We start from the raw sequence: 137,191 nt of genomic DNA on the forward strand, positions 1-137,191 counted from the left end.
CTAATCTAGGGGCATTTATTCCAAGACTCAAGACCATAAATAATAAGTCTAAAACTGCTGCAAAATATAGTGTATGTAGAGAAGGGCAGTTTCCTGAAAAACAGTCTCTGAAAGACCATGGGTTTTATATTTCTCAAGGTTTAATTAAAAACCATTGATAATTCAAGGCTTTGTTGCCCAACTATAGTTCACTGGGAGATTTTCCCATTTCAAAGAATTTCTTTCTTCTACAAATGTGGCAGATCTATAGTTCACTTATCAGGGTTTTGTTTGTTTGTTTGTTTTGTTTTTTTCCCAGTTTGCTAGGGTAGTAAAGACAAGTTTGAGTAGTTATAATCCTACCACTACAGGAATTTTCTCAGCTTAGTCAGAGGAGACTCCCTTTTACTAAATATAAAATAAGTAAGACAAATTAATTTTAAACATATACGGAAGTCTTTAATTTACTAGCAAAGGAACAATGAAGGTGTTAAAACAATGAGCCAGTTTAGAGAGGGTATGAGTATGGAAGGAAACAATGCTTACATTAGTAGCTAATTAGGTAAAGATCCTAATCAGTTACCACCCAGGAAACCAGAGAGGCAGAAAGCTCTGAGATGCCAGGGCTGCCCACAGTCCATCTCAGAAACAGAAAACAATGCATTATGAAGTAAATGCTAAGGACTCAATGCTATGGCTGTTGGAATAGCAATATTTATTTCCCAACAGTAAGTGTCTGGTAAGTCCAATTACTCATAGAAGTATGAAGGGGGGTCAAACCAACATCAGATAAGCAGAGAGTAAGGTAACAAGCTCTGCTTATTTTTGAATAAGCATCACCAGTGAATTAATCAAGCTGTTAGCAAAAACACAGAACATAGTTTACATGTTCCTTAGTTTGGAGGGGTTTTTCTTATTCTTTACAGATTTTATTTATTTATTTGACAGAGACACAGCGAGAGAGGGAACACTAGTAGGGGAAGTGGATGAGGCAGGCTTCCCACTGAGGAGGGAGCCTGAGGCGGGGCTCAATCCCAGGACCCCGAGATCATGACCCAAGCAGAAGGCAGATGCTTAATGACTGAGCCGCCCAGACGCCCCAGTTTGGAGGTTTTTAAAAATAACTTTATGGGGCGTCTGGGTGCTTCAGTCGGCTCAGGTCATCCGGCTCCCTGCTCCCTGCTCGGTGGAGAGTCGGCTTCTCCCTCTGCCCTGTACCCCAATCGAGCTCACTCTCTCTAATAAATGAATACAATCTTTTTTAAAAGATAACTTTCTGAGAGCACCAAGAAAAGAGGGCACTTTTGTCCCCCCCCCCCCCATCCTGTTTCTTCCTGCTTGGAGGTTCTTGGTTACGTCTACGTGTATTCATTCCTGTCGCAGGTGCCGGTACTCGCAATCAGCATGAGGTAATCCTTCATCAGCACGGACCTAACCTTCCAATTTGAGATATTATCTCCCACCAACACGCACAAACCTTACATTATATTTGGCTCCATAGGACTTACAGGTTTTATTTATTATGTATCTTCTCCCCCTTCCCACCCCGCCTTCATTAAGGGGTTTTTGTCTGATTAGTTCTTTGCCATATCCCCAGCAACTAAAACTGTGCTTAGCACACAGCATTTGTTGAATGAATGAATAAGCGAGGGATCCACAGACTAGCCATCAGAGGGCGACAGAGAGACTTAGTGGCCCCGAGCTTCACGTGAGGTTACGTAAAGTTTGAACTCGCTCGGCCACCATAGTGCTTAAGCCGGAAATGGCAGGCCATTTCCGGTCTTCGCGGTTCGGGAAGACGTTTTCGGGCTGTCGGAAACCGAGCCCCAAGGTTCTAAGACAGGTCCTTCACGGAACTCAGACTCCATCCCAGGGCTCCAGGCTCCAGGCCTCCGACGGTCCCAGCCGCCAGCGTGACTACTGGAGACAGTTCAGGGCCAGGAACGGGGCAGCGTGGGTCACCATGGCGACGCCGGGTGGGCTGGAACGCTGGGTGCAGGACGAGCTGCACTCGGTGCTGGGGCTGAGCGAGCGGCATGTAGCGCAGTTCCTAATTGGTACCGCGCAGCGCTGCGCCTCGGCTGAGGAGTTTGTGCAGCGTCTGCGAGACACCGATACCCTGGACCTCAGCGGACCAGCCCGGGACTTCGCCCTGAGGCTCTGGAACAAGGTGTTGAGAGGGGCGGCGTGGGGCGGTGCCAAGAGTGGGAGCGGCGGGGGAGGAGGTGGAGCAGGGCAGGGGCCCCAGGTTATTTGTGCAGGTGAGGTTGGGCTAACTGTCCTTCCGAGAATTAAGTAATCTCAGTACCCAAGCACCTAACTTTTGTCCACTGTCGCCTGGGTACTGTGCTAGGTGCTGGACGTCCAGTTCTGGGGAGAAGTTCAAGGAGGGTTAAGTGTTATAGAGCAGTGTTTCTTGAACTTTAATATGCATGCTACTCATCCAGGACCCTTATTAAAATGTAGATTCCGATTAGGTGGTTTTGGGATGGGATCTTAGTTTTTGCATTTCTAACTAGTTTCCAGGTGAATCCGATGGTCTACAGGCTACGCTTTGAATAATGAGGCAGTAGAAAAGATGTGTGAGAAGTGCTGTGGAAGGGCAGAGAAGGTAGGGGTAGTGCTCAGGGGAAGGAAGCCCAAAGATTCCCCAAAATCTGTCTGGTAGAGAAGGGGTTGGGAATAAAGCTGTAAAGATTAACTACTGGAGGACAGGACTCTGTATTTCTTGTCTTTGTATTTCTCCCACCTGACAGCTCCTTACAGAACAAGTGCTTATTTAAGCATATGGAAGAGTGAAAGTGTCCAGCATGTTCACAGAATGGCATATAGCCTGCTTTAATTGTCACATATGTCACAAATGGTGCCTGGTGGGAGATGAGTTTAGAACCTAAGTGGTATGAGGATAAGACGTTATGTAAATCTGTTTAGCATGTATCCTGGAATCTGGTACAGTGCCAGGCTTCTGCAAACCAATCCTTATAGCATATCAGTTCTTGCATAGGGATAGCTTAGTTATGAGGAAGCACAGAGGCTGAACAATTGAGAGTTGGTTTTGAGAATGTAAAATAAACTCCATGAAGGCAGGGATTGTTGTCTTTTGTTTATTCCTGGGTCCTTGGTCCCTAGGAGACAGGTACCTGATGCATCAGACAGATTTTTTTACGTGACCAAAAAAAAAAAAAAAAATTGCAGATGTGATTAAGTTAAGGATCTTGAGATAGGGAGATTATCCTGAGTTATTTGGTGGGTTCTCATGAGTGAAAGTGGGCAGGAGAGTCAGTGTCAGAGCAATGCAGCAGGAGAAGGACTTGGTCGGGCATTACTGGCTTTGAAGGTGTCATTCAGTAAATGTTTGGTAAGTAAATGATTGCAAGGAGGTTCAAAGCAAGTAAATGATTGCAAGGAGAGGCCCAATTCAGGCTGATGAACATGGGGTGAAGCCATAGGGAAAAGAGACAGTGAAGGCTGGTTTAAGATCAGGTCATTCCTTTTTTTTTTTTTTAAAGATTACTTTTTAAATTTATTAACTGACAGCAAGAGATCGCAAGTAGGCAGTGAGGCAAGCAGAGAGAAAGGAGGGGAAGCAGGCTCCCTGCTGAGCAGAAAGCCCAATGTGGGGCTTGATCCCAGGACCCTAGAACCATGACCCGAGCCGAAGGCAGAGGCTTAACCTACTGAGCCACCCAAGCGCCCCAAGATCAGGTCATTCCTTAAATTTGGAATGGGGCAGAGTGGGTTGGCAGAGATCAGGAGTTGCTCATATCCCATTGTCTTCCCTTCTGATAGGTACCACAGAAGGCAGTGGTAGAGAAGCCAGCTCGGGTAGCTGAGCGAGAGGCCCGAGCCCTGCTGGAGAAGAACCAATCCTATAAATTGCTGGAAGACAGTGAGGAGAGCAGTGAGGAGACTGTAGGTAGAGCCGGGAGCAGTCTCCAGAAGAAGCGTAAAAAACGGAAACACCTCAGGAAGAAATGTCATGAGGAGGAAGAAGAGGAGGAGAAGATTTCTGAGAAAGGGAAGCGAAAGGCAGGGTAAGTCAGAAGCAGCGTGAGAAGGGATGCACCAGAGGATGAAAGGACTTGATAAGCTTCCTAGGAGGCCTCATGTAATCCTTTGGGCTGGACTGCAGGGGGAGTAAACAGCAGACTGAGAAGCCAGAGTCGGAGGATGAGTGGGAGCGGACTGAGCGAGAGCGCCTTCAGGACTTGGAGGAACGTGATGCCTTCGCCGAGCGGGTTCGGCAGCGGGACAAGGATCGAACTCGCAATGTCCTGGAGCGGTCAGACAAGAAGGTGCATAGGAGCAGCATGTTGTATGAAACCCTGGGAAGACTCCCTTGGTCAAATCTGAGGTTTGGTGTGATTGGAGAGATAGTGATCTCTGGGAAGACCAGGATGGCCTCTGGTGGTGTCCATCTCTATAGTATGAGGACCCTTCTGGGTCCTCTGGCTATGGCAGCCTTTTGCCGAACCTGTAGCCCTAGAGATTCCTCACTGAAAAGGGCCATTTCTTTATACAGTGGTATATCCGAATGAGCCTTGTGATTCTAGAGGAGCAATGGCTGTGGGAGATTTTGACCTCACAGCCCTCCAACCCTTGTTTTCTTCTCCTAGGCATATGAAGAGGCTCAGAAGCGCCTCAAGATGGCTGAGGAAGACCGGAAAGCCATGGTGAGTCCTAGTGCCCAGGAAACCAACTATCAGAAGGCCTGGGGTGGGGGAAAAAGGACACAAAGGAAATATAGTCAGGATGCTGATGGCTTGTCAGATCTGTGTTGCCACGAACCTGCCAAGGACAAACTTAAGTTGTAGAGGAAAAGAAGCTGCCCACAAACCTTCTTACTCCTTAGGATCTGAATCACACTATGTTCATGAGGGAGATGTGGGCTTTCCCTAAGACTTAAGGAGATGTAATCAGAAGTCAGCTGGAACATCTAAGAGGATGGCTGGAGGACAGGGGCAGGGCAGCTGTCCCACTGCCAAGGTGTGTGCTGTCCAGTCAGCTTGGGCACACCCAATTCCAAAAACCTTCCTACCACCTAATCCCTCTATCCCAAACATGGTCTTATAATCTTCCCCTGGTTTCCTGAGTTTCTTCTCTCTGAATGGGGATATAGCCCTTGTAATTCCTAAACTGAACTTGTCATGGTGTGAGTTCTGGTAGGGTAGACAGTTTTTCCAACGGCCCGGTCATCCCACATAAGGTTATACTTCGGATTCTCAAAAGAATTTTGAGACTCCTGGTGTCCTAAAAATGGCCTAGTGGAAGTCAGGTCTCTCCTGACTGAGCCATCTCATGACCCACCCCACAAAATGGCTGTGGTCAGAGACTTCTGAGCTATCTGTCAGTATGGGTGTAATGTTTTTATTTGCCAGAATTTATTCTTTCCTTTTCAGTCATGAAAACTTCCAAACAAACAGGGAAATTAAGAGAGGAGTATAATAAACACCCATATAAACTATTCAGATTTAGAAATGGCTAATATTATGTATAGTATTTGTAAGTGTGGGCTTTTTCTTTCTAAACTTTTTTTTTCTTTCTAAACTTTTTTTTTTTCTTTCTAAACTTTTTGAAAGAGTTTAGACATCATGGCATTTTTATCCCATCAGCATGTATCTCCTAAGAATGAAGACATTGTCCTCCAAGACCACAGTGTCATTGTCATGCCCCCAAAGATGGACAGTCATTCTCATGTACCAGTGAGGAACCTGTCCACAATAAAATTTCCCCAAAATGTCTTTAGTAACTGCTCTTTCCAAACTGGAAGGCAAGTTTCATGCATTGTATCTGGTGGTTCAGTTTCTTACGTTTATTTGTTTCCTATTCTCTCTCTCTATCGTCTTGTACCGTGCCCCACATTCTGGATTTTTCTGACTCTTATCTTGTGTTGAGTTCTTCTATGCCCTGTGCTTCCTTTAAAGTTGGGTCTAAATCTTGCGTCAGCTCAGATTAAAAAGTTGTGACAGGAGCACTTCTTGGGTGGCAATGTGCCCTTCACATTACACCACATCGGGGGAACACACTGACTGTGTACCTGTTGGTGCAGGTAGTGTTCCTGTCAACAGCCTTTCATCTAATGGTTTTAGTATAACCACTACTAATCCTTTCTAAAGTCGGCTGTTTCACTTTTTGGGATTGCAGAAAGATGATTTTTGGAGTATGACATTCCTTCTACATTTATTGGCTGATCTTTTTATGTAAAGAAGAGCTTTTCCCTAACTAGGAATGAGCAGGACACCTTGGGTGATACAGGCATTTAAGCATCAGACTCTGATTTTGGCTCAGGTCATGGTCTCAGGGTGGTGAGATTCAGCTCCACATGGGGCTCTGCCCTCAGGGAGAAGTCCGCTTCTCTTCTTCTCCCTTGTCTTCTTCCCTCCCCCTGCTTGTGTTGCTCTCTCTCTCTCAAATAAATAAATCTTTTTTTTTTTTTCAAGATGTTATTTATTCAATTGAGAGAGTGAGAGAACACAACCAGAAGGAGAGGCAGGGAGAGGGAAAAGAAGCAGACTTCCCACAGAGCAGGGAGCCAGATGTGTGCCTCGATCCCAGGACCTGAGATGATGACCTGAGCAGAAGGCAGATGCTTAACCATCTGAGCCCCCAGGCACCCCAATAAACAAGACTTAAAAAAAAAAAAAAAACTAGGAATAAGCTATAATTCCATCTTAAAAGGCAGCACAAATAGGGCACCTGGGTGGCTTAGTCAGTTAAGCATCTGACTTGATTTCAGCTCATGTCATGATCTCAGCGTTGGGAGATTGAATCCTGTGTTAGGCTCTAAGCTCAGCGCAGAGTCTGCTTGGTATTCTCTTTCTCCCTCTGTCCCTGCCCACTCATGCTGTCTTTCTCTCTAAAAATAATAAATAATAATTTTTAAAAATCTTTTAAAAATGAAGGCGGGGCAAATGTTATTTACTAATTTTGAGAGAAAGGAGTTTGATGTAACAGTCACCTCACTGGTAACAAAACCTTTTTTTCCCATTTTTTTTGTGTGTGTTTGTCACATTGAACTCATGCATTTTTATTTCTCAGTATTTTATAGTTGCATATCATTTTTCTTTTTGTACTCGAATTGCCTGAGTTGGGTTTGTTGTTGTTGTTGTTGTTGTTTTATTAGTAATCTCTATACCCAGTGTGGTGCTCAAACTCAAGACCCCGAGATCAGGAGTTATATGCTGTTTTGAGTCAGCCAGGTGCCCCTCAAATTGCCCGTTTTTGGTTTTGGTGGGGTTTTTTTGCCTGTATTTTAAAAGAACATCCATCTGCTTCCTCCATCAAGTTGAAAAAGTATTTGATTATGGTACTTAGATTATATCATGAACTTAAACTCCTTTTAAGTCTTCGTAGAATAGGGGCGCCTGGATGGCTCAGTCGTTAAGTGTCTGCCTTTGGCTCAGGTCATGATCCTGGAGTCCTGGGGTCTTGGGATCGGGCCCCACATCAGCCTCCCCACTCAGCGGGAGGCCTGCTTCTCCCTCTCCCACTCCCCCTGCTTGTGTTCTCTCTTTTGCTGTGTTTCTCTCTGTCAAATAAATAAAACCCTTTAAAAAAAAGTCTTCAGGGGCGCCTGGGTGGCTCACTGGGTTAAAGCCTCTGTCTTCGGCTCAGGTCATGATCCCAGGGTCCTGGGATTGAGCCCCAGATCAGGCTCTCTGCTTGGTGGGGAGTCTGCTTCCCCCTCTCTCTGTCTCTGCCTGCCTCTCTGCCTATTTGTGATCTCTCTCTGTCAAATAAATAAATAAAATCTTAAAAAAGAAAAAAGAAAAAAAAGTCTTCATAGAATAAACAGAAGCCAAGCAATTAAACAGAATTGAGGCACCAAAGGAGAGGGCCTGATGAAATTTTGCCACTACAGTAGAGGAGATTGTTTTGATCACAGGGAAGACAGTGTTGCCACAGTGGGAGGGCTCATGGTGAGAGCTGAGAAAGGCCTTAAGGTTGTGGCCAGTCTTTTACTGTCATCCATAATGTGTCCTGAAAAGCTCCTGTCAAAGGAAACATGTAGAAGCCAGATGATACATTGTATGAGGCAGGGAGAAGTTAGTCCCAGAGGCTAAGCATTTCTGATTACATCTTGCCTTACAGAAATACTCTCTGATGCTATACTTCCAGATTTTTGTATATAGTGTGTTTTTCCCCTTTTTCCAAACTGTAGTCATTTGATTTCAGACCATGGAACATCTAACTGAGACTGAAGTTGACCTCCTGTTGGCACATCCAGTGGTTTCTAATAGTCTCACTTGTTTTCAGTTTGAGACCTGTGCTTCTAAATGCTGGTATTAAGCCCTTTTGTTTTCCTTCTTTCCACTAAGTTGAATAAAATAGTAAAAATAAAATCTAAAATATTCAGATAATTGCTTTAGTGTATCTATGTTGACAAAGATGGTGAGGCTGTCCAGAAGGACCTTCCAGCTGGATCATGCTGCTAGAAGATAGTGGCTTTCAGACAGGCCCAGCTTGGGGCACACCATTAGTCAGTTTGGAAATTGCCAAAGGACACTGCTGGCCTATCAGGGAACTTGTCACTCTTATGGATAGGTAAGGAAAGGGGTTTCGAGGTGAAGATTTGGCTGCCTTGTCCTAACCCAGGTTCCTGAGCTACGGAAGAAATCCCGCCGAGAGTACTTGGCTAAGCGGGAGCGAGAGAAGCTTGAGGACCTGGAGGCTGAGCTGGCTGATGAGGAGTTCCTTTTTGGGGATGTGGAGCTGAGCCGACATGAACAGCGGGAGCTCAAATACAAGCGGCGAGTTCGGGATCTGGCCCGAGAGTACCGGGCAGCTGGGGAGCAGGAGAAGCTGGAGGCCACCAATCGTTACCACATGCCAGAGGAGACCCGAGGCCAGGTGAGGCAAAGCAGAGTCCACTTCAGCCCTGCTTCCCAAGCCAAGGGGAGGGAAGTCTTCAGAGCATTGGTCAGTGCCTTGGCTGACCCCTTCCTTGTCTTCCCTTTCCCTGCATGTGGGAGTAGTGACTGGGAAGGTGAGGCTTGGGAAGAGGGCATCTTCTGTCTTCACACATCCTTCTTTCCACAGCCAGCACGAGCTGTGGATCTAGTGGAGGAGGAATCAGGCGCCCCTGGAGAGGAGCAGCGACGCTGGGAGGAGGCCCGGCTGGGGGCAGCATCCCTGAAGTTTGGAGCCCGAGATGCTGCCTCTCAGGAGCCCAAGTATCAGCTGGTGCTGGAGGAAGAGGAGACCATCGAGTTTGTCCGGGCCTCTCAGCTCCAGGGCGATGAGGTGAGCAGGAGAACTCTGGGACATTCTAAGGAGGTTGGGAAGCCAGCCCTGAAGCTCACACCCCTCTTTCTCCTCAGGAGCCATCGGGCCCACCGCCCCCCACCCAGGCCCAGCAGAAGGAGTCCATCCAGGCTGTCCGCCGCAGCCTCCCAGTGTTCCCTTTCCGCGAGGAGCTCCTGGCTGCTATTGCTAATCATCAGGTCCTCATCATCGAGGGTGAGACGGGCTCCGGGAAGACCACCCAGATTCCACAGTATCTCTTTGAGGAGGTACAGTCATCCATGCCCTCCAAGTTGCTGAGCCCTGATCCTTGACAAGCACAGTCCTGTCAGTCCTCCTTTTACATGTTATTTTGAGTGGGTACGTACTACCTTCTCCGTCTTTAGTCTTTTCCGCTAAATTGTGAGTTTCTTAAGAATAAGGACAAACCCTTTTCATGTTTCTTTTCTCACTTCTGTCACTGTGTCTGTGCCTAGTTCCAGCGTTCCTGTTGGAAAGACCTGTAGACAGGTAGATGGTGGCCTGGGGACCTTCCCACACCACACCACACCACCACACCAACCAGCTCAGCCATCACATCCGCAAGGGCCAAGAACAAGGAGTCAGAGGACTTGGTTTCCTGCTTTTTCACCTTCTTTTGTTCCCCTTTGTTTCTGGGTCTGCCCCAGCTGGTCTTTTTCTAGTTCTGGTGTAGCTGAGCCTGATTGTGATCACATAAAAGGCTGGAACTCTCGGGGCTGGGTGAGGACACCCTTGAGGGCCCTAAGGTCTGCCCTCCTATATGTTTGCCCTGGTAGTCTGTTTTTCACTTTCTGTCTGTTCCCTCCTTTCCCCCTGCCCTGTTGTACATTTATACTTACTTTCTCTAAATTATTCTGGGCCCCAGGAACATATTTATTTATTAAGGGTTTTATTTATTTGAGAGAGCATGAGCAGGGGTGGGGGGAGCAGAGGGAGAGGGAGAAGCAAGGGGAGCCCCATGTGGGGCTCATCCCAGGACTCCGGGTTCATGACCTGAGCCAAAGGCAGACGCTTAACTGACTGAGTCACCCAGGTGCACCTTCCCATTCCCCCAACCCCAGAAGCATATTTAGCCAAGGAAAAACCTCTTCTTTTGTCATTCAGGGTTATACAAGGAAGGGAATGAAGATTGCCTGCACCCAGCCCCGGAGAGTGGCAGCCATGAGTGTGGCTGCCCGTGTGGCCCGGGAGATGGGTGTGAAGCTTGGGAATGAGGTGAGATCTGCGGGGATGGAGAGGGGAGGGGAGACTCTAGGGTCTGGGACGTAGCCCACACTGTGCAGGGCTTCACACCACAGGTCCAGGCACTGATCCCTTCTCCCCTAGCCCTGCACTCCCTTCAGGGAGTGTCCAGTCTTAATGGCCCTTTTGACAGGTTGGCTACAGCATCCGCTTTGAGGACTGCACATCAGAGCGAACTGTCCTCCGCTACATGACAGATGGGATGCTCCTCAGGGAGTTCCTCTCTGAACCTGACCTTGCAAGTTACAGGTACACAAAGGGTCCCTGTCTCCCACAAGAGAGCCACTGCCCTCTCTTCCACCCAGTCTATTGCCTTCCTCCCCTTCAGCACCTTCCTACAGGTGCTGCTCCTTTATTCTCTGGCCTTTCTCTTCTTTCTTCTCATCCAGCTAGTTTGGCCTTTGTCTTCTGACTGGCCCCCCAGTTCTTGAATCTTTTATGGTGTGGATAGTTGTAGGACTGGCCTGCAGGTATCATGGAGATGGGGTAGAAGAGAGGCAGAGAAGTCCTCTGCCCATTGCTTCCACAATTTAGAAAACACCAGGATGGTAGAGTGGTGCTGTGGAGACTTAAAAAGCCACATGAAGACTCTTTGAAGATTCTTAGAATGTTCAGCGTAGAGTGGAGAAACTCAGGGAGACATCCTGGCTCTAGGGGAGGGCTGTTACATGGACAAAGAATTCAGACTTGTTTCACATGATGCTAGAGAGTGCAACTAACAACCATGGGAGAGGTTACAGGGAGACAGATTTCAGGGCAATACTAAGAAGTCAAGAGTGGTGGAGATTGGAGGGGCTGTCGGTGTGCTGGGGCCCTCACTCTTGGGCCTCTGGCCCAGGTCTTGGAGTGGCTTGGTCTGTGAATAGTGAGTTCTCAGTGCTGGTGTTGGCCAGGTAGGGCTTGGATGAACATGTGTTTAAGAGGAGAAGGGATGGTGTGTGGCTGGTGGTGGGGTGAGGCCAGCCAAGCAGTATGTGCTTTCTCAACTCTCAGGAGGCTGTGAAGTTCTGGTCTTAGGAGATCACAAATGGAGCAATAGGACAAATACGATTTGAGCCTTCACATCCCTTGCAAATATTTCAGAACCCGAGGAAGGCTAGCCAGTACAAGAGTGTTTGGGTATAGGGTTTTCCCATCAAACCAGCCTGCTTTGTGGAACAGATAGGGACTTCACCAGCATAGTCAGGAGTGAGCTGATGCAGGCTTGCCTGTCACTTGGAAATCCAGAGATTTGAATGAGGATAAAGAAGATGCAGCACCGGGATAATTAAGGAGAAGACCAAAAATTCTGGAGAGCTCTCTCAGGCTGGGATTGAAAGGCTGACCTGGGCCCTCTCCCCAGAAGGAAGCAGCAGGGCCAACAGGGATGCCAACAGCTCACAGGGTGTTTGAATTATGGTGGCCCAGGGGACCTTCCCAGCAGGGCCTCTTTTGAATAAAAGAGCTCTCACTTTTTTCCGCTTTAAAACAGATACTCTTACTTCTGCTGACTCTAACAGACCCATGACTCTAACCCAGAAAGGATGTCTGACTTGTCTTGGCCTTGGCTTCTAACCTCTAAATCTTGGCTGTTGTTGTCTTCCCAGGCTGGGATAAGCTGCAGACTGTGGGGTCTTGGCCTTCTTTAACTTTCTGTTGGTCTTCCTTAGCTGGGGTGATTGGCTTCTCTTTGGATCCATCCTCCCACATTCCCACATTCACCTTTGGGCTCTTTGCTTCCTCTGTGCCCTCATCCAGGGGACCCTCTTGTCTTCTCCTGGCCAGCTTTCCAGGCTCACTGCTCTCCTGTTCTTTCCCTAGTGTGGTGATGGTAGATGAGGCTCACGAACGGACCCTACACACAGACATTCTCTTTGGGTTAATCAAAGATGTTGCTCGCTTCCGGCCTGAGCTGAAGGTCTTGGTGGCTTCAGCCACTCTGGACACTGCCCGTTTTTCCACCTTCTTTGATGATGCCCCTGTCTTCCGAATCCCTGGACGCAGGTTTCCAGTTGACATCTTCTATACCAAGGTGCTTCCCTCGGGGAGGGTGGGTTTAAGTGCTAGGCAGCAAACCATGGGCCTTTGGAGAAGGTTGTCCCAGGGAGGGAAGGGGAAAATGGAGAGTCCAAAAGGGCACTAGGACAAACTGGTTATTGAGTTGGGAGAAAAGGTTTCCCAAAGAGATGGCCTTCCTGTGACCCCTCTCCTGCTTCTGCCTAGGCTCCAGAGGCTGACTACCTGGAAGCTTGTGTAGTGTCTGTGCTGCAGATCCATGTGACCCAGCCCCCTGGGGATATCCTGGTGTTCCTGACAGGACAGGTGTGAGATGGTGGGGTTGGGAGTGGTGGTGGTGATGTATCCCAGGGGAAGACAGAACTTCCAGGTGGGCCTTGTGTCACTTTGGGACCTGTACTGCTGTCTCCATCCCAAATCCAGGAGGAGATTGAGGCCGCCTGTGAGATGCTCCAGGATCGCTGCCGCCGCCTGGGCTCCAAAATCCGGGAGCTCTTGGTGTTACCCATTTATGCCAACCTGCCTTCTGACATACAGGCTCGTATCTTCCAGCCCACACCCCCTGGGGCACGAAAGGTCAGTTGGAGAAACCCACATTTTTCACCCCTATAGTTCACACAACTAATAGTGAAAAAGAGAGTATGTGCCTGCCCTGTGCAGGATCTGTCCTGGGCCTGCTGCAGCCACAAGGCTCAGTAGTAGTCCCCCGCTTCCAGAGCTGGAGAGAGGATGAATTCAGCATGAACTGAGACACACCCAAATAACGTGACCCGCTAAGTCAGTACCGTGGAGGTGCAGAGGAGAGGGGAAGTCCTTGGTGTGCTGAAAGGTGGGATTTTATCTGTATCTTTAAGAAAAAAGGTAGGGAATTCCAAAGCAAAGCCTAAGGTATGTTTGAGGTCAGAGTGTAATCTAGAAGATTAAGGGGAAGGTTCACATGGTGAAAACAACTCTGAACTGAGATTAGATTGAGAGCAGTTGGAAGCATTTGAACTTTAGACGATTGGATTGGATGGCAATCAAAGGGTTTTGAGCAAAGATGTAACTTCCATTCAGCAAATATTTAATGAGCTCCTCCCACGTGCCAGGTACTGTTCTAGGGAATGAAGATACAATGAAGAACAGAACAAAGTTCCTAGCCTCTCAGAGCTTATAGTCTAACGTAAGTTAGGAGACACTGGACATGTAAATACACAATGCTGATTCGTGACCAGTGCTATGGAGAGATACCATGCAAAATGGGGAAATGGAGACTGACTCCAGAGGAGTGGTAGTGAGGAATGGCAGAAGGTGTTTTCCTCAGGATGTAGGGAAGATCTCTCCTTCTCCAGTAAGGTGAAAGGGAACCCAGTGAGGGAGGGAGCCTTGCTGATATCTGGAGGTAAAGTGTGTCCGGTGGAGGGAACAACTAGTGGGAAGGACCCGAGGGAGGAGTGTGCTCAGACCAGCCAGGGAGCAGCAGGAGTGGAGGAGGAGTGGAGGCAAGGAGCCCATAGTACTTAGAGAGGAGGTCAGAAAGGTAGCCAGGGCTAGAGGATTCAGGGCTTCAAGGGGTTTGAATATAGTTCTCAAGTAGAACAGGAAGCCATTGACAGCTGGGATTAGTGATGTGACAGGCTGATGTTTTTGAGGGGCCATCCAGATGCCAGAATGATGAGTTTAGGTAAGCAGGGCCAGGAGTAGAGGCAGGGAGACACATGAGAAGCCTCTTGCAGGAAGTCCTGGATGAGGATGAAGGTGAAAGTGCTGGTGGGAAAGATGGGAGCCAGGGACCTGGACCCCTCTCCCATCTCTGAAAACAGTTCTAACCCTGCTCCCATGTCTTCCACATTATGTCCCTGTTCATCCCTACTCTCGCTTGCTCCTGCCTGGCTTGTCCCCCTCTCCTGACTTTAGACCCTAATTCCTTCAGTTCCTGTCCCTTATCTGCACCTGCTTCTCTACTAGAATCTTCCAGGAATACTTTTTCTAGGTAATTTGGTGGGTGGGGTCTCCAGGTGACTATACATCCTGTCACTCAGGTGGTTGTGGCAACAAACATCGCTGAGACATCACTCACCATTGAAGGCATCATTTACGTACTGGATCCAGGGTTCTGTAAGCAGAAGAGCTACAACCCTCGCACAGGCATGGAATCCCTCACTGTCACACCCTGCAGCAAGGTCAGCCTGCTTGGGCTTCAACAATGTCTCCATGGGAAGGGTTCAATTCTAAAGCCTGTGGGAGCTTCTTAGAGGACAGGGAAAAAGCAGCCTACATCCTCTCAGATTTCTTGCATAAGTATTGCTTCTTCTCTGTTCTCTCTCCAGTTGTCAGCCATGCCTGCCTCTCCTTTCTTTGTAGGCCTCAGCCAATCAACGGGCTGGTCGGGCAGGTCGGGTGGCTGCTGGGAAGTGCTTCCGCCTGTATACTGCCTGGGCCTATCAGCATGAGCTGGAGGAAACCACGGTGCCGGAGATCCAGAGGACCAGCCTGGGCAATGTCGTGTTGCTGCTCAAGAGCTTAGGTTATTTGGGGTCCCCCAGTCCTCCTGAGAGAGGAGGGAGGAGGGGCTGGAGTCACTGATCCCTGCAGAGAAGCTGTTCTACACCCTCACATCTTTCTTCAGGGATCCATGATCTAATGCACTTTGATTTCCTGGATCCTCCACCATATGAGACCCTTCTGCTGGCTTTGGAGCAGCTGTATGCTCTGGGAGCCCTCAACCACCTCGGGGAGCTCACCACGGTAAGGTGGGAGGGAAGCATGGGCAGGAGCAGGATGAGGGGGTTGGGGTGACTTCTTGAGTGGTGGAAGGACTCCTGAGGGAGGACTGGCCTCAACTCTTTTTCCTCTCCTTAGTCTGGACGGAAGATGGCAGAGCTACCGGTGGACCCCATGCTATCTAAAATGATCCTGGCCTCTGAGAAGTAAGTGCCACACCCCACTCCCACCCCTGCCACTCTGGCCAGGCCCCCAGCACACAAACTGGCTTTGCTTCCTTCTCTCTTGGGGCCTTCTTTGTTATCTTGGTCTTTTTCCTTTTTCTCCTTGCTGTATTCTTTTTTTTTTTTTTTAAAGATTTTATTTATTTATTTGACAGAGAGAGATAACAAGCAGGCAGAGAGGTAGGCAGAGAGAGAGAGGAGGAAGCAGGCTCCCTGCTGAGCAGAGAGTCTGATGCGGGGCTCAATCCCAGGACCCTGAGATCATGACCTGAGCCGAAGGCAGCGGCTTAACCCACTGAGCCACCCAGGCGTCCCTCCTTGCTGTATTCTTTAACAAATAAGTTACTAGAAAACTCTTAGTGCCCCTTTTGAGGCTCACAAGGGGCAGTAAAATACTAATCAAATGAGTAAGATTGACAAATAGAAAATTGGGGGGCATGAATGGATGTGGAAGACTTAGCACCTGTGAGGAGTGTTGTGTGTGGACTGGTTTGGGGACTTTCTCATTCCTGAGGTTTTGGACTGTAACACTTAGATGTAGTTGTGGAGGGGCCACCTTTAAATGCCATTCCTCTGCCATAGTAGAGGTCAGAGGTCATTAGTGAACTTGAAGTGCTGTCTTTTCCTGATGCACATAATACATCCCTTCCTCCTACAGAAGTCCTTCCTACTCTCAGAAGTCCTCAGCGCTTTCCTGCTCTCGCCATGGATAGCCTCCCCGCAATTGTTTCACCTCCAGCCCACCACCACCCAAATCTGTCCGCCCTGAATTGTAGCCGTTAATGGCAATCTCCATGTGAGGACACATCCGCACACAGTGATCACTTCTCCCCTTACCATGCATGTATCTGTTCCTGTTTGCCTTCCTTTGGACCCTCATGCTTTGCCCTTCCGGCCCCAGGTACAGCTGTTCAGAAGAGATCCTGACGGTGGCTGCCATGCTGTCTGTCAACAACTCCATCTTCTACCGACCCAAAGACAAGGTTGTGCATGCCGACAATGCCCGTGTCAACTTTTTCCTCCCTGGTGGAGACCACCTGGTTCTGCTGAACGTTTATACGCAGGTCACTGGGCTTGGCTGATGGGATTGAGGGAGACACGGGGGACTCTGGTTCTGCTATATACTTAAGTCCCACTTTTTTTTAACCATCTTCACAGTGGGCTGAGAGTGGTTACTCTTCCCAGTGGTGCTATGAGAACTTTGTGCAGTTCAGATCAATGCGCCGAGCCCGGGATGTGAGGGAACAGCTGGAGGGGCTCTTGGAACGTGTGGAAGTTGGTCTCAGCTCTTGCCAGGGGGACTATATCCGTGTACGCAAGGTCAGCTTTTTTTCAGTCTCCCTGTTCCCCACACTCTCTCCATCTACAGAGTGAGCTGCTCTGGGGGCCTGAAGCAGTCCCTTCAGCCTGAGGATGTGCCCTCTTCCCCTGGAGAAGGCATGCTTTTCTGTGCTTTCTTCACCAGACTCCTGAAGGGTCATTCCCAGGGGGTTCTTCTTGTCTTTCTTTCTTTCTTGTCTTTCTCTCAGGCCATCACAGCTGGTTACTTTTACCACACGGCCCGGTTGACTCGTAGTGGCTATCGCACAGTCAAACAGCAGCAGACAGTGTTCATCCACCCCAACTCCTCCCTGTTTGATGAACAGCCACGTTGGCTGCTCTACCATGAACTTGTCTTGACCACCAAGGAGTTCATGAGACAGGTGAGGGGACCTTCCCTTGCCCAGGATGGTGCAGATGTGGGGGGAGGTAGGATCCTAACAAGCTAAAAACCCAGGTTCAGGTTGCTGAGACCAGCAGAGAAATAGGAAAACACTTTGCTTTAAGGCAGGATAAAATAGAAAGGCCTTCTCTCAACAGCTATGTCAGCATCTACTGAGATTTAAGAACTGCATATTCATTCAGTACATATTTGAATGCCTAGTACCTTGGTGTTTCAGATGCTGGGGTAAGAATGGTGAACAAAGCAGATGTAGTCTCTGTCCTGAGTGTACTTTACGACTAGGTAAAAAACCTAGTTTAGGGATAGTTTACTGGGCATCCTGAATGACATGTAAAGGTTATGTCTGCCCTTGGAGTATATAATATTAGAGCCTGGCACCTTGCCCCTAGCCCTGTAGTCAAAGGTGGAAGAAATAAACTTTTCTGATTACACAAACACTAGAGTGTAGGTTGGAAAAAGGGGAACTCTACTGACTTTTTCTCTCCTCTTGTAGGTACTGGAAATTGAGAGCAGTTGGCTTCTGGAGGTGGCTCCTCACTATTATAAAGCCAAGGAACTAGAAGATCCCCATTCTAAGAAAATGCCAAAAAAGATAGGCAAGACACGAGAAGAGCTAGGGTAAAGAGAAGGGGACACAAACAGAACCCAGCACCCCTCCTTTTCCTTCTGTAACATTATTTAATGTACATTTTTGGAATAAAGCTTGTGGGAACTTTAAATTTTAATTGATTTATATTTTATTTTTAAAAAAAGATTTGAAAGAGAAAGAATTATTATTTTAAGTAGCCTCCATGCTCAGCATGGGGCTTGAACTCACAACCCCAAGGATCAAGAGTCCTATGCTCTACCGACTGAGCCAGCCAGGTGTCCCAAGCTTATGGGAACTTTTGAGATGCAGATAAAGTGACATGGAAATTCTCATATATTCACTTAGACTTTATTATTTACAAGTTAAATTACACAGCAGCTTTACACAGCATGAGATGGCAAAAAAGGAGAGTAAAGAGGGGAGGAAGCTGGCTCCTGAGATTCTAGGCCCCCTCCACCCCTTCCTCTTTTGCATATATAGCAGTCTTCAGTGCTGCCTTTACCCCAGTTCCTGGATCAGGTCTTCGAACACAGGTGTAAGTTGGGTTCTGGCTCTGACAGTCCCAGAGTCACCAGGGCTCCCACTAGCAGCTTTTTCACAGGCGTTGGGGCTGAGTGTGAAGGCATCAGCTGCAGGGACACAGGTTAAGGCCAATTGGTGGGATGTTCTACACCTTCACCCATCCCCATCCAGCCTAAGGACTTACTTTGTCTAGGCGATGGCGACAAATGAGGCCACTGGAATTCAGGTAGAAGGTGGAATAAGCATCATAGGTCCTGGTGAAGGGAAAGAGAGAGGCTTACTAAGGGAGATGACTAGTCCCAAAGTTTAATTCAAGCATTTGTTTAAACCAGTAGTTCCTAAATTTTGCTACACAGTAGATGCAGATGAGGAGAACTCAAAAACAACTGATGCCCAGGTTGTACCCTGTCCCACTTAAATCTGAATGTCTGGCACCAGTATTTAAACTTTAAAGATCCTTAAATGATTTTTGCAGCAAAGTTTGAGAATCACTGGTTTGGGCCAAACCTAACAATTTCTTGGGATTCTGTTCTATGCCAGAAATTTACTAAATACCTAAGACTATGAAGCTCGACTTACTAGGAATTTTCATTTGTTCAATAAATACTCGAATGACTATGATGTACCACATAATGTACACCAAAAAACAGAGTCTAGAGGTTTCTTAACACACTCAAAGTCCCTGATTCCTGGTAGAGAAAACAAAATTCCTGCTCTCAAGGAGGATGCAGTCAAGTCACAGTATATCAAGGATGGTCTGGAAGACTAGATCAGAGTCCTAAAGGCAGGATTAAGAAACCGATTGGATCTTTTCTCACTTCTCTTACCGATAAAGCTCTTCCTTATCTCGCTTGTAGAAACGCAGAAAGAGCATGTGGATGGGCAGCCCGACAAGCCGCCATCGAGCTTGCAGGGTCCAATTCTCTGGGTGGCGGGTCAGCTGTAGAACCTCCAACCGAAGCTGTGCAAAATAGTTCCAGGCTAGGAAGCGGCAGAGGGTCAGTGACAGAATGTACCATGTCCGGCCCCTGGGAAGAAGGGATGGGAAAGATCGCTCATGATGGCATAATCAGAAAACCAAACTGGCCTCTGTCTGGGGAACAGAAAACAGTTGTGAGAGGTGGCAGGACCTTCTCTGGCAAATGAAAAAGATCAAGTAGAAAGCACATGGTGCTTTTCCTCCCCAAGGCCCTACCCGTGCCTGGATTCTCACTTGGTACGGATGTTCAGGATCTCATTGATGAATTCCACATCCGATGAGTAGAGAGTATAGTCGTGGGAGTGAAGGAAGAGATTGGGAAGCTGGGTGGAAGAAGAAGGCATCAGCCCAGTAGGAAAGAAAAGATGATCCTACTTCTCAGCTTTCTCTTTTTACTCCCCTCTGAGTAAAAAGTCATCTCATCCCATATTTAACTTCCCTTAAATCCAAACTGAAAAATATCTTTTTCTTGGGAAATGTTTATATGCCTGTCTCATAATTCCAAGAAATCCAGTCGACTAGCCCTCTATTTCCAGGTACTATCTACATCCCTTCTCACTGCACATGGAGGCCACTTTCAGGCTGACTTACCTCTTGTCTCAGTCTCTCATACATGACAGCCAGGTGCTCCTCCATACTTGGATCTCCTGATGGAGTGGCAGGGGAAGGGCGAGAGGTTCCTGGGGCTTGGAAAGGTATCAAAGCCCCAGGACAGGGGCAGGGAGGTCCCTCAAATAGGCTCCTAAGCCCATCCAGGCAGCCACTATGCATCTCAGGTCCTGGTCCCTCCTCTCCCTTTCCTGGAGGGAGAACCACCCATGGTGAGCTGAGGGTCTGGATCTGAGGAAGATGTAGTGGGAGAGCCCGGGGAAGCAGCCAAATCGGAGGGTGTGGGGGTGGGGGAGACCAGAGAAGAGAAGATGGAAAAGTGGCTGTTGTGGAGGGGGGCCACAAGGGTGGGAATGGTAGAGTCCGTGGAGAAAGCTGGTCCTAAGGATGAATAATAAAAGGAAAAAGATAAGAATCTAGCTGACTGATGCCCCCTCATCTAAAATCTGTTCATTAATATGCTTCCAATCCCACCTGCTCCTCCTGACAGGAGGAAAATGGGATGAATTAAACTTTATCTCTACTGAAAACAGGAAGTTTCCTGTTGACACTGGTAAAGTACTTCCCCAAAACATTAGTTTAAGATCACAACACTGGGGGCAGTTACACCTCTTTTACAGAAAAAATCCTAATATTTTGAAAAATGAACAAAGCAACAGATTTTAGTGTAAATGTGGATGAAATGACGTGGCCGGTAACACAACTCCACCATGAAGTGGGTGATAGAAAAAAACATCCAGCTGTAAGCAGCGGACATTTCTCTGAGCACTGATGACCTTGGGCACTCTCATTCCCTATGCCTATTTCTTATAAATAAATGTCCTCTTCTTATACACAAGGACGATGAAGCACACTGAACTGTTATAAGGACTGTCGGACATAATAAATGTAAATATAACTTCGTCATCTATAAAGTAGTATGTAAATGTGAGTTACTATCTTTTCAGACTCCGCTAATGACACAAACAAGCCGAGGAGACCGTTAAAGGCTGGGCTTCAAGTCGCCTGGTTTACCGACGTTGAAAGTGCGATGGGCGGGAGGTCACCCAAAGTAAGGAAGGCCTCGCCCGAGTCCTTCGCTCTCAAGGAACCTCAGCGGGGCTCTCTCACTTCCGGGAAGGCTGGCGGGCGGTGCCGGGCGGGGGTAACACCAGCCCCAAGGCGCCGTCTCCGCTGGGGGTGTGGCCATTTTGCCCTGCTGGGCGCAGGGGCTAGAGCCGGATCCACCCAGGCCGGCCTTTCCGCCCTAACCGCTATCCCGGTGTAGGATACGCGGGCTGCACGGGGCGACCCGCAGGTCTGTCTGTTCGGATCTGGGAATTCCGGGGCGGCTCCGCGGCCAGGCTGCGAACCTCCCCGCCCCTTGTCCTTCAAATCACCTCCATGCACAGGTAACCGCGGAAACGCCGGCGAAATGCGGCCGCGCCTCGCCGTCCCTGCTTCAACGGCGCCTGCACACCCGAGACCCGGGAGAACCAACATCGCGTGCACGCGACGCCCGTCTGTACGCTCCTCCCAGTCCCCGCGACCCCTCGCCCTTCCACGCGCCGCCCTGCACAGGTGAGAAGAGCGGTAGGACGGCATTGCGCCTGCGCGGACGGGGCGCGCGCTCCGCCCCACACGCCGACTCTGAGGAGGGTCTCTCCCCGCCCCCTCTCCTCCCCTCCTGTTTCCCCTCTGCTCTCACCTGGGGGCGAGCCTGGTAAGTGCGGAGGCAGGGGCCGAGACGCCGGGCCGCCCCCCGGCTGGGCTGGTACATGATCTAACGGGAGCGGAGACAGCGCCTCCGGTGTCCGGCCTCTGGCCGCCTCACAGGGGTGAGCGCGCCCCGGAGCCGGCTTCTTGAAGGGGAAAGGGGGTGTGTGTGTGTGTGTGTGTGAAGGAGCCGGAGAGAGGGAAACAGAGATGTTGCGCGCTTGCGCACTGCAGCGGCTTCCAAGGAGGCGATGAGGCATTCGTCTGCAGTGAGTGCGCTTGCGCTTGTCGGCTCACGAGGCCATCTAAGCGCGCTTGCGCAGTAAATTAGGTCCCGGCGAACAGGGCTGTTTTACCTGTAGCGCTTAAGCAAAAAGCTGGGGGATAATGGGCCTGAACCAGGTACGCGAAGAGCGAAGGGTGGGATTGAAAATAATGACAACTTCCAGCAGCTCTCGTGATAAAAATACTTTTATTACTCTGGTTAAAAATAAAATACAAATGACTTGGCATTGATAAAGCCTGCTGAGTGAATGAATGAACGAATGAATACATCCATTATGAGGGCGGGCTTTGGCTACCTCCTATAGTGACAATACGGACTTTGAAGGTGTAAGAGGGGGTTGCGGTCACCAAGGCCTGGTGCTGCGAAGGTCCTGCAAGTTTCGAATGAACCTGGCGTTGAACATGTTCCCACCCATTGTCCAGGTCTGGGCTGGTAGGGCCTGGGCCTGTGGAGGAACTGTGTGCATGTGTTCTTCCCCAGACCCTGCCTGTGACAAGACCTGCTCCTCGCTGGCAGACCTGGTAGGTGAGAGGGAGATGGAGAATGGGTTATAGGAATACTAAAGTGGCAATTAAGATCAGACTCTTCAAGGTCTAGCCCTGATGTAGAATAGGACATATGGGAGTATGAGGCTGAAACCATTAGGGCTATGTCCAAATTTGAAACCCCCCGGAGAGTACCAAAGGTAAGGACCAGTTGAACCTATGGGGAAAGAGCGTTTCAGAATATTAGGATGTTAGGTAGAATAATCTGTGAGAGGAGCTGGTGTTCAGAGGAGAAAGGAGCTGAGAGTGATGTTAGGAAAAGGAGTCAGATGTGGTGGGAGACTGGTAGGGGAGGGGTTCAGACCTCACCTATTCTCTGTGTCCTGTTCCCCCTGCTTTGATTCTTGGCCTATGAAAACACCAGGCATGTGCATGGCAAGACTGGAGTAGATAGTCAGTATGGCCTGATTTGAGGGTAAGGAGGGATGAATACTTACCTGTATTGGGGGATGAGGAATTCAGCCCCCCATGGCGGCTGTAGCAGCAGCTTTGGGCTACCAGCCCTGGGGGAGCCCCCCTGTAGAAGAAATGGGAGATGATGGGGAAGAGGCTATAGGAAGAAAGATGAGTGGGTATGAAGGAATTAGAGAGGAATGAAAGGAATAATACAGGAGAAAGAGAAGGGTAATTACCATTGCTATGGGGTTTTAAACTAAGCGGTGCCTCAGAAAAGGGGAGGGAGCCCATTTCATACCCCAAGATTTCTCTGGAGTAGTCCTGGTTTGTTGATACTAGTTTTAATGTGTTAAAAGTAAGGGTAAATGTTACCGAAATTATGCCAGAAAACCAGACTCAGGCAAAAAAGTTTGTTGGACCAGGTGTCTTGGTGTTTGGTTTAGAAAACATGGTTACTTTAAATTACAGGATATGTCAGACCAGAGGGAAATAGGGATTGACAAAGCTGAATTCAGGGGGAAAAGGAATTGTCTTGAGAGAGGTCCAAAGGTGGTGGTCGGGGCAGGAAATCAGAATGGGAAGCGGAATCCAGGGAATAGTCAGGAGGCAGTGAGTGGATCCCAGAGATGTTGGTTAATATTGACATTTCAGCTGGGACGCCTGGGTGGCTCAATGGGTTAAGCCGCTGCCTTCGGCTCAGGTCATGATCCCAGGGTCCTGGGATCGAGTCCTGAATTGGGCTTCTTGCTCAGCAGGGAGCCTGCCTCTCTCCACCTCTGCCCGCCTCTCTGCCTGCTTGTGTGCTTCTCTCTCTCTTTCTGACAAATAAATAATCTTTTAAAAAAAATACTGACATTTCAGTAATGGGTGGTCTAGGCTAAAGGGTAAACATCGGGGCGCCTGGGTGGCTCAGTGGGTTAAGCCGCTGCCTTTGGCTCAGGTCATGATCTCAGGGTCCTGGGATCGAGTCCCGCATCGGGCTCTCTGCTCAGCAGGGAGCCTGCTTCCTCCTCTCCTCTCTCTGCCTGCCTCTCTGCCTACTTGTGATCTCTCTCTGTCAAATAAATAAATAAAAAATCTTTAAAAAAATAAAATAAAATAAAGGGTAAACATCACTGCGGAGAGCTGGAGGTTTCTGGAGGCAATGGGGGAGTACATCTAGCAGCCTATACAGAGGGATCCAGCGACTACATTACAGGAGACAGAATCTGCATAAGATCCAGCAGATCACAAAGGTAAGGAGAATCAGGGCCAGGGATCCCAGGAAAAAAATCAGGTGACACACAAATGAGACTGAGACCGGAAGTTTGGGTGTGTTTTGTTTTTTTTTTTTGTTTTTTTTTTTGTTTTGTTTTTTTCATTGAAAATGTCCATTTAAAAAACACAAAAGAATGCACACTTTATTCAGACAACACTGAAAAGGAGAAGGAAAAGGAGTTGGGAGAGAGGGAGATCCTGCTCCCAAGTACTGGGATGGGGGAACACAGTAGGAGTATCTGATCTACCACACATTCAGAGAGTAGGGAGGGTGAAGACGTTCCATACGCTGGGTATGGAGCAGGGAAGGTTCTTGCTATGGAGGAAAAGAAGGCAGGCCAGGGGAAGAGTTCCCATACCACCTCAAGAAAATCTCACAAGACTGGAATATATCGTCATCTAGCTACTGGAGCAGGGTGTATGCAAGAGGGGATCCCAGAAGCTAACAGATACTTGAGACTCAGGGTTTGTTCTGAAACATGGCTAAGAGTGACTCTAGGATACTAAATGGGATCTACTGCCAAGAAGAATCTGGATCTAGGGAAAGTGGTATTATCTTTAGAAGTGTGGGAAGTCTTTAGAGCCTCAAAGCAGACATCAGTTTGGGGGCTCCCGGACACATATACAAAATGTGGGGAGATTAAGAGTTTGGCAATGTTGAGTGGATCCCTTTGGGGACCTGGTCGTCTTAATCCTGTCCTTTATCACTGAACTGCTCTGAAGCAGAGCTCATCAGTTGGCTTCAGCAGGCTGAGAAGGTTAAGTGTGGTAGGCAGCACAAAACAGTATTAGAGTCACCAGTAATGCTGTAGAAGGACTATGGGATTTATTCCATGGACAAGACTCCTTAAAATGTTTCCCTGGCAGAGGAAGCCCTTAGACCTTCCAAGGTGTTCCACAGTCTAACAGCAAGCAAGAATGTGCTTCTCTGGGTAATGAGTATGAGCCACCCAACCACGGGATCTGGTGGTGAATCAGGCTATCTGTGGGAGTGTTCAGAGCCCACTTAGGAAAGAAAGCGAGCTTTCTACATAAGAAAAGCTACAAAGTATTAGCCCATCTGGGACCCTAACAACATCTTTGCCCAAGAAAGAGGAAGAGGGAATCCTACAAACTCTTGTCAGTTTCCACTGGAACCTAGGGACTACAATGGAAGAGTAGATGTGGGGTTCTCAGGGAGAGGGGGGCTCTGCCCACCCCAGGTCTCCCAGGGAGGGAAGGGGGTAACTATCTGTCAGTATCGACTCTCATCAGAGCGGGGAAGGGAACTGTGGAAGGGTGTTATGGACAGGAGAAAGGGAAAGGGAAAATGGGGGAGAGAGAAAAACAGAGAAATCAGAAATGAAGAGAAAGCTAGGGAGAGAAATCAAGGAGATAACCTCTCCATTTGCTGGGATGGGTTCCTGCTATACAAAGCAGTAACATGAGGCTCCCCAAACTGTCAGAAACATTGCAGCTTCCCAGTAAGCATGAAACCAAGATTTCCCCAATCTGAGAGACTCAGTCCCCCCCCCAATGGATATGTTCTTACTATCCTTCTTCCCATCTCTCACTTTAAAAACTAGAGCCCCCCCCTACCCCCCCAAAAAAAAACAAACCAAAAACTAGAGTCCCTAGCTTTTAAACTAAGCCTGGGTGGCTCAGTGGGTTAAAGCCTCTGCCCTGTTCAGGTCATGATCTCAGGGTCTTGGGATTGAGCCCCACATCTGGCTCTCTGCTCAGCAGGGACCCTGCCTCCCCCTCCCCCTGCCTCTCTGCCTACTTGTGATCTCTCTCTGTCAAATAAATAAATAAAACCTTAAAACAAAACAAAAACTAGAGTTCCTAGAGTCCATATAAAGTACTATTCTACTCCTTCATGTAACTTACTTCCAGACTGCTCCCATAAATCTGGTCCAATACATTCTTCTCAAAAGGTTTCAGGACTCTCCAATCCACCTGTCCTGTTGCTTCACATCTCTGCAGATTCAAACTCCCCTTTGCCATTGCTAACACCCTCTTTGACAGTTCTGAGGCTCCCTAACCCTCCAACTCCTATTACCTGGTACGCCGACGTTGGGCTGGGCTGCCGCCAGGGTCGGTAGCAAGCAGAAGGCGGGCAGTAGGGTGTGGCGGGCAGAGGCGCAGGGAACGCAGCAACTCCTGCTCTGGCACAAAGGGGCGGAGGGGACCCCGTTCTGGTGAGTTTCCCAGGCTGCTGGAGCGGGGGGGTGGGTGGGCTGGAGGCGTGGCACGACGAGGGGCCCTGTTTAGGGGCCAAGGAGGCTCCACAGCTACCTTCAGAACTGGCAAAAGGGAAATACAGAGCAAGATGGAGAAGAAAAAGGAGAAGAGAGTGATGACAGTAAAGATTTGGGTAGAAAAAAAGAGAAATCAGAGACTTTAGAGAGAACTAATCCTTCTGGGTTAAGGCCCCCAAGCCCAGCCACCCTACCCCAGTCTTACATTCTCGGTCACTAGAGGAATATGGCTTAATGTCTCCCTCTGCTCTCTTGGGTGGCAGCTTTCTTGCTGGAGCTGGCAGTGGAGAATACACAGACAAGGTAAGCATTAGAAGACATACTCTGCACCCCTCCTCCTAGCCACTACCCTCTTGACCCCAAAACTCTGCTCCCTGACACCACATTTCCTCCTGGGGAAGGAGAGAATTCAGTTCAGCTCCATTGCAGAAGCCCTGTTGCAATGCCTTCACACCAAGAGGGAATTCAGGGGAAATACTGGAGCACTTTTGAGGGGAGCCAGAAGGAGTAGGCCAAATGCAGAATTGGGGGAAAAGTTCCAGGGGGAGACTCTGGGACTTGGGAGATGCAGGAGAAAATTGGCTAAGGGAGGGCAAGCTCTTACTGTCAGTGGGTGCTGTCACGCCCCCCTGGGATTCTGGGGCAGTGGAATGGTCCCAGCCGGGCCAACGAGGACCCTAGGTCCCTCTAGATGAGATGGACAAAGTCCTTTGTTAATTAGGAATTGCTTTGGAGAGATCAGGGGAGGCTGGGGTAGGGCAGAATCTCTCCTTCCAGGGCAAGATTTAAGCTTTATTAGGAAAAACAAAGTTTGTGGAGAAAACAAAGACATTTGGAGTTAGCACAGTAAATGGGAGGCTAACATATTATGCAAAGCTCTGCTTCCCGTCCCCTCACTTTTCTATTTGCTCCCTCCCTTTCCCTCTTAAGAGGTTCTCTACTGTGTGTGGCAAATGAGAGACTGCTCAGCAAATCCACTAAGGCTATATCCATGGTCCCTCCCCCTGTGGACTTGGGTCCTCACTGTCCTTGTTGGCTCTCACTCCCTCTCTAGCTTGTAGTCAGCAGGAGCTAGATGGGGGAAGCCTTGGCAAGCAAAGTGAGTCATGGATATGAACTGCCTCCCTCACACTGGTCAAAGCTATTAAATGGGAACAGATTGTTCTTTGAATGGTGGTTATTCCCTTTCCTGGCCATGGAGGAGGTAAGAGCTAGCCACAAGGCCAGCTCAGCAAGGGAACATGTCTGTGCAAGCTGTGCATCTCTACCCTTGGGAGGCAGTGAGGAAGGAGGAGTGGGGCTCAGATTGGCAGGGAGTGTGTGTGTATGAGGATGGAATGGGGAGCCTGGGGAGCATTTCAATACCTCCTAGATTTGGCTTCTCCAGATCAATTTCATTATTTTGTTGGAAATATCATAAATTCTGAGCGTTATTTTCTAAAACTACTATTTAAACGTTGGACCATTCATGTTACTGTTCTGTTACTGCAAATGGAAGGGGTGGGCCGCACTTGTCTATCCCTCAACTGACAGAAACCTGAGGGGTCTGCAAAGGAATGTGACCCTGGCCTACTTTGATGGACCTGAAGTGGCAAGAGACTCCATAAATATCAGTCATCAAACAGGCTCCCGATGAACTCACTCAGTTAAAAGTTTTGACAAGCCTAAGAAGTACTAAGCTCATGAGGGCAAAAGCAGATGGGTAACAACTGCTGGGACTTGGGCTGCTTTAGAATTTTCCCAAATTGTCCATAATCGCACTGTGCTCCCTCTGGCTTCCAGAGGAGCTAGCCACCATGGCCTACAGTTCTACCCATTCACTGCAGCTTTACCAGCGGGTGTAGAATCAATCGCAGCAGCGCGAGAGTGTCGAGATCCCCTCAGGGAGGGAGCAGGGGGCCCTGTGAGGAAGGAAGCGGTGGTGCCCCTCAGTAAGGGGGCCAGTGGGATCAAGAATCCACCTCTTTCCTTCCCCTCACCCCAACTACTAGGCCAACATATACAAGGTGACATAACTTACGATGTTGATGGGCAAAGAAACCTTCGAAGATCACAAAGTTGTTGACCTATAAGATGAAACATGTAAAATATCGTTGTTCATTCAGCCATGCACAACTACATGGGGACAGAACCTTGTCCCAGAAAAACTACAGTGGGAGGAACAAAAGCCAGCCTTCCTGTCCTTGTTAACAGACTCAGATAAAAACTCAGACCCTGATAAACTGATCCCAAAAGTTGATACAGAATTACAAAGGACCTCAAATAGCCAAAACAATCTTGGGGGATTCATACTTCCTGATCTCAAAACTTACTACAAGGTATGGTTATCGAAATGGTATTGAAGAAGCCAAAAGAGAGACATACAGACCAATAACATGAATACAGTCCAGAAAAAAACCCATGTGTCTACAGTCAATTTTCAAGGGATGTGGCAATATGATTCGATGGGGAAAAAACAGCTTCCTTTAACAAATGGTGCTTGGGGGCACCTGGGAGGCTCTGCCTTCAGCTCAGGTCATGATCAGGGTCCTGGGATTGAGCCCCGCATCAGGCTCTCTGCTCATCGAGAAGCCTGCTTTCTCCTCTCTCTCTCTCTGCTTGCCTCTCTGCCTACTTGTGATCTCTGTCTGTCAAATACATAAATAAAATCTTTAAAACAACAACAACAACAACAACAAACACAAATGGTGCTTGGACAACTGAATATTCACATGTAAGATAATGAATGTGGGCCTCTAACTCACATTAGAAAAAAACAATTTCAACCGGGTCAAAGACCCTAAATGTTTTGGGTTTAAAATTTGTTTTGTTTATTTAAGTAATCTCTGCATTCAGTGTGGGGCTCAAACTCACAACTTAGAGGATCAAGAGTCACAGGCTCTTCCGACTGAGCCAGCCAGGCACCCCAAAGATCTAAGTGTCAAGAGCTAAAACTATGAAACTCTAAGAAGGAAAGATGGAGGGGGATTGTCTCAGTGGCTCAGTTGGCTGCCCATCTAACTCTTGGTTTCAGCTCAGGTCATGAACTCAGGGTCATGAGACTACTCCTGAATCAGGCTCTGTGCTCAGCTAGGAGTCTGCCTAAGATTCTCTCCCTCTGCGCCCCCACCATGCTTGTGCACTCTCTCTTAAAAAGAAAGAAAGAAGGAAAGAAGAAAGAAAGAAAGAAAGAAAGAAAGAAAGAAAGAAAGAAAGAAAGAAAGAAAGGAAGGAAGGAAGGAAGGAAGGAAGGAGGAAATCTTCATGACCTGGATTAGGCAATTGTTTCTTTCTTTTTTTTTTTTTTTTTTTAAGGTTTTATTTATTTATTTGACAGACAGAGATCACAAGTAGGCAGAGAGGCAGGCAGAGAGAGAGAGGAGGAAGCAGGCTCCCTGCAGAGCAGAGAGCCCGATGTGGGGCTCGATCCCAGGACCCTGAGATCATGACCTGAGCCGAAGGCAGCGGCTTAACCCACTGAGCCACCCAGGTGCCCTAGGCAATTGTTTCTTAAATATGACACCAAATCATGAGTAACAAAAGAAAAAAAAAACAAACTGGACTTCACCAAAAGCAAAACTTCTGTACTTCCAAAGACACGATCAAGAAAATGAAAAAACGGGGCGCCTGGGTGGCTCAGTCATTAACCATCTGCTTTCAGCTCAGGTCATGATCCCAGAGTCCTGGGATCAACCCCCACATCAGGCTCTCTGTTCCCCGGGAGGCCTGCTTCTCCCTCTCCCACTCCCCCTGTTTGTGTTCCCTATCTCGCTGTGTCTCTGTCAAATAATAAATAAAATCTTTTGAAAAGAAAATGAAAAAACTGGGGCCCCTAGGTGGCTCAGTCATTGGCCCCCTGCCTTTGGCTCAGGTCAAGATTCCAGGATTCTGGGACTGAATCCTGCCTGGGGCTCCCAGCTCAGCGGGAAGCCTGCTCCTTCCTCTCCCACTCCCCCTCCTTGTGTTCCCTCTCTTGCTGTCTTTCTCTCTTTCAAATAAATAAGTAAAAACTTAAAAAAAAAGAAAAGAAATACACAAAATTATTTAGAAAAATGAAAAAACTCACAGAATAGGAAAAAATAATTGCAAATCATACACCTGATAAGGGTAGAATATATAAAGAAAATATAAACAAATTATAAGTCAAGAATAGAGAGCACACTTTAAAAAATAAGCACAAGGAGGGTGCCTGGGTAGCTCAGTTGGTTAAGTATCTGGCTCTTGCTCTCATTTCAGGTCCTGATCTCATCAGGATCATGAGTTCAAGCCCCATGTTGGGCTCCAGGCTGGGTGTGGAATCTACTTTAAAAAAAAAAAAAAGGGACGCCTGGGTGGCTCAGTTGGTTGAGCAGCTGCCTTCGGCTCGGGTCATGATCCCAGCATCCTGGGATCGAGTCCCACATCGGGCTCCTTGCTCCGCAGGGAGCCTGCTTCTCCCTCTGACTCTGCCTTCCACTCTGTCTGCCTGTGCTTGCTCTCGTTCGCTCTCTCTCTGACAAATAAATAAAATCTTAAAAAAAAAAATAAATAAAATAAAAGTGGGCATAGTACTTGAATAAACATTTCTCTTAAGAAGATATGCAAATGGCCAATCAGCACTTGAAAAGATGCTGAACATCATTAGTCAACAAGAAGATGCAAATTGAAACTACAAAGAGATTGTGATCAGATTGTGATCCCAGGTACTGAGATGGAGCCTGCTTCTCTCTCTTCCTCTGCCTGCTTGTGCTTTCTGTCTAATCAATGAATTAAAATCTTAAAAAAACAAAAGAAAATGACAGATGTTGGTGAGAATGTCGAGAAATTGGAATACTCATACAATCGCTTCTCGGCCTTTTGGCTAAGATCAAGTGTGGAATACTTGTACATTGCTGGTAGAGGATGTAGAATGTTCGTCATTGTGGAAAAACACTGCGTCAGTTCCTCAAAAATTTAAAGATTACCACATGACCCAGCAATTCCACTCTTAGGTAACCCAAGAAAACTAGGGATGCCTGGGTGGCTCAGTGGGTTAAACCTCTGCATTCTGCTCAGGTCATGATCTCAGGGTCCTGGGATCAAGCCCCACATCGGGCTCTCTGCTCAGTGGGAAGCCGCTTCTCCCTCTCTCTCTGCCTGCCTCTCTGCCTACTTGTGATCTCTCTCTCTCTGCCAAATAAATAAATAAAATCTTAAAAAAGAAAAAGAAAAAGAAAACTAAAAAGATATGTGCAAACAAAATCTTGCACACAAATGTTCATAGCAATATTACTCATAAAAGCCAAAACATGGAAATAACCAATTCTGAATCAGCCGATAAATGGATAAACAAAATGTGGTATATATCCATATGATGAATATTATTCACCCATAAAAAGGCACATGGTACTGATACAGGTTGCAACATGAATGAACCCTCTGAAAACATTATGGTAAGTGAAAGGCAAACACAAAGGCCACATATCGTATGATTCTATTTATATAAAATGTGCAGAATAAGCAAATTGACAGAGCAGATTACTGGCTGACAAAGGCTAGGAAGACGTGTATACAGGAAGTGACTGCTTAATGATTCTGGTTTTTTCTTTGTGTGATGGAAAGGTTTTAGATTTAGAGACCAGGAATAATCAGACAACACTGTGAATATACTAAAAACCAGTGAACTGTGTATTTTCCATAGTTAAGAGTGCATTTTATCTCAAAACCCAAAAACCTGTACCCTACTTTTTAGTTCTCCCAGGACCCAGGGTAATGGAGACACACTGCACAAAATACCAGGGAAGAAGAGGCATCCAAAACTTTCAAAACAGAGGCTTAAACATATACACATACATACACACACTAGGCCAAATGGCTTAAGTATACAAATACTGAGAAAAACTAAGCTTTAAGTAGCATTCAAATGGATGGAATTGTCAAGGGAAGACGTGCGGGAGGACAGGGTACCACTTTGATAACTAGTAATTGACTATCTTAGAGTGATTTCATTATAGTGTCATATTTAATTTGGCCTTCACAACAATCCTTGGAGTCACTATGTTAAAGAGTAAAGACTTGGGGCGCCTGGGTGGCTCAGTGGGTTAAAGCCTCTGCCTTCGGCTCAGGTCATGATCCCAGGGTCCTGGAATCAGGCCCCACATAGGGCTCTCTGCTCTGCAGGGAGCCTGCTTCCTCCTCTTTCTCTGCCTGCCTCTCTGCCTACTTGTGATTTCTTTCTCTATGTCAAATAAACAAAATCTTAAAAAAAAAAAAAAGAGTAAAGACTTGGAGACATGGCCTGCCCAAGCCAAGTAGCTAACAAGTGACAGAGCTGGGCCTCAAGCCCCGGACTCCTAATTCTAGCTGTAGTACTTGAGCCAGGAATACACTGCCCATCAAGAATGGGCAAAGGTGGGGGGGGGGGGCGCCTGGGTCGCTCAGTGGGTTAAAGCTTCTGCCTTTGGCTCAGGTCATGGTCCCAGGGTCCTGGGACCTCTGCTCGGAGGGGAGCCTGCTTCCCCCTCTCTCTCTGCCTGCCTCTCTGCCCTACTTGTGATCTCTGTCTGTGAAATAAATAAAATCTTAAAAAAAAAAAAAAAAGAATGAACAATGGGTTAATTAATTGAATTTAAATTTAAAAACAGTAAAACAAAAAAGCAAAGAAACCAAAGTGCTTAACATTAAAAAAAAAATGAGTGGCAATGGGTTCAAATTCTTGCTCTGCTACTTATTAGCTATGAGAACTTGGTCAAAGCACTAAACTGTATAAATCTCAAATGCAGTCAACAACAACAGTGTACAAGGATACATCCACGATCCATGTAGATAGCACAGAGCTCAGGAATCATTGTTTACATGATTATTTGTACTCTATAATGTTTTGGTCTCATAGTTACTTGGGTATGCCTGATACTGTGCTCCTTTCACTGCTCTCCACTGCCCTCCCCTGTACAAGGGGAAGACATTCTTTTTTTTTTTTTTTTTTTAAAGATTTTATTTATTTATTTGACAGAGAGAAATCACAAGTAGATGGAGAGGCAGGCAGAGAGAGAGAAAGGGAAGCAGGCTCCCCGCTGAGCAGAGAGCCCGACGCGGGACTCGATCCCAGGACCCTGAGATCATGACCCGAGCCGAAGGCAGCGGCTTAACCCACTGAGCCACCCAGGTGCCCCAACAAGGGGAAGACATTCTAAATATAAACAGACCCTGCCTGTTTCCTGCCTTGACCCTGTCTACCCACCCACCCTCCTCCTCCTCCAGAAACAAGCACATGCCCAGCATTCCTGCCACACCAAACTGCCTGCCACACATAATTGAATACCTATCTGCTTCTGCTCATGCTGGTTCTTATATATGAAATGCACTTTAGCCTGCCTACTTGTCCACTGTCCCCATGAAATTCACCTTTCAAGATTAAACTTGTGTCAAGCCTTCCTTTACTCAATCCCCACCCCAAGGTAGCATTCACCACCATGTCTTTATGCCTCTGTAAGCACAATCAAATCATATTACAGTGGAGTAAGTGTCCATGGTCCAAATCCAAAGCTAACTTGTCAACCCAATCTCAACCCCTACTGCCCATGACATTGTTTCAGCAATTCTCTCCATGTTCTCTGACATCATCACATTTTCTCTCTACTGAGTCATTCTTATGCTGTTGCTTCTTCCAACTGAAAACAGTCAACTCTTCTTTTTTTTTTTTTAAAGATTTTACTTATTTATTTGACAGAGAGCACAAGTCTGCAGAGAAAGAGGGGGAAGCAGGCTTCCTGCTGAGCAGAGAGAACGATGCGGGGCTTGATCCCAGGACCCTGAGATCATGACCTGAGCCGAAGGCAGAGGCTTAAACCACTGAGCCACCCCAATCAACCCTCTCTTAATCCACTTTCCCCTCTAGCTCTTGCTCTTTGTTCCCCTTAAAGTAGCATTTAAAAAAAATTTTTTTTATTTTAAAATTTACTTATTTGAAGGGCATCTGGGTGGCTCAGCCAGTTAAATACCTGCCTTCGGCTCAGGTCATGATCCCAGAGTTCTGGGATTGAGTCCTGCATCGGGCTCCCCACTCAGCAGGCAGTCAGCTTCTCCCCTTGCCCGTTACCCTGCTTGTGTGCTTGCATGCGCTTTCTCTCTCTCAAATAAATAAATAAAATCTCTTTTTTAAAAAATTTACTTATTTGAGAGATAAAGAGCTTGCAGGCCAAGTGGGAGGAGGGTGGGGAAAAGGGAGAGAAATCCTCAATCCTGTTGAGCCTGGAACCAGACAAACAGCGGGGCTCAATCCCAGGACCCTGAGGATCATGACCTAAGTCGAAATCAAGAGTCAGACACTTAACCAATTGAGCCACCCAGATGCCTCCCCTTAAAGCAGCATTTAAAAGAGTGACCTATTCTTTTTTTTTTTTTAAGATTTTATTTATTTATTTATTTATTTATTTATTTATCAGAGAGAGAGAGAGAGGGAGGGAGGGAGAACATAAAAGCAGGTAGAGCAGCAGGCAGAGAGAGAAGCAGGCTCCCTGCTGAGCAAAGGAGCCTGATGCAGAACTCAACCCCAGGACCCTGGGATCAGGACCTGAGCTGAAGGCAGCAGCTTAACCAACTGAGCCACCCAGGCGTCCCAAGAGTGGCCTATTCTTGTCTCCACTTCCTAGCTTCTCAATCTCCTAAGCCCACTCCATTCAGTCTTCCACCCACCACTGCATGGAAAAGGCTGATTAGGATCACCAGTGGCCTCAGGTAAATAAATAATAAACTAAACTCCCACTCCTCGTGCTGTGCTCCCTCTCTCGCTGTCCCTCTCTCTATCAAATTGATAAATAAAATTTTTTAAAAAGAAGATTTTATTTATTTGAGAGAGACAGTGAGAACATAAGGGGGTGGATATTTGGGAGAGGGAAAAGCAGGCTCCCCATTGAGCAGGGAGCCAGATGTGGGGCTCAATCCCAGGATCCTGGGATCATGACCTGAGCCAAAGACAGATGCCCAATGACTGAGCCACCCAGGCACCCCAGGATTCTTGTTTCCTAACTGGTCTACTCGCTTCTATCTTTGCTCCCCTACTGCTATTCTTTTTTTTTTTTTTTTTTAATTTTATTTATTTGTCTCAGAGAGAAAGAGAGAGAGAGAAAGAGGCAGGCAGAGGGACAAACAGGCTCCGTGCCATGCAAGGAGCCTGATGCAGGACTCAATCTCAGGATCCCAGGATCATGACCTGAGCTGAAGGCAGATATGTAACCAAGTGAGCCACCCAATCGTCCCTCCACTACTGTTATTTTTTTTTTTTTTAATTCTATTTCTTTGTTCATGAGAGAGAGAGGTAGAGGCAGAAGGAGAAGCAGGCTGTCCAAGGAGCAGAGAGCCCAATGTGGGACTTGATCCCAGGACACCAGGATCATGACCTGAGCCAAAGGCAGACGTTCAACCATCTGAGCCACCCAGGCACCTGCCTACTGCTATTCTTCTTTATTTTTTTTTTAAGATTTATTTATTTATTTGACAGACATCACAAGTAGGCAGAGAGGCAGGCAGAGAGAGAGAGAGAGAGAGGAGGAAGCAGGCTCCCTGCTAAGCAGAGAGCCTGATGCGGGGCTCGAGCTCAGAACCCTGAGAGATCACGACTTGAGCTGAAGGCAGAGGCTTTAACCCACTGAGCCACTAGGCGCTCCTTGCCTACTGCTATTCTTTTTTTTTTTTTTTTTTTTTTTTTAAAGATTTTATTTATTTGTCAGAGAGAGAGCGAGCGAGAGCGAGTACAGGCAGAGTGGAAGGCAGAGTCAGAGGGAGAAGCAGGCTCCCTGCGGAGCAAGGAGCCCGATGTGGGACTCGATCCCAGGACGCTGGGATCATGACCTGAGCCGAAGGCAGCCGCTTAACCAACTGAGCCACCCAGGCGCCCCGCCTACTGCTATTCTTAACAGCCAAAGTAGTCTGGTTAAAAGTAAATCAGATTATCATCCCCCTGCTCAAACCCCTACCATGAATTTCCTCTTTCCACTTAGAGTGTAAACTTTATAATAACCTATAAGGTTGGAAATATTATTTCTCCCCCACTGCTGCCTGCTCTAATCTATACATTCCCCTTCACTCCTGCTGCTCTAGCCACGCCAGCCAATTCACTTGCTCAGGCACATTCCTAACTCATGGAGTTTGTACTAGACATTCCCTTTGCCCGGGATGCCCTCTCTATACTCTCCATTACCTGGCTCCTATTATTACTTCCTTTAAATTATTGCTCATATGGCACTTTCTCAGTGAGGTCTTCCCTGACTATCCCACTTAAACTTGCTACCCCATGCACACCCATCCCGACATTAGTACTTGCAAGACTTCTCAGTGGCTCTCATCTTTCCAGAATACTTATCATCAACCATGCTACATAGTCATCACTATCTTTGTCAAACCAACTAGAATATAAGCTCCACAAGGGCAGCAAAGACTTTTATCTGTTTTGTCGAGTAAGTATTCCTAATGTCTAGAACAGTGTCAAGTGCTCAGTAAATATTTGTTAAATGAATGGATAGCATTAGTAACATTATTCTGTATTTTCTTATACACAAACCACATTCTCCATATTAGACCAAAGCTCCCAAAGGATAAGGAAAATATATTTTTCTGGGCCTTAATAAACACTGAGGTGCAAATGAGCTGGCTACATCTGGAGTACATATTACTGGGTATACAGAACAGTGAAAAATTAAAATAGATGACAGCAAAGAGCTGCACAATGAGAGATGTTACCCCCCCCAAAAAAAAGGTGGGCAGAAGAAAGAGCGTAGCTGTATAAAATGAATCCTATACAATGGGGAGTAAGAAGCACTTGGAAGATGCCACTTCTTTGCCCCAAATAAACAGATTCAATGCAAATACTCAATAAGGATCTACCCTCTGAAACCTCTAACCTGTGGGACTGTGGTCTCCAGGTTGTAATGTTTATTCAGGAACTTAAGCAGCTTCTGTGAGGGTCGGTCAATGGCCAGTTGGTGTGGTTCAACTCGCTCCTTCTGCAGGGAACAGGAGACTCAGGGTAGGAGAAGGTTGGGGGAGAGCATGCCAACAGGAACCCAGGAGCCTGGGAAGGGAATAGGAGGATACGGGAACATGGCAGGCAGGACGGTACAAGGCAGGGCCCCTGGTAGGGGTTAGTGCAAAGGAGACTTTGATCTCTGTCTTGGATAGACTGGTGAAATAAGCGACACCTGCAACATATAGTGGAAGAGTTCTCGCCCATGGCCATGGCGTTGAAGAGACTCATGGATGTAAAAGTCCAGAATGCAAAGTGGTTCTACCTCATTGTGAGCCTCACGATCATCCTAAGAGGGAAAGAAAAACAAGTACCTTTTAGGACCCAGACATCGTTGCTGCCTCCCAACATCCAGAACTTTTATTCTTAGAAGCCAAGGGATGTGAACTCTCACATCCCTTGTAGTAATACTCACCAGTACAAAGAGTTTCTTGTATCCAACTTTAAGGAAGCCGATAATGGCTCCTTTTCCAGCCCTGTAGGATGGGGAAAATAATGAAACAAGCTAGTAGCAGCTATTTGTAAGGGAGAGTCAAAAAAGGAAGAGGGTTTGGGGGAGGAAGGAATCAAGTATGGGATGGAAGAGCATTTGGCACTTACGGTCGTGCTGAAGTGTCTTTGAGTACATACATAACATGACGGTTACTCTGCATCCTTGATGCACTGGTGATGGGAGCAGGAAGATGCTGCGCCTGCCGGGAAGACAGATTTTCTGTAAGTCCATTTCAAAGGACCTGTTCTTTCCTTATCTACAGGCCCCAGAAAGGCCTTCCCCTTTTCTCCATGTAAAGACTCCCCAGTACCTTGGCAGAAGCCTTGCCCAGTTCATCTACAATGGTCATAATTTGCTGTTGCAGATCAACACTACAGAAAAAAACAACAACAAAAACAACCAGGGAAACAAAAGAGTCAGATACTCACTGAATTAGAGGATCCTGTGAACCTTGGCCATAACTTCAACCCAGGTTCAGCACTTAAGACTCTCTGACTTTACCTTGGAGACCTCCAATCTGATTTCTACCCTACCTTTCTGGAACCCAAACTTTTGCCACACCTCTTTTCAATACAGTACACTCCCTCCTTCCTGAGGTTATTGCGGGGAAGCAGGAAGGGCCGGTCAACCACATCCTTTGGTTAGAACAAATCAGGCCAAGGAATGAAAGGTCACAGATGCAAGTGACCATCAATTCCACTAAGTCTAAGGTCAAAAGTCACCATATGGGCGAGCCAGGGCAACAAAAGGAGAGGTCACTAGTCAGTGAGAAGGGGGCGTGGTGCCTGGATCAGGTTTTTCAGAACAAGGAGAGAAGGGCTTTGGGGCGGGTTTGAGATGTCACCGGGCCGGCGTTGTGGTTCCGGGTCGGCGGGCTGGGGGTCGCAGGTGCTGGTCCAGCACCGTGATCCGCTCCGGGAGCAGCGCATCCACATCGAACGAGAACTCCATGGCCCATTGTGCGTGGCCAGACCCCGCCCCATACTACGTCACTTCCGCCCCTCCCTGAAGGGAGGAAGTGGGGGGAGAGAAAGCACTTCTGGAAGCCTTTAATTCCCAGCAGCTATGAAGGAGGGGCTCAGGACCCGCCCCATCCTCCGCCCATCCGCTTTCATATCCGCCCCCCCAGCCTTCCAGCAACTCCAGGTAGGCCAGTCCCTTAACGCCACTCCCCATCCCCGCGGCTGTCACAGCGATGCATTTTTCCTAGTGTCCCATTCTCCAACCCCTTCAACAGCCCCACCCCCCATGCCCCCAAAACAACGAGGAAACTGCTAGGTATCGTGGGAACGCTGCCACTGCGTAGGACACAGGAGGCCAGAAAGGTGACCATGACATAATGGCCCAACTGTTCACTTACGGTGATTTCGGGTCCCAAGAATCACTGGCTGGTCTGGCTCAAGCCTGATCACTCCTCTCCCCCACAGCCAGCACCCATTCACCGACAACGCCCCCCACCCCCAGCACAAATGGCATTAATCTGAAACTCAGCCAAGAAACAGGAGATACAGCTTTATTGTGAAAAAGCCAAGTTAACAGAAATCTGAAGCAAGTAATAACGTTTAGCCTATTTACAATATATAGAATCTGGGGTTTCCCATACACATCTGTCCTGCCCTCCCCTAAGCCTCAGAAGCATTTATTCCATTCAACAGCAATCATTTCTTCTCTCTGGCCCTGAGCCTGCCATTGGCCATAGAGACACAATTCCCCAGAGTGAAATCCCATCATGTAATTCCTAGGCACTATCTCTTAACTCCTTCCCAGTCTACAGCTCCTACAGAGCACTCTGGGGGCTCTTCTGCTCAGTGGAGGAGGCTTCAGCTGCGGTTTTGAGGGGCACCTCAGGCACTGATTCAGGTGGGGGACCACTCTCTTCTCGGAGATGGCCCTGATAGAGCCGTCGAAGGCGGGACAACTCTCTCTCAGGTGGCTGTTTCCAGCTGTACCATGGATACCAGGGGTCACCTGAAACCAGGGAGGGCGCTGGCGGAGTGGCACTCACAGCTCCATGAGAGGTACTGAAGTCAAGGTCCCGAGGTTCAACCTGAGGAATGTGGTAACTGAGGAGACCTAGGGGATTAAAGAAAAAAAAGGAAGAGAAATAAGGAAGGGTAGTTGGGGTTAAAACAACATGTAAAATGACATATAAAGGGAGGGAGAAATTTAAGGGAATTTAAGGGAAGAAAAAGGAAAGAGGATTAAGACAACGGGGCAATGACAAGGTAAGAGACTCAGGAGAGAGAAAAAGGGACAATGGAGTGCTGAAAAGAGATTCTTGGGAAGAACATGTTGGGTGCCACCTCCTCAGACAGGCAGGAGTATTTATATCCCTCCAGCCCTAAATCTCCTTCTTTATGGCTAAGAAAAATGCAGTGGGCCCCTTCTCATGCTCACCATGATCTCTGGCTTTCTGGATGGCCTGGGTCAACTTCTTGTGTTGCTTCATACAGACCCCTGAACGAAGAAAAAGAAAACTGCTCATTCTAGAAAGCACAGTAAATAGAGAATACAACTGTTTCTATATGGTTACAAAAAGCTGGGTTTGGATAACTTGCTCTACCTAATAACCCTACTTCCCTGACCCCTCTGATTGGCCTCAGTTTCCCCACCTAGGCAATGGGAAGAATGCCCCCTCTCTGAGAGCTGAGATTAACACTTTAGCGGGGTCTAGCCACTATAGAAAAGCTATTTAACTATAAAACCTCCAAGAGCAAAAAATAATCCAAAGGGCAAGTGTGGTTAATTAAAGGTTTGGGTAGGACAATCCATTGAGAAAGATTCAGTAAAGGCAGAAAGGGCTCCTGATCTAGAGAAGGTGCTCTGAGAGAGTAGCAACATAGTTCCTTCAGCTTTTTATAGCTTCACTGCAAAGTTTTTGTTTTTGTTTTATTTTATTTGTCAGAGACAAAGTGTACAAGCAGGGGGAACTGCCTCCCCACTGAGCAGGAAGCCTGACATGGGGCCAGGACCCTGAGATCATGACCTGAGCCATCCAAGCATCCTGGCCATAAAGCTCATCTTTAAAACTCCCTGACGAAACAAACAAACAAATAAATAAATAAATAAAGGATAAAGAAACAAATAAATAAAAAGTAAAACTCCCTGACAAACCAAACTCCACTGATCACGTTGCCATTCCCAAAATGGAGGATTCAGATTATTCTTTGCAAATTTATCTTGCTTTAGAGCAGTGGTTAAAAATTTTTTCTGTGTTGGGCCACATAAATTTTAGGATCTACAAGTCCCACAGTTTCTGTCTCAGCTATTCAACTCTGTCACTGTATCCTGGAAGCAGTTATAAACAATATGAAAATAAACAGATATGGCAGTGTGCCAGATTTGGCCTGTGGCCTTCATTAAGGAATAGACATAATTTTTTTTTTTTTAAGATTAATTTATTTGACAGAGAGCGATCACAAGTAGACAGACAGGCAAGTGGGGTGCAGGCCACCTGCTGAGCAGAGCTCCATGTGGGGCTCAATCCCAGGACCCTGAAATCATGACCTGTGCCAAAGGCAGAAGCTTAACCCACTGAGCCACCCAGGTGCCCCAGAATAGATGTAATCTTGAATTGTTAGGATTGTAACTCCAAATTTGGAAGATCTAATTGGATTGTTGGCAGTAAAAAGAATTTATAGGACAGTCAATTTGCTAGAAAGCCTTTTGTAAAAGCAAAGAGATCCTACAGAAAAGAAGTAATTACCACTTCTAAGAGTTACATTTAGATAACTTACTTACACTGGTACTTGCTTATACCTTTTGTCCACATGTGAATATACCCATTAAGGCAAGATTGCCAACAAAAAGTTCATTCATGGGGTGCCTGGGTGGCTCAGTGGGTAAAAGCCTCTGCCTTCGGCTTGGGTCATGATCCCAGTATCCTGGGATCGAGCCCCTCATTGGGCTCTCTGCTCAGCGGGAAGCTGGCTTCCTCTCTCTCTGCCTGCCTCTCTGACTACCTGTGATCTCTGTCTGTCAAATAAATACATAAAATCTTCAAAAAAAAAAAATTCATTCATGCTTTTTATGCCTTATGTAAGGGCCACCAAGTTACCTGTTGTATGACTGAATAAATGAGAAGTGCACTAAGGAAAAGCTATTTTGGTGGTGACAAGGATGATAAGCTAACCTGTGTATGGAGCATGGAAGATGACACCTGTGTGGGCGCAGACAAACTGTTCCAAGAGCTTCACGTTCTGTGGAGGAAAGTGGTAGGGAAAGAGAGCAGAGAGAACAGCAAGACTTTGAGAAACTGGAAGTGCACAATCCCTACACATGTGCATAGTTTTAACTCCTATCTCTCTCCAGATGCTACCCTCCTTCCTGTCCCAGTTTTAGCTGCATCAATTTGCTGAATCCATTCTTTTTTTTTTTTTTTTTTTTGACAGACAGAGATCACAAGTAGGCAGAGAGGCAGGTAGAGAGAGAGGAAGGGAAGCAGGCTCCCTGCTGAGCAGAGAGCCCCACACAGGGCTCAATCCCAGGACACTGGGATCATGACCTGAGCCAAAGGTGTAGGCTTTAACCCACTGAGCCACCTAGGCGCCCCTTGCTGAATACATTCTTGAAGACTCCAGCAAACATTTCCCATTTCTTGGCCTTGCAACCATTTCATGCACACCCTACATTCTGTCACTGAGACTCACATAGAACCATCTTCTACAGGAGTTAGGTTCTAAAATCAGCCCCTCACACAAAAAATTGGGGACAGTCAGTTGGCAATCCCTGAAATCACTTAAAGATGTTATGTGTTGGGGCACCTGGGTGGCTCAGTGGGTTGAAGCCTCTGCCTCTGGCTCAGGTCATGACCCCAGGGTCCTGGGATCGAGTCCAGCATCTGGCTCTCTGCTCAGCGGGGAGCCTGCTTCCCTTCCTCTCTCTCCGCCTGCCTCTTTGCCTGCTTGTGATCTTTGTCTGTCAAATAAATAAATAAAATCTTTAAAAAGAAAATGTGTTATAATGTGCACGTATAAATATGAACGTTTACGACAGCATGCTGTATGTAACATATATATTATTAACATCCATTTTATAGGTCTAATTATGTAGAATGACTGCCAACCAGCAGGTTAATCATAGAAGATAACACCCATGGAAAAAAGGAGATGTGCTTGTGGAGTGGAAGAGCAAGCAGAATCATCTGCACTATTCAATTTGTAATCTTTCTTCCTTGGTTATATAATTGATTCTAAACTGTATACAACTGGTCGTATTCTGGTTTTTTTTTAAAGATTTATTTATTTGAAAGAGTGAGTGTATGTGTGAGTGAGTGGAGGGGCAGAGGGAGAGGGAGAGAATCTCAGGCAGACTTCTGGCTGAGCATGGAGTATGATGAGGGGCACAACCCTGAGATCATGACCTGAGAAAAAATCAAGAGTCAGATACTCAACCAATTGAACCACCCAGGTGTCGCTGTTCTACTTTTAAACCAATTGTACACGGTTGAAACTGAGATTACCGCAGCGCCTGGGTGGCTCAGTGGGTTAAAGCCTCTGCCTTCGGCATAAGTCAGGATCCCAGGGATTTGGGATCAAGCCCTGCATTGGGCTCTCTACTCAGCGGGGAGCCTGCCTCCCCCCTCTCTCTGCCTGCCTCTCTGCCTACTTGTGATCCCTGTCTGTCAAGTAAATAAAATCTTAAAAAAAAAATTGAGAAGTTATCTACAGTGGTGTAGGGAGGGGACTGAGAGCAGTCGGAAACCCCGATCTGCTGACTGATATACGAATTCCTTCGAACTTCCCTGATGACCAATCATTCAGCTTCTGCTCCAATACCTTTACAAGTTCAGAAAAGCATTTTACCCATTATTTATTTTTTTTAAAGATTTTATTTATTTATTTGACAGACAGAGATCACAAGCAGGCAAAGAGGCAGACAGAGAGAGGAGGAAGCAGGCTCCCTGCCGAGCAGAGAGCCCGATGCAGGGCTCAATCCCAGGACCCTGGGATCCTGACCTGAGCCGAAGGCAGGGGCTTTAATCCACTGAGCCACCCAGGCGCCCCTGCCCATGATTATTATTATTTTAAGAATTTATTTATTTAATGGATAGAGATCACAAGTAGGCTGAGAGGCAGGCAGAGAGAGAGGAAGGGAAGCAGGCTCCCTGCTGAGTAGAGAGCCTGATGTGGGGCTCGATCCGAGGACCCTGAGATCATGACCTGGGCCAAAGGCAGAGGCTTAACCCACTGAGCCACCCAGGTGTCCTTCATTAGTATTTTTATATGCTTTTTGAACTCTTTAAGGAGCAAGTCCTGGGGCTCCTGGGTGGCTCATCGGGTTAAGGCCTCTGCCTTTGGCTCAGGTCATGATCCCAGAGTCCTGGGATAGAGCCCCGCATCGGGCTCTCTGCTCAGCGGGGAGCCTACTTCCTCCTCTCTCTCTCTGCCTGCCTCTCTCCCTACTTGTGATCTCTGTCAAATAAATAAATAAAATCTTGGGGCACCTGGGTGGCTCAGTGGGTTAAAGCCTCTGCCTTTGGCCCAGGTCATGATCCCAGGGTTCTGGGATCGAGCCCCACATAGGGCACTCTGCTCCGCAGGGAGCCTTCTTCCAAGCTCCCACCCTCCCCCTCCCTCCCCCACCCCCACCTCGGCCTGCCTTTCTGCCTACTTGTGATCTCTGTCTGTCAAATAAATAAATAAAAATCTTTAAAAAAAATAATAAATAAATAAATAAAATCTCAAAAAAAAAAAAAAAAAAAAAGAGCAAGTCCTGTCCTTGCAATAAATTTTTTTGGAAAAATAATTGAACTCTGTATATTGCTTCATGCATTTGCTCTCCAGCCTTAAGTATCGGCATGATACCAAACATCAACATGACAAAAAAACTACAAAAAAATAAAAACAAACAAACAAACAAATATCCCACACAACCTCAGGGGCCTCTGGGTGGCTCAGTCCGTTAAGTGTCCACCTTCAGTTCGGGTCATGATCCTGGGGTCCTGGGATCGAGGCCCATGTTGGGCTCCCTGCTTGGTGAGGAGTCTGCTCCCACTCCCCCTGCTCTTCTCCTGCTTGTGCTCTTTCTCCCTCACTCTCTCTCTAAAAAACAACAAAACAACTAACCCAATCTATTTGCTAATAATTGCAATGGATATAAATGAACCTTTAGCCATTAGAAATGGACACTTTGGGGTGCCTGGGTGGCTCAGAGGTTAAGCCTCTGCCTTCGACTCAGGTCATGATCTCAGGGTTCTGGGATGGAGCCCCGCATCTGGCTTTCTGCTTGGAGGGGAGCCTGCTTCCACCCCTCTCTGCCTGCCTCTCTGCCCACTGGTGATCTTTCTCTCTGTCAAATAAATAAATAAAATCTTAAAAAAAAAAAAAAAAAAAGGACATTTTTCTGACCTGCAATTTTTTTTTTCTGACCTGCAATTTAGACTGTAAATTCATAGCTAAGAGATGAAGGGTTTTTTTTTTTTTTAAAGCCCAGGACCCTGAGATCATGACCTGAGCCGAAGGCAGCGGCTTAACCCACTGAGCCACCCAGGCACCCGAAATGAAGGTTTTTAGTATAAGTCACACAGTAGAGGACAAAAAGATGGAAGAAGGAATGTTTTTATACTACTAGAAAATCAATGCAAAATAGACCGTAGAGGTGCTAGATTATGAAGAGTGGGGCACCCATGGTAATCTCTTTAGCACTACAAAGAGGCTCCAAATCCTTATTCTAGAGAAAAGACTGCCCTTACCCTAAAGTCGACATGGAGCTTGTGATCCCGGCAAATGGGACAGGGATTCCCAGCAACTTTATCTCTACGCTGTGGAGAAAAGAAACTAGTAGTTGAAGAATGTTCAAAATCCTGTGAGAAAATGTGCTACTGCCACTGTCACTATGGCATTCACCCTCACTCACATCCCATCCATGTACCACCTTCAGAAACTCACAATACATGTCTTTCTAGTCCGCTGTGGGGGTATTCCACCTTTGTGGTTTCTACGGTAGTCAGCCCAGATGGGGCGAGAGCCATAGCGGTTCTGGTATTCTGAAATGAAAACTCATACAAGTTATTCCTGGTGGGGATAGTAGAAGTGTCTCTGTCCATTTATTGCAGACCCCACATGATCCTCCCCTTTCCTATTCAGAGGTACCTTCTGAGTCCAGATATTTCCAGGGTTCATTCTTATAAGGCGTTATCGGAACTGGGGACAAAGAATCTTCCTCAGAGGGGCTTCTGGTGCAAAGAGTCTGAAGAGGAACCTATAAATAAGGCAATAAATGAGAAAATGAGTTCAAGGAAAGGACCTGATAGTTTCGCTGCCCACGTTAGGGACAAGAAAAACATGCCCATGGTTCTAATGGAATAAAGCAAAAATATATTTTGAAAATAGCATCTTTGGGCGCCTGGGTGGCTCAGTGGGTTAAGCCGCTGCCTTCGGCTCAGGTCATGATCTCAGGGTTCTAGGATCGAGTCCCGCATCGGGCTCTCTGCTCTGCAGGGAGTCGGCTTCCTCCTCTCTCTCTCTCTTCCTGCTTCTCTGCCTACTTGTGATCTCTCTCTGTCAAATAAATAAATAAAATCTTAAAAAAAAAAAAAAGAAAAGAAAATAGCATGTTTGCTGGGGTAAAACTGAAGTCATCAACAAGCACTTTTTGTCTCTGACCGGATCCTGACGAAGATAATATGAGAGGGTAACTACCATAGGTGACTGGGAAGCAGTCTTATTTGAGAAGACACACATGATGTGTTCCTGCTTTCAAAGATGTACTGAGGAAAGGGAAAAGAAAAGAAAAGGAGGATGTCTAGCTTCTTGGAAGGAAAATCCCTAGTGGGGAGAGGATGCATGATAAATGAGTCTCCAACCAAATCCAACCTGAATCATTGAATTTCCCAGCCTTACAAAAGTTGAAGGTCAACATTCCACAGATCAGAACAAACTTGAGTCCTAACGCTAGCTTTAAAGCTACCAGAGCTGTTATTAACTCCGTGGTGACCCCTGTCACCACTCTTAGGGAGTGGCAGCTGTGCAACCTTTCCTATGCCACCCTGCCCCACCAAGAATCTACCCTGCCCTACCAAGAACCTCCAGTGCGGTGAGTACATAAGGCTGGAGGGAAACCTCAATGTAGAAGACCAATATTTTGTATGCTCTGGTTAACAAACAAAACAAAACAAAAACTTAATTTAGCTAGAGAAAAAGAGCCAAGGACTGGTCCTCAGGTCGTGAGAACGTATCCTAGTTTTACTGGGAGAGAGCTCAGCAGGTAGAAGTTAGTGTCCCTCAACTCAAGGACACTCCAGGGCACGACAGATTTAGACATTATATGCTTGCTTAAGAGCTGGTTGTGTACGACCAAGAGGCCCAATCCTTCACCTAATTCTTTAGCCCAGTTGGTGCCTTGGAAAAGAATATCAAACTCTTTTCCCTTGGCTGGGGATTAAAAACCCGCGAAGTACTGAGAAGGGTGAGGGGAAGGCGAAGAGTGGTGAAAGCAATGCTGCCTCAACAGGCCAAGGCATAATGACTCGGGAGAGTCTCCGCTCCTGAATTCCCAGCAATGGAGCGACGACCTACAGAAAGTATAAGTGAGTGGTGGTTGTACAAAATGTGCTCCAAGGAGCTACCTGAACTCCGTAGGCACCTCTGAAGGGCGAAAGGCTAGGAAGGAGCCTCAGCCACGAACGCAAAACGGAGGCCGCCATGTTGACGTACGCCAAAGGCAAGAAGAGGCGGAAACGCAACTGCGCTTGCTCTAAGAAACTGACTAGGGTAGGGCCAAGGGCGAGCCCGCAGTGCGCGAGGCGGCCGCGCACTTGCGTCAGAACGGAAGCGTAAACGGAGGGGCTGTGGGGAGAAGCCAATTTCAACTGCGTCACAATCGAATTTGGCTTCAAAATTGCGTTTTCCCCGACCCAATCACTACAACTTCTAGATCTTATACTTAGAGCTTGCATTTTAAGAAATTTTGAAGGGGATTTCAACCGACATCTTCTCAATGCGCATGCGCCAGCCCGGTTCTACCAACCAGGGTGAGACGTGTTCTTGAGGACGGAAGCGGTGGAAGCAGAGGAAAGGGAGGTGCTAGGCTTTCCAGTCACGCGCTCGTAAGCGGGGGGGGGGGGGGGGGGGCAGGAAAGAGGCGGAAGAAGGAACGGGCGGGGAAGGGGCTGAGCGAAGATGAAGGAAGGATAGCCAATCAGCTAGCGAGTTGTCTTTCGGGTTGGCCAATGAGTTCACTCCTCGCGCATAATGTCTCGCGACAAGGGCGTTTCACTAGCATGTTTGGGCGCGTTGGGCGGTGTCCGGGTATAAAAGACTCCGCCCGAGCAGGCAGCCGCCATTCTGGGGTTCGTTTAGAGGTAAGTTTGGGTGTGTTGTCGGTTGGTGGGTAAAGTTTTGTTGAGATCGTTGGACTGGGGAGGGGGTTAGGTTTGAGTTCTGTTGAGGACCGTGGTTTATAGAAGGCGGCTGTGTTCGGGATGGGACATCGGGGTGTTCGGAGACAACAGATACGGTACTTTGGGGTGTTTAAAGCAACCCGTATTGATTATATCTTTCTCCCTTGTGTTCCTTTTATCCCAGGTTTGAATTTTCTCGGAGAAAGACAGGCCGGCCACGAGGAAAAAAAGAAACAAGCCGCAGCACCACTTAAGCCCTTGAAAGGATCCTGAGAGGGGGGAAAGGGAAAACAGCAGCCACCAGCCCAACCACTTGTGTCTTCTACCCCTTCCCACCTATCTTGCCTACCCCACCAGCCCACCCTGCATGGGACTTGAAATCTGTGGCCGAAGGACCGTCACCACATAACTTCAAAAATAATCAACCACCCACCCTTCCCAAACCCACCCAAATTCACTCATCCAGCGTTTACTTTTTTGAATCCACTCAGAACTTTTTTTCTACGACCCCCCTCCCTAAATGGAGTTGGGTGGGGGGCAAATGAATACTGAGTTGGCCTTCATTTTTTTAAGAGACTTTTTGATCCAATGAAGCCCCCCAAATAATTGAGTTTTGGGTCCTGGTTGGTTGGTTTTATTTTTCTTCTCCAAAATTTTAACCCCCTCCCCCCTGAGCCCGAGGTGCTGACGTCGCAAAAAAATTGGATAGTAAGTGTCGAATTTTCCAAAACCAGCCTTGCAACAAGAAATCAACGTTTCCCGTTGTGAAACCAAAAATAATGAGAGGAAGAAATGAGCCAATAGAACAAAGTAGAGAACTGGAGAAGGACCAAGCCGGTCACTTAATCTCCATTAAAAAAGGGCCTTTGGTCTAAACAGTCTTGTTCTCTCTCTCCTACCACCTACCTTCCTGCCCTGCTGCAGGAAAGGAAAGGGTGGAGCGAGGGTCAGCAAGTGAGGATTTTGACGGTTAACCCTTGGTAATCCAGCCAATTCCAGACTGCCAAAGCCATAAGTGTTGCTTTTTATAAGGAGGAATGGTTAACTTCCTCTTGTTAGCAGTCTTCAAAAGGGTTAATGAGCTCACATACAAAAGATGGTGGATCTTGTGGCCCAGAAGTCCCACTTCTTTGTGTGTGAGACAAGCAGGGCGCCTTTCAATTTTCCAGATAAATAAGCAATCTGTACATAAAGATTGCAGGGTAAGGAGATGGGCAGAGAAGTAATAGCTGGCTGTGACTTTAAATAATTGTTAAATCCTCTCAATTTTAATGTAATTTGCTTGGGGTATATTTGTATGGTTAAAATAGGTGGCAATCTAGGAATAAAGATTGCAAGACACTTAATTCAGTACAAAATATAATTTTAGTGCCAGTACATACAAGACAATGGGGAGGTAAAGAATGTTTTGTAATTGTTGCAGTTTGCATAGGTTATTTAAAAGCAAAAATGATTAACATTTTTAACTTGATAACGTTTTGGTGGGTGGGAATACAGTCTAATAGGGGGTGTAAAGGTTGGGAAATGTGCAATTCAGGAGTATAATTTTTAAAAGCCATTTAGTGCAATTGAATGCTAGCTTTCTAAAAGATTTTGTGTCGTTAAAAGGAATTTTTTTCTTCCCTGCTTCAATATGGCGACTTTTCCTTGTCCTTTTGTCTTACAAGCGGCGTTGCAGGTTGTGTCTTGGCCCATTTTTCTCCTGTCCTCCCACCTCAACCCTATTTGTTGAGAGGGGTCCAAGTCCTCCCCCCTTTCCCTTTGTAGGAGAATGGGGGTGGTCGACGGTAGCAGGTTGAATCTCAGTTGGAAATTCAGTTCTTCCCCACAGAAAATTGTTCTTGTAAATACTTTAATTGGTTTTATTTTCACAACTTTCTTACCCAAATTAGGTCAAAGACCATTCAGGATGGGTGCTGGTTTGGGGTATTTTACTGTAAAGGGGTGTTTTCTAGTGTAACTAGCTGCCGGCAGCGCCGGGATAGCTTTTTTTTTAAGTTTTACTCTTCTCCATTACAAAATGGCGTCGTCCCTGCTTCTTTGTTGTTTTTTCTCCCCCCTTTTGCCACCCAGAGCTTAGGGCCGCCCTAGAAACTTGGTCAAGGGGGAGGAGCAGCACGGAAAGGTGATGTAATCCCCTTTCTTCTCTCCAGCCTCTTGAAACTCCACCCCTGAGCAGATGCCTTCTGTATTCCCTGTGCACGCTGCTGCTAGACAGGAAGACATTTACTTTAGAATATCTTTTATAATCTTGAAAAGGCTTGTAAGAATTAGGTCTTGAAGTTGTCCATCTTCCGGGCAGCTCTAGTTTTTATATTTAACGGTCAGAGCCTGTTGCTTTTATTTTCACCCTCCTTCACTCATCACAACTGCTTGGAAGTTTAACCCCGCTTCAGTTGCCAAGGGTGGAAAACCAGTCAAACCAACAATACTTTAAGACTGGGAGCCTTCTGGTGCTGTGTGTGAGAGCTGTGTGTATGTAGATCTTGTGTGGTGGGAGATAGTGGGGAAAGGAGGACTTGTGAAAGTGACTTGAATAGACAAATGGAGCCTAATGACACTGAATTGTGCCATTTCTGCTCAGGAACCAGTCCTTGGGCCTGCATTTGGTCGCTTTGTATAATGAGACTGGGGGAGGGTGGGTACTTCAAGACTTCCTTTTAAATCGCCCTTATTCCCACCTCTGGGTTTGGGGATAAACTCTTTGTATTCAGTGCTGTATCACGTTCTCCAGTTACGTAGCTCCTGTACATTGGTACTAGGATGAGAAGTGAATAGGAAAGGAGGCGGCAGTTGTAAACTCAAGGCAGGGGGATGCAAGCTACGGTGTCTGGTAAGCAAAATCTTTCTGGTATTACATTTCACAACCTTCATTTCTTTTTTCCAAAGAGCCACCTTTTTTGAATTTCTTTTTTCTTCCCTTTAGAAAGAAATTCCTTAAAAATAATTAATGGCAGAAAAATGTCTTCATTTTTCAACTTGTCAGTGCTTTCGCAATGGGTGCATGTTCACAGCCATGCCCTATCTGAGGGTGGTATTGGGTGTCCTGTCCCTTCTCTATCTTCCTCTGACTTTTTCAAAGTCCAATCTTTGTCAAATTCTTCATATACTTCTCATTTTTTAAATTCCTGATTTGAAGCATGGAGGTTCTAGGCAGAATTGGAAAGCCATTTTGTACAGCTGTCCTGTGGTAACTTGGTTAGACTCTCAGGGCTAATTTTCTGCTGGGTACAGATTCTCAAATTAGTACTTAAAACTTCAGGGTTGGGTGGGAGGGACTCTTCCACATGTCTATTGACCACAAGTTTTTTTTGTTTTGTTTTTTTTTATCTTTTAAGCAGTTTGCCATGTGTCTCTGCAGCATACCTTCCTTGGGAGCTGAATATTCTACCCATTGGGGTTCCTGATCTCTAGTGAACAGGGGATTTTTAAAGAAGATCTTCCTTAATATGGGAGATGGGGCAACAATGTCTTCTAGGGAAACCACATCCATCCAGAGAACCTCGGAGAACCTGATCCTTGTAGTTTGTGGCCAGTTATATTCTGGGAGCCTTTGCTGGGGTTGGGTGATTTTACATCCTCGCTGAAAAGCAAATAAGATTTTGGGGAGATCACTGTACCAAGTTTTCAATATAAGTTTGAGGGATAGGGGCTTACTACTTAGGAGAGGTAAGACCTTGTGCATTACTTGAGAGACCTAATTTCAGTCCACAGAGTCTATTAGGACATAACCTCAAAACACCAAGAAAAGGGGAATTTCAGGGTTCAGATAACATTTTCATTTCCTGAAGTGCTAAGACTTCTAAGTTAAGGTAAATTCAGACTCCTTTCTCTTGTTATAAGAGGGTTATGATTGTTTTTAAAAGGGCTTTGATTTTTTTTTTTTTTTTTTTTGATGGCTATGGAATAACTTTAGCCAAGCTAGGTATTTTTCACCTTGTTAATTGAATAACTCCCAAGTAAAAGTCATTTTGGAGGCAGGAGTTGGTGTCACTTAAGAATTTCTATGTTTCTCTCTGGTAAGAAAGAAAATTCCCCAGAGCCTTGTGTTGTCAGTCAGTAGTGCTCATCTCTGCCTGCAAAATCCATAAGAAGGAATGCACAGCTTAGGTCTAGGTGGAGATAAGCCTGGCGTTCTTCCCCTCCCCCTGCCCCTTTTGTATGTTCTATCTTCAAGGAAATTAAAAGCAAACATATCATGCCCTAGATTATTTTTGATTCCAGAAAGCTTCCTTAAGTATTTGTTCCAGGTTCCAGAAAGTACTAGGAAATGCACTTGGTTACTGTCCCTCCTTCCCTGGTCAGCTCTGCATTTTCCACTGTAGGCCTGCGCCAGGAATTTAGGCTCTTCATTCCTTTGCAGTTGAGTGCCTTGTAACTTCTTTCAAAATATACTGACTTTGAAGTAAGGAAATTTGGTTGTAATACACTTGATATAGTCCTTAGTTTAAAATGAGTTAAAACTAATTTGCTTGTAGGAGAGCCATGAGAAAACCCATTTACATTTTGTCACGATTGGTACTTGTGAGACGAAACTTAGTTCTGTTAATTGTATTTCCAAAATACAAATAATAGAAAAATACTAGTGGAAAATGAATATTTAACATTTCTGCTTTGTCTTCTAGCTTCTCATGACTTTTCTTGCTTGTTGTGAATGGGGAAAAAGTTGTCCCTTGGTCTCATTCCCAGAAGAAGGCACTGGGCAGAATTTGGCTTTGTACTTGTTGGTCTCTTTCTGGGTTTCGTTATTCTTTCTTCTCTCCACCCTCTTGAGGAACATTTGAGTTCAGGTGACACTTCTTTTGAGTTTCTGAAGGAAGTAGGGGTAATACTCTTGTTGGCTCAGCTTGTACTTGGGTGTGCAAAAGTATTTCTCCAAGGTGATGTATATTGAGTTTTAATCAGTCAGGTCAGCAGTATTTGGCCTGGTGGGGGTGGTGGTGCTGGTTTGAATTGATGTTAATTTAATTGAAATCTTTTTGTCAAATTGTGTATATTGTGGTTGCTGTTATGTATTACTTTGGATTCACTCACTGCTTTTCCAGTTTCCAATAGATGGGAAATCTGTTTTATCCTTCTGTTGTATCTTTGTATGTATCTCTTGCTATAGTGTCCATATGCCACTTTATGGTGTCTTACTACATGGAAGAATGCCTTTCTCCCTGTGTCTGTGTCTGTAAGAATCACCACATTTCAGTGGATTTGGCCCATGGGCTTCTAATCTTACCCAGTATTCTACTTAAGTGTTTTTCTTCTGACCTCAGATTCTACCTGTCCTTGTGGAGGTTCCAGAGCAGCAGCAACAGCACACTTAATCCAGATTTGCTCACCTCAGCAAATTTTTTTTTTTTTTTTAACCTCATCTTTCTTTCTGTATTCAGCTCACAGGTTATGGTCTCAAGAATCAGCCTCTTCCCTGCTTCTGCTGCTGCTTCGCTAGGTTGTTAGGACCTGTCTATTTAGAAATTTATTGGCCTTCTTGTTGGGAGGACTAAAAGGTTGAGATTATTTTGCTTGTTTTTCTTTTTAGAACAAATTTTTGTTCTAAGAAATTTGTTCTCTTTTCTGCACAAAAATCTGCACAAAACACAACTTGTAAAACACGGATATTCCCACCTTCCTGCTGGGATTATGTCTGTTACCTGTAGGGGAGGCAAGAAATTGTTTTCTTCTTGATTCCTTTCTATCCAGCATTAACCTTACATTCGAAACGCAGATAGTACTGAGGTGGCTTTCTTTTTCAGTTCTGAAAATCTTGTGTTTAGAGGCATAAAAATCACAGAGCTACATTGATTCTAAATTACCTTGGGTTTTGGCCTAGAAATTGCTTCACACTTTATAACAGCAGTTTAGTTTTTAATGAGCTCTTTTTCTAATCTGGTCTAAAGTAGCTATTTAAAATTTAATGGCGTTTTCCCAGCTTCTAGTTTTATTCCATTCTTTTTGGCTCTCTGGTTTCTAATTTCAGGCCTTTCTTTTGGGGATCTTGGATGGTGTGATTTTGAAGGGGAGTAATCAGATTTGCATCTTTGCTTTTGAAATCACAAACCAGTCTTAACTTTAAAACAATAAAATTTGTGCAGAATTTGGTTAATGAGTGACAGTTCTGTTCAAGGCTTAGGAGTGCCTGCTTGATTTCCTTTATATCCATTTGTCTCCATTTCTGGGAGCTACCCACAACTTTCTTGAGGGAAAGATTATGTTTTCAAGTTTTTATCACTCACCAACTGTCACTTCAACTGATTGTCTCCTGGTACAAGCAGAGCATACTCTACTGCTGGAGGTCATTGTGATTCTTAATAGATAAAAAGGAACTGATTAATCTTAGAAGATATTTAGCCCAAGTGTCTGAAATTGTACCAGTTCTTAACAAGCTGTACTTTTTTCCCCCCAAGCCAGATTTATCAGCAGCTAAGAAGAAATAAGACCTAACAATAAGCAAGAAGACCTTGGAATGTTGAGTGTTTTGTTACGGAAACTTGACTCAGTCCTAGTACAATTTAGTGAAGTTCAGCTATCTAGGAAGGATGTAACCAGGAGGGAGAAAGATGTGCTGCCCAGTCCTCCTGTCTTAATTGTCTTCCCATTCAGTCCTCCCCATGCTTAACTTACCAGGGCTTTTTTTCTCTGTGGTAATGATGTTTTGATTTTCTCTTACCTGGAAAATGGTGAGTGTAGTTGAATATAGATTGAATAATTAGTCACAAATTTTTATTAACTCTACAAATGGAATTTATTAGAGGGTATAGTGGGACTCTCCTTGCCACCCATTTATTCTGTGGGTTTATTTTGTCCTTGTCTTAGAAACCTCGATCATGGGTTCGGGTCCCATAGATCCCAAAGAGCTGCTCAAGGGCCTGGATAGCTTCCTTAACCGAGATGGGGAAGTTAAGAGTGTGGATGGGATTTCCAAGATCTTCAGGTGAGTCTGCCTGTTTTGGGGAGTCATTGTGAGCAGAGGATATTTTATGTTGAAATATGACTGTGAATAGGAAAGACCGTTTTTGGAGGGGGAGAGAGTGAGTCAGTGAAATAAGATCGGTAGCCAATAATTTTAGACTACGTCATAGAAAAAGGTGATTCCTTGGTTCCTCACCATAATAGAATCTGGGTTTTGATGTCCACAGTCTTAAAGTCATGCTTTGGAAGGAAGGGAGCAGAAGAGCCAGGTGACACAATTTTTGGTTCTGTTCTGGGTCACATTCCATTTACCCAGACTGCCATTTTCCTTCAGGGATTCTCCAGTTTCCGAGGGGAAGGCAAAAGACCAAGCCAGTCCTGAATAGACTATGAATGGATGGTTGTTAGTGCTAGCATTCTTAACTGGGAAGCAAAATCAAGTGTGTCCTGGGGGTTAGAAAAGCAGTGATGCTCACCTCCCCAGATCAGAGACCTCAATGTCCCTTCAGTTGTCTTCCATCCTCTCCTGGGATTCCATTTCACTCTGGATCCATCCCATCCCCCAGAGGCTTGTGTGACTTTCCTGTTCTGTGGCAAAGTCCCAGTCATAGGGATTTTTAGGCATTCCCACAGATCAGAGATGCTTCTGTTGAAAGAAGAGGCTCTTGCTCCATTTCTAACCTTAATATCTCTCCTACAGCCTGATGAAGGAAGCACGAAAGATGGTGAGTCGATGCACTTACTTGAACATTCTCCTGCAGACCCAGTCACCAGAAATATTGGTCAAGTAAGTGGGGATCTGGGTGTCTGGGCTGGGAAGATGTACATAGAAGGTGGGAGAGGGTGCAGGGGGTTCCTAGGTCATTGATGGGGGAGTAGGAGTGTGGGATGTGGCACTCCAAACCTGGAAAGGACATTACAGATTCTCCTACCTGCCTTCAGGTTTATTGATGTTGGTGGCTACAAGCTTCTTAACAATTGGCTGACCTATTCAAAGACAACGAACAACATTCCCCTCTTACAGCAAATTCTACTGACCCTGCAGCACCTCCCGCTCACTGTGGACCATCTCAAGCAGGTACCTTAAGTCTCTATAACACTAATGCTTCCTTTTTGCTTTAGCCTGGTAGATAAAATACATGGAGTCTGGTGTGGCAGTCTTGGGCCTGTGCAGGAGAGTGGTAGAAAAAATAGGAATTTAGTATCAGAAGACTTGGTTTATGTCCATTAATAGGTTTCTGGTTGGGGTAGTTCAGGTATTTGAGCCTCAGTTTTCTTGTCTTTCATTGGGAATGAATGCCCCTACCAACATTGGTTGTTTTTAGAATTAAGTTTGTATGCCTACAAAGGTTTTATAAATGGTAAAGTACAAGAGTAGTGGTGGTCGCAGTTAGGGACTGTTAAGAAATTGTGGGCAGGGCGCCCAACTGGCTCAGTTGGTCTTGGGGTTGTGGGTTTGAGCTCCTGCTTTGGTGTAGAGATAACTTTAAAAATAAAATCTCACAAAAAAGAAATTGCGTGTGAGTTTGTGCAGTTCTTAGCTCTAAGAGGACTCATTTTCCTCCTTGTATTTAACTTTCTCCCCATCTCTCACAGAACAACACAGCCAAACTGGTGAAACAGCTGAGCAAGTCAAGTGAGGATGAAGGTAGGGGCCAGCCCTTCCTCATGACTGCCTCTTTGTTATTTTCTTTTCTTTTCTCTTTTTTAAGATTATATTTATTTATTTGACCGAGAGCGAGATCACAAGTAGGCAGAGAGGCAGGCAGAGAAAGGGGGGAAGCAGGCTCCCCACCGAGCAGAGAGCCCGATGCGGGGCTCCATCCCAGGACCCTGAGATCATGACCCAAGCTGAAGGCAGAGGCTTAACCCATTGAGCCACCCAGGCGCACCCCCCCTTTGTTATTTTTGTGTCTTACTCCTATCCTTGAACTATCCTGTCACTCCTTGCTACCTCACTATACTTTTCTCTTTCTTTTAAAAATTGAGACTCTCTTGGGTGCCTGGGTGGCTCAGTGGGTTAAGCTGCTGCCTTTGGCTCAGGTCATGATCTCAGAGTCCTGGGATCGAGTCCCGCATCGGGCTCTCTGCTCAGCAGAGAGCCTGCTTCCCTCTCTCTCTCGGCCTGCCTCTCCATCTACTTGTGATTTCTCTCTGTCAAATAAATAAATAAAATCTTTAAAATAAATAAATAAATAAATAAATAAAATCTTTAAAATAAATAAATAAATAAATAAATAAAATAAAAATTGAGACTCTCTAACCTTTCTCCCTTTCCTGATCTGAATTCCGAATGGGATTTGTCCATTTCTCTACTATTAAATGTAAGATGAGATCCCATACTTAAAAACTGATGCTTACTATCTCTTGGTGTAAAAGGCATATACTTAAACTTCTTTGGAGAAGATAGTGTCATCCTAGAGAGTGTTGTCATCATTTCCTTTTATTTATTTATTTATTTATTTATTTATTTATTTAGATGGGAGTTCCTTTTATTTTTCTAAATAAATATAGCATATTCTGGGACCTTCAGTGTGTAATAGACATATAGTACTACCAATAAACACCTTCCTTTAGGACATGGGCAGAACCTTTTATTTTTCTAAATAAATATAGCATATTCTGGGACCTTCAGTGTGTAATAGACATATAGTACTACCAATAAACACCTTCCTTTAGGACATGGGCAGAAAGAATCCTGATCAAAGATCATAGCTTTGTTAGCAACAGAGTCTTTCTTTTTCTTAAGACAAAGGGTATTGGAGCCCTTGGCAAGGATCATACAGTTCTGGCATAAAGACAGGGCCTGGCTCCAGAAAAGGCTTCACAGCCTTTTCTTTAGTGAAGAAAAGGGTTTATACCCAGTGTACAAACCACTAGCACAAAACATTAGTATCCCACAAGTGAACAGTATTCTAGCAGAGCTAATCCCTGATCAGAATAGGCTTATTCTTTTGTCTAAAGGGAATGGTGTGCCAGGGCCTTTTGGAAAGAGGCTTTGGCAGTTTGGTATAGAAGGAGCATGTAGGCCTGGGTAAGCCTATCTGAAATTCTTCAGCTATAGAAGAAAACACTGGGAACGTTTAACCAAGATAAGGAGTTTAACAGTGTTTAAGTGAAAAATGTTCTCTAGCTTTCCATTCTTTTTTATTCTCGGTTTTAGATTTTTTAAAATACTGAACACGTCTGTTTTTGTGACATAACAGAGTATATTGAGTAATAATTCGTAATGTAGCACATACTGTAGAATTTCCTTTTAAATCATTGCCCATCTCTTATTTTTTCATTTTCAGGTATAGTGTTCCTTGTTTTCCCGTTGTCTAGTTGTGTTGCCACCTTTGAATACAGCTTTAATTGTTCTGTTACTTCCTTTGAATACTGAAATTTGTACATTCCTTATGGACCTTAAAGTCTCACTAGACCATAGTATCAGTTGGTCCAAAAAGATTTAGGGTATCCCTGTATTGGGGATGCACTGGAGTTCATGTTGCCTTAAATATAGAAATTGCTAGTTGTATATTTGAAAAGTTAGGGTTTATGGGGTGCCTGGGTGGCTCAGTGGGTTAAAGCCTCTGCTTTCAGCTCAGGTCATGATCCTAGGGTCCTGGGATCGAGCCCCACATTGGGCTCTCTGCTCCACGGAGAGCCTGCTTCCTCCGCTCTCTCCCTGCCTGCCTCTCTTGCCTACTTGTCACCTGTGTCTGTCAAACAAATAAATAAAATCTTTAAAAAAAAATAAGTCTATATGTGGAAATGTTGGCAAGAGGCTGGTGCCGTAGGTAAGAGCTGTTCTTTGCCAAGTACAAAAGGCAAGAGCTGTAGGGGTTTTTGTTTTTGTTTTTCCTATATATTTGGAAACACATTTTTATCCTTTAAATTCTCTGTTCATCTTCTTTCTCTAAATAATGCCTTCCTCGTCCGTAAAGTGGTCTGCTTTAAGCTCTTCGCCTTTGCTACATTTAATTGATTTTTTTAAAGCCATTAATCACTAGTAGCATTCTAGGAAAAAAGGTGGCTTAGGAAATCTTTTATAAGATGGATCTAAATCTGTTCCTTGAAACTTTGTTTGCCTTTAGGTAGGACAACGTAGAGTAATACTGTTCTTAGCTTTTCAGATACTTGAACCCTGCCTGTTTCCTGATTTTAGTTTAATACATGGTTAGCAGAAGAGCATCGGCACTGGCTTCATTCTGGTGCTTTTTAGCTTTCTGACTCTGATCTTTATGCTGCTGTGTGTCTGTGAAAGAGGAATAAAAATCTTCAAGTTATAACAGCCATATGAGATACATGTAAAACAACTGATGTAGTTTTTATAATGTACCTTGTATGTAATTAATGTGTCATCTTCCCCTCCAACCCCCCACTGGATTGGAATAGAAGACTACCATGTGATTCATTATTCCATTTTTTTTTTTTTTAAGATTTTATTTATTTGACAGAGAGATCACACGTAGTCAGAGAGGGGGAAGCAGGCTCCCTGCTGAGCAGAGAGCCCGATGCGGGGCTCGATCCCAGAACCTAGGATCAGTGACCTGAGCCGAAGGCAAAGGCTTTAACCCACTGAACCACCCAGGCGCCCCTCATTGTTCCATTTTGAAGAGTTTGGTTTTTGAGCCTATCTCATGTTGTTGTTAAAATTCTATGTTACTTTTTCTGTTATACAGATTTTTATAGTATATCTTTAAACATCCTTGTTTTCTGTTAGTGAAAGAAAATATTTTTAGCTACTTAGGCATTTCCCTTTATACTCTGACCTGCAGAGCTCCGGAAATTGGCTTCAGTCCTTGTCAGTGACTGGATGGCTGTCATCCGCTCCCAGAGCAGTACCCAGCCTGCTGGTAAGCTCCTTAGTCTTTTTCCCTTGTGTTTCTTTCTTTCCCACTGGGACATGGCCTTCAGTGCCTTTAGCCTGCTTCACCTCTTAACAGTGTTTCTTTTTAAGTAAAATCCTTTAATGCTTTTTATTTTCATAACAGAGAAAGATAAGAAGAAACGTAAAGAAGAGGGGAAGAGTCGAACCACCCCTCCTGAGCGACCCTTGACTGAGGTGAAGGCTGAGACCCGGGCCGAGGAGGCCCCAGAGAAGAAGAAAGAGAAGCCCAAGTCTCTCCGAACCACAGCACCAAGTCACGCCAAATTCCGTTCCACTGGTAGGGCTGCTGGCTGGTCTTGGGAAGGTCTGTGGGTAGATGTACACCTAGGATTTTGTAGTGGATTAGCGGATTTATGATAGGGCGCACATGGAAGAAGGAAGATTAATGGGTGAGGCTTGGGTTGGATGAAGATTTAGGGTTGGACCAGGGAGGAAGAGTTGAGAGTGGGAAGGAGTTCAACCCCAATAGCATGTTTCTTCCCATAGGGCTAGAGCTGGAGACTCCGTCTTTGGTGCCTGTGAAGAAGAACGCCAGTGCAGTGGTGGTTTCTGACAAGTACAACCTTAAACCCATTCCCCTCAAGCGTCAGAGGTATGGACCACATCCTCAGTTTCTGCGTGGGTTAGTTTGTGGATATGAGGGAGAAGAAGGGGCAAGTCAGAGTGAGTCAGAGATGTTGTTGACAGTTCCTCTTCTGACAGCACCACAGTTGCTCCAGGAGATGCTGCACCCCCTGCAGAGAAGAAATACAAGCCACTGAACACCACACCGAATGCCACCAAAGAGATCAAAGTGAAGATCATCCCACCACAGCGTGAGTCTAAAGTAGAAGAATGCACTTTGGGAGCAAACTCTTAATGGGAATGAATGTTGAAGGGTGGGTAGGGGGTGGATTTCTTGGTGACTTAATTTTTGCACCTCTGGAGGTCCCCTTTCATAGGATTACTTAAAAGTAATTTTAGAGATGAGTCTTAGAGGTATGCTATTCAGTGACTGATTAGGGATTCCCCCAGCTTTGGGATATTCTGTCTTGTCCATGTGGGCTGCCTTCTTCAGTTACCTGAACTCTAATTCATACTCAAAGGGTCGGTTGCTTGCCTTTAAAATTTTTAAAAGAAAGGGCGCCTGGCTGGCGCAAGTGGAGGAGCATGCAACTCTTTATCTCCAGGTTGGGAGGTCAAGACCTACGCTGGTTGTAGAGATTACTTAAAAACAAAATAAAAAATAGAATAACAAGAATTTCTTACGTGAATCCAGCATATTCTTCCTGGTTACCTTGAACTTACTATGTCCTCAGTCGTGACGGGGTCTCCATTGGCCCATTTCCTGCCCAGACTTTGTCTATAGGAATAGGATTGTGAAAAAGGTCTGATGATTCCATTTTATGCTTTTTCCTTTTGTAGCCATGGAAGGCCTGGGCTTTCTGGATGCACTCAATTCAGCCCCTGTTCCAGGCATCAAAATTAAGAAGAAGAAGAAGGTGCTATCACCTACAGCTGCCAAGGTATGAGCACTAGGCCGTAGGTGTGAGTGACAGGGTATCAAAAGTAAAGTAGAAGGAAGGGCTCAGCACCTGGCAGTGGTTGGGGAGGACAACAAGATGTGGACTGTGGTGGAGGTGGTGCAGGGTCGGTGGTATGACAGAATCTTCCTTTATAGGAGGGGCACCTGGGTGGCTCAGTGGGTTGGGCCTCTGCCTTCAGCTCAGGTCATGATCCCAGGGGCCTGGGATCGAGTCCCACATCGGGCTCTCTGCTCAGCAGGGAGCCTGCTTCTCCTCATCTCTCTCTCTGTCTCTCTGCCTATTTGTGATCTCTCTCTCTGTCAAATAAATAAATAAATTCTTTAAAAAAAAAAAAAAAAAAAAAAGAATCTTCCTTTATAGGAACTCATGGGGGATCCTGTCTAAGACCCCAGACTAATTGTCTTACCTTAACCTTGTTTCACATCAGCTCATGAACTTCTTTTTCTTTCACAATAGCCAAGCCCATTTGAAGGGAAAACGAGCACAGAACCAAGCACAGCCAAACCTTCTTCCCCAGAACCAGCACCTCCTTGTGAGGCTATGGACACAGACCGCCCAGGCACCCCAGTTCCCCCTGTTGAAGTTCCAGAGCTCATGGATACAGGTGAGTCTAGAAATTGGTTCAGGTCTGGGGGTTTTCTAAAGGGACGGAGCTTGGTCTGAAACCTCTCCTGCTTACAGCCTCTTTGGAGCCAGGAGCACTGGATGCAAAGCCAGTGGAGAGTCCTGGAGATCCTAGCCAGCTGACCCGGAAAGGCAGGAAGAGGAAAACTGTGACGTGGCCTGAGGAGGGCAAACTGAGAGAATATTTCTATTTTGAACTGGATGAAACTGAACGAGGTGAGCGGTCAAGATTTTTGTGTAGTAAGTGGGCATAGGGAGTTTAAAAAGGACTGGGTTGTGTTTACTTTTTTTTTTTTCTCCTTGCCAATAGTAAATGTGAATAAGATCAAGGACTTTGGTGAGGCTGCTAAGCGAGAGATACTGTCAGACAGACATGCATTTGAGACAGCCCGGCGTCTGAGCCATGACAACATGGAGGAGAAGGTGCCATGGGTGTGCCCGCGGCCCCTGGTTCTTCCCTCACCCCTTGTCACCCCTGGAAGCAACAGCCAGGAGCGATACATCCAGGCTGAGCGGGAGAAAGGAATCCTTCAGGAGCTCTTCTTGAACAAGGAAAGGTGAGCAAAAGAGTGTGGGCATGAATGAACCATGGTCTTGTTAAATACTTGGACTCCTGAGGGGTACATTCCCTGGAGTAATATGGAGGTGGGTGGGGGCTAGGAGGGAATTTTAAGGGTTTAAATAATTTGTCACTTTTTTTCCCATCACCTGTGGTGTTCTTAATAGTCCTCATGAACCTGATCCTGAGCCCTATGAACCTGTACCCCCGAAGCTCATCCCCCTAGATGAGGTGAGCACATGCTATGTGGTGATGGAGGGTGTGATCGATTTTAATGTGTCTTCTGACAATTCATTTCCATTTCAAATGGAATGTGTCTTCATTCTTTCAAAGTTAGTCCTGATTATTCTCCTGTCTTGCAGGAATGTTCCATGGATGAGACTTCATATATTGAGACTCTGGAGCCTGGGGGAGCTGGTGGCTCACCTGATGGGGCAGGTGGCTCCAAGTTGCCCCCTGTCCTAGCCAATCTCATGGGAAGCATGGGTGCTGGGAAGAGCCCCCAGGGTCCTGGAGGAGGAGGCATCAATGTCCAAGAGATCCTCACCTCCATCATGGTATGAGCCCACCTTCCTCTTTTCCAGTTTCTCTGGAATCTCTCTTTTTACCCCAGTACTTGTCTTCTCACTTGGTTCCTCATCTGGCTCTTCTCTCTGCAGTTGTTACCCTTGCACTCTGTTGACCTTGTTCTTTATTCATCTTACCTTACAGGGTAGTCCAAATAGTCATCCCTCAGAGGAACTGCTAAAGCAACCAGACTATTCAGACAAGATCAAGCAGATGCTCGGTAATCACCAGGGCCAGTCCTGGAGCTTGGGGGAGGAAGCCTACTGCAGAGTTGAGGGCGAGCAGGGAGCAGGGTTTACAGACAGTGGTGAGCAGGGGTATTACTGCTGGTGGGGAGGGCAAGACTGGACAGAGCATTGCTTTGCCAAGTTGGTCTGAGAGGGTCAGAAAGGCACACCTAATTAGGAAGTCATGCCACTCTTCTAGCATCCTCTTGTTCTACTTTTTTCTTTTTTAATAGTGCCACATGGACTATTAGGCCCTGGTCCAATAGCCAATGGTTTCCCACCAGGAGGCCCTGGGGGCCCGAAGGCCATGCAGCATTTCCCCCCTGGGCCTGGGGGACCTATGCCAGGTAGGTGATAGTGAGAGGTTGGAATGGGTTTACTTGCTTAATTTTGACCTGGTAATAATGTAGGTTTGACCCAAAGGTGGGAGAGGACCTCCCTGAGTGTAACACATAGCTGATACTGTCTTTTTTTTTCCTTAACAGGTCCTCATGGAGGCCCTGGTGGGCCAGTGGGTCCACGTCTCTTGGGTCCCCCACCCCCTCCACGAGGGGGTGATCCCTTCTGGGATGGCCCAGGTGACCCCATGCGGGGGGGCCCAATGCGGGGGGGCCCGGGACCAGGTCCTGGACCATACCATAGAGGCCGCGGTGGCCGAGGAGGAAATGAACCACCTCCTCCTCCTCCTCCCTTCCGGGGGGCCAGAGGAGGTCGCTCTGGAGGAGGACCCCCAAATGGACGAGGGGGCCCTGGTGGGGGCATGGTTGGAGGTGGTGGGCATCGTCCACATGAAGGCCCTGGTGGGGGCATGAGCAGCAGCAGTGGACATCGTCCCCATGAAGGCCCTGGCAGTGGCATGGGTGGTGGGCACCGCCCCCACGAAGGCCCTGGCGGTAGCATGGGTGGAGGTGGGGGACATCGTCCCCACGAAGGTCCTGGTGGTGGCATGGGCAGTGGCACTGGACATCGTCCTCATGAAGGCCCTGGCAGTGGCATGGGTGGAGGCAGTGGACATCGCCCCCATGAAGGCCCTGGTGGAGGAATGGGTGCTGGAAGTGGACATCGCCCCCATGAAGGCCCTGGTGGGAGCATGGGTGGAAGTGGTGGACATCGCCCCCATGAAGGTTCTGGACATGGTGGGCCCCATGGCCACCGGCCTCATGATGTCCCTGGTCACCGAGGCCATGACCATCGAGGGCCACCACCTCATGAGCACCGTAGCCATGATGGCCCTGGCCATGGAGGAGGGGGCCACCGAGGGCACGATGGAGGCCACAGCCATGGAGGAGGTGAGAATGGTTCCTGCTCACTATGTGGCTTTTGATGTCCCATGCAAGTTTTGGGGGAGCATCACTATGCTGGGTATGCTAGGCCAGACATGAAATCACCCTATTTTTTGTATGTCTGGTAGTTGTTACCTTTTGGCCTTCCCTCAAATCCCTAAGATTCCATGTCTCCCTGAAAGATAGTTTTCAGGATGCTATCGATAGGGTGGTGATGGGGTGCGAGGGTGGCTTTGAGCTCTTAGCCATGTTCTATCTAATGATTCCACCATCATTCCCACAGACATGTCCAACCGCCCTGTTTGCCGACATTTCATGATGAAGGGCAACTGCCGCTATGAGAACAACTGTGCCTTCTACCACCCGGGTGTCAATGGGCCCCCCCTGCCCTAGGGACCACCTCCTCTGCCCCACCCACACACACCCCTGTGGACTGCAGCCTTGCTCCTTCCACCCTCTTATGGCTTCTGTGAGGCCCACATTCCCCTGTCCCCAGCTGATGAGGAGCCGGCCCCCTCAGTTCCCACCTGCTTGGGTTTCTGGGGGTTTTCTGATCACTGGTGCGCATTGATGTACATATTTTCCTCCAGTCTGGGGAGGAGAGAGACTAGATACATTCTGTACCCTGGACTGCTGAAGAGAAGACCCAGTTGGCTTCACTTTTTGAGGAGATTTGCCCTACAACCCCAAACCCTTTTCCAGTATTACCCTTTATGCCTGAGAACCTAAAGCTGGTTATCCTGGAGAACACCTCTACTCTATTGTGGGTCCTCCACATGCACACAGAACTGACATGAGATCAGATGCACTTATGAAATCATCCCAGCCAAGTTCATTCTTCTCATGGGGTGGGGAGATGGTAAAAGGGGTATTATATACCCCACTGCACTGAGAGGGCTCAATCAGGCTGGATTTGAGTTCTGGAATACATCATCCCCACTTCCACCTTGACACAGGCTTTCCATTGAGTCCCTTTCTCAAGTAAGACTTTGCAACCTTCTGTGAACACCCAAGTCTGCATCATGGGTCTGCTAGGTTCACTGATGGTCAATTCACGCCTGCATCCAAGTGGAAGTTGTAGCTGGCATAGGCGAGGCTGGTGGTGTTGGCCCACCCTTGCCTGTAGCTATTCTGGAAACTAACACTTGAGTGAGACCAGCTTTTCATCAACTTGCCGGGCCCTCTGGGCCTGACAGTCACACTACATGCACTGCCTTCAGGAGTTGGCGCACTCTGCCCCTACCTGGAACCTTGTCAGTGTGAAGCCTCTGGCTCCCTTGCCCTGTCAGCCACCTCTGAGTCCCACCAGGTGCCTTCCTGGGTGGGTGCCGCAAAGCTGACGCACCTTTCCCCAGCCCTCTCCTTCCCAGGTCTCGGCATCAGTTGTTTTCTATGAAAACAGTGGATTGGTTGGCTTCTGTGCAGGGTCTTGGGTTAGAGCCACGATGGATTTGAGGGATGAGTATTTTTTTTCTTTTGGTTTTGTATATTTTGTACATTAATAAACAGTGGAAAGAGAAGCAGCTTATTTAACCCCTAGTGTGTTTGGGCTCTTTGTTTAAAAAAAAACCCACCACTGTCTGCTTAAGTACATTAGTACAAACCTCTGTGTCCCTTTGAGGAGCTAAAATTGGTTCTGCTCTTGAGGTGTGGGTATTGAGTGAAATACTGATGAAAGAATTTTTTAAGATTTTATTTGATAGAGATCACAAGTAGGCAGAGAGGCAAAGAGGGAGAGCCCGATACAGGGCTCCATCCCAGGACCCTGACCTGAGCTGAAGGCAGAAGCTTTAACCCACTGAGCCACCCAGGTGCCCCTGAAAGAATATTTTGACATAAAAGACCACAGGTACATTCTTTGAGCAAGCCTTGGGACCTAGGCAAACTGCTTTTCACATTGCCGGAGCTGCTGGAGCTGCTGTCGGTATGTGTGGACGTTCACTTCACCTCTAGTTGACCCTACCATCCCTATGGATTTGCCTAGGGAAGGAGTAAAGTGTGGGTGGGTGGAAGCAGCAGGGAGAGTGGAAGGAGGAAAACTCCCAAGAGCAGTTTCTGGGAAAAGGAAAAACTGGTGACTCCTTTTAAGAGCAGTTTCAGTGGATAAAGCAGCAGAACAGCTGCTTTTCCCCCAAAGAGAACAGCTGCTCTTCCCTAAAAAGTGGCTCTGCAAAGCAGATGTCAGTAGGCCTACCACCTGGTGATGTTGAATTCTTTTTTTTAAAGATTTTATTTATTTTATTTGACAGAGATCACAAGGAGGCAGAGAGGCAGGAGGAAGCAGGCTCCCGGCAGAGCAGAGAGCCTGATTTGGGGCTCCATCCCAGGACCCTGGGATCACGACCTGAGCCAAAGGCAGAGGCTTTAACCCACTGAGCCACCCAGGCACCCCTGGTGATGTTAAATTCTTAAGGACAGGTATTGAGGGTTTCATTGATGGAGTAAGGTCTTGGAGACAGGTTTTGGAGATCAGAACATAGAGGGATAGGATTAACTTCAAATAGGAATTTCTGCTATTCTTGAAAACAGAAATTAGGATAGTGCATTTTTGGGAAGATGGGGCTATAGGGGCATGGATTAAGAAGAGTGGTCTTTAGGGGCATTTGGCTAGCTCAGAGTTTTGAGCTCCATGTTGGGTGTAGAGATTAGGAAAAAAAAACTACAAACAGCTCATTTTGGGGCACCTGGGAGGCTTGGTAGAGCATGTGAGACTCCTGATCTCAGGGTCATGAGTTGGAGCCCTATGTTGGGCCTACTTAAAAACATTTAGGGTGCCTGGGTGGCTCAGTTGGTTAAGCAACTGTCTTTGGCTCAGATCATGATCCTGGAGTCCTGGGATTGAGTTCTGCACTGGGCTCCCAGCTCCACAGGGAGTCTGCTTCTCCCTCTGACCTCCCATCTCGTGCTTTTTTGCACTCTCCCAAATAAAATCTTTTTTGTTTTTTTTAAAGATTTTATTTATTTATTTGACAGAGACCACAAGTAAGCAGAGAGGCAGGCAGAGAGAGAGGAGGAAGCAGGCTCCCTGCTGAGCAGAGAGCCCGATGTGGGGCAGAGCCGAAGGCAGAGGCTTTAACCCACTGAGCCACCCAGGCACCCCAGTGCTACCAAATAAATAAAATCTTTAAAAATTTTTTAAAAAAGAACAGTTTTCAACCTAACATCAGAATCATCTGAGAGGCTTCTTAAAAGACATGAGGAATGGCGTCCAGCACATTTTATGATTCAGTAGTTGGGATGGATCCTGAGATTCTGCATTTCTAAGAAGTTCCCATGTGTTGCTGCTGCTGATCTGGAAAACACTCAAAACACATTGCCCTAGAACCCAAGTTTCTTGGCTGCTTCTTCCAGGAGTGGCCACAGGAGGGCCATAACCACCTAAATTTCACAGGCCTCATTTACATTTAGCAAGGCCAACGGAGCTATTTTTTTTTTTTTAAAGATTTTATTTATTTGACAGAGAGAGATCACAAGTAGGCAGAGAGGCAGGCAGAGAGAGAGGAGGAAACAGGCTCCCTGCTGAGCAGAGAGCCCGATGCGGGACTCGATCCCAGGACTCTGAGATCATGACCTGAGCCGAAGGCAGCGGCTTAACCCACTGAGCCACCCAGGCGCCCACGGAGCTATTTTTATTTTCCCTTTGCCCAGCCCACCCAGACTATGCTCAGTCTGCCTATAGGAGCTCTGTGCACTTAGGACCTAAGAAGAGCCCCTAACATATGGGCCAAACTAAGAGGTAAAGTATGAATGAAGTAGTGGCTGGCTCTGTCAGTGGAAGGTGTGACTCTGGAGCTTGGGGTTGTGAGCTGGAGCCCCACAATAGGGGTAGAGATTACTTAAAGTTTAAGAAAAATTTTTTAAAAATAACTAGTACCGGGGCGCCTGGGTGGCTCAGTGGGTTAAGCTGCTGCCTTCGGCTCAGGTCATGATCTCAGAGTCCTGAGATTGAGTCCCGCATCGGACTCTCTGCTCAGCAGGGAGCCTGCTTCCGCCCCCCCTCTGCCTGCCTCTCTGCCTCCTTGTGATCTGTCAAATAAATAAAATCTTTTAAAAAAATAACTAGTACCCAGTTGAAGGAGAAAAAATGAACAAACATGTCACGACCTAGTGGGTCATTTTCTGACTTGTGTTTCTATCTCTGGCATCAGGCCACAAGAACCTTTAGAGACATCTCAAAGTTTTTTCTATTTTAATTTAAAAATGAGTTCAGCCATTTTTCTTTCAAATTCTCCATGAAAATCCAAAGTAACCTGTTAGAGACTTTTTTTTTTGACAAGGCTGATCATCCTACATTTCAGCCACTGACCCATTTCCACACCTTCACCTTCACCAAGTCCCCATAGGCATTTCTCTCCATTTCAGCTGGTCTTTTCTGCTCCCATCCTCCTTGCACCCCAAATACCCTTTCTGCTGTAAACATTCTGTCAATCCCTCCCCAGACACACCAGTTACATCTCCAATTCTGGATCACCATTGTTCTAGTTTTCACATTCCTACTCTTGGGCAGTAAACCTAATGTTGCAAAAATATGAAATCCTACCATCTTGGCTCAGTACAAATTGCAAGTACCAACTCAACACTTACGCTGCTTGGCAATTCCTAAATCTTAACTGGCACCAAAACTCCTGAGTGAGCCCCATCAATGTAAGCACCACTTCCCCTTCACCTGAAAATACCTGAGTCTACATTATCTTTCTTAGAGAAGAATAGCCCTTTTCCAAGGCCCAACCCTTCTCTCATCTCCTGTGTCCTCTACCCAGCAACTAGAACAACTCTGTAAAAATGAAAACAGATCAATTCTCACCACTGCGAGAAATGACCTCCCATTGCTCTTCAAACTGTATCCCCTCCCCATCAAGGCTTACAGGCCCAGAGTGCCCTGGCCCCTACTTAAGTTCAAGCCACGTATCTTGGCTATGTCAAGCTCTTCCCAGGTTCAGGGGCTCTGCACACTATGGTTTCTTCCCTAGGGCTCTTCTTTCCCCACTCCCTTTGTTCCTTCACCACCTTCAAGGCTTGGCTTTAGTGTTACTCCCTGAGACATCTTCCTTATTCACGTGACTTAAAGATGACCCCCTACTTTCCTAGCGCCATGTTTCCTTTGGCATGCTCTAAAGGCACCATAGTGCCTATCTGCACTAACAGACTCCCAGGTGATGCTCATGCTGCTAGCCTGGGACACTCTGAAAGCCACTATCCTAGAATAGCTAGTTCAAGCGTCTCTGTTGTTGCATTTAGTACTGGCCGCACAATGGCAATTTCAGACACTCCCAGGCCTCCTTTGAGTACTGTAGGGCTACAGGACTCTTTTACTAGTTTTCACTTTTCCAGTTGTAGCACTATTTCCTAGAACACTTGTGTGTTCCTAAAACACAGTGCTATTCTGGCTCTCAAGCCCCTCCAGGACTCATGCTTTGGTCACCCTCTCCACATTTTACACAAAGAGAAAAGGTCCAGGATACTGGAGTCAGATAAACAAGGACCATCATAAAAACAAAACAAAACAAGGGCCATTATATCAGCAACACCCTCTCTGTTGAAGGTGGGTCACTGTGGGCAGGTCACTGTCCTGAGTCGTCATTAGGAAGGTGTGCAGGAGAATCTCTGCTTTTCAAAAACATTTTTTTTTTATTTATTTGACAGACAGAGATCACAAGTAGGCAGAGAGGCAGGCAGAGAGAGAGGGGAAAGCAGGATCCCCGCGGAGCAGAGAGCCCAATGGACCCTGGTATCATGACCAGAGCTGAAGGCAGAGGCTTTAACCCACTGAGCCACCCAGGCGCCCCTCAAAAACATTTCTATGGTTATTATGTACCTTAGTCCAGGATTTAAAGATAGCAAAACTTGCTTAAGAATAAAAAATTTAATTCTGTTAATGAAATTCCATTTTCCAGGCTTTGGGTTACCCATATATACTGTACCATGTAAACTGTGTGTTTTTATTTTTTTATTTTGTATTTTTAAAGATTTTATTTTATTTGACAGAGATCACAAGAAGGCAGAGAGGCAGGCAGAGAGAGAGAGAGAGAGAGGGAAGCAGGCTCCCTGCTGAGCAGAGCGCCCCATGTGGAATTCAATCCCAAGACCCTGAGATCATGACCTGAGCTGAAGGCAGAGGCTTTAACCCACTAAGCCACCCAGGTGCCCCCAACTGTGTGTTTTTAAAAGATTTGAGAAAGACAGAGCGAGAGAGTGCACTCCTGTGTGCATATACAAGCAGGAGGATGGGCAGAGGGAAAGAAAGAATCCTAAGCCGACTATGCTGAGTAAGGAGCCCAATGCTGGGCTCAATCTCACAACCCTAAGATCACAACCTGAGCTAAAATCAAGAGCTGGACACTCAACTGACTAAACCACCTAGGCACCCCTTTTTTGTTCTTTTTGCATTTATTTATTTATTTAAGAGAGACACACACAGTGAGAGAGAGAACACAAGTGGGGGGTGGGGGGGCAGGGGGAAGCAGGCTTTCCGCCAAGCAGGGAGCCTGATGCAGGCTTGATCACAGGACCCTGGGATCATGACCTGAGCCAAAGGCAGGGGCTTAACAACTGAGCCACCCAGGCACCCTTTCTTTTTGCATTTAATTTCTATGCTGTTTTTCTTTTGGAGAAGAGGCAACCTTTTACCCATATTTAAGTGCATTATTAATAGTTCCACTAAGTATGTATATTGAAGGAAAAGGTGCTATTTGTGTCCAGAGACAGAAGCTGTTTTGCAGCATTTGAAGTGCTTGCAGTGAAATTAGATAAAAAAACTGAGGGGCACCTGGGTGGCTCAGTGGGTTAAGCCTCAGCCTTTGGCTCAGGTCATGATTTTGGAGTCCTGGGATCAAGCCCCGCACCGGGCTGAGCAGGGAACCTGCTTTCCCCTCTGCCTGCCTCTCTGCCTACTTGTGATTGCTGTCAAATAAATAAATAAAATCTTTTTTAAAAAAATGAAATGCAAAATTTTGGCATTCACTTTATAAATAACATTCCAATGTATTTTACATACCATCTAGACGATTGAACTGAAAATATTAAGGTAGAATGTTGCATGAAACACATGTAACAAAAGCAAAAATTTAAAGCACTTTACAAAATAATTACATATCTATTCCCTTCACAACCTCTGAGGTAGGTATTTTTTATCATCTTCATTTTACAGATGAGGAAACAGGTACCAAGAGGTGAAGTATCCTGTCCCAACATCATGCCATTAGTTTGAACCCTCACTCCCACTTTCTGTGACATATTTACTTCACGGAATTGTGGAAATTACTTTACATGAAACATCTTACTCAGGGGCTTGGTTCAAAACCCTTATCTTTTTCCCCTCAAATTCCATTATGGGGGATGGTTTCCTAATTTGAGATGTTTCCTAATAACACTATCTCCACATCAAACTTGTACCTCCAGTATAAAATTTGTACTTCAGACCAACTATTATTTATTCACTTGGTCAAAAAATAGTTTCCCGGGGCACCTGGGTGGCTCAGTAGGTTAAAGCCTCTGCTTTCAGCTCGGGTCATGGTCTCAGGGTCCTGGGATCAAGCTCCACATCAGGCTCTCTGCTCAGCAGGGAGCCTGCGTCCCCTCCCCTGTCTGCCTGCCTCTCTGCCTGCTTGTGATCTGTCAAATAAATAAATCTTTAAAAAAAAAAAAAAGGTTTCCCAAAAATAGGTGTCCACACTCAGTAAGTCTTGACCAAACAGCTCCTCATGTTCCCTCTAGAACTGGACACCTCAGATCATTCTCTTCTAGAATTCTTCCCACCTCCCGCACCTCTTCCTGTCTTTTCCTTCCCAACCCATCCTTCCCACACCCTACTTAAGCACTTGGTTACCGCACTTGCAACAAGTTATGGGCTCCACTCCACATGCTCTACAGTCATACCACCACCTGAACCACCAACCACTCGCCACTGGTTACTTCCCAAATCTACCTCCCCAATATAACTCTAGTAAGAAAAATGGCCACACAAGCCACGCTTTCTCATTAACTTGCAAAATAGTTTTTTCGTCTTTGTAGGCCTCTGGTCTGCTCTTTTCCTAGAGTCCAAACATGGCTCCCTATTCTCTCATTATTCAAATTCTTCTTCTTTTTTAAAAGGCCCACCCTGAAGTGATCCTCTCAGTCAAATAATCAAGTTCTGGATAATCTTCCCCTTCTATAAGCATATGGCAAAGCATAGAATCTAGAGTACCTACCATACATTTGGCAATTAACCTTTTACTGGACACTCAACTGACTAAGCCACCTAGGCACCCCTTTTCCTTTTGTATACCCCACGGTGCTGTACATGATGGCTGACTTAGGAACTTTTGAGAGGATCGGTACTCTGCCACAGGGCAGAGCTTGGACAGTGAGAGGCCCAACTAAGAGTCCCAGATGGAAGGGATGAACCTTTTCCTTCCTGTCTGAAGGGCTGGAGGAAGGCAGCGAGGCCCCTCAAACAGTAAGTACCATCTAAAACGCATTAAGACTGCAAGTTACAGCCATCAGTATTAGTGAAGAAGAGTGGATACTGGATGCTGCTAGCAAATGGAAAAAAGCAAATAAAAACTGAGAACAGTCCCAACTCCCACATATCTCCAAACAGTAATAGGGTAGCAACAACTCCTTTCCTTTATTTCTCCCCTTGTAAAGGGAGATTCAAGTTGAGTGGCAATTCTTTCCTGCCCTCAAGTCCCCAACTCAACAAGCAACTGCAGGTACTGGACCCCGGACTGGGTAATAGTACAGGCCTTAGAACTTGCCTCTAGCACTAAGCTGCAACAGCTGTTTGTATCAGTAAGTCATCATTAAATCCACCAGAAATGAGCAGCACCACTCAAAGACCAGGAGACCAGCTGGGCCTGAAGCTTTCAGATGGACCAGAGGCTCTGTTCTTAATGATAAGAGTCTGGCCACTTAAGCTTGGCTGGATGGAGCCCACAACAATGACGGTCACCTCTGTGTATATGGAAGGATGTCAAGGATAAGGCCAGCTTAGTTCTCTGAAGAAAACTGAAACAGACTGGTCTTTCAGAGAAAAGGAGTCAATCAAAGTGGTACCCTGGTCACGTCAAGGTCATGGTCCACATTCCCGTGCCTGAGTAGCTGCTGGGTCAGCTGCAAACCAGAGGGAGGTGTCCAAGTGGAGAGAGGGAGACAATAAGAGACTTCTAGGCCATGCAAGCTTGTCTTTCAGGAGACTTCCAGGAAGGAAAACTCACTCTCGGGGTCTGTTGACCATGACTTCACCCAGGGCCTCCAACACTTCCCGTTTATAGTCCTCGAAGTCACCATCAATCTGGCTAACACTCTGCTCCTCCACCACCCACAGTTGGCAGTTGGTTTCCGTGATGAGTCTGGCATCATGGCTGACGACAATCACAGCTTTGAAAAAAGATGAGGGAGTGAAAGGCAGGGAAGAGGGGGGCAGAGCAGACTCAGAACCTGTAAAAAGAGAGCCCTGGCCAAGGGACACTACAGCCTGGTCCCTAAGGAAAGGAGGAAGGCGCACCCTGAGCCAACTTACCGCCCTTGTATTCATTGATGGCTTCCCCAAGAGCATCAATAGACTCAATGTCCAAGTTATTGGTCGGTTCATCCTATGGAGGAGACATTCCGTGACCAAGCGTTAACAATTCCTTTCATTACTGCCACCTTTGGCCCCTCCCGCAGTCCACTTCCACTCACCAGGATGAGGACATCAGGCTCCCGACAGGCCAGCTCAGCAAAAACAACTCGGGCTTTTTGCCCACCTATAGCAAAGGAAAGAGGAGAACCATGACACTTCACTGCTTTATGTTTCTGAATGTAAGCTGACTGTGTGCATGCACAGATTCCTGAAGTCCTAGCCCCTCTTCTCTTCTGACTCTAGGTACAGTCAGGAAGTGTGAAAATGGAAGAGGACACCTTCCCAACCCCCCACAGTGGTACCAGAGAGTTTGCAGATCTGGATGGTGTGGGCGTGACTCTCAAGGCCAAAGCGGCCCAGGCACTTCCGGGCATCCTGGTAAGGCAGGTTGAAGCCCCGCTGTAGGTATTCAGTGGGCGTCTCCTCCATGCGCAGCTGCTCTGCATACTGCTGGTTGAAGAAGCCAATTTTCTGCCCAAGAGAAAGAGGTGGTCTATAAAAATCATACCTTTTCTATCAAACTCTTTATATCCAAATTCCCAAAGTCAACTTACCAGCCGATGGTTCTTTCTCATTTCTCCACGAGTCTGCAAGGAAAACACAAGTGGGAAGATAAGGGAAAAGGGAGAGGTGCTGCCACTCCATATTCCAACTTTTCTGTAGGGGAGACAGAAACCAGAATTGGGCTAGGAATAAGTCCATGCAGGAAAGGGAACCTGAATGTTCTCCCTAATGTGACAACAGCACACCTGGGAAAGGAAAGAGTACAGAGCCAAAGGGGAGTGAAAGGAGAATAAAGAAGGGAGACACAAAGCACAGATTCAGAACCAGAAGGGGACTGACCACAACCAAAGAATACCCCCTTCCCACCCAGCAATACCTACCAATGACACCTTTTTCAGCCTCAGATGGGGGTTAAGAGACAAGTTTGTGAGAGGATCTAAGAACACCGGATGCCTGGGTGGCTCAGTGGGTTGGGCCTCTGCCTTCGGCTCAAGTCATGATCGAGTCCTGGGATCGAGTCCCACATTGGGCTCCTGCTCGGCAGGGAGCCTGCTTCCCCCTGCCCTCTGCCTGCCTCTCTGCCTAGTTGTGATCTCTCTCTGTCAAATAAATAAATAAAATCTTTTTAAAAACACCTTGTGGTGGTGTGAAGAAAAGGGCCCTTCTCAACACTTTCCTGGAGAGAATAAAGAGGGCTACAACCAATGTATAGCACTGTACGGCAGTGTGTTGTAAGTCCCAAAAGCAATTCTTAGGAACACATCCTAAAAAAATGCTGCATTCAGGAACACATACAGTAAGAATGTTTACTATACAACTGACCTCCAATGAAAAACCAGAAATGATCAAAGTGACAGATATCAAATAAATCATAGTTAACCAATAAAAGACACAGATAACTACTGGCAAGGAAAAAAGGCTTGATGTACATTATCTGAAAGAACTAGCTGTAAAAACAATCCGAGAGCCCATTTTTGTCAAAAACAAAAACAAAAACATACGCACATTTGCAGAGAAAAAAGAAAAAGCAATCCATCAAAATTAATATCAGGAATCTCTAGAATTTTCTCTGACTTATGCAATTTATACAATGAACTTACATATCTTGTATAACCAAAACACAGACAGGGGAAGGGTACCCCCAGTCTAACCCCTCTTCTCCTGGCTCTCCTCCCCAAACTGATCTACAGTGTTCTCCTCTACTTCTACTTTCTTGAGCACCTCTTAGGACAATGAGTCATCTATGATGCGTTCCATATTAAAATCGCCAGCACAGAAAGGGACTCCTTGATTCTAGCATCTGGTGAAGAGCTGTCTTACCACCCTTGTCACGTTCCCCTGTCCTGGCTCCACGACTTACTGGTGTGAGCTTGCCCGTCAGCAGCAGGAGCAGGGTGCTCTTCCCCACGCCGTTAGGGCCCACAATGCAGACTGTAAGGACAAAGACAGGTAGTTAAAGAGGTCCCCAGGAACTGTCCCTCACAGTCTAGCTCCCCATCCCCAAGCACTTGACACCAACTCACTCCTTGAGTCCATGTCAATGCCAAAATCCAGATTTTTGAAGAGTGGTTTCTGCCCCTCATAACCAAACGTGACACCTGAGAACCAGGAAAAGAAGTGATTTACTTCCTTTTCAGAGTCACCCTGAAGGTCCTGTCCTGGCCAATGGATCCCATGCTGGGTGGAGGACATGGGGTGCACATGGTTCCGCCCCGTGCCGCCAGGGTCTGGCACCGCTCACCATGCAGACCCAGCACAGGAGGACTGAGAGGCGGGGGGTTAGGGAAAGTGAAGCGCACGGTGTACTCCTTGGGGCGCTTCAGGAGCTCCGGAGCCTCTTGCGATTCCTCATCCTGGTTTTTCCTCCGGCATTTCTGCTGCTTTCGAGTCAGGGCTTCCTTTGTTTGCTTCTCCTGGAGAGAAAGGGAAAAGGAGAAATCCACACCCTTCATATGAAATGAAGGGCAGTGTCCTAGAGCCCCCTCTTTCTCTGTACTGAGAGAAGCGCCCCCCAGGCCAGGGAGATCCCCAGGTGCTCACCGCCTGCTTGGTGGACTTGCCACCTGCCTTTAGCTCCTTCAGCTTTTTCTCCTGCTTCTCATACTGCTTCAGTAGTTCCTTCTGCTTCTGCTGATACATCTTCTTGAAGGTCACTGCAGCAGAACAGGAGGACGGGCATCAACGGTTGTCTTTCTCCCCAGCAGAGAGAAAAGCAGGACCAGTTGGTGGGCATCACTGTCTGGACTCTGAAGACTTAGCTTAACACTACTGGGTCCTTGTTCTGAGGCCTTTTCTTAGGCCTCATCTCTTTCCTCCCCCTACAAATGATCCTACTTACTGTAATTGCCCCGATAGTAATGGAGCCGCTGGGCATCGAGATGGATAATATCAGTGCAGACATCATCCAGGAAGCCCTGGTCATGGGAGACGATGAGCAATGTCTTCCGCCAGCCCTGGAGGTAGCTGAGTTTTAGAAAAGAGTATGGACATGTCACCATGGTCAGGTTAGGGTGAAGTCAGGGGAAGCAGACAGACAATGAAAAAAGGGAGGAAAAGAGGAAGTGCTAGGCTGTAAAGACAGGGTGTAAACAGCTAGAAATAAGGACATAATGGGAACCAATGATGCAAAGACTGTAATGGTGGGTGACGCACTTATTGAGCCAGATGACAGCATTGAGGTCCAGATGGTTAGTGGGCTCATCCAACATCAGCAGTGTGGGCTCCATGAACAGCGCCCTAGGGGGTAGGGTGGCAGAATGTAGGATCAGGGGTAGATCTTTGCTCAGAAAACCCCATAGAAGCCTCTGATAGGTGAAAACTACTTTCCAATCTCTCGTCAGAGAAGCTTCTGTGCAGAAGATGTCAATGAAAATGTACCACCAGGTAGGGAGGAAAGATCTTCAGTCTGACAATGCAGACGATATGGGAGGAAGCAGGAAGCCTTGAAACTCCCTACTGGCCATAGAATAAGATGGATGGAGGCTGGAAGAGGGAGGGTAGTGATGTGGGTGGCCCACCTGGCCAGGGAGACACGCATGCGCCAGCCCCCTGAGAATTTCTGTGTGGGCCGATTCTGCATTTCAGGGTCGAAGCCCAGACCAGCCAAGATCCGCCGGGCTTTGGCCTCTGCAGCTGCTGCCCCGGTCGCCCGTAATTCCTCATACACCTGGAGGAGGGAGAAGAGGACACATGTCTGAAGGTTCCAGGAACCTCCAAGGCTTAGCCCGTGTCCCTTGCGCCATATCCTCTACCTTCTCTAGCCTCTCAGCAGCTGTATCATCTCCCTGCTCCAACTGTCCCTGGAGCTGTCGCTCCTCTTCCAACAGCTTCAATCGCTTGGTGTCAGCTCGAAGAACAGCCTGCACGGCTGGTGTCTCATCTGCTACCACCTCTGGGCAGGGGCGAGAACAGACAGGTCGCCAGGAGAGCCAAGACTCCCATTCCTTTTTCCCTTCAGCTCTATTTCTGGTTGGCCTGACCTTGCTCAATACTTTGTACTTATTTCAAATAAAATATTCTTTACTCCCTCCTCTCCTTAGCATCCATCTCCCTGTCCCCACTCTCCCCCAACAACATTTCCCACTCCATAACTATAATTTCTTCTATTCGTGGTTGACTCTTCTACCCCAACTGCCCACCTCCTTAGACCCACTTCACCTCCCCTCCAAACCCATCCCACCACTGGCCTCACCCTGCTCACACAGCAGCACGTCGATGTTGGGAGGGATGCTCAAGGCCCGGTTGGCGATGTGCTTAAGGAGAGTGGTCTTGCCCTTGCTGGGGAATGAGAACTATTGGGACCAGGCCACCCCTGAAAAATCTTCCTTCCAGCCCCTTCCCCTTTACAACTTCAGCCCCTCTCCTCACCCATTCGGTCCTACTAGCCCGTAGCGGCGGCCAGCTACAATGTACAGGTCTGCGTTGACAAATAACTCCTTGCCATGGGCTGAGATGCTGAACTTCTCCAGCTGCAGTTATCAGGAAAACAGTGGCAGAGGAAATAATAGGTATATGAGAGCCCCTCTCACACAGCAGCTGCAACCTTCTCCCTGCTAAGAAGTCTCTGACAGACATCTCCAGCATAACCCTCTTTTCACACTGGTCTCCTTCCTGCCCACTACCTTGAACAGGAGTCTCCCAAATTCTAAGCCAGTCTACCCCATCCCACCTTACTTTACCCCCAAGCGTAAAGCAGACTCCTCTGCTTCTGTTGGTTTTCCTATTTTCTTGCTGAAGTTGACAGAACTCAAGGTATGGAACACGCCTCCAAGTTTTCTTCCAGTGGACTATGCCACTCATACCTTACTTCCTTGGCTGCCACGACTGCTCAGGGAAGGGTGGCACTTCCCTGAGCAAAATGGTTTGAGGGTCCCCTCAGACCATACCTTAATGTCAGATGCATTTTCTAACATAGCTTGGCGGGAGGACACCTCTGCTTGGGACACGGAGAAATCATTTTCAGCAGCATTGGCTGCTTTTAATGAAGCCACCTGGCGCTCATACTCCATCTGAGAAGGAAGGAAAAACAAGTTATAAGGCCACTGTATGCCAGTTACCTGTCACAACACAGCCACGTCATCAGACACACACACACACACACACACACAAAGCGCACAGTATACACACTTCTTTCCTGACTCCCATTTTTCTTGCAATAACCCCCAAAGCTCTCTTTTCCTGCCCTCCTAATTCAGATGTCCCCTATATGAAAATAGTTTTTTAAAGGTTTTAAGTAATCTCTGTGCCCAGTGTGGGGGTTGAAGTTACAAGCCCACGATCAAGAGTCACATGCTCTAAAAACTGAGCCAGCCAGGTGCACCACCCCGCTCATTGAAATATTAAAAAAAATCAAATGCTCCTAACTTCGACCAAGGTCTTACCTGTTTCTTTAGCTTTTTCTTCTCCTTTTTGCTAAGGTGTACATAAGGATCATCAGCCTTAGACTCCCCTTCCTCTTCCTCCTCTCCTTCTTCCTCTGAACCCTGTGAGAACCAGGGGGTGATGAAAAAACAAGAGACTCCTTCCTGAACTCAGATTTACTGTCATTTACCCAGTCCCACAATCAATTCATTCCTTCTCCACCCAGAGTTCTGAAATATCTTGGTGGGTCCTATCACTCTCTCATACACACCCCTGGGCTACCTGGAGTCCTTTAGCCACTTCTGCTGCCAGGAATTGTGTAAGACAAACGGTATGAACGTGAATGTATAAAATATAACAATTCTTCTTCTTTTTTTTTTTTTTTTTAAAGATTTTATTTATTTGGGCGCCTGGGTGGCTCAGTGGGTTAAAGCCTCTGCCTTCGGCTCAGGTCATGATCCCAGGGTCCTGGGATCGAGCCCCACATCGGGCTCTCTGCTCCGCGGGGAGCCTGCTTCCTCCTCTCTCTCACTCTCTGCCTGCCTCTCTGCCTACTTGTGATCTCTGTCTGTCAAATAAATAAATAAAATCTTTAAAAAAAAAAAGATTTTATTTATTTGACACACAGTGAGAAAGGGAACACAAGCAGGGGAGCAGCAGAGGGAGAGGAAGAATCACGCTTCCTGCCGAGCAGGCAGCCCGATGTGGGGCTCAATCCCAGGATCCCGGGATCATGACCTGAACCAAAGGCTGAGGCACCCAGGCACCCAAATATAACAATTCTACATACCCACTACATTCTAGATATAACAACACATACCACTGCGGGGTGGGGGAGGAATAAACGAAACAGGTTCTTTTCTTCACCTATCAAATGAGCTGCTCTTACATGCTAACAAGCAAAAAAAATGTCCAGAAACCCTAACATACAGCACTGAGGAATCTTTTTCTTTCTGGGGCTTGATCCCAGAACCCTAGGATCATGACCTGAGCCGAAGGCAGACGCCTAATGCCTAACAACTGAGCCATCCAGGTGCCCCAGCACTGAGAAATCTTAAGTGGATCCAGAATCAGAATATTCTACAAGTGCAGGGACCTCAGAAATCACTAGATCACACAGATAACTGAGCCCCCTTGAGGTGGAAAAAAGTCACACAGCTGGTGACTGCCAGAGCCAGAAAACCAGATCATCTGAGGGTAACACCAGGGTCCTTTCCTCTCTCAATGGGCCACAGGCCAAATCCTACCTGATACCTAGATTAATATGGCCCACAAGCTAAGAATGGTTTTACAATTTCAAAGAGTTATTTTTAAAAAAAGAATATGCTGGGGCACCTGGGTGGCTCAGTGAGTTAAAGCCTCTACCTTCGGGTCAGGTCATGATCTCAGGATGCTGGGATTGAACCCCGCATTGGGCTGTCTGCTTAGCAGGGAGCCTGCTTCCTCCTCCTCTCTGCTTGCCTCTCTGCCTACTTGTGATCTCATGTCTGTCAAATAAATAAATAAAATCATTAAAAAAAATAAATTGAATATGCACCAAAGATTGTATGAAGTCCGTAAAGCCAAAAATATTTATTTTGTGGCCCTTTACAGAAGCCTGTCAACTGCAGTATTTAACACCACCCCAGATTCTGCTCCCCTCCCCAAACCAAGGGCCACAGAATGCTAATACCTCAGCCCATCTTCTCCCAACACCAAAATACATACCGGCTCTGCCTTCTTGGCTTTCTCCTTCCCTTGTCTGGGTAGTTCCTTTTCTTTTGTTATTTCTTCTTCTTCATCCTCCTCTTCTTCATTGTCCAGAGCAGCAGACTTATTGTGAGACTAACAGTGAAGACAACTGGTCTGATGAAAATGTTCTAATGCCTGAGACCCAGCAGGGGACCCTCCTCCTGCCAATACTCCCTCACCTTGGCCTTCCCCTTTGACTTCTCTTCCTTTCCCTTTCTGCCCTTCAACACAGGCTGCTGTTCCTCAGACACAGCCTGGAGAACACACACACAGAAAATTAATACCTTGTTGTTTACTAAGTATTTCTAAGAAGTCTAGAACTGGGAATTAACTATACCCAGTGCTGCTGAAGAGAAAATGAGATCAAGGAAAACACTGGCTTCCCTCATGAGATGAAAGTGGAAGGCTAACTAGATGATGTCAGCAAAGCTAAGGGATTGGGAATCAGGAAAGTGAGCAATGTGGATGGGGTGGCACTAATACTGGAGGGCTCTGAGACCGCACATCTTTTTTTTTTTTTTTTTTAAAGATTATATTTATTTATTTATTTGACAGAAAGAGATCACAAGTAGGCACAGAGGCAGGCAGAGAGAGGGGGAAGCAGGCTCCCAGCTGAGCTGAGCTCAATCCCAGAACCCTGAGATCTTGATCTGAGCTGAAGGTAGAGGCTTAACCCACTGAGTGACCGAGGTGCCCCTAAGAGGGCACATCTTAAGAGGAGATAATGGATGTGAGTTTGGAAAAGGCATTAAAGCATAAAAAACTAAGAAAGGCTTCAAGGGCACCTGGCTGGCTCAGTCAGTAGAGCATGCAACTCTTGATCTTGTGGTCTTATGTCTGAGCCCCAAATTGGATGTAAAGATCAAATAAATAAAATCTTAAAACAAAACTATTAAAAAAATAAAATCTTAAAAAAGAAAAGAAAATTTAAATAAATAAAAGCAGTTTAAAAAGCAAGGGAATTACCACACCATGGCCAGAAGGTGCTCGATGGGGTGGGAGTGACCAGGAGAGCTGCCACTTTCACCTTATTGATCCGATTCTTCTCTAGCTTGGCAGGCTTAGGAGGATGTTTTTCTTCTTCCTCCTCATCCTCACTCTGATCTTGAATCAGGGCTGCAAAAACATTACCAGCCTAGAGAAAGAAAGGGCAGGAGAAGTCAGTGGGATGGTCAAGGTTCCCCCCTGGGACACAGATGGCTTACCACACAGATGGCTTACCTTAGTTTTCTTCCCTCCTCGGGGCATGGGGGCAGGGACTGAAATGAAAAGGGGAGAGGATGAAGTAGGAAACATTATAATGTCTGGTTCCCCAGTCGAAGATCAAGGAATGAGGCACTTTACTATTATCATTTAGTATTCATAACTAAAGGATTCTGGGGCACCCATTTCCCCTCAGGTCATTTACCCTCATCCTCCTCATCACTGGCTGGCACTGAGAGCTTCTTAAGACGCTCCATGAGCTCTTTCTCTTCTCCATCATCACCCACATCCTTCTTCCGCCGGCCTTTTCGGGTGTCTCGTTTTTTTTTCGGCTGCTGAAAGGAAAGCAGGAGTAAGACAATGAAGCCCTGGCCCATGCTGCATCTCCCATGAGCTGAGTGAACCAATATGGGCTGGACAGGGGTTGGTGGATGGAACCCCGATACTTGAACCTGCTGCTGCTGTTGCTCCTTCTCCTTGAGCACTTTCTCTTCTTCCCCAGCCTGTTTATCTTCTACAGACAGTTCCTCAAAGAACTGTAAAGGTAGTTAAGATATAGGTTAATGTGTCTCAGAGACCAACCAAGCAAGCCCTCCTCTGCCACACAAAGGCCCAATGACCCTCCAGTCCACCCTTACCTTCCTTCCTCTCTTGACAACATCTTTCCTCCTCCCGTGAACTCCCCACCTCCTACACATGGCCATATTTTTCTTTTTTATTTATTTGAGAGAATGGAAATGAGAGAGATCACAGAGGGAGAGGGAGAAGTAGATTCGCCGTTGAGCAGGGATCCCGATGTGGAGCTTGACCCCAGGACCCTGAGATTGTAACCCAAGCGGAAAGCAGACACTTAACTGACTCAGCCACCCAGGTGGCCCACGTGGCTATATTTTGATTGGAAACACCCATGGTCATTTCTCACCCACAACCCTCATTTCCTCACCGTCTTTTTGGTCTTTTTGTCCTTCTTCCCCTTCTTCACCACTTTGTCTAGAAGGTTAAGCAGACATTGTGAATGCTTATATACAAATTCCAAAGCAGCATAATCTTCCCTGCAAAGCTCTCATTGGCTCCACTCTATTTTACTATTTTCTATCATTCTCTAGGCATTTGCACTGTCCCACAAAAGACAATGGTGCCATAGTGGCAGTGGAAGGGAGTAGAATTCATATAGTAAAGACAGAGCTCCCAGCTGTGTAAGTAGTTACAATATTCAGAGATGACAGTATTTTTTGTTTTTTTAAAGATTTTCTTTAATCCCTATACCCAACGTGGGGCTTAAGACCACAACCCCGAGATCAAGAGTCCTACACCAACTGAGCCAGCCAGGTGCCCCAATGACTCCTGTATTGTTACTTGGAAAATTAGTGGCACTAGTGGTACCATTTATTACTTCAGGATACAGTGGAAGAGAAAGTCCCTTCTCCCTACCCTTGTTACCCATGAGGGGGAAAGTAGGACAAAAATATGATCAGGGACGCCTGGGTGGCTCAGTTGGTTGAGCAGCTGCCTTTGGCTCAGGTCATGATCCCAGCGTCCTGGGATCGAGTCCCACATCAGGCTCCTTGCTCGGCAGGGAGCCTGCTTCTCTCTCTGCCTCTGCCTGCCATTCTGTATGCCTGTGCTCGCTCTCTCTCCCTCTCTGACAAATAAATAAAATCTTTAAAAAAAAATGATAAATTCAGTTTCCCATATGTCATTTGTGAAAAGCACAGACTGGGGGGTCCTGGGTGGCTCAGTGAGTTAAAGCCTCTGCCTTCGGTTCAGGTCATGATCCCAGGGTCCTGGGATCCAGCCCTGCATTGGGCTCTCTGCTTGGCAGGGAGCCTGCTTCCCTTCCTCTCTCTCTGCCTGCCTCTCTGCCTACTTGTGATCTCTGTCTGTAGAATAAATAAATAAATAAAATCTTTAAAAAAAGAAAAAAGAAAAGCACAGACTGTGTAAACAGAGCTCTCTGGTAAGTAAATGAGTATCTGGGTCTATGCCCCACCTGCTCTGCTCACATAACATTCTAGCTAAAATCACACTGCGTTATATTTAACTGTTTGTACATCAGTCTTTCATCCCAGAGAGCACGTGACAGACTGTTTGGCTTGAGTTCCCCTGGAACAAAGTGGGATAAAATGTGACTGACTGAACAAATTTCAGCTCCTGCTTTCTATCCAACCCTGCTTCCCTGAAGGCTAACTAACTTCCTCTCCCTGCCCTATCAGATTGGGATGCATCCAGCAGTCTTAGAATTTCTCTTCCTGTCCAGTCCTCCCCACCATCATGTTCCCCTCCAAATCAACCCATCTATCCAAAAGCACTCCTGGATTGTTAACTTAAAACAAACAAGCAAATAAATAAATAAATGGCTTTCTGCTACCCACCACATTAAGTATTTTTCTTTCTTTCTTTCTTTCTTTTTTTTAAAGATTTTATTTATTTGACAGAGAGAAGCATAGCGAAAGAGAGAACACAAGCAGGGGGAGTGAGAGAGGGAGAAACAGGCTTCCTGCTGAGGAGGGAGCCGGATTCGGGGCTCAATCCCAGGACCTGGAATGGTGCCCTGAGCTGAAGGCAGATGCTCAACAACTGAGCCACCCAGGTGCCCCCCCCCTTTTAAAGGTAGATTCCATGCCCAATGTGGGGCTTGACCTCATGATCCTGAGGTCAACAGTCACATTCTCTACCAACTGAGACAAACAGGGGTTCCCCACATTAAATATTTTTAGGCTAAAATTCCACATAGTCCGTAGTAATCAATTATTCAGGGAAGTTTTACTGATATCTATATGCCTAAAACTGCAATTATCCAAGGATAATCTCAGTAATTTAAGGCTTGGCAAATTAAAAGGGTCCTATCCTATCTTTTCTGTTATATCCTTTTCCCTACCCACACCTAGGTTCTGGACATTAACTTCTCCTTGCTCCCTGATTAAGCCCCAGGCATACGTAGTCTGACTTTCCTTAATCTGTGTCTTCCATCCGGAACATATTTTAAGAATTTTTTTTTAAAGATTTTATTTATTTATTTGACAGAGATCACAAGCAGGCACAGAGGCAGGCAGAGAGAGAGGAGGAAGCAGGCTCCCTGCTGAGCAGAGAGCCCAACGTGGGGCTCGATCCCAGGACCCTGAGACCATGAACCGAGCTGAAGACAGAGGCTTTAACCCACAGAGCCACCCAGGCGCCCCCAGAACATATTTTAAAATTTGATCCCCAAATCAGCTGAGTAATGTGACTGAGTTGAAAAGATATGCAGAAGAAATAATGAAAGGTTTTATATGCTATTCCAAAGAATTTAATCTCTTAAGACATTTTTTTGTTGTTACTTTAAAAGATTTTATTTACTCATCTGAGAAAAACAGAGTGCAGGGCGAGGGGCACAGGGAAAAAGAGAAAAAATCTTTTGTTTTTTTTTTTTTTTTAAGATTTTATTTATTTATTTGAGAGAGAGACAGCACAAGTAGGGGGAGCAGCAGGCAGAGGGAGAGGGAGAAGCAGGCTCCCTGCTGACCAGGGAGCCCTATATGGGGCTCAATCTTGGGACCCTAGATCACTACCTGAGTTAAAGGCAGATGCTTACCCAACTGAACCACCCAGATGCCCTGACTTGAGCCGAAGTCCTAGGACCCTAAGATCATGACTTGAGCCAAAACCAAGAGTCTGACACTTAACCGACTGCTCCACCCAAGGTGCCCCAATCCTAAAAACTTTAAGACTAAGGACCCACTGCAGTATAGAAGAAGGAAGAAAAGGCAGGATCAGCTCACCTTGATAACACTGAGGAGTCTTGTCCCAAATACTAATTTCTCCCCAAGGACTAATACAACCACATCATCTCTCCTTCCTTTAAATCTCTTTTGAATTTTAGGGGCGCCTGGCTCAGGGGGTTAAGCCTCTGCCTTTGGCTCAGGTCATGATCTCAGGGTCCTGGGATTGAGCCCCACATCGGGCTCTCTGCTCAGCAGGGAGCCTGCTTCCCCCCACCCCCCCCGCCTGCTTCTCTGTCTACTTGTGATCTTTGTCTGTCAAATAAATAAATAAAATCTTTTTAAAAAATCCTTTGAATTTAGAACATCACTTTGAACCTCCTGAAAAAGCATGATCACCAAGGAACAGGACAGAACTAAGTATGGCTAAAGTGATCTTCCATCTCTCCTTTTTTTTTTAAGATTTTATTTATTTATTTGACAGAGATAGATCACAAGTAGGCAGAGAGGCAAGCAGAGAGAGAGAGAGAGGGAAGCAGGCTCCCTGCTGAGCAGAGAGCCCGATGTGGGACTTGATCCCAGGACCCTGAGATCATGACCTGAGCCGAAGGCAGCGGCTTAACCCACTGAGCCACCCAGGTGCCCCTCTCCTCCTCTTAACAGCTTCAATTCATCACTTCAGCTACTCCTAACTCCAAAGCTTAATACAACACTTCCCTTTACCTCAACATCTCCGCACCCAATTACCATTTGCTACCCTTGTCCTTACTGAAAGTCTCCAAAGTGTAGTCCACACTAGCTCTGCTTCCTCATTTCCCACTCTAATTTAAAACATACTTCAAAACGGTTTGGATATCATCTCCTAAGGACTACTACTCTTTTCCAAAGTTGCCACTGTCCCCTTAGGTGCTCAACCCAAAAAGTATATTTTTTTTTTATTGGGGCGTCTGGGTGGCTCAGTGGGTTAAAGCCTCTGCCTTCGGCTCAGGTCATGATCTCAGGGTCCTGGGATCGAGCCCCGAGTCGGGCTCTCTGCTCGGCAGGGAGCCTGCTTCCCTTTCTCTCTCTCTACTTGTAATCTCTGTCTGTCACATAAAATCTTAAAAAAAAAAAAAAAAGGTTTTATTTATTTATTTGACAGAGATCACAAGTAGAGAGGCAGGCAGAGAGAGAGAGGGAGAGGGAAGCAGGCTCCTGCTGAGCTGAGAGCCCCACGTGGGACTCGATCTTAGGACCCTGAGATCATGACCTAAGCCAAAGGCAGTGGCTTAACCCACTGAGCCACCCAGGCGCCCCCCAAAAGTGTATTTTTAGTCCTGATTTTGCAATGACTTCTCTGCAACATTCCATGCTACCATCTCCTCAACCTTTTACATCTCTCCTGTCATTACTTAATTTCAGGGCTTGTTGCTTCTGGTTTGCCTCCAGTTTCTCTGATGGCTCACCTTTTTTTTTTTTTTTTTTTTTAATATTTTATTTATTGACAGAGAGAGAGAGATCACAAGTAGGCAGAGAGGCAAACAGAGAGAGAGGAGGAAGCAGGCTCTCTGCTGAGAAGAGAGCCTGATGCGGGGCTTGATCCCAGGACCCTGAGATCATGACCTGAGCCGAAGGCAGAGGCTTAACCCACTGAGCCACCCAGGCACCCCGATGGCTCACCTTTTTCAGTCTCCTCTCTTCTGCCTCCTTTCCTTACTTCCCTTAACTGCTGAGGTTCTCTTGGGGACCTATCTTCTGTCCTTTTTTGGCTTCAATCTGCATATTCTCCCTAGCAGACTTTTCTGCATCCAGCCTTTCAACAACACGCCTGTGTCTTTACTTCTAGCCTAAGATCTCTCTTCCTGCCATATGCTCTTAAAAGATTCCGGGGTTGGGGGGGGGGGTTCCCAGAAATCCCCAACTTGGCTTTCAAAAGTTGACCTTACCTCTTCCCACTCCCAATCCTACAGCCCATTCCTGATTTCAAGCAATAGTCTACCCACTGAGTTACCTGTCATTCTTTTTTTTTTTTTTTAAATGTATGTATTTGACAGAGATCACAAGTAGGCAGAGAAGCAGACAGAGAGAAAGGGAGGAAGCAGGCTCCCCGCTGAGCAGAGAGCCAGATGTGGGGCTGGATCCCAGGACCCTGGGATCATGATCTGAGCTGAAGGCAGAGGCTTTAACCCACTGAGCCACCCAGGCGCCCCCTGAGTGTCATTTTTAATCCTTCTTCCTTCAGTCAGTTCTCAGACCTGCTCAATGCCATCTCCTCAGTACTCTTTTAGTCTTCGCTGCCTTGGCTCACTTTCTTTTTCTTTTTTTTTTTTTTTTTAAAAGATTTTATTTATTTATCAGAGAGAGAGAGGGGGAGAGAGCGAGCACAGGCAGACAGAATGGCGGGCAGAGGCAGAAGCAGGCTCCCTGCTGAGCAAGGAGCCTGATGTGGGACTCAATCCCAGGACCCTGGGATCATGACCTGAGCTGAAGGCAGCTGCTTAACCAACTGAGCCACCCAGGCGTCCCATTGGCTCACTTTCTTATTGCTTCTCACCTAGATCATCGCTAGAGCCTCTTACCCATATGGTCATCCTGCCTCCAATCTTGATCTATTCAACCCATTCTCCACTGCTCAGTGTTGTCAGGATGAGCTGATCAGATTACTCCTTAAGCACTTCAATGAGTCGTCCCTAATGTCTTCAGGATTGAGGTCTTTGGAATAGTTAAGAAATCTTCCATTATTTGTCTCCTGAACATCTTTCCAGCCCCATCACATTAGTCACCCAATACTGGGAACCAGACATCCTCACCTGTCTTTACCTTTGCACAAACTTCTTCCTCTGCTTGAAATTCTCCTCCTCTGGCTAACTCATACTTATCCTTCCAGAATTAACTCAGCTACCACATATTCCTGGGAGGCTTTGCTGACATTCCTACCCTATCTGTCTGAATAAATGCTTCTCCTCTCTGCTGTAGTCTTTTAGTATTCTCAAGCACATTCATCACTCTGTCAATTATTTTCTGATTAATGCTTTCCCCTCCATTAAACTGGGTGCCCCTCTGGGGCAACTCTTGTCTTTTACCTCTACATTTCCAATTCTCTACTCAGTACCAGGTATACAAGAAGTAACCAATGAATGCTTGTAAAATTAGTCACACTGTGTACCAAATGTAATTATTTTTAACCATTTTCTCTCCCCTTGAAGTGCCTTCAAATTTGGGAGGATGTCTTCATATTTTTTTCTCCCTCCCCTCAGCACAGTGTATACGGTGATAAAAAGCAGCTGCTCAACAAACATTCTGGGTTTTTAAGTAAACCTTAACTCTCATTCCAACACCCAGTAGCTACACCACGTTCTTGCTCCAGATGAGCCTAATGTGTATTACGCAAGAGCTCAAAGGGAGTCATCCTCTCGCTCCCGAAGGGGTGTGGGTGCGTGGCGCGGTCTATGTGCGTGCGTGTACGATCGCGCTGCAGCAGGGGTATCGAGGCACTGGTTACAGATTCCTGAGGAATGTAGAATACAGCATGGTGGGGAAGGTGTTCAAAAGGGAAGGAGGGCTTTCTTATTTCTCCCCATCTCTCCCGCGGCGCCATATACTTTTCCTTGTCTCTTGCCCAGTCCCACTGAAACTCTTGCGCGACACCCCGGCACTTTTTCTTCCGCTCCCACCCAATTCGCTCCCGCCTGGGTAAAAGCTTTCTAGCTCCATTAAACGCATGCGCAGTGGCCTCTCTCACGGCCGTCAGGCTTACACCCCGTGACCCCTTCCTAAAACATGCGCACTCTCTTCTCCCCTTTCCTCTCTCGTTGGTTCCCTGCCCATCAGCCTCACCTGTGGGGCTTGTACTCTCTCCGTCCCCGATCCACTCGGGTTCCGGCGGCTGCTGCTTGGGCCCCTTCGGCATCGCGGTGGCAGTTACAGCTACTCTGGAGACGCCGGGTGCTATTTCCGCTTCCGGTAGCGTGGGCTCCCAATGGGGGCGGGCTCTCCACGGCCAGCCTGTCCTTCCGCGGTGCACGTGCGCGCCTCGCAGTTATTTCGCGGGGCGTGCCTGCGGCGACGGGGCGGGGCCAACGTCAACAAAGCACTGACCGCTGTCCGGGAATCTTGAGCTAGTGACTCCACAACGCTGCGTGATTAAGTACTGAACATAGTAATTTCGGACTAGTACGGAGGAACAGAGGCATCCTTTTTTTCTTTGTTTTTGTTCTTTAAGTGATTAGGAGCAGAAAGACTCAGTCTGTCTACTTAGAAAGAGGCGTGGTGCAAAGACCTCAAGTGTAGAGTTGTAAACGACGAACCGTCGCCTAACAGTGTGGTGAAGCTTGGGTTCATTTTTGTTGGGATTCGGGGGGGAGACCAACAGTTTTTCTGAGGTACAATTGATACACATAAACTGCACATACAATAAATTGACGGGGAATAAACTGCAAAATGTACACTTGGATCAAACTTTTGGCATATATACAACCATTAAACCACCACCACAGTCAAGATTTGGGCTTGCTTCTAACTGTACCACTCAATAGACGTGGGAGTAGATGCTCCCATAACTCTTTCAGCTCCTGTTCTTCCCTTAAACCATTATAATCATGCTCTTGTCTCTATACCATTATCTGAGTCTATTCTTGCCAAGGCCAACAGACTGGGGACCAATTCTCTGTCCTTATCTTACTCTCCCAGCAGCATTTCACACACAGTAGCTCCCACTTCCTTTGCGTTTTTCAGGGACTGTGCTCTCTGCAGGTTTCCCTTCCATTTCAGTGGCAGCTCTCTTTCTCTCCTTTTAAGTCTAAATATATTGAGGCACATTCTTTGACATTCTTATCTAGATTTATCACCTACGTCTCATGACTTTAAATACCATCCATAACTGATGAACATCTCTTCTTGACCCCAACTTCTGCCGTAAACACCAACTGCTTTTTGGACTTCCTCTCTGAGATCTCTAATAAGTACCTCGAATTATTATGTGCAAAACTGAGCTCTTGTTTTTACTCCTTAACCATGTCTCTCCCACGTTTCCCATCAAGAAATCACACCACCTCTCGGTTACCAGGGCCCAAACTGAAAGGTAATTCTCTTTTTCCATTTCCCCCTCAGCAGCAAGCCATGTCTACTTCATTTATTCAAAAAATATATTTATTAAGCAAAAAGAAGACACTACACTCCGAGATATCTCCACAACCCCCTCTAGCCAACCCTTTTCCATCTCCTTGTTAGTTTCATCCTCATTCTTACTTGGCCACCAAATGTCAGCCCTCCTCAAGGCTGTCCTGTGAACTCTCTTCTTCCCACGTGACATTCTCCTCTCAGGTGACTTCAGCAACAGATTCCTCAGAGTTCTATCCCAACTACCGTATCTTGAGTAGCCCCAATCATTAATCACCATCTATAATTATTCATGTGTTCATGTTCAAGAAAAAGAGCTCCTGACAACTGGGAATTGGCCTGACCCTAAGAGATAGGCCATGGTGCTCAAGTTGAAATAACCTCACAGAACACCAATGTCAGAAAAGGCTACTGTGACTGTCATGAATTTAAGACAAAGTTCATAATCTTCTCTAAGCACAAAGGCAAGGTCATTGTGCAAACACCATAAAATATTAAACAGCTCCCTCTAGGCCAAAATGATGGCTTTCTTTGACCAGCTACACTTTTAGCCATGTTTCATTCCTCCCTCCTTCTAGATGAGATTTTTTAAGATGTACAATTGCACGGGGTTCCTGGGTGGCTCAATCACTTAAGCATCTGCTTTTGGCTCAGGTCATGATCCCAGCTTTCTGGGATGGAGTCCTGTGTTGGGCTTCCTGCTCAGAGGGAATTCTGCTTCTTCCTCTCCCTCTGCTGTCCCCCCTGCTTGTTCTCTCAAATGAATAAATAAAATCTTTAAAAAATGTGCAATCAGGGCGCCTGGGTGGCTCAGTGGTTTAAGCCGCTGCCTTTATCTCAGGGTCCTGGGATCGAGTCCCACATCAAGCTATCTGCTCACCAGGGAGCCTGCTTCCCTCTCTCTCTCTCTCTCTGCCTGCCTCTCTGTCTACTTGTGATCTCTGTCAAATAAATAAATAAAATATTATAAAAAAATTTAAAAAATGTGCAATCATAATTGTCCTCACTTCCTGATAGTATCCAACCCAGAATAATTTCACATCCCTGAAACTTCTCTCCAAATCACCTAGCACAGATGCTAGTCCTGTCATTCCTAAACCTCCATTAGTGAGACAACTTCTGCAGAATTAATAAATCCAGTTTTTTGGATGTGTTCCTGGTGGTCTTTGGCTGGAGGGCATTAACACTTTGTCTTATCTTCTACTGCATCCTGAAATTTTAGCAGAGGGGCTAATAGAGGATATTCATTCTGAAAATCCAGTATTTTGCTTAGCACATAGCTGCTTGAATAAAAATAATTTTTCAAAGCTTCGGTGGCAGCTAGGAAGACTAGTTATTATGGTCAGTGGCATAAAGTTGAAGAGCTGTGTTAGCTTTAAGGAAATTTCCTCCAAGAAAGCCGGTGTCCTCTGCCCTTCCTGGTCCATCTTGAGAATTGGAGCATGGATAAACTAGCGTTGTTTCCCAAACCACAAATAGGAGTATCTGACCCTGGTAGTTGTGGAGCTGAAACCTGGGGGAAGGGGTTCTGAGTACCTGAGGTGGTGGCCTACCTTGGGCTGTCTACCTCTTGAATTTTGAGAAATTAATTTCTATTTTGCTTTAGGACTAACTTTGGTTTCTGTTAAAACTGTGCTTAAAAGCTGATAAACCGGGTCATAGTAGGTACTTAATATTTAGTGAATGTTTCCCTGCTTATGGTTTAACTACCACTTATACTGTAAAAGTTAGATATGCAAAACATTTGTCACTAGTTTTAATATGAATACAAACCTGTATACCCACCTATTTTCTCTCTTCTCAGAGTTCTTAAAATGACAGCTCAGATTCATTCTGAATTCCTAGCGTTATCCCTGTATCTTTCTTTTTAAATGGTAGTTATGCAACCCAGAACTACCCCGAGAAAACTGATACTTTCATTTCGATCTCTTATTTTAAAAATGTCTACTTTTCAGGGCGCCTGGGTGGCTCAGTGGGTTAAAGCCTCTGCCATCGGCTAAAGTCATGATCGCAGGGTCCTGGGATCGGGCCCCACATTGGGCTCTCTGCTCATCAGGGAGCCTACTTCCTCCTCTCTGCCTACTCTTGTCAAATGAATAAATAAAATCTTTAAAAAAAATAAAATGTCTGCTTTTCTCTGGTCTACTACCCAAGTCTGTATCATAACTCACCTGGACTAGTGAAATTACTTTTGAAGGCATTTCCAAGCCTGGTCGGCTCCAAAGATCCATACACCCATATGATCTTGTTGAAAAATGAATCTAATCCATACCAACCTGCCTAAAAACCGTTCAAAGGATTAATGAAAAGACCCAAGACTGTGGGTTCTGCAAGGTCCTGAGTGGTCTAGCTCTTCTTCCTTCTGCCTCATCTCCTACTTTTCCCATCTCTTGGTGAACACTTTTGCTTAGACTTTGCTTTTCCACAGCTTGTCCTTCAGAGCTTGTCTCAGATGTCACCTTCCCAGTCTCCGTTTATTACATACTCTCTTTGCATTATGTCTCACTTTTGACAGGTGTGACCTTACACATATTCATGATTTTTTGATAAACGTGTCTCCCCTGTACGGGGCGCCTGGGTGGCTCAGTGGGTTAAGCCTCTGCTTTCGGCTCAGGTCATGATCTCAGGGTCATGGGATCCAGCCCCGCAAAGAGCTCTCTGCTCAGCAGGGAACTGCTTCCTCCTCTCTCTCTACTTGTGATCTCTCTGTGAAATAAATAAATAAAATCTTAAAAAAAAAAAAAGTGTCTCCCCTGTAGATTTAAACATTGATTTTCGTTATTTCTAGTGCCTAGTATACTGTCAGGCCCATAGTTATTCTACAAATATTTGTTTAAAAACTGTTTTGTCGGGGCGCCTGGGTGGCTCAGTGGGTTAAAGCCTCTGCCTTCGGCTCAGGTCATGATCCCAGGGTCCTGGGATCAAGCCCCACATCGGGCTCTCTGCTCAGCAGGGAGCCTGCTTCTTCCTCTCTCTCTGCCTGCCTCTCTGCCTACTTGTGATCTCTGCCTGTCAAATAAATAAATAAAATCTTAAAAAAAAAAAAAAGACTGTTTTGTCATCACAACTCCATAATCACCAAACCTACAAACATGGGTAGAACATTACAAAATTACTCTGTGGATACTTGGCCTCTCCTTTCTCCTCTAAGGCCTTACCCTTGAACATAATGCAGCCTGGTGTGTCTGATGCTTGTAGGTTATGGGACCTCACTAGTTCCTTCAGACTGAAAAAAAACTCAAGCTTTTTCCTTCTCCAACACCACTATATATGAAAAAATGGAAGAATAAAGTGACTCCAAAAAGAACACCCTTATCTGCACCTCCAGAGATGACTGGAACACAGGGATTGAAGAAAACACTTGTTTCCACTGCATTTATTACTAATATAAAAAATGTTAGAAAGAAAAAAAAATTCTCTCAGTTCTCCAACGGCTCTCATCCTTCCCTCTTGCCCACACAACTCCTGACCCATTTCTTCTGGGCCAGTTCAAAACCAAACCTGTTCACTGCCGTTTTCACAGAAAACAACCAGTACCAAGGATGTAGGGAAGAAGGTTAGATGAGGGCGACAGTACTGTCCAGGTTCCACCCAAAGGTAGGCTGGGTGGAGATTCACAGAATTCAGACAAAAGGGCTGGTGGCCTCACAATGACGTACTCTAACTAAAGTGGGCTGGAGAGGAAATAGGGTAGCCCATCAGAGGCTTCAGAGGACATCTCATGGGCTATGTCAAACCCAGAAAAACCAACACCAGGAGAATGGGGAGACTAGAGAGGCAGTCTTGTGGAAAGTTTCAAATTCTCCCATGTTGGGAGGTGTGGAAAGTCTAGAGGGCACCAAGAGCCTCACTCATTTTGGCAGAAAAACTTACTCTAGTGTTGGGAAGTCACAAAGATGCCACGGACACTGAGAAAGGCTACGTAGGAGGGGATGCACAGTTTCACAAAGCACAGTGATCACAGACCAGAGCAGTGGGGATCATGCTACTGACGAAGAAACTACAAAATCCAAAAGCAGGGAGAGTGGCCTTTCAGGGAGACTGTACCAGTCGTCCATATTTGACCCCAGGTCAACCTGGTTGACCTGCTCAGTTTCACAGAGCAACTGGCAACTTTGGGGGTAGGGGCTGTCACATAAAAAGGACTTAAAACAAGCAGCTAGAAGAAGGGAATGGTAGGAAACTGCTCCAGGGCTCTCAGGAATCGAAGGCAGTACCAGGGGCGAGGTGGACAGATGTACAAGAAACAGCACCAAAGAGGTTTCCTGTTCAGCAGTCAGTTGGCGATGGGGAAGAGGATCCAGGAGGCAGTTGAAGGGAGCAAAGATGGGGTCCTGAAGATGAGTCTCTGGAGGCTGGATCAGAAGAAAGCCCACATACTGGGCACCAGTGATGAAACAGCTCTGGACCCCAAACTGGAAGGCTGTGGATAGGGGTGGGTGTCACTGACTGAGGGTGGTGGGTAGAACAGCCTCACAGTAGCCATCACAGGGCCACAGGGAAATATATGGCGACTAGGTCAGTGGGCTCCTTCCAGCCTGGATAGGAAGGCACAGTCTCACAGAGGAGGTCCATTGACACCTGGGTGGTAGAAGGCACAGAGGTCTTCATATCGACAGTGGCCCTTTTTGGCAAAGTGTCGGCAAACGGGGCGGTTGGATTTGTCTGTAAACAAGTCAAAATTGAGCAGTTTAAAATAAAAGAAAGGAAAAAAATGTAACAAAAGCAGAGAAAGAGAGGGCAGTCAGATTTTCTACTCCCTACCACTTCCAGACATTTTAGAATGGTAGTCATTTTCCTGGGAGAAAAACACATTCAGGGCTACTCTTACTTCAGAAGGACAAAGGACAACCCAAAAGAGAAGAGTCACAGGCATTTGGGGAGTGGTGGATATTAAATGTTATAGGCATAAGAAAAATGGACCTTACCTTCCATAACTTGCGGGCCATCCTTCGGCGGGCAGGTATTTTTGATAAGAGACCAACTTTTCAGCCTTCGAGGATTTCTCTGCTCTTTGTGAAAGCCTCCCCTGGAAGGGCCCCCATGGCCTGGTCCAGGAAAAGGAGGTTCAGTATTGGCCCCCCACCAACCACGACCATATGGGCCACACCTGGGGCCTAGGCCTCCCCGAATTGGGCCTCTACCCCGAGGAGGCGGTGGGAGACTCAGCAGTGGTGGAATCATTGGTCCTCTTGATCCTGGAGGACCTCTGTGAAGAGCTGAAGAATAAGAGAGAAAGAAAGACATGGAAAGGTGATCAGTGGCCAGCTTAATTCTGATAAAGCAGCCCTGTGTTTTTGTTGTTTTACTTTTTATTGAAGTACAATATACATACAGAAAAATACACCAATTTTAAATGTACAACTCAACTGCCATCAAAGTAAACACACCTGTGATTTTACCACCCAGGTGAAGGGATAGAGCCTTCTTAGCACTCGAAAATCCTCCCCACTTTGTGCCCCCCCCCAACTATTCCACCCTCCTCCCCAAAGGTAACCACTCTCCTGACTTCTAGCACCATAGGTTAGTTTTTGCCTGTTTTTGAACTTCGCACAAATGGAATCATACAGTCTGCATTCTTTTCTGTCTGGCTCCTTTCGCTCAACATCGTGTTTGTGAGATTCATCCAGGTTGCCTGTAGCAGGAGTTCGTTCATTTTCATTGCAGTGTAGTATCCCATTGCATGCACACACAACAACTTATTTATCCATTCTACTGATGGTGGACATGTGGGTGGATTCCAGTTTGGGGCTATAACGAAAAATGCTGCTATGAACATTTTTATACATGTCTTTGTTACACATATGTATGCATTTCTGTTGAGTATAAACGTAGTAGAAGTATTGTTGGGTCCTGGGGTATATGTATGCTGAAGTTTAATGAAGTCAAACTTTCTTTTTTAAAGTGACTGTACCAATTCATACTCCCAGTGGCAATTGTTCCATAGTCTTGGACAATACTTGGTATTGTCAATTTTTTTTCACTTTGCCATTCTGGGGAGTGCTTTTATTTTGTTTTGCTTTTTAATTGTGGTGGAATATGTACCATAAAATTTGCTGTCTTTTTTTAAAAAACTCTGCCCAATGTGGGGCTCGATCTCATAACTCTGAGATCAAGAGTCATATGCTCTATTGACTGAGCCAGCCAGGTGCCTAAGATTTGCCATTTAACTATTTTTAAGTGCATGTTTCAGTAGTGTTAAGTAGATTCTTATTGTTGTGAAACAGATCTCTTTAGAACTTTTCCATCTTGCAAAACTGAAACTCTATAGGTACTGAACAACTCTCCTTTTCCCCCTCCAATCAGCTCTTACTAACCACCATTCTACTTTGCTTCTATGAATTTGACTACTTTAAATACCTCATAAGTGGAATTATACATTTGTCTTTTTTTGATTGGCTTGTTTTATTTAGCAAGATGGCCTGAAGATTCATCCATGCTGTAGCATGCAATAGGATTCCCTTCCTCTCTGGGGCTGAATACTATTCCATTGTAAGAAGATACCATATTTTCTTAAAAAAAAAAAAAAGAAGATACCATATTTTGTTTATTCTTCTGTCAATGGGCATTTAGATTGCCTCCAGCTCTTGGCTGTTGTAAATAATGCTGCTATGAATAGGAGTGTGCAAATATCTCTTCAAGATCCTGCTTTCCATTCTTTTGGATATATACCCAGAAGTGGGAATGCTGGATCATGTGGTATTTCTATTTCTAACTTTTTCTGAGGAAACTCCATAGTGTTTTCCATAGAATTGCACCATTTTACAGTCTCACCAACAGTGCATAAGGGTCTTAACTTGAAGTGTTAGGTTTTCATCTTGCAATTATTTAACAACTAATGATATTGAGTTCTTGTTCACATGTTCTTGGTCATTTAGATCTCGGTTTTTGAGAGAGAGCTGTTCTGGCACGTTGCCCATTTTTCCTAACAGGTTGTCTAAAAGAGGCCTGTGTATATTCTAGATTCAAGCTCTTCATTGGTTCTATTTGTTGCAAATATCCTCTACTCTATGACTTCCTATTAATTTCTTAATGGTATTATTTCATTAATAAAAGTTTAATGTAGTTCAGTTCATCAATCTTTAAAATGTTTATTATCTATTTAAGAACTGTTATCTCCTCCAAGACCATGAAAATATTTTTCTTTACTTTTAACACTTAGATCTATACTTCAGTTGGAGTTGATGTTTACATACCATATGAATAGGTCAGATTTCATCCCCCTCAAGAATACCCAATTAATCCAGCATCATTTATTTAAATGACCACTATTTCAGCTCCAACTTCATCATAAAAGAGGGGTCTACATACGTGCAGGCCTGTTACTGTACTTTTTGTACGAGGCTATTGACTTTTAGGTCTGTTGTGCCAACATCACACCCTAACTACTACAGCTTTACAGTAAATTGTGACATTCAGGTAAGTCCTCCAACTTCAAGATTGTATTTGCAGCTTTTGCATTTCCATGTAATAACACAGAATGTTTATTTCCATTATAGGGATTGATAGGGATTGTAACCAGGAATCCACTGAATCTACAGATCAATTTGGGAATAAGCGACATTTTTACAACACTGAGTTTTCCAATCTGTGAATATACATCTTTCCATTCATTTTTGAACAGAATCCCTTATCTTTTAGTTTTAAGTTCTCCTGGGTTTTAGTCCCTCCCTTGCCCCCTTCTCCAGGACTAATCAAAGAATCAGAGCCCCCTCATCCTCACCTGACTTGGGGTCACCAGGCTTTCCATTGGCCATGGGGGGAGGGCCTAGAAGGCTGGGTGGTCCTAAGAGCAGACATGAAAATATAGTTATCAAAATGGACTAAAGTTATAATGATCCTGTCTTATGTTTTTCTACTAATTTCTTAATTCAATCTGTAAAGCCAGACACATTCTCAGTAGTGTTACATGTTCTCAGGTAAATCCACCTGCCCTTTCCTCAAAAAAAAGTTTCCAGTTTGGAAAAAAAAAATAAAGTGGAGACTCAGTCAAGGAGTATAACGCGCGGTAAGACTATCTTACAGCTTTCTCTTTCCCTTAACCTAGTTGCTACCCAAAAGATCCCGGGTGATTCCAGATGTAATCCAATCCTCCCTTTAACTGTTGGCCAATCAGAACGATCCCCCCCGCCCCCGGAGTAGTTCAGAGAAGGCAGCACTTCTATCTAGCTTCTCTGTGCAAGTCTGGCGGTAAACTGTTATCCTAGTCTTCGCAATCTGCAACCTCTCTAGGGCCCCCTCTCCCTTGCCGTTCTGCGACTGCGCACACGAGCTCTTTATCTTCTCCCCTGCCCTCTTCAGAAAGGTTAGAGGCCGGATCGAAGTTGAGGGGTCAAGGAAGAGAACTCGCTCAGGACTCCACACCGGACAGGATCCCATCCCCGCCCCAGTGTTTGAGCCCTTCTTCCTTCCGTTAGAGCCCCCTCCCCCGCACCTTTTCAGACCCTAACCCTTCGCCCTCGACCAGCTGACAGGCATGTGCACACCCCTCCCGGGCTCCTCACCGATGGGACTCCCATCCTCCTCGTCTCCAGTCTCCTCCCGCTCTGGCAGCGGGGGCTGCTGCAGTGGCGGCGGCTGCTGCTGATTCTGCTTCTTTCGTTTGGGCATCGTGATTGCGGCAATGGCTGCAGCTGGATTTGGAGGGCAGTGAGGAAGGGGCACGCGGGGATTCTATTTCCGCTTCCGGTGAGTGCTGGAGAGGCTGATGCTCCCGCCATTTAACTTCCGGAAAGCTCCGGGGAGCTTTTATGCGTCAAATTCTATCATAAAACGCCTCCCTCGGTCTCTGCCAGGCACAGGAGCAGTCTCAAGGCTACTTTTTATTGCGTTCCTCTAAATGCTTTTAAAAATTCCTCTCTTCTCCACTCGCAAAGAATCCACGACTGGCTGCTCACTGTGTGCCATAGAGTCGACAGGCTCTCGGGCCAGAAGGCCTGAGAGAGCTGTCGCACCTTAAGATCGCCACATCCGGACCCTGGTTACTATGGTAACGGCTGCAGGCACAACTTCGTGCCCTCTGACCTCTCTCCAAAAATCCTTGTCCCACCTGGGTTTCCTTCCTAGCCTGCCTTTGCCCTTATGATCTGTAAACCTGCTCTTTACCACTACCTTGACAAGGAATTTGGGTCCCACGGCTCTTGAGACCGCTACCCGCCCCTCAAGACGTCTGGCCCCGCCCCCAGTGTAGACGAGCAACTCCACTCTATTCCTGGGACGCGCAGTCCAGTCTTTCCACTAAGGTCAAGCCCGGGGGGGTGGGGGGCTGGGAAGTAGCTTCAGCGCAATCACGCTCTTTCTCCCAGGTGGTAGGACCCGCCCTCCGCTCCACCTCCCCCTCCAGGTGAGTGGTAGCTTCCCCCACCCCCAGAGCGCAAGGTAGTGATGACACAAGTCCCCCCTCCTCCGAACGCGAGTTGGTAGCGTCCGTGACGAAATTAGCCTGATCCTCCCACGCGCGCCTCCTTCCTCGCCGCAGCTGCGCCTTCTCGGTGCCACTGACTCTCACGTGCAGTAGCGCACCCCGCATCCTGCTCTCGCCTCGCTCCTATAAAGAAGTGGCTGTATTTCCTTCGCTTTCTACCCAGGCCACAGTTAGGGGGGTGCGGGCAAATCGGCCAGGCCCGCCCGCTGACGTCACCTCATAGCCCCGCCCCCTCTAGGGTCCCAGGCCCTTGCGGCGGGGGGTGCCCGGGGGGGTGGGGGGGGGAGTCAGTTGAGGCGGCGGGAGCTCGGCGGAGGGTGGGCCAGGGGACTGGTCCAGGCCATGCCGAGAAAGAAGCCCTTCAGCGTGAAGCAAAAGAAGAAGCAGTTGCAGGACAAGCGGGAGCGTAAGCGAGGTCAGTGCGGGAGCGAGGGGAGGGGGCGGGGCTCGGGTTCCCGGCACCTCTGGAAGGAGGGGTGTGCCCGCCGCACCCCTGCGGGGTGTGGGAGTGGGTGGTGGCCACGCGCAGACGATCGGGATTCTCTCACCCCAGTCTCCCTGGAAGGGGTGGGAAAGGATGGGGAATTGGGGGAGGGGAATCCCTCCAGCTCGAACGGGGCGCCATCCCCGCAGGTCCCTGGAGGAGGAATGACTCCCCCCACGCACATCCGGTAGGGTCTTGGGCAGGATGCTGGGAGGATCGGGCCTCAAAAGAAGTGGGGTGGTGTGAGGGGAAGCCACACAGACCGGGGAGGGGGGTCTTACCGCCCCTTAGAGCCGTCCAGTATTGGCGTCACCGCCTCCTCCCCGCAGGGCTCCAAGATGGGCTGCGATCCAGTTCCAACAGCCGCAGCGGGAGCCGGGAGCGACGGGAGGAGCAGACCGACACCTCGGACGGGGAGTCTGTGACCCATCATATCCGCAGGCTCAATCAGCAGCCTTCCCAGGGGCTGGGTCCTCGAGGCTATGACCCAAATCGGTGAGAGCAGGCTGGGGGCGCTGGCCGGGGCATCCCCGCCTACCCGGAAGTGAGAGCGTTGTTGGCTGGGGTGGGAGGGGGGAGCCTGCTGCTGGTCGTGGAGGGGGTGGGTCTGGGATGCCGTCCGTCTCTTCGCTGGCAGCTGGGCTCACGGGAGCCGGCCACAATCCTCCTTTGCCGGGCGGGGGCGGCTGGAGAGAGTTCTTGGCTTTTAAAAAAGCGAGGTTTAGAGAAGCTCAGAATATTGCGGGAGAGGGACTTGAGGGAGGTGGACTGAGAGGAGACTTGGACAACTTTGGAGAGAAAGCTCTATGAAGTTGTATGCCCAGGAGGGGAGTTTGTGGCCATGGGATTGCAAGAGATGCTGCGGTCCCTGTCCCATTAGATACCGGCTGCATTTTGAGCGAGACAGCCGGGAGGAGGTGGAAAGGAGAAAGAGGGCAGCCCGCGAGCAAGTGTTGCAACCTGTTAGTGCTGAGCTGCTGGAGCTGGACATCCGGGAGGTCTATCAGCCTGGCTCAGGTGAGAGCTCAACATCTGGGTGTTTGGAAGAGGCAGTGGGCTGGGGGAAGGAACTTGGAAGAAGAAGATCTGACTGTGAGGGATGAGAGGTCTGGGATCCATTCTTGAGCCCTGAAACTATTTTGACTTACTTGGACTTTTTCCCAACTTCCCAGTTCTGGACTTTCCCCGACGTCCTCCTTGGAGCTATGAGATGTCCAAAGAGCAGCTAATGAGCCAGGAGGAACGGAGCTTCCAGGAGTACCTTGCAAAGATTCATGGGGCTTACATCTCTGAAAAACTCAGCTACTTTGAGCATAATCTGGAGGTGAGAATGGAGTGGGGACAGGAGTGGGGCATAGTGACCGTTGGTCACATTGGTCTGGGGTCAGGCAGGAGAGGAATTCTGGGCTTAGGTACTCTTCCACCAATCTTGTTTTTTCAGACATGGAGGCAGTTGTGGCGTGTGTTGGAGATGTCTGACATTGTCCTACTTATCACTGATATCCGACACCCAGTGAGTACTGGGGGTGAGGGTGACAAGGAGGATGGGGAGGAAGATTCTTGTGGGGTAAAGGGCGGAGGCAGGAGTTGGGAGATGGAGAGGTCTTTCCTACCGCATAGTGATGTTTGCAGTCAAGCAGTCAGTCCTTTGTTCATCAGTGTCACAGTTTGTCACTCCTGCTCAGGTTAACTGACTCTTTATTCCTTTGATGAAAAACTATGTATCCTGTTTTCATTCCACCATAGCTAGACCAATAGGATGTTTTAGTGTGGAGCTCCAGGGGATTCTGTGAAGGCAGCCTGGGGCTCCTCCCTGCCCCACCACATCAGTCTCTATAGAATTCAGCCTTACATGGAAGACTAGGATAGTAGTTAAGGCTCTAAACTTGGCTGCTGGACAACCTTTCTGTTAACCTGGCTCTGCCACTCCATTGCTGTCCTCTAGTGGGAGAAAGGGAGGTCTGTGGGGACATTGAGCTTGGAAGTCCTTAATGGCCCATATATACACACTCCTACACATACGAATGTGTGTACTCACATGCACTCACACAGCCACATATGCTTATCACAAATCTACAGACATGTGCATGTGCATACATGCATCTAAATACGTGTAGATAGTTGTGTGCACACAAAAACAGGTATTATGAGTTTTATCCCAACCCTACTCTTATGCCTGACCCCAATCTTTACACCAGTGTGCTAGGTATCACTATTTCCTTGTCTTGTTTTTGGCTCATTTCCATCCCTAATCAGGACCTGTAAGAAGTCCCCCAGAGACAAAGGCACAGGTATTGCTTACTGCTACTTTATTTTTTTAGTTCAGTTTTGCTAATTTACCCTTTTGCCCCTAGAATCTGCTACCCCCAGAGTCTTGTCTCTGAGTGGTACCTGGTGAGTGGGGAACTAGAGGCAGAGAACTCTGGGTTGACCTCTCATTGCTCCCTCCTCTCGCCAACCCTGTCCCAGGTTGTGAATTTCCCACCAGCACTTTACGAGTACGTGACTGGAGAACTTGGGTTGGCCTTGGTCTTGGTCCTGAACAAGGTGGATCTAGCCCCACCGGCTCTCGTGGTTGCCTGGAAGCATTATTTTCACCAACACTATCCCCAGCTCCACGTAGTCCTTTTTACCTCTTTCCCTCGGGACCCCCGCACCCCACAGGACCCTAGTAGCGGTGAGTGGGCAATGAGAAAGGCAGCATGGGAGAGGTGGGGTGGCAGGGGACAACGGAGAATAGAGAAGCTTGTTGATGAAGGAGTACCTGATCTTGGGCCTAAGGGTGGTGGGTGAGTTGGGGTGTATAAGCCCAACACCTAACACTAAGCCTAACACTTGTGCCCTCTGATCTCAGTTTTGAAGAAGAGTCGGAGGCGGGGGAGAGGTTGGACTCGGGCCTTGGGGCCAGAGCAGTTGCTGAGAGCCTGTGAAGCCATCACTGCAGGAAAAGGTATATAGCTAAGAGGGAAGCTGTGGAAGGATATGGGGGAGACCCAAGACCTAAAGTCATTTTGCTTCCCTTCCCTGAAGTTAGTCCCTTCTATTATGGATGTAGTTGAGCACGCGGGGGAAGGATAGAAGAGGGAGCACAGGGGCACCTGGGTGGCTCAGTAGGTTAAAGCCACTGCCTTCGGCTCGGGTCATGATCCTAGGGTCCTGGGATCAAGCCCCGCATCGGGCTCTCTGCTTAGTGGAGAGCCTGCTTCTCTCTCTCTCTCTTTCTCTGCCTGCCTCTTTGTCTACTTGTTATCTCTGTCTGTCAAATAAATAAATAAATAAAAATCTTAAAAAAAGAAGAGGAAGCACACATGGTGGCAACAAAGACAGCAGGTAGGCAGGAACCCCAGTGTTCTGTTGCCTTCAGTCTTCCCTGTATTTTTCCGAAACTCAACACAGGCCAAGAAGAATCTGTCATGTGGATTGGCACTCTCCAACTCCAGAGGGAGTTTTGCAGTACATAGTCTGTGCAATCATCTCTGGTGGCCCTGGGGAGAACCTTTATCATCTTCTTTCCTGAACAGTGGACTTGAGCAGCTGGCGAGAGAAGATTGCCCGAGATGTGGCTGGGGCCACCTGGGGAAATGGCTCTGGAGAGGAGGAGGAAGAAGAGGATGGACCTGCAGTCCTGGTGGAGCAGCAGACTGACTCAGCGATGGAGCCAACTGGCCCAACCCGGGAGCGCTACAAAGATGGGGTGGTGACCATTGGCTGTGTGGGTAAGGAAGTGGTGGCCCATGTGTGGTGGCCTACCCTGAGGTACAGAGTTTCAGAAAAGGAAGGTGTCAGCAATAGTGAAAAGGTCCTGGTGCCTTTGAGTTAAATTCAGGCTTAGCTCTTACTAATCTTGAGCAAGTTATTTACCCTTTCCGAGTCTTAGTTATTTTAGTTTTTAGAATGAGGATGCTGATACCCAATTAGAAGAACAGATGTGAGGAATGAAGAGAATAGCATAGGCAGAGCCTAAGGATGACTGACAAATAGTGTTACTAGTAATAATCACGATTGTTAAACTTTAACCTTTACGTAGTGCTTACCAGGTACCAAGCATTGTTCTAAATGATATATATCTTAACTGTTCCCATAGTCATAATCGGTCTGTAGTAGAGAAATCATTACGTCCTAGTAGGAGGTTAGTTAGCATTCATATCTTCTAACTCTTATCCCTTTAAGTCTGTTGTCAAGGAGAATTTCCCTGAATTAAGAGCTTTGTCTCCATTCTTGGTGGGGAAGAAAGGAATGTATGATTAGGACCCAGGCCCCTTCCCTTTGTTGATGGGAGCCGTAAGAAGTGACTTGGGCAAAGTTGTGGCATTGAGGTGATAGGGGAATCAAATTAAGGAAAGCAGAGTAGTTAGTTGGGCTCCTTGGAAACATTCCTGAGTTAGTCCCCTTTTTGTCTTGGGAACAACCTACCTGATTGCTGACAGATGGCACACTCTCCAGTCATTTCCCCCTGCTTCTCCCTGGTGAGGGTGGAGGGGGGGTGGGGGTGGGGTGTCCACTCTTCAAGACTCTGCAATACCTGTGTGCAGTAGCTTACATCACAGTGATGCAAGGTAGAGCATTTTCTGTGGCATAGGCAGTCCTGAGCTTGGATTTACTTCTAGTTATTGACAGATGTTTTGCTAAGTGCCGGGTGCTGTTCCAGGAGCAGATAATGCTGCCGTGAAAGTGGCAGAAAGGTCCCTACTCTCACAGAGCTTATTGCCTTGGAAATAAATAGATTCATGACTTGAAACCATATTATTTAGGGACAATGAAAGGGGATAGAGAGTGACCCAGAGAGGAGGGTTCTCATGTAAAGTCCCCTTTGAGAAGAGCCCGGCATGTTGAGAGGAATAACCATTTGGAGATAAGGGAAAAGGGCCTTCCAGGCCAATGGATTAGTAAATGAAAAGATCTAGATGTCAGAGCAAGCTTGGTGATTATGGGACAAGCCAGTGTCAGAGCACTGGGAGATGGGAGCCATGGGGATGAGTAAGATCAAGGAGAGGGGCAGGACTTGGGATTTCGTGGTCTGTGAAAGGAGCTGGGTATAGAGCTGGGTCATAGTATCTCAGTTGGGTAAGAAGGGAAGTGAGGACATGAGTTCAGTATGGAATAGTGGGTCAAAAATTTACTGGAAATGAGGAACAGAGTAAGTGAGCTGGGATGACGGGGTATCAGGGCAGAGAGAGTGGTGCTTGCAGTTGAGATTTTAGAAGCGTGAATTGACCAGATCCAGAGTATGACTGTGGCAGTGGGTAGTTGAGGAAATGACCTTCGGAAGATAGATGCTGGCACTCAGAGGCCAGAGTATTAAACAGGCCACCTGTGCGGATACCAAGGTCACCCAAAATATTAGAGGTAGTCCTGAAGAGAGTGGCAGTGAGCCTCGAGGTTTTCCCGTCTTCTCCCTGGAGAAGTTGTGATGATTATGAGCTGCATGTCTTACTTGTGTTGGGCATTTAGTGTACCACAGGCACTGAACCACACAGTTGTATTTAATCCTGACCACTTTGAGCTTGAAGGTATCTGTACTTGTAAGATGAGGAAACAGGCTCAGAAAATGAAGTAAATTGCCTTGAGGTTATAAAGCTGATAAGTGGAGAGGCCAGGATTCAACCCTGGCAGCCCAGAATCTGATTTGAAACTTGCAAGGTTGTACCACTTTGTTAATTTCCTTCCATCCTTCCTTCCTTCATAAGATTGATTTATTTATTTGACAGGAAGTCAGTGGGAGAGGAAACACAAGCAAGGGAAGTGGGAGAGGGAGAAGCAGGCTTCCTGCTGAACAGGAAGCCCTATACGGGGCTTGATCCCAGGATGCTGGGACCCTGAGTTGAGCCCAAGGCATATGCTTAGCAGCTGAACGACCCAGGCACCCCCTCTTCTTTAATTTCTGTGCCTTACTTCCATTCTTATTTATAGTTATAGCACCATATCCTGCCTGTCGCAGAGTAGGGAACTGTCTAATGTTAATTTTTCTTGCCTTTCTAAGGTTTCCCCAATGTGGGCAAGTCCTCGCTGATCAACGGTCTGGTAGGCAGGAAGGTCGTGAGTGTCTCCAGAACACCTGGCCACACCCGATACTTTCAGACCTACTTTCTCACCCCCTCTGTGAAGCTCTGTGACTGCCCCGGCCTCATATTCCCATCCCTTCTGCCCAGGCAGTTACAGGTATGAGGGCAGAGGGGGCAGGAAAGGAGATGAGGCAAGAGGTCAGGAACAGACTGAGCATTCTTAATTTGCCCTCAGGTTCTGGCGGGGATCTACCCCATTGCCCAAATCCAGGAGCCATACACCGCTGTGGGCTACCTAGCCTCTCGAATTCCTGTGCAGGTCCTGCTCCACCTGCGCCACCCAGAGGCCAAGGATCCCTCAGCGGAACACCCCTGGTGTGCCTGGGACATCTGTGAAGGTGGGCTCTATGTTCCTGGTTTCTCCTCCCCTTACCCTGAACCCTGTCCTATCTCCTCACCTGTCCTCACAGGTTCTGCCATTGATGAAGCACCTGGCTGCTCATGCCTGGATTTCTGTCGTGGGGCCAGCAAGATCAGTGGTCTGGGATGATCTGTAGAAAACTGGAAGGACTGTGTTACAAGAATGGGGTGATGGTAACTGGACCCAGTTAATGGCTTCCCTCCCTACTCTTCTTTTCTCTCTCCAGCCTGGGCAGAGAAACGCGGTTATAAGACAGCTAAGGCAGCCCGGAACGATGTGTACAGAGCAGCCAATAGCCTCCTACGGCTGGCACTGGACGGCCGCCTCAGCCTGTGTTTTCATCCCCCGGGCTATAATGAACAGAAAGGTCAGACAGCCACTGTTCTTGTGTTACTATGTAGGCAAAAGGTTGCAGGCTCTGTGGCTACACAGAGCGAGGGTTAGACCTGGATTCTGTACCTGTTCCTCAGCTCTATGTTACTAAGCATCTTTGAGATAGTTTCCTGATCTGCAAAACCTGGATGATAGTTGTTCTCTGGCAAGGTGATGGTAGAGAGTAGAGTTAATATATGCAGAGCTTCTGTTCAGTGTCCAGCACATGGGAATTTGAATGAATGAATGAATACCAGCAGCTGCAAAACCGATTGTTACTCTTAGTCTTTGCCTCTTCTCCATCTTTCTTTGGCTTTAGTTCCTCGCTTAAAACTTTCCTCTGTTCTCTTCTTGTTTTGGTTCCCCAGGCACCTGGGAGTCCCATCCAGAGACCACAGAGCTGGTGGTTTTGCAGGGCAGGGTGGGGCCAGCTGGTGAAGAGGAGGAGGAGGAAGAAGAAGAGCTGAGCAGCTCCTGTGAGGAGGAGGGAGAGGAGGACCGGGATGCGGATGAGGAGGGGGAAGGGGATGAGGACACCCCAACTTCAGCTCCAGGGTCCAGCCTGGCTGCCCGAAACCCTTATGCCCTACTGGGAGAGGATGAGTGCTGAGTTCCTACCTTGTGCCATCTTCTCCACCCAGTATCTCTGCTTTTGAACTGTCCTGGGGGTACCTCCCCTCTGCTGCCCCAATTATGAATAAAGATGGTCTGCTTTGTAACCCCTTCCCCGAATGGACTGAGGTGAGAGCGGCTGTTTTAGCCGACAGCTGTGGGAAACCTCTCTCCTCTTCTCCTTTCTTTCCCCTCTTTGGGAAGGAAGAGTTCTCTTAGGGGTTAATTCACTGGGTTGTAAGGCTATGAAATCCACTGTCTTTGCTCACTCTTCTACTCTGTACCTTATGAATCCCAGTATCAACATGGGGAGGGGAAGTCACTTCAGGCTTTGAGGCCAGGTCTAAATCCAACCCTCTTTTGGAGTTTGTGCCATTCCTTTTCAGATTTGAGCAGCAGCTGTGTGTGCCCCCTGCTGCTAGACCTGGGTCTATTAGGTTCTAGTAGTAGTACTACTATTTGGAGCAGAAGTGGTAAGAGATGTGACAAGCTGATGTCGCCATGTGAGCTTTTTATAGGACTTATTGAAATTCAACAAATACTTATCAAGGGCTAGCTGTGTGTCTGGATCTCTGCTAAGCACTAAGCATATAAAAATGTGTAGATAGGGCCTTCCCTAAATGTGCAGCCTGGCCATGATTAAGACCCCATTCTCAGGCACCCAAGTTTTTAGATGAAGAAGAGTGTGTGATGTTTTCTAAATCTTTGAGGCTCATACGCTATCATTCTAGGACTTCGTGTTGATAGAATTTTTTAGTTAAGACAATGTTTGTGAAGATGGTGATTAAATGTGTACAAGTAGCATCTTAATTACTGGCAACAAGTAATGTGCACATTCATGATTTAAGCAGACCAGCCCTTTAAGTACAGTGTTAAGCTTCATTATTTAAAGGCCCATATGCCCTAAAAGTCTATGAGATTGATCGAGGGCACAGAGATAGTTTTTTGAATCCTATTTAGCCTGGGCTGGGGCTAGAGAAAAGATGATCACTGCAGGGTCTGTGCTAGAACTAAGCAGGTAGCCAGAGCTGTCTTAAAGAGTCCTGGGCCTCTCAGCAGTAGTCAGCCATCCTATGAGTCAGAGCATCTGAAGATTTCCTGTACTCCTTTGTTAAGCAAGCAGCCAGACTCCTAGACTTAATTATTGGAAAAAGGGAGAATGGGATTTGTTGACTGGCACAGTGTTGTCTGAGTTAAGCATTAGCAAAAAGTATTTTTAATGGGCTGACAAACCTATACTGTTAGGTGCAAGAATGAGGAGAAGATGGAGTAACAGATTCCTTCTCTTCGCTTTAAAGCATCTTCTGCAGAATCTAGGTCACTGGGCAGTTTTCTGTTATGCCAGTAGAAACCCAGTCAGTCCAGGAGTGAAGGAAATGAAGTATATTTACAAGAGGCTGATACGTTTGGCTTTTGAGTCCTGGTCAACATTGCCCCAAGCTCACAGTGTATTGGTCCCAGTAAAGAGGTAAGTCCTGGAATTTCAAGTCCAGTGCAGAGATAAAATACTGTCAGTATGTGAATGTACTTGAAGGTTACTCAAAATGCGTGGTAAAAGAGAAAAAGTCCCAATTAGAGAAAAGCCCACCTATCTCCCACCCTGGGCTCTTTAGCCTCAAGGCTGACTCTTAGGATGGAAGAAAGGAGCTCAGGCTCAGCTTCCTCTAAAGGTTAATGATGTTTAGGAAAGCAGGGGATTTATCTGCTTCTAGAGGTAGGGACATTGGAGTGTTCTCAAGAAATGGAGGAAAGGGAGAAAATCACATTTCTTCCTGTTCCCTCCCCACCTCCTCTGCAGTGCTGCCTCTCTTCACTTTTATCTCTTGGCTGTTTCCTGAATTTCACCAGAGTTTTTGGGAGAGTCTGGGTGTGGGGATGAAAAGGTGAGACCTGGGGGCGCCTGGGTGGCTCAGTGGGTTAAAGCCGCTGCCTTCGGCTCAGGTCATGATCCCAGGGTCCTGGGATCGAGCCCCACATCGGGCTCTCTGCTCAGCAGGAAGCCTGCTTCCTCCTCTCTCTCTGCCTGCCTCTCTGCCTACTTGTGATCTCTGCCTGTCAAATAAATAAATAAAATCTTTAAAAAAAAAAAAAAAAAAAAGAAAAGGTGAGACCTGGAGCTGGAGGGGAAGCTGAAGAGGAGAGATTTTTTTTTTAAAGATTTTACTTACTTATTTTTAATATTTATTTATCTATCTATTTATTTATTTATTATGTATTTGTTTCAGAGACAGAGATCACAAGCAGGGGGAGTGGCAGGCAGAGGGAGAAGGAGGCTCCTGCTGAGCAAGGAGCCCAATGCGGGACTTGATCCCAGGACCCTGGGGTCATGACCTGAGCAGAAGGCAGAGGCTTTACTGACTGAACCACCCAGGTACCCAAGGTGGGTCGTGGGGGAGGGGTATGTTGAACACCTAGAAAGAGGTGACATCCACCATGTGCTATACTATAAATTATTTTCCCAGGCCCCTGTCAGTGACTCACTGTAGCAAAAAAAGACCGGGAAAAGAACTCTCTTAGCAGCAAACAGATTCAGAGAAGAACAAATAATACCCTAATACCAGTACCTGGGGCTGAGGGTTGAAACTAACTAATAAAAGGGTCAAAAGAAACCAGGGGTCCAATCTCTCTTCAATGCTGAAGTACCCAAAACCCCTGTTCTCACACCCCTTAGCCTAAGTCATATCTACTTGAGGATATTTGACTGTAGCAGTTCCCATTGTAGCAATGGCCAGTGTCTTTCTCTCTCTGAGTTTACTTGTGCTATCTCTGTACCCAATGTGGGGCTCAAACTCATGACCCTGAGATTAAGAGCCACATGTTCTCACAACTAAGCCAGCTAGGCACCTCTCTGGTCAGTCTCTTGATGGAGAGAACTCAGTACTTCTCTCATTTGTGCTGACATTCTATTTAGACATCAAGGAACTTCCTTCCCAGCATCCCTTTTTTCAGACTGAGGGTTATTTTTTTGTTGTTTTTTTGTTTTGTTTTGTTTTTTAAGATTTTATTTATTTGAGACAGTACCAGTGGAATGGGGAGGGTAGGGGGCAGACAGAGGGAAAGGGAGAAACAGACTCCTCACTGAGCAGGGAGCCAGAGAAGGGGCTCAATTCCAGGATCCTGGGATCATGATCTGAGCCAAAGGCAGACATGTTAACTGAGTCACCCAAGTGCCCCATCAGACTGAGTTCTAATACTGCTTCTGGGGCAAGGTAGCTATGTGCAGTCTAGGGTTCAATCACCTGGGCCTCTGTTTCTTAATTTCTTAGGATCACTGAAAACAATCAACAAAAGTTGGTTGAAAAGTGTATGTGCCAGGCATGCTGAGTTTTCTGGAACAAAGACATTGAATAAGGCATAGACTATACCCTCAAGGAGTAAAACAGCTAGATACTAATACAATAATTCTATAGCACTATGTAAATTAATTACATGTATCCATTGAACTTGAACTATAATCACAGAAGGATTCATTCACCCACTGAACATTTGTTGAGCAATCACTATTTGGCAATTGCTAAGTGGTAACTGATACAGAAGTGGTCCTTTGTGGGACTCATGATTTATTGGAGAGTGGAAACAAATACAGAGTTACCAAAAAAGTGTAATAAATGCTGTAAGAAGGGTCATACAGGATCGCCTGGGTTAGTGGTGGCTCAGGAGAGGGTCTTGGGATGCTAATCAGGAAGGAGCGGTGGACAGGGCTGGAAGCCGTGTTTGTATAGCAAGATTGAAAAAATCAGTAGTCTATCGTAAACAGTTACTGTGACAATAGTCAACAGGGGCAGCTAAGCCAGTCGTGAGTCAAAGGAAACCTATAGGAACAGAGGTCCAAGCTGAGGCCTGAAGACTGAAGACTGATTAGTAGGAGTTAGCAAGGCATTGAGAAGACAAGAGTATTCCAGAGGGGACATCAAAGGTCAAGGAACAAGCACAAAACAAACTGGGAGGACCAATATGTTCAGCATCACTTAGGGGCTTATGGTGCAAAGGAGAGGTGGGGAAAGGTGAGGCTGGAGAGGGAGGCTTGAGCCAGCTCTTGCTGGGCCTTGTCAGCCATGATAAGATGGAGGCTTTATCCAGTGGAATAGTCGAGAGCTTTAAGCCTAAGAACAGGGAGAGATCTGTGACCTCGATCACTTTGCAGCATGGAGACTTATTCGTCAGAGAGAATCAGAAAGAGATCGCAGAGAGAGAAGCAGGCTCCTGCTGAGCAAGAGCTTCTGCAGTGATCCCAGGGGAAGAGAATGGGAACTAGAATTAAGGTAATGGCTGATGGAAAGAAGAGGAATAGTTTTATGGGGTGCTTAGGTAAAGTTAATGTCTGGGGAATCATTTTGCAGTGTGGGGGAGGGAAAGGGACAAGTCAAGATTGCGTATCTTGTTTCTGACTTGACAACTGGGTGGGTGACACCATTTTCTGCAACAAGATTTATTCCAGTGGAACTTGGAGGAAGTTCATGGCTGCAGACAGATTTAATGGGTGGCATCAACACACAGAGGGAAGAGAGTAATGGAGATAGGCCTCAGAAAATGTATAGCATGAGAAGAGAAGAGAGCTAAGGAAGAAAGTGAACATACACCAAAGTGACAGCAGGGGAAGAGAAGCCAGTAGACAGAATGAAACCTGGAAAGTGTGTTGTGGTGAAAGCCCGGGTAAGAAGGAAGGGTAAAGTGTGGAATGCTCTTGAGGAGTGATGACACCAAGAATGAGAAGTGGCCACTGGTTTGGCAACAAGGAGCCTTGGTGATCTTGGTGGGAGCAGTTCTGATCTGAAATCAGAAGCCCCAGATGTCAGGCCATGGAGGAATAATTTGGAGGAAAGAAATGGAGGCAGTGGAGGAAGGGATACAATTTTAAATAAATTTGGCCATAATTACAAGGGAAGAAAAATTGAGGGAGCAGACTATATAGTACTGAGGAAACTTTTTTCTTTTTTGTAAAGTTTTGAGTGTTTTCATATGCTGTTAAGAAGAAGGATCAAGGGGCACCTGGGCGGCTCAGTGGGTTAAGCCTCTGCCTTCGGCTCAGGTCATGATCCCAGGGTCCTGGGATCAAGCCCCGCATTGGGCTCTCTGCTGGGCGGGGAGCCTGCTTTCCCCTCCCTCTCTGCCTACCTCTCTGCCTACTTGTGATCTCTCTCTCTGTTAAATAAAGAAATAAAAAAAAATCTTTAAAAAAAATCAAAAGTAAAATAAAAAAATTAAATTAAATTAAAAAAAAAAAGAAGGATCAATAAAAGAAGAAGAAGAACAAGAAGAACAAGAAGGATAAAGTGAGGAGGAAAAGTTGGAAATGCAGGAAAGTAGGGATTAGAATGGAACAAGCCCCATAGAGTGGAAGATGGTGGACTGAGAGTCCTCGTGCAGAGTTCCCTCCCATAGGAGCCCAGTAGCTTCTGTCTTAATAGAAGAAAATTAGCACTATCAGCTGGTCTGCACTGGGATGGCTCAACCAGTTGTTAGAACACTTCTGTACCAGTTAGTGTGTATTATAAGAGTAAGTACATAAGCAGTAAACATAATTAGCAAAATAAATTCTATGAATTCATCAATTCAAGCTAATTAAGAGATTGCAACAACATTGATTAAAGATTTTCCAGCTGCACCGACAGAGGACACTGCCAGGTGTCCTCTGTCGGTGCAGTGGCATCACTGCAGGCTGAGAGCTGCTTTTAATACATATGAAGCATTCTTTAAAATTGCCTTTTAAAATTATCTTTGAAGTAAGGAGTTGCTACTGCCTCTAAATAGTTTAGCTGCTATTTTGATTTTATTGCTAGTACATTGTCATTCTTGTGCCATTAAGTTGCAGTGTTTTAATATTTACAAATTCAAGAACTTTTAATAAAATACTAAAATCAAACTTGGGTAAAGAGACAGCAAAGTTTGGATATGTTTCTTAATGTGTCTTTTGAATTATCAAAGTGAGAATCGCTTGATTGCTGAGGAGAACAAAAAAGCAATATTAATGGGATGTATCCTGAAATATCTTCCATTATTTTTTCCATATATATATATACACACATATGTATGTGTGTGTGTATATATATATATGTATGTGTGTGTATATATATGTATGTGTATATATATATATACACACATGTATGTATATATATATTCCATTATATTTTTCCATTATTTTTACAAAATTAATATGAAAATTATTTCCAACTTTTAATTTCTTTTAATTAATTAATTAATTTGACAGAGAGAGACAGTAAGAGAGGAAACACAAGCAGGGAAAGTGGGAGATGGAGAAGCAGGCTTCCCACTGAGCAGGGAGCCTGATGCAGGGCTTGATCTCAGGATCCCGGGACCATGACCTGAGTCAAAGGCAGACATTTAATGACTGTGCTACCCAGGCTCCCCTCTTTTAATTTTTTTTTTTTTATTTTTAAAATTAACATATAATGTATTATTAGTCCCAGGGGTAAAGGTCTGTGAATTGCCAGGTTTACACACGTCACAGCACTCACCATAGCACATACCTTCTCCAATGTCCATAACCCAACTACCCTCTCCCTACCTCCCACCGCCCCTCCCACAACCCTCAGTTTGTTTTGTGAGATTAAGAGTCTATTATGGTTTGCCTCCCTCCCCGATCCCATCTTGTTTCATTTATTCCCTTCCTAGCCCCCAACCTCCCCACATTGCCTCTCAACTTTTCATATCAGGGAGATCATATGATAATTGTCTTTCTCTGATTGACTTATAGTTCCATCCACGTTGTCGCAAATGGCAGGATTTCATTTCTTTTGATGGTTGCATAGTATTCCATTGTATATATATACCACATCTTATTTATCCCCTCATCTGTTGATGGACATCTAGGTTCGTTCCATAGTTTGGCTATTGTGGATATTGCTGCTGTAAACATTCGGGTGCACATGCCCCTTCAGATCACTACATTTGTATCTTTATGGTAAATGCCCAGTAGTGTGATTGCTGGGTTATAGGATAGCTCTATTTTCAACTTTTTGAGGAACCTCCATGCTGTTTTCCAGAGTGGTTGCACCAGCTTGCATTCCCACCAACAGTGTAGGAGGGTTCCCCTTTCTCCGCATCCTCACCAGAGTCTGTCCTTTTCTGACTTGTTAATTTTAGCCATTCTGACTGGTGTGAGGTGGTATCTCATTGTGGTTTTGATTTGTATTTCCCTGGTGCTGAGTAATGTGGAGCACTATTTCATGTGTCTGTTGGCCATCTGGATGTCTTCTTTGCAGAAATGTTTGTTCATGTCCTCCGCCCATTTCTTGATTGGATTACTTGTTCTTTGGGTGTTGAGTTTGAGAAGTTCTTTATAGATTTTGGATACTAGCCCTTTATCTGATATGTCTTTTGCAAATATCTTTTCCCATTCTGTCACTTGTCTTTTGTTTTGCTTTTTTTTTTTTAAAGATTTTATTTATTTATTTGACAGACAGAGATCACAAGTAGGCAGAGAGAGAGAGAGAGGGAAGCAGGCTTCCTGCGGAGCAGGGAGCCCGATGCGGGGCTCGATCCCAGGACCCTGAGATCATGACCCGAGCCAAAGGCAGCAGCCCAAACCACTGAGCCACCCAGGTGCCCCATCTTTTGGTTTTATTAACTGTTTCCTTTGCTGTGCAGAAGCTTTTGGTCTTGATGAAGTCCCAATAAGTTCATTTTGGCCCTTGCTTCCCTTGCCTTTGGCAATGTTCCTAGGAAGAAGTTGCTGAGGCTGAGGTCGAAGAGGATGCTGCCTGTGTTCTCCTCAAGGATTTTGATGGATTCCTTTCTCACATTGAGGCCCTTCATCCATTTTGAGTCTATTTTCGTGTGTGGTGTAAGGAAATGGTCCAGTTTCATTTTTCTGCATGTGGCTGTCCAATCTTCCCAACACCATTTGTTGAAGAGACTGTCTTTTTTCCATTGGACATTCTTTCCTGCTTTGTCGAAGATTAGTTGACCATAGGGTTGAGGGTCTATTTCTGGGCTTTCTATTCTGTTCCATTGATCTATATGTTTGTTTTTGTGCCAGTACCATACTGTCTTGATGATGACAGCTTTGTAATAGAGCTTGAAGTCTGGAATTGTGATCCCACCAACTTTGGCTTTCTTTTTCAACATTCCTCTGGCTATTTGAGGTCTTTTCTGGTTCCATATAAATTTTAGGATTATTTGTTCCATTTCTTTGATAAAAAAATAGATAGTATTTTGATAGGGATTGCATTAAATGTGTAGATTGCTTTAGGCAGCATAGACATTTTCACAATATTTGTTCTTCCAATCCAGGAGTATGGAACATTTTTCCATTTCTTTGTGTCTTCCTCAATTTCTTTCATGAGTACTTTATAGTTTTCTGAGTACAGATTCTTTGCCTCTTTGGTTAGGTATATCCCTAGGTATCTTATGGTTTTGGGTGCAATTGTAAATGGGATGGACTCCTTGATTTCTCTTTCCTTTGTCTTGTTGTTTAAGAAATGCAACAGATTTCTGTGCATTGATTTTATATCCTGACACTTTACTGAATTCCTGTACAAGTTCTAGCAGATTTGGAGTGGAGTCTTTTTGGGTTTTTCACATAAAGTATCATATCATCTGCGAAGAGTGATAGTTTGACTTCTTTTTTGCCTCCCCTCTTTTAGATTTTTAAAAAGATTTTTTTTTAAAATTTTATTTATTTATTTGAAAGACAGAGATCACAAGCAGGCAGAGAAGCAGGCAGAGAGAGAGAGAGTGGAGGAAGCAGGCTGTCTGCGGAGCAGAGAGTCCGATGCGGGGCCCGATCCCAGGACCCTGGGATCATGACCTGAGCCGAAGGCAGAGGCTTTAACCCACTGAGCCACCCAGGCACCCCTAAAAAGATTTTTAAATTATTCATTTGAGGGGCTCCTGGGTGGCTCAGTGGGTTAAAGCCTCTGCCTTTGGCTCAGGTCATGATCCCAGGGTCCTGGGATGAAGCCCCATATTGGGCTGTCTGCTCAGTGGGGAGCCTGCTTCCCTCCTCTCTCTCTGCCTGCCTCTCTGCCTACTTGTGATCTCTGTCTGTAAATAAATAAATAAAATCTTTAAAAAAAAATTATTCATTTGACAAAGCACAAGCAGGGGGGAGTGTTGGAAGCAGAGGGAGAAACAGACTCCCTGCTGAGCAGGGTATCAGTCTCTGGGCTTGATCCCAGGACCCCAGTATCATGATCTGAACTGAAGGCAATACTTAACTCACTAAGCCACCCAGTTTTATTTTGAAAACTGTTTAACATGCAGAAAAATCGAGTAAAAAGGGATGATAAACACCCAAACACCAACTGCAAGGATTCAGCAACAGCTCTTCTACCCACAGGTCCTGTCCCTTTTTTTGCACCAAAAATACATACATACACACATACATATAAGGATACATCAATCTTAATATTTGGCCATACTCACCTTTATTGTATCTTTTCATCTGTTTGTATACTTACCTTTCTTTTCCTAAACTATCTGAAAGCAAGTTACAGACACCATAATCATTCATCTCTCAATCTTTGGTATGTATCTTACATAACCACTGTGGAATTATATGATGAATTAGTAATTCCTACTATCATCTAAATGGATCCATATTCAAATTCCTAATGTCATCTAACATTAATCCATATTCAAACTTTCCCCTTTTAAATATCTTTCATAGCATTAATTAAGAAAAAACAAGATCCAGTCAAGTTCCATACTTGTACCCTCTATCCCTACACTGTGGGGATGCTGTACTTAGTCATATGCTTTTTCTGCATCTATTGAGAGGATCATATGACTTGTCCTTTCTTTTATTTATGTATTGTATCACACTGATTGATTTGCAGATGTTGAATCAACCTTGCAGCCCATGAATAAATCCCACTTAGTCCTGGTGAATAATGCTTTTAATGTAGTGTTGGATCCTATTAACTAATATCTTGGTGAGAATTTTTGTGTCCCAAGTTCAACAGGGATATTGGTCTGTAATTCTTCTTTTTCGTGGGGTCTTTGGTTTGAGGATAAAGGTAATGCTGGCCTCCTGGAAAGATTTTGGAAGTTTTCCTTCCATTTCTATTTTTTAAAAAGATTTTATTTATTTTATTTGACAGAGAGAGATACAGTGAGAGAGGGAACAGAGGCAGGAGGAGTGGGAGAGGGAGAAGCAGGCTTCCCACTGAGCAGGGAGTGTGATGCAGGGCTTGATCCCAGGACCCTGGGATCATGACCTGAGCTGAACAAAGACACTTAAGGACTGAGCCACCCAGTTGCCCCCATTTCTATTTTTTGAAAGAGCTTCAGAAGAATATGTATTAATTCTTCTTTAAATGTTTGGTAGTGGGATGTCTGGGTGGCTCAGTGGGTTAAAGCCTCTGCCTTCAGCTCAGGTCATGATCCCAGGGTCCTGGATTGAGCCCTGCATTGGGATTTCTGCTCAATGGGAAGTCTGCTGCCTCCTCTCTCTCTGCCTGCCTCTCTGCCTACTTGTGATCGCTGTCTGTCAAATAAATAAATAAAATCTTTATTTTTTATTTTATTTTTTTAAAGATTTTTTATTTTATTTATTTGACAGAGAGAAATCACAAGTAGTCGGAAAGGCAGGCAGAGAGAGGGAAGCAGGCTCCCTGCTGAGCAGAGAGCCCGATGCGGGACTTGATCCCAGGACCCTGAGATCATGACCTGAGCCGAAGGCAGCGGCTTAACCCACTGAGCCACCCAGGCGCCCCAATAAAATCTTTTTTAAAAAAATAAATGTTTGGTAGAATTCCCCTGGGAAGTCACTGGCCTTGGGCTCTTGTTTGTTGGGAGATTTTTTTTTTTATCACAGATTCGATTTCCTTGCTGGTTATGGCTGTGTTTGGGTTTTCTATTTCTTTGTGATTTATTTTGGTAGTTTAGACATCTCTAGGAATGCATCCATTCCTTCCAGATTGCCTAATTTGTTGGCATATAGTTGCTCATAATATGTTTTTATACTAGTTTGTATTTCTTCAGTGTTGGTTGTGATCTCTCCTCTTTCATTCATGATTTTGTTTATTTGGGTCCTTCCTCTTTTCTTTTTGATAGGTCTGGCTAGGGGGTTAATCAATTTTATTAATTCCTTCAAAGAACTAGCTCCTAGGGCGCCTGGGTGGCTCAGTTGGTTGAGCAACTGCCTTTGGCACAGGTCATGATCCCGGACTTCCAGGATCAAGTCCTGCATCGGGCTCCCAGCTCCTTGGGGAGTCTGCTTCTCCCTCTCACCTTCTCCTCTCTTATGCTCTCTCTCACTTATTCTCCCTCAAGTAAATAAATAAAATCTTTGAAAAAAAAAAAAAAAAAGAACCAGTTCCTAGTTTCATTGATCTGTTCTACTATTCTTTTGGTTTCTATTTCCTTGATTTCTGCTCTGATCTTTATTACTTCTCTTCTCCTGCTGGGCTATGGCTTTCTTTGCGTTCTTTCTCCAGCTGCTTTATGTGTAGTTAGGTGTATTTGAGACCTTTCTTGTTTCTTGAGAAAGGCTTGTATTGCTATATACTTCCCTTTGAAGATCACCTTTGTTGTGTCCCAAAGATTTTGAACAGTTGTGTTTTCACTTTCATTTGTTTCCATGTTTTTCAAATTTGTCTTTAATTTCCTAGTTGACAAACTCATTCTTCATAGAATGCTCTTTAGCCTCCATGTATTTGAGTTCCTTCCAAATTTCCTCTTGTGATTGAGTTCTAGCTTCAGAGCATTGTGGTCTGAAAATATGCAGGGAATGATCCCAGTCTTTTGGTACTGGTTGGGACCTGATTTGTGACCCAGGATGTGATCTATTCTGGAGACTGTTCTTTTTTTTTTTTTTTTTTAAAGATTTTATTTATTTATTTGACAGAGAGAGATCACAAGTAGATGGAGAGGCAGGCAGAGGGGGGGGGGGGAAGCAGGCTCCCTGCTGAGCAGAGAGCCCGATGCGGGACTCGATCCCAGGACCCTGAGATCATGACCTGAGCCGAAGGCAGCAGCTTAACCCACTGAGCCACCAGGCGCCCCTCTGGAGACTGTTCTATGTGCACTTGAGAAGAATGTGTATTCTGTTGCTTTAGGATGGAATGTTCTGAATAGATCTGTGAAGTCCATCTGGTCCAGTGTTTCATCCAAAGCCCTTTTTTCTTTGTTGATCTCTGCTTAGATGATCTGTCCATTGCTGTGAGGGAGGTGTTAAAGTCCCCTACTATTATTGTATTATTGTTGATGTGTTTCTTTGTTATTAATTGGTCAATATAATTGGCTGCTTCTATGTTGAGGGCACAAGTATTTACAATTGTTAGATCTTGTTAGATAGATCCTTTAATTATGATATAATGTCGTTTCTCATTTCCTCTTACAGTCTTTGGTTTAAAATCTAGATTGTCCAATATACGGATTTCTACCCCAGCTTTCTTTTGATGTCCATTAGCATGATAAATAGTTTTCCATCCCCTCTTTATTTTGTTTTTAATTTTTTAATTTAGATTCAGTTAGCCAGGGACACCTGGGTGGCTCACTTGGTTGGACGACTGCCTTTGGCTCAGGTCATGATCCCGGAGTCCTGGGATCGAGTCCCGCATTGGGCTCCCAGCTCCACGGGGAGTCTGCTTCTCTCTCTGACCTTCTCCTTGCTCATGTTCTCTCTCACTGTCTCTCTCTCAAATAAATAACTAAAATCTTAAAAAAAAAGTTAAATTCAGTTAGCCAACATATGCTACATCATTAGTTTTTAAGGTCGTGTTCAGTGATTCATTAGTTGCATATAACACCCAGGGCTTGTGTGGTGCATAAACAATGAATCTCGGAACACTGAAAAAATAAAATTTTTAAAAAAGATTTTTATTGGGGCGCCTGGGTGGCTCAGTGGGTTGGGCCGCTGCCTTCGGCTCGGGTCGTGATCTCGGGGTCCTGGGATCGAGTCCCGCATCGGGCTCTCTGCTCAGCAGGGAGCCTGCTTCCTCATCTCTCTCTCTGCCTGCCTCTCTGCCTACTTGTGGTCTCTCCGTGTCAAGTGAATAGATAAATCTTTAAAAAAAAAAAAAAAAGATTTTTATTTATTTATTTGACAGACAAAAGTCACAAGTAGGCAGAGAGGCAGGCAGAGAGAGAGAGAGAGAGAGAGGAGGAAGCAGGCTCCCTGCTGAGCAGAGATCCCAGTGTGGGGCTCTGTCCCAGGCCCCTGGGATCATGACCCAAGCTGAAAGCATAGGCTTTAACCCACTGAACCACCCAGGTTCCCCTGAAAAAATAAAATTAAATGAAAAACAAATAAACACGCAGGGCTCATGAGATCATGTGCCCTCCTTAATGCCCATTACCCAGTTATACCATCCCTACCCCCTTCCCTTCTGCAATCCATAGATTGTTTCTCAGAGTCCAGAGTCTCTCATGATGTGTCTCCCTCTCTGATTTCTTCCCATTCAGTTTTCCCTCCCTTCCCCTGTGGTCCTCTGTGCTATTCCTTATATTCTACATATGAGTGAAACTGTATGATAATTGTCTTTCTCTGCTTATTTCCCTTAGTGTAATTCCCTCCACTTCCATCCATGTCAGTGCAAATAAACAGTAGATGGTCATCCTTTCTGATGGCTGAGTAATATTCCATCGTATATATGAACCACATCTTTATCCATTCATCTGTTGAAAGATATCTTGGACCTACCACAGCTTGGCTATTGTGGACACTGCTGCTATGAACATTGGTCTACCCCCTCACTTTAAATCTGGAGGTGTCTTTGGGTCTAAAATGAGTCTCTTGCAGACAACATATGGATGGGTCTTGCTTTTTTATCCAATCTGATACCCTGTGTCTTTTGATTCGGGTATTTATCCCATACATCTGAATAACTGTTGAAAGATATGAATTCAGTGCCATCATATTGCCTGTAAATTACAGTGACTTTCTGTATATTGTCTCTGTTCCTTTCTGGTCTGTGTTATTTTGGCTCTCTCTTTGCTTAGAGGACCCTTTTTAATATTTATTGTAGGGCTTATTTGGTAATCACAAATTCTTTTATTTTTTGTTTGTCCTGGCCACTTTTTATCACTCCTTCTATTTTGAATGACATCCTAGCTGGATAAAATATTCTTGGCTGCATATTTTTCTTGTTTAGCACCCTGAATATATCCTACCAGTCCTTTCTGGTCTGCTGGGTCTCTGTCGATAGATCTCTTGCTAATCTAATGTTCCTAGCCTTGTATTGTAGGTTACAGACCTCTTGTCCTGAGCTGCTTTCAGGATTTTCTCTGTGCCTCTAAGATTCTTAAGTTTCAGTATTATGTGTCAGGGTGTTGACCTATTTTTATTGATTTTAAGGGGGGGTTTCTCTGTGCCTCCTAGATTTTGATGCCTGCTTCCTTTCCCAGATTATGGAAGTTCTCTGCTATAATTTGCTCCAATATACCTTACCGCCCTTCTTTTCTTCTGGGATCCAGTTATTCTAATATTGTTTCCTTTTATTGTATCACTTATCTCTGGAATTCTCCCCTTGTGATCCAGTAGTTGTTTATCTTTTTCTCAGCTGCTTTATTTTCTATCATTTGATCTTCTATATCACTAATTTTCTTCTGCCTCATTTATCCTAGCAGTTAGAGCCTCCATTTTTTATTGCCTCTCTTTAATAGCCTTTTTTTATTTCGACTTGGTTACATTTTAGTTCTTTTATTTCTCTGGAAAGGGACTTTCGGGCATCTTTGCTTTTTCAAGCCCAGCTAATATATTTATAATCATTATTTTGAAGTCTAGTTCTGATGTCTTACTTATGCCCATACTGATTAGGTCCCTAGCAGTCAGTACTTCCTCTTGTTCTCTTTTTCAAGGTGAATATTCTATCTTGTCATTCTGTCCAGGGAAGAATGGATGAATGAAAGAACAAAATACTAAAATGGCAACAATGACTCCAGATTAATATACACTAAACAAATCAGTAGAGACCTGACACCAGGGTGAAAAAAGAGAGAGAGAAAGAAAAAGAAAATATAATCAGACAGGTGAGCAGAATAGAGCAAAATACTGGATTCTGTTTGTATTTTGGTCTGTTTTTTAGAAAATTAGATTCCAAATTATAAAGAAAGAAAAACTTATATATGTACAAAAATAAAATTAAATACAATGAAAGGATAGAATGTAACTATAAAAATGTAAATTAAAAGAAAGAAAAAATGAATGAGAGAAAAGCCACAACAACAAAAAAGGAAGGGATACAAACAGGTGAAAAAAACTAAGCAATACACTATTTCCCAAGTGTATTTTGGTCAGTTTGTTAGAAGAAACTACATCTCAAAATTGTAAAGAAAGAAAAGTTAAAAAATAAAAAACAAGAAAGAAAAAGTTACAAATACAATAATAAAATTAAATACAATGAAAGGATGGAATGTAATCGTAAAGATGAAAATTTTAAAAGACTTTAACAAAATAAAGCAAGAAGAAAAAAAGAAGAAATAAAAGATTGAATATGATCAGACAGGTTGATAGAACAGAACCATACACTAGATTTTGGAGGTATTTTGGTCTGTTAGAAGAAACTGCATCCCAAAATTATAAAGAAAGAAAAATATATATATATATTTATAATAAGATTATATACAATGAAGGGATAGAACATAATGTAAAAATGAAAATTAAAGAGGATTTAAAAAAGGAGTTGATAAGGTGCATCTGGGTGGCTCAGTTGGTTGAGTGTCTGCCTTTGGCTCAGGTCATGATCTCAGAGTCCTGGGATCAAGCCCTGCATCAGGCTCCCTGCTGTGGGGGAACCAGCTTCTCCCTCTTTCTCTGCCATTCCCCTTGCTTGTTCTCTCTCTCACTCATTCTCTCGCTCTCAAATAAATAAATAAAATCTTAAAAAAATTTAAAAAGAGTTAAAAAAATAAATTGTTTGAAAAAGGAAATAAAAAAAGTAAAGTTGAAAGACTAAAGAATCATGGGGGAAAAAGCCATGAATTCTATGTGCTGTATTCCCCCTAGAGCAGGAGTTTTGTTTTGTTTTTAAAAGATTTTATTTATTTATTTGACAGAAAGAGATTACAAGTAGGTAGAGAAGCAGGCAGAGAGAGAGGGAAGCAGGCTCCCCTCTCAGCAGAGAGCCTGATGCGGGGCTCGATTCAAGGACCCTGAGATAATGACCTAAGCTAAAGGCAGAGGCTCAATCCACTGAGCCACCCAGGAGCTCTAAGCTGGAAGGTTGTTTTTTTTTGTTTTGTTTTAGTGCTGGAGTTTCGCAGTTCTAACCTTGGTCTAGGCTGGATATTCTTCTGGGTCTTATCTTTTTGGGAGGGAACTGTTGCATTGATTCTCAAGTGTCTATGCCCTAGGCAGAATTGTACTGCCCTTGCCAGGGGACTGGGCTAGGTAATCTGCTCTGGTTTGCTCTGTTTGTTTTTGTTTGTTTGTTTATTGTTGTTGTTTGTTTTTAAAGATTTTACTTATTTATTTGACACAGAGAGAGAGCACAAGCTGGGGCAGCGCAGGCAGAGACAGGGGGAGGAAGAAGCAGGCTTCCCACTGAGCAGGGAACCCAGTGCAGGATTCGATCCCTACACCATGGGATTGATGAAGTTCTAGAACCTTGGTGAGGTTCTGTGGGCAAAGGTCCGGAGCCGATGATCAAGAAAGAATTCTTGAGACATCTTTGGTGCAAAATGGTGGTTTATTAAAGCATAGGGACAGGACCCTTGGGCAGGAAGAGATGCTGCCACAGGTTGTGAGGGATAGCAGGTTATATACCTTGTGGTTGGGGGAAGGTGAGGGGAAGGGAGGTTTCAACGGAGTTTTCATATGTTAAAGAGGGCCTACAAGGTGCTGGGAGGAGGTCTTGCCCTTGTGGCTTGATCAATGCCATCTTTAGGCCAGCCATTAACATCAAGATAGTTGGGAGATTCTTGGTGGGGTGTTATGATCCTGCTATCATTTACATTCCCTTCTACCTCAGCTTCCTCCAGTTCCATTTATGGTGGGGAGGGAGACATTAGGGCTTCGGGAACTGAGAGTTATTTGCCTCTGGAAATTTGTGCTATTGATAAGGTAACCTCCCTGTTTGTAGATCTCTAGGACATCTGTAGAGCAAGGGAGATTCCTGTCCTGCAGGATTGTGATCTCTGCAAGTGAACTATTTATTATTTTATGGCAGTCAGGGGTGCCTGAGGAATGCTACACATATTATGGAGGGGAGCAGGTGGAGAGGGGGGCTGTGAGGCGCCAGCTTCTGCTCTGTCCTCAGCCAGCCTCCTGCTCCCTCATCAGGATCATGACTTGAACTGAAGGCAGATGCTTAACTGACTGAACCATTCGGCACCTTCTATGTGGCTTTTGTTCCCCAAAGTCTTTCCTCACAGCTTTAGAGGATGAAAATGAAAATAGTAGCCTCCAGGAGCTCCTGGGGGGCTCAGTGGTTTAAATCCTCTGCCTTGGGCTCCAGTCGTGATCCCAGGGTCCTGGGATCCAGCCCCACATCCAGCTCTCTGCTCCACGGGGAGCCTGCTTCCTCCTCTCTCTCTCTCTGCCTTCCTCTCTTCCTACTTGTGATCTCTGTCAAATAAATAAGTAAAATCTTAAAAAAAAAATGAAAATAGTGTTAGGCCCCCCAAAAATGGATGCCCCAATAATGGGTCCATGATTAAAGGAGCGAGACTGATACAAAGCGAAGGTCAAGCAAAGCTTTATTTTGCGCCAAGCATCCAGAATCAAACTGATCGTCAAACAGACTGGTCAGAGCCACCTCTCTGCTTTCCAGGCTACCTTTCATAGAGCAAAGGCCATGTGGTTGGGCCTGGCCATACACAGGCAGCTAATTGAATTACAATTCACCCCACAGTAGCCATGGAAACTAGCCCATCACTTTGGTAGCTAGGAGACAGTATGTGCCTGGCCTGACCTACCCTTGTATTTGAGCTTTGTTACCTGAGGCTGGTTTCCAGGACTTGTTTTTAAGTCCCCTGGGGGACTGTTTAAGGGTTAAACAACAAAGTTATTGTTTAACCTCAATGGAAGCCTCTGGCTAAAATAAAAATATAAAATAGGTCCTTACAATAGTAGCTCCAAATCTCTGGCCTGGAAGACAAAAAGTTGGAGCCCCGCTTCTCCGTGTGATTAAGTTTTAGAATATAGGTGAGGTTAAGTGGGGTGGAGTCCGGAGGCAAGATAGAATTCTTGAGACATCTTTGGTGCAAAATTGTGTGGTTTATTAGAGCATGGGGACAGGACCGATGGGCAGGAAGAGCTGCTGCCCCGCTATCCTGAGGAGTGGCTGCTTATAGACACAGGAGTTGGGTAGGTGAGGACAAAGGGGGTGTTCAGAAGGGCTGTCATGGTAAAGAAGACGGTCAGGATACTGGAGGCCTGGTTATTGTCAAGCCAAGGCTGTTTTTCCCTCTAATGAGGCACTAACATGAAGACAGCTGGGAGTTTCCTGGTGGAAAGTCACATTCCTCCTATTGATGAGGGAGCAGGAGGCTGGCTGAGGACAAAGCAAAAGCTGGCACCTTGCACCCCCCTCTCCAGCCGCTCCCCTAGGTAATGTGTGTGACATTCCTCAGGCACCCCTGACTGCCTTAAGCGGAAAAACAAATAGTTAACTTGCAGAAATCACAATCTCTTGGTTTACAAATGTCCTAGAGATCTACAAACAAAGAAGTTGCCTTATCAATTAGCACAATTTCCAGAGGCAAATAACTCAGTTCCTCAAGCCCTAAATAAAGTTAAATTTCTTCTAAACCCAAATCTCACTAACAAAGACACTTGATAGCAAAAATGTGAATCGCTTGCCAAAAGACAACACTGATCAAGCTGCAAGACCTCTGTTATCCCGGTACCTTGTAGGCCCTCTTTAGCATATGAAAGCTCCATTGAAACCTCCCTTCCCCTCACCTTCCCCCAACTGCGAGGTACATAACCTTGCCATCTCTCACAACCCCCAGCAGCAGCATCTCTTCCTGCCCAAGGGTCCTGTCTCTATGCTTTAATAAACCACCATTTTGCACCAAAGATGTCTCAAGAATTCTTTCTTGGTCATCGTCTCCAGACCTCAGCCCACCGAACCTCCCCCTAGGTTCTAGAACTTCATCACTATCACACATCCTTGTCAATGAGCTTTAGGTTTAGAAGAAATTTAACTTATATCCTTCTGCCTCAGCCTCCTTCAGTTTTATGGAGGGGAGGGCAATGTTAGGGCTTTAGGAACTGAGTTACTTGTCTCTGGAAGTTAGGCTATTGATAAGGTAGCTTCTTGGTTGTAAATCACTAGGACATTTGTAAACTGAGGGACTCCTGTCTTGCAGGATTGTGGTCTCTACAAGTTAACTATTTGTTTTTTTTTTCCCCCCCGGGCAGCCAGGAGTGCCTGATGAATGTCACACAGGTCACTGAGGTGGGGGGGAAGGGGGCATGTAAGGTGCCAGCTTTTGCTTTGTCCTCAGTCAGTCTCCTGCTCCCCCATCATTACTATCTAATAAAACCTTAGTCATAAGAACTTTCAGATAAATATTGGTGAGCTACATGCTTGGGGATGATTGCCAACCCGTATCTTGGAGGGTTTAGAGATAAAAGAAGTTTCCAAAGGAATTTTTATATGTTAAAGTAGACCCTCAGGATCCTGGTTGGGGCAGGTTGGTCAGGCTAGGATTGCCTTTTGTCCCTTAGCAAAGTATTAAGTTGGAGGCAGTTGAGTCCCTAGAGGAATGTCACTCTGCCTGTTTCAGGGGTTTGTCAGTGGGTAAGGAAACTTAGTAACTTTTCTTCCGCCTCTGTTTCCCACATCAAGTGCACCCTTGGAGAAAAGCAGTCAGTCACTCCTGTCTCCCTGGTCTGGCCACACTCTGTGCTCACCTGGCCTGTGACAGAGCATTTCTTTCTCCAGCACATGGTCCTGTTATGAGTCTTCAAACCCAGCAGATTCCTGTGGCATGCTCCTGTGCTGCTTCTCCCAGGGAAGGAAGGGGAGTCTCTCTCAGTTCTGCTGCTTATTGGGCCCCTACAGTGAGGGGCCCGACTGTGCTATGGAGCACAGTTTATGGCAACACCGAGCTGAGAGCCCACTCCTGGGCTCCATCTTTGTAGCTTTGTGGCTTCCCCACTCTGATATCTGGGAGCTCTGCCATGCTCAGTCACCCCCTCCTTCTTTCTGTGACCCTGAGGGTTCTGTGGCCACACTGTCCCAGGGAGGGTTCCACTCCAGCAGGGCAGACTTATAAAAGTTCTGATTTTATTCTCCACTGCTCTATCACTTGCTGATAGCCGGTTGATGGAGCCCCACCATCCCTCCCCCCACTCATATATTGCTGATGAGGGAGCAGAAGCCTAGCTAAAGACAAAATACAAGCTGATTTTCTGTGACACCACCCACCCATAAGTGGGACTTTCTTCCAGGAAGCTCCCAACTATCTTATTATTTTTTAAAGATTTTACTTATTTGAGAGAGACAGAGAGAGTGGAAACATAAGCAGGGGGAGTGGGAGAGGGAGAAGCAGGCTTCTAGCCTAGAAGGGAGCCTGATGTGGGGCTCAATCCCAGGACCTGAGCTGAAGGCAGATACTTAACAACTGAACCTCTTAGTGCCCCTCCCAACTATCTAATGTTAATGTTTTACCAGAGGGAAAAACAACCTTAGGTTGATAATGGGCTAGACTTCCAGTTTCCTGGGGGTCTTCTTCAACATGTGAAAATCCTTTTGAAACCTCCCTTTTTCCTTACTTTCTCCAACCCCATTGTATATGATCAATTTCTGCTCACAACCCTAGTGCAGCTCTTTCAGCCCATCAGTCCTGTGCTTTAATAAAACCATCTTTTTGCACCAAAGATATCTCAAGAGTTCTTTCTTGGTTGTCAGCTCTGGATCCCATCTGAACCTCACCTATATTCCAAAACCACAGCATTGCCTCTGATTCTCTTCTACAAACCTCCTACCTTGCAGGAAGTGGTGGCTTTTCTATTTGTAGAGTTGCAGCTGTTCTTTTATTAGATCTCAGGTTGTTTGCTGGCGTTCAGTCTGGTTTCATAGCTATCTAGCTGAATTCCTGGGACCAGACGAAATTAAGGTCTCCTCCTCTTTCACCATCTTGGACTTGATTCTGTATTCTATATCTTTTACCAGGGAAATTGGAAATCTTGGCTCCTAGTAACCTGGACATACTTGCCTATTTGCCTTATTCTAAAATATACATAAAACATATATACATAAAATAGCTTTAAAACTGCAACAATTAGGGACGCCTGGGTGGTTCAGTTGGTTGGACGACTGCCTTTGGCTCAGGTCATGATCCCGGAGTCCTGGGATCGTCCTGTATCGGGCTCCCAGCTCCATGGGGAGTCTGCTTCTCCCTCTGACCTTCTTGCTCATGCTCTCTCTCATTGTCTCTCTCTCTGAAATAAATAAAATAAAATATTAAAAAAAACCCTGCAACAATTACTACTCCTAACAATAAAATTGCTAAATAAAATTTTATATAAATTTGTTGTTCTCTTACTCCTTAGAATATTTATCATAAAGGATGTACAGAGTTCTATATTCAAAAGTCACCAGAAATAATTATTTTCTTTAATTGGTACCTTAAAATTTGCTAAATAAATAGGTTTTATTTGCTTTAATTTCTAATATTAGACTTTGATTTTTCTTTCAAAATTAATTTCAAAAAAATTAATTCAATTTTGAGGTGCTTGTGATGAAGTTCTAGAACCTAGGTGAGGTTCAGTGGAGTGAGGACCATTGCTGTGAGGGAGGTGTTAAAGTCCCCTACTATTATTGTATTATTGTTGATGTGTTTCTTTGTTATTAATTGGTCAATATAATTGGCTGCTTCCATGTTGAGGGCATTGAAGGACGCCAGGTCAGAACTATACTATAGCCTATAAGTTTTAACATTCTTTTTATAACCAGCTTATGCTAACTAAGAAACTGTGGCCAGCTGACCATAGATAAGGGAGTCAGCAAGCAGCATAACAGGATAACGAATAGCAAAAATCTGTGTTTAACCCAGCTGTTTCTGGCTTCTGTATAATAATGCTTCTAATGCTCTGCTAAGAAATGAAAAATTGCTTAAACCCTCAACTCTAAGGAGCAAGAGGCTGGCTGAGGACAAAGCAAAAGCTGGCGCCTTGCACCCCCCCCCTTCACCCGCTCCCCTCCATATGTGTAGCATTATAAATAGTTAACTTGCAGAAATCACAGTCCTGCAGGGTAGGAGTCTCCCTTGGTTTGCAAATGTCCTTGAGATTTACAACAAAGAAGTTACCTTATGTTTGATAGCAGGAATGTAACATTTCACCAGGAGACTCCCAATTGTCTTTATGTTAGTGCCTCATTAGAGGGAAAATAGCCTTGGCTTGATAGTAACCAGGCCTTCAATATCCTGATAGTGCTTTCATTCGCATGCGTGGGCTAACTACCGGCCAGTTCTGCTTCTGTAAGATTGCTTTGTCTGCTTTCGCACGTGGGTCCCCTGATCCACTCCACTGACGCCAAGTATGCCTGTTCAAACTATCAATCAGTCAGCTCAGCCCCTCCCGAAACTTGTTTGTCCATAAAAATCCTGCACTACCCCAGCCTGGTGTGCTCAGCTAGCAGGAGCTGCTGACCACCCGCAGGCGCGCGCTGACCACCCGCAGGCGCCTGCGAAACAATAAAGAACGTCTTGCTGTTTGCATCCTGTGGCAGTGTTGAATTCTTGGGTAAGGGGATCCGCAGGTCTTTCAGCATAAGTATTTACAATTGTTAGATCTTCTTGTTGGATAGATCCTTTAATTATGATATAATGTCTTTCCTCATTTCCTATTACAGTTTGGTTTAAAATCTAGTTTGTCTGATATACGGATTTCTACCCCAGCTTTCTTTTTATGTCCATTAGCATGATAAATGGTTCTTTCCCCCCCTCCCCCCCTTTTTTTTTTTTTTAGATTTTATTTATTTATTTGACAGAGAGAGATCGCAAGTAGGCAGAGAGGCAGGCAGAGAGAGAGGAAGGGAAGCAGGCTCCCTGCTGAGCAGAGAGCCCAATGCAGGACTCGATCCCAGGACCCTGAGATCATGACCTGAGCCAAAGGCAGCAGCTTAACCCACTGAGCCACCCAGGCGCCCAATCTGGTGGTGTCTTTGTATCCAAAATGAGTCTCTAATAGACATCATATTGATGGATCTTGGTTATTTCTTTTTAAAAATTTTTTACTTATTTGTCAGAGAGAGAGAGAGAGAGAGAGAGACAGAGAGTGAGCACAGGCAGGTGAGTGGCAGGTAGAGGGAGAAGCAGGCTCCCACTGAGAGGGAGTCCAATATAGGACTCAATCCCCAGACCCTGGGATTATGACCTAAGCAGAAGACAGATGCTTAACTGGCTTAGTCACCCAGGCATCCCTGGTCTTGTCTTTTTTTTTTTTAAAGATTTTATTTATTTATTTGACAGAGAGAGATGACAAGCAGGCAGAGAGGCAGGCAGAGAGAGGAGGAAGCAGGCTCCCTGCCGAGCAGAGAGCCCAATGTGGGGCTCGATCCCAGGACCACTGAGCCACCCAGGCGCCCCTGGTCTTGTCTTTTTAAATCCATTGTGATACCCTATGTCTTTTGATTGTAGCATTAGGCCATTTACATTCAGGAGTAATTATTGAAAGATATGAATTTAGTGCCATCTATTATCTGTAAAGTCCCTGTTATTGTAGATTGTCTGTTTCTTTCTAATTTTTATTAGTTTTGGCTTTTCTCTCTGCTCAAAGGATCCCTTTACTGTTTCTTTCAGAGCTGTTTTAGTGTTCACAAATTTGTTTTGTTTGTCCTGGAAGCTCTTTATTTCTCCTTCCATTCTGAATAACAGCTTTGCTGGATGAAGTATTTTTGGCTGCTTATCTCTCACATTTAGCACAGTGAGTATATCATGCCAGTCCTTTCTGGCCTGCCAGGTCTCTGCAGATGGGTGTGCTGCCATTCTTATGTTTCTACCCTTGTAGCTTAAGGACATCTTGTCCCAGGGCTTCTTTCAGGAATTTTTCCTTATCTCTGAAATTTGCAAGCTTCACTACTATGTGTGGAGGTATTGACCTATTTTTATTGATTTTGAGGGGCATTCTTTGTGCCTCCTGTACTTGAATACCCATTGCCTTCCCCAGATTAGGAATGTTCACAGGTATAATTTGTTCAAATAAACCTTCAGCCCCCCTCTCTCTTTTCATCTTCTGGGGCCCCTATCATCTGGATATTATTTTACTTTATGGTATCTCTGATTTCCCAGTGTCTCCCTTGGTGATCCAGTAGTTGTTTTCCCAGGTTCCCTATTTCCCATCATTTTGTCTTCTATATGCTGACTCTCTCCTGCCTCATTTATCCTAGCGGTGAGAGCCTCCATTTTTTACTCCATCTCAGTAATAGTTTTTTTGTTTTGTTTTGTTTTAGTATTAGCATTTTTAAACCTACCTAGTATCTTTATAATCATTGTTTTGAAAACTAGTTCCAACATCTTACTTATCCCTATTGATTAAGTCCCTGTCAGTGAGTACTACCTCCTGTTCTTTTTTTGGGGGTGAGTTCCTCTGTCTCATCAATATATTGAGAACAGAATAGATTAAAGAGAAAAGATGAAAATAATAACAACAGAAAAAAACAAACCAGAACAAAACAAAAACAAAACAAAATAAGAAAAAAATCCAAGAAGAAGTAAACCAGAACAAAACAATAAACTAGATCCTGGGTGTATTTTGGTCTGTGAAAAGAAACTAGATCCCAAAACTGGAAAGAGAAAAATTTATATATATACAAAAATAAAATAAAATAAAATACAATGACAGGAAATGTACAATGAAAAAATATATAATATATATATGAAAATAAAGATAAAAATGAGTAAAGAAAACAATTGAAAAAATAAGAAAATAGGGGTGCCTGGGTGGCTCGGTGGGTTAAGGCTCTGCCTTCGGCTCAGGTCATAATCTCAGGGTCCTGGGATCAAGTCCCGCAGCAGGCTCTCTGCTTGGCGGGGAGTCTGCTTCTTCCTCTCTCTCTCTGCCTGCCTTTCTGCCTACTTGTGAGCTCTGTCTGTCAAATAAATAAATAAATTCTTTAAAAAAAAATAAGAGGGGCACCTGGGTGGCTCAGTGGGTTAAAGCCTCTGCCTTCCGCTCAGGTCATGATCCCACAGTCCTGGGATCAAGCCCCACATCGGGCTCTCTGCTCAGCAGGGAGCCTGCTTCCTCCTCTCTGCCTGCCTCTCTGCCTACTTGTGCTGTCTGTCAAATAAATAAATAAAATCTTAAAAAAAAATAAAATTGAAAGACTAAGGAATAATTAAAAAAAATCCCACAAATGGTATATACTGTTTTCCCCAAGAGCTGAAGTTGTGCAGTTTTCTATGATCAGTAAACTTCGCTAGTGAATTGTTCCTGCTCATCTTCTGGAGGAGGAGCCGGTTGTGCCGATTCTCAGGTGTCTTTGCCCTGGTGGAAATGTCTCCCTTGCAAAGTGGCCAGGCTTAATGTCAGAAGCTCTGGATTCCACTATGGGGTGATATTTTGCTCCTTGAAGGCTTTCAGCACTGATGGTGAAGCTTCAGAGCTGGGTTCTTGTCTCAAGGAGTCAAAGAATGAATCTCCCAGATAAAGGAGAGTGAGTAAAGTGATAGAGTTTTAAGCAAGGATACAGGAAAAGCTCCCAGGAGTGAGAGGAGTCCAGACAGGGTTGCAACCGAGGTCTTTTAAGCAGTCCTTTATTGAAAGCTAACCAGGGAACTTAAAATCTTTTTGACTTCTCTACTGGCAGCACCATTGATTAAGGACTAGTGATAACATCTTTCATGGCTTACTTCCTTTTAGGGTTTGATTATTTTCTGTTGACCACAGGAAACTGTCATAAATAAGACTCTGCCCTTGAACACTAGGGCAGGGTGGTCTGGAGTTTTCCCTTATCTCTGGTTTCCTTCCACTTCTGCATTTTGGGGATTTCTGTGAGCCTGATTGCATAGCCCTCTATCTCTCCCTACCTAGCCCTTCCTGTCCCTTTACGCAGTGGGGAGATGAAAACGGTGGCACCATGATCTCTAGCACTGGAACTGAAAGTTCATGCCCCCTACTCTTTAGTGATCCCTCACAGAAAAGCAGTCAGTCACCCTTGTCTCCCTGGTTTCCATCTGAACTCTGTGTTCACTCCACCTGTGACTGACCATTTTTAGCTCAGGAAAGTGACCCAGTTTCAAGTCTCCAAACTTTATGGGCTCCTGTGACGTGGACTTGAGTCATTCCTGGTGGGGGATTGGTGGAAAGGGAGGGAAGTCTCTCCAGGCTTCTGCCTTGTACTAGGCCCCTACCTGGAGTGCAATTGTGCAAGTGTAAAGCCTTTTGTGGTTTATGGCAAAATTGAGCAGAAAGTTGGCACCTGGACTCCCTGTGTTCAGCCTGCTTCCTTGCTCTGATGTCTGGGAACCCTGTAGCATTCAGGCACCCCTGTTCTTCTTGTGACCCCAGGGATCCTGAGATAATGCTGTCCCATCTGAAATCTTTGCTACCTAAGCACCTTTAAGCCAGGGACATCCTCCACAGCAGCAGACTTTAAGAAGTTCTGATTTTGCATGCCACTGCTTATAAAAATCTGTGGTAGACTCTTTAGGCAGGCCCCCTTCCCTCTGCAGTATCCTCTGACATATATATTGTCCCTGATTCACATCTCCCATCACCTACCTTCCAAAAAGTGGTTTCGTTTCTTTTCTGAAAAGATTTTTATTTCTGAGAGAGCAAGAGAGAGAGAGAGAGAAAGAACACAAGCAGGGGGAGCAGCAGGCAGAGGGAGAAGTAGGATCCCTGCTGAGCAAGGAGTCCGACGCTGGACTCAATCTCAGGACCCTGGGATCATGACCTTGATGTGGTTTTGGAATATAGGTGAGGTTTGGTGGGGTGGGGTCCAGAGCCAATAACCAAGAAAGAATTCTTGAGATGTCTTTGGTGCAAAAGGGTGGTTCTTTTATTTTTATTTTTTTTTAAAGATTTTATTTATTTATTTGACAGACAGAGATCACAAGTAGGCAGAGAGGCAGGCAGAGAGAGAGGAGGAAGCAGGCTCCCTGCTGAGCAGAAAGCCCGACGTGGGGCTCCGTCCCAGGACCCTGGGATCATGACCGGAGCCGAAGGCAGAGACTTTAACCCACTGAGCCACCCAGGTGCCCCAAGGGTGGTTCTTTTAAAGCACAGGGACCTGTGGGCAGAAAGAGCAGCGATCGGGTCATGAGGAGTGACCCATTATATACTTTCAAGTTGGGAGGGGGTTAGGGATAGTAAATCTCTAAGGAATTTTGGAAGCAAGGTTTCCAGGATTCTGAAGGGGCTAGCTATTACTGGGAAAAGGTCATTTATTATTGTTTAATAAAACCTTAGACATGAAACCCTTCAGATGTATATCGGTGGGCCATATACTTGGGGAATGATTGCCAATATGTATCTTGGGGAGGAGAAATAAAGGAAATTTCCAAAGGAATTTTTATGTTAAAGTAGACTTACAGGATTCTTGGGGGAGCAGGGCTATGATTGTTTTTTGCCCTTAGGAAAGTTTTAACATCCAGGCAGTTGAGTCCCGAGAGGAATGTCACTGCCTATTTTCAAGGACTTGTCAATGGGCTGCAGATAGTAAGGAAATTCAATAATTCTTCTTCCACCTTTGTTTCCCACATCAATTTCTATCATTTAATAATATGTCCTGAGGATTGCTCCATATTACTACATGCAGGTCTTTTTCATTCTTTTTATAGCTGCACAGTGTTGTTGTCTGGATGTACCAGTTTATTTGGTCTCGTACTGATGGACATTGTGTCATTTCCAGTGTTACAACAACTAATGCCAAAATGAATGCGCTCATGCATGTTCACTGTGGAAATATATACTGAGTAGATTATTAGAAATGAAGTTTCTGAGTCTAAGGGTGATTAATAGATGTAATTTTCTTAGATGGTACTAAATTCTATTCCACAGGGATTCTATTAAACATTTTGCCCTCCAATCAGCAATGCTATGGTGGGACCATTTCTCTACAACATTACTAACAGCTGCTTTGACAAACTTTGGCACTTTTGTCACTGTGATCAATGTTATGCCAGTAAAATGACATCTCAAATCTCTGGGGGAAAGACAGGCTTTTAATGGTATTAGAACAACTGGACAGCCTCTGGGAAAAGATAAAATTAGAGCCACACTTCACATCACACGCTACACTAAGCCCCAATAAATCAGAAATTTAAACATAATGATATCATATAAGTACTAAAAGAACACATTGATAACATCTACAACTTGTGGGTTGGGAAGACCTTTCTAATTATGATTCATTCAGAACAGAGAATAAAATACTAACAAATGTGATTATAAGATATTAAAAATACATGTGTTTATTTACTTATGAGAGGGAGATAGCACAAGCAGGTGGAGTAGCAGGCAGTGGGGAGGGAGAAGCAGGCTCCCTGCTGGGTTGATCCCAGGAGCCCAGGATCCTGACCTGACCAGAAGGCAGATGTGCAACTGAGTCACCAGGCACCCCAGGAGACTCTTAACTATAGGAAAGAAATTGAGAATTGCTGGGGTGGGAGGAGGTTGGCAGGATATGGGATAACTGGATGATAGGCATTAAGGGGGGCACTTGATATAATGAGCAGTAGGTCTTACATGCAACTGATGAATCACTAAACTC

At 45.8% G+C, this 137,191-nt stretch overlaps 9 protein-coding genes across 26 annotated transcripts in view; 3 read left to right on the forward strand and 6 right to left on the reverse strand.

Annotated features, from left to right (window-relative positions):
- Positions 1-1,673: 1,673 nt before the first annotated feature.
- DHX16 (DEAH-box helicase 16) lies at positions 1,674-17,855 on the forward strand. 2 transcript variants are annotated; one of them, XM_082732907.1, is made up of 20 exons: positions 1,674-2,149; positions 3,769-4,013; positions 4,112-4,274; positions 4,596-4,652; positions 8,575-8,829; positions 9,019-9,222; positions 9,300-9,491; positions 10,348-10,458; positions 10,619-10,734; positions 12,286-12,496; positions 12,688-12,786; positions 12,904-13,056; positions 14,502-14,642; positions 14,824-14,986; positions 15,089-15,207; positions 15,322-15,389; positions 16,309-16,471; positions 16,566-16,727; positions 16,937-17,110; positions 17,624-17,855. In XM_082732907.1, the coding sequence occupies exons 1-20, from the start codon at positions 1,742-1,744 to the stop codon at positions 17,750-17,752; spliced, it is 3,333 nt and encodes a 1,110-aa protein (XP_082589033.1). In that variant the 5' UTR covers positions 1,674-1,741; the 3' UTR covers positions 17,753-17,855. The 2 variants fall into 2 exon arrangements, with proteins under 2 accessions (XP_082589033.1, XP_082589034.1); XM_082732908.1 differs by having other exon boundaries at positions 1,734-2,149; positions 16,566-16,718.
- A 196-nt stretch (positions 17,856-18,051) lies between these two features.
- LOC309865920 (uncharacterized protein C6orf136 homolog) lies at positions 18,052-21,893 on the reverse strand. 2 transcript variants are annotated; one of them, XM_082732916.1, is made up of 7 exons: positions 21,517-21,893; positions 21,209-21,381; positions 19,812-20,210; positions 19,455-19,543; positions 19,069-19,269; positions 18,426-18,495; positions 18,052-18,348 (listed from the first exon to the last, which is right to left on the reverse strand). In XM_082732916.1, exons 1-7 carry the CDS (start codon positions 21,782-21,784, stop codon positions 18,235-18,237), a joined length of 1,314 nt encoding a protein of 437 aa, XP_082589042.1. In that variant the 5' UTR covers positions 21,785-21,893; the 3' UTR covers positions 18,052-18,234. The 2 variants fall into 2 exon arrangements, with proteins under 2 accessions (XP_082589042.1, XP_082589043.1); XM_082732917.1 differs by lacking the exon at positions 21,209-21,381 and having other exon boundaries at positions 21,517-21,811.
- Positions 21,016-66,132, forward strand: PPP1R10 (protein phosphatase 1 regulatory subunit 10). 3 transcript variants are annotated; one of them, XM_082732911.1, is made up of 21 exons: positions 21,016-21,126; positions 21,221-21,389; positions 48,225-48,748; positions 54,845-54,962; positions 55,641-55,727; positions 55,883-56,018; positions 56,537-56,588; positions 59,701-59,778; positions 59,917-60,090; positions 60,300-60,405; positions 60,516-60,628; positions 61,218-61,318; positions 61,796-61,943; positions 62,021-62,179; positions 62,274-62,520; positions 62,690-62,753; positions 62,885-63,079; positions 63,234-63,309; positions 63,550-63,663; positions 63,802-64,605; positions 64,883-66,132. In XM_082732911.1, the coding sequence occupies exons 4-21, from the start codon at positions 54,856-54,858 to the stop codon at positions 64,990-64,992; spliced, it is 2,871 nt and encodes a 956-aa protein (XP_082589037.1). In that variant the 5' UTR covers positions 21,016-21,126; positions 21,221-21,389; positions 48,225-48,748; positions 54,845-54,855; the 3' UTR covers positions 64,993-66,132. The 3 variants fall into 3 exon arrangements, with proteins under 3 accessions (XP_082589037.1, XP_082589036.1, XP_082589035.1); XM_082732910.1 differs by lacking the exons at positions 21,016-21,126; positions 21,221-21,389 and adding an exon at positions 47,441-48,001; XM_082732909.1 differs by lacking the exons at positions 21,016-21,126; positions 21,221-21,389 and adding an exon at positions 47,906-48,001 and having other exon boundaries at positions 48,225-50,873.
- ATAT1 (alpha tubulin acetyltransferase 1) lies at positions 21,980-38,704 on the reverse strand. 8 transcript variants are annotated; one of them, XM_082732919.1, is made up of 13 exons: positions 38,543-38,704; positions 38,009-38,069; positions 37,806-37,897; positions 37,621-37,681; positions 37,381-37,494; positions 37,084-37,185; positions 28,269-28,314; positions 28,081-28,149; positions 26,454-26,525; positions 26,050-26,293; positions 22,793-22,872; positions 22,665-22,704; positions 21,980-22,328 (listed from the first exon to the last, which is right to left on the reverse strand). In XM_082732919.1, exons 1-13 carry the CDS (start codon positions 38,647-38,649, stop codon positions 22,154-22,156), a joined length of 1,263 nt encoding a protein of 420 aa, XP_082589045.1. In that variant the 5' UTR covers positions 38,650-38,704; the 3' UTR covers positions 21,980-22,153. The 8 variants fall into 8 exon arrangements, with proteins under 8 accessions (XP_082589045.1, XP_082589047.1, XP_082589044.1 ...); XM_082732921.1 differs by lacking the exon at positions 28,081-28,149; XM_082732918.1 differs by lacking the exon at positions 22,665-22,704.
- MRPS18B (mitochondrial ribosomal protein S18B) lies at positions 39,196-47,535 on the reverse strand. Its single transcript, XM_082732926.1, has 7 exons — positions 47,267-47,535; positions 45,792-45,900; positions 45,588-45,685; positions 45,392-45,460; positions 41,831-41,897; positions 40,096-40,155; positions 39,196-39,771 (listed from the first exon to the last, which is right to left on the reverse strand). The coding sequence occupies exons 1-7, from the start codon at positions 47,342-47,344 to the stop codon at positions 39,476-39,478; spliced, it is 777 nt and encodes a 258-aa protein (XP_082589052.1). The 5' UTR covers positions 47,345-47,535; the 3' UTR covers positions 39,196-39,475.
- A 7,051-nt stretch (positions 66,133-73,183) lies between the features above and the next one.
- ABCF1 (ATP binding cassette subfamily F member 1) lies at positions 73,184-90,182 on the reverse strand. 4 transcript variants are annotated; one of them, XM_082732930.1, is made up of 25 exons: positions 90,016-90,182; positions 83,445-83,491; positions 82,948-83,037; positions 82,707-82,833; positions 82,520-82,557; positions 82,326-82,433; positions 81,478-81,552; positions 81,275-81,391; positions 79,588-79,689; positions 79,093-79,215; positions 78,575-78,675; positions 78,399-78,484; positions 77,959-78,098; positions 77,725-77,873; positions 77,360-77,443; positions 77,046-77,170; positions 76,748-76,860; positions 76,449-76,620; positions 76,231-76,305; positions 76,068-76,138; positions 74,758-74,790; positions 74,506-74,674; positions 74,263-74,327; positions 74,102-74,174; positions 73,184-73,959 (listed from the first exon to the last, which is right to left on the reverse strand). In XM_082732930.1, the coding sequence occupies exons 1-25, from the start codon at positions 90,086-90,088 to the stop codon at positions 73,793-73,795; spliced, it is 2,523 nt and encodes an 840-aa protein (XP_082589056.1). In that variant the 5' UTR covers positions 90,089-90,182; the 3' UTR covers positions 73,184-73,792. The 4 variants fall into 4 exon arrangements, with proteins under 4 accessions (XP_082589056.1, XP_082589055.1, XP_082589058.1 ...); XM_082732929.1 differs by having other exon boundaries at positions 82,707-82,836; XM_082732932.1 differs by having other exon boundaries at positions 82,954-83,037; positions 90,016-90,181.
- Positions 90,183-94,644: 4,462 nt separating this feature from the next.
- PRR3 (proline rich 3) lies at positions 94,645-99,934 on the reverse strand. 2 transcript variants are annotated; one of them, XM_082732947.1, is made up of 5 exons: positions 99,801-99,934; positions 99,020-99,082; positions 96,865-97,047; positions 96,225-96,515; positions 94,645-95,961 (listed from the first exon to the last, which is right to left on the reverse strand). In XM_082732947.1, the coding sequence occupies exons 1-5, from the start codon at positions 99,904-99,906 to the stop codon at positions 95,855-95,857; spliced, it is 750 nt and encodes a 249-aa protein (XP_082589073.1). In that variant the 5' UTR covers positions 99,907-99,934; the 3' UTR covers positions 94,645-95,854. The 2 variants fall into 2 exon arrangements, with proteins under 2 accessions (XP_082589073.1, XP_082589074.1); XM_082732948.1 differs by lacking the exon at positions 96,865-97,047.
- A 1,090-nt stretch (positions 99,935-101,024) lies between these two features.
- Positions 101,025-108,718, forward strand: GNL1 (G protein nucleolar 1 (putative)). The gene is made up of 12 exons (XM_082732933.1): positions 101,025-101,135; positions 101,534-101,699; positions 102,085-102,221; positions 102,377-102,528; positions 102,646-102,717; positions 103,674-103,881; positions 104,059-104,154; positions 104,726-104,920; positions 107,185-107,363; positions 107,442-107,604; positions 107,854-107,994; positions 108,368-108,718. Exons 1-12 carry the CDS (start codon positions 101,063-101,065, stop codon positions 108,607-108,609), a joined length of 1,824 nt encoding a protein of 607 aa, XP_082589059.1. The 5' UTR covers positions 101,025-101,062; the 3' UTR covers positions 108,610-108,718.
- Positions 108,719-125,187: 16,469 nt separating this feature from the next.
- Positions 125,188-137,191, reverse strand: part of RPP21 (ribonuclease P subunit p21) — a 16,751-nt gene continuing 4,747 nt past the window's right edge. The window contains exon 6 of one of the 3 annotated variants that reach the window (XM_082732950.1): positions 125,188-126,084. In XM_082732950.1, coding sequence (XP_082589076.1) covers positions 125,942-126,084 — 143 coding nt within the window. In that variant the 3' untranslated portion in view covers positions 125,188-125,941. Of the gene's footprint in view, positions 126,085-135,455; positions 135,710-136,869; positions 137,055-137,191 lie in introns of those variants that run through there. The other 2 variants (XM_082732951.1, XM_082732949.1) reach the window with 2 other exon arrangements.

The sequence above is a fragment of the Mustela nivalis genome (genome assembly GCF_964662115.1).
Source record: "Mustela nivalis genome assembly, chromosome: 5".
Lineage (NCBI taxonomy): Eukaryota > Metazoa > Chordata > Mammalia > Carnivora > Mustelidae > Mustela > Mustela nivalis.

Bases quoted from the DNA above. Each gene is read 5' to 3' on its own strand.
- DHX16 (XM_082732907.1), top strand. From the start codon at position 1,742: ATGGCAGGCCATTTCCGGTCTTCGCGGTTCGGGAAGACGTTTTCGGGC. The intron at 15,208-15,321 runs GTAAGGTGGGAG...TCCTCTCCTTAG, and splicing joins ACCTCGGGGAGCTCACCACG to TCTGGACGGAAGATGGCAGA. The intron at 16,728-16,936 runs GTCAGCTTTTTT...TCTTTCTCTCAG, and splicing joins ACTATATCCGTGTACGCAAG to GCCATCACAGCTGGTTACTT.
- LOC309865920 (XM_082732916.1), bottom strand. From the start codon at position 21,784: ATGCCTCATCGCCTCCTTGGAAGCCGCTGCAGTGCGCAAGCGCGCAAC. The intron at 19,270-19,454 runs GTGAGAATCCAG...CCTTCTTCCCAG, and splicing joins ATCCTGAACATCCGTACCAA to GGGCCGGACATGGTACATTC. The intron at 18,349-18,425 runs GTAAGTCCTTAG...GTGTCCCTGCAG, and splicing joins GTCGCCATCGCCTAGACAAA to CTGATGCCTTCACACTCAGC.
- ATAT1 (XM_082732918.1), bottom strand. From the start codon at position 38,649: ATGGAGTTCTCGTTCGATGTGGATGCGCTGCTCCCGGAGCGGATCACG. The intron at 37,898-38,008 runs GTACTGGGGAGT...TCTTCCCGGCAG, and splicing joins TGGGCAAGGCTTCTGCCAAG to GCGCAGCATCTTCCTGCTCC. The intron at 26,294-26,453 runs GTAAGACTGGGG...CCCTTTTGCCAG, and splicing joins TTCCTCTAGTGACCGAGAAT to TTCTGAAGGTAGCTGTGGAG.
- MRPS18B (XM_082732926.1), bottom strand. From the start codon at position 47,344: ATGGCGGCCTCCGTTTTGCGTTCGTGGCTGAGGCTCCTTCCTAGCCTT. The intron at 41,898-45,391 runs GTAAGGGCAGTC...TTTCCTCCACAG, and splicing joins AGCTCCATGTCGACTTTAGG to AACGTGAAGCTCTTGGAACA. The intron at 39,772-40,095 runs GTGAGCATGAGA...TTAATCCCCTAG, and splicing joins CCAGAAAGCCAGAGATCATG to GTCTCCTCAGTTACCACATT.
- PPP1R10 (XM_082732909.1), top strand. The intron at 54,963-55,640 runs GTGAGTCTGCCT...TCTCTCCTACAG, and splicing joins GGGATTTCCAAGATCTTCAG to CCTGATGAAGGAAGCACGAA. The intron at 62,180-62,273 runs GTGAGCGGTCAA...CCTTGCCAATAG, and splicing joins ACTGGATGAAACTGAACGAG to TAAATGTGAATAAGATCAAG.
- ABCF1 (XM_082732929.1), bottom strand. From the start codon at position 90,088: ATGCCGAAGGGGCCCAAGCAGCAGCCGCCGGAACCCGAGTGGATCGGG. The intron at 78,485-78,574 runs GTGAGGAGAGGG...CTCATTCCCCAG, and splicing joins GGGCTAGTAGGACCGAATGG to CAAGGGCAAGACCACTCTCC. The intron at 74,175-74,262 runs GTGAGTGGAAGT...TCTCCTCCATAG, and splicing joins AGCCTGATGTCCTCATCCTG to GATGAACCGACCAATAACTT.
- PRR3 (XM_082732947.1), bottom strand. From the start codon at position 99,906: ATGCCCAAACGAAAGAAGCAGAATCAGCAGCAGCCGCCGCCACTGCAG. The intron at 99,083-99,800 runs GTGAGGAGCCCG...GTCTGCTCTTAG, and splicing joins GGAGGATGGGAGTCCCATCG to GACCACCCAGCCTTCTAGGC. The intron at 97,048-99,019 runs GTGAGGATGAGG...TTTTCGTTATAG, and splicing joins GCCTGGTGACCCCAAGTCAG to CCCCAAACTGGAATCCACCC.
- GNL1 (XM_082732933.1), top strand. From the start codon at position 101,063: ATGCCGAGAAAGAAGCCCTTCAGCGTGAAGCAAAAGAAGAAGCAGTTG. The intron at 101,700-102,084 runs GTGAGAGCAGGC...CTGTCCCATTAG, and splicing joins CGAGGCTATGACCCAAATCG to ATACCGGCTGCATTTTGAGC. The intron at 107,995-108,367 runs GTCAGACAGCCA...TTGGTTCCCCAG, and splicing joins GGGCTATAATGAACAGAAAG to GCACCTGGGAGTCCCATCCA.